General features: G+C 45.2%; 11 protein-coding genes across 17 annotated transcripts; 6 read left to right on the plus strand and 5 right to left on the minus strand.

Moving 5' to 3' along the window:
• The first annotated feature begins 546 nt into the window (after positions 1 to 546).
• On the plus strand, positions 547 to 7372 carry ppp6c (protein phosphatase 6, catalytic subunit). 3 transcript variants are annotated; one of them, XM_070925221.1, is made up of 7 exons: positions 547 to 684; positions 2600 to 2695; positions 3030 to 3095; positions 4605 to 4746; positions 4827 to 4906; positions 5851 to 6060; positions 6156 to 7372. In XM_070925221.1, the coding sequence occupies exons 1-7, from the start codon at positions 610 to 612 to the stop codon at positions 6402 to 6404; spliced, it is 918 nt and encodes a 305-aa protein (XP_070781322.1). In that variant the 5' UTR covers positions 547 to 609; the 3' UTR covers positions 6405 to 7372. The 3 variants fall into 3 exon arrangements, with proteins under 3 accessions (XP_070781322.1, XP_070781324.1, XP_070781323.1); XM_070925223.1 differs by having other exon boundaries at positions 3030 to 3068; positions 4674 to 4746; XM_070925222.1 differs by lacking the exon at positions 3030 to 3095.
• Positions 7373 to 10428: 3056 nt separating this feature from the next.
• Positions 10429 to 26001, plus strand: scai (suppressor of cancer cell invasion). The gene is made up of 16 exons (XM_070924999.1): positions 10429 to 10535; positions 15718 to 15813; positions 16095 to 16181; positions 16974 to 17072; positions 17457 to 17553; positions 18419 to 18517; positions 18615 to 18767; positions 20961 to 21062; positions 22133 to 22234; positions 22852 to 22930; positions 23599 to 23698; positions 23908 to 23989; positions 24400 to 24472; positions 25108 to 25281; positions 25673 to 25773; positions 25855 to 26001. Exons 1-16 carry the CDS (start codon positions 10429 to 10431, stop codon positions 25999 to 26001), a joined length of 1698 nt encoding a protein of 565 aa, XP_070781100.1.
• Positions 26002 to 35334: 9333 nt separating this feature from the next.
• On the plus strand, positions 35335 to 42614 carry odf2a (outer dense fiber of sperm tails 2a). Of its 3 annotated transcripts, none has more exons than XM_070924265.1 (18): positions 35335 to 35445; positions 35566 to 35670; positions 35783 to 35965; positions 36702 to 36889; positions 37016 to 37157; positions 37315 to 37449; positions 37697 to 37771; positions 37867 to 37938; positions 38057 to 38173; positions 38280 to 38465; positions 38621 to 38730; positions 39473 to 39608; positions 39745 to 39855; positions 39958 to 40221; positions 40391 to 40491; positions 40791 to 40953; positions 41072 to 41197; positions 41504 to 42614. In XM_070924265.1, exons 1-18 carry the CDS (start codon positions 35338 to 35340, stop codon positions 41672 to 41674), a joined length of 2493 nt encoding a protein of 830 aa, XP_070780366.1. In that variant the 5' UTR covers positions 35335 to 35337; the 3' UTR covers positions 41675 to 42614. The 3 variants fall into 3 exon arrangements, with proteins under 3 accessions (XP_070780366.1, XP_070780364.1, XP_070780365.1); XM_070924263.1 differs by having other exon boundaries at positions 37315 to 37440; positions 37655 to 37771; XM_070924264.1 differs by having other exon boundaries at positions 37315 to 37440.
• Positions 42615 to 43328: 714 nt separating this feature from the next.
• Positions 43329 to 73365, plus strand: sptan1 (spectrin alpha, non-erythrocytic 1). The gene is made up of 57 exons (XM_070924593.1): positions 43329 to 43417; positions 49967 to 50206; positions 50295 to 50420; positions 50946 to 51086; positions 51443 to 51723; positions 51820 to 51964; positions 52056 to 52210; positions 52435 to 52570; positions 52694 to 52795; positions 52902 to 53039; positions 53177 to 53287; positions 53414 to 53491; positions 53650 to 53805; positions 53931 to 54135; positions 54984 to 55165; positions 55262 to 55505; positions 55603 to 55725; positions 55821 to 56038; positions 56197 to 56289; positions 56428 to 56562; positions 57037 to 57185; positions 57465 to 57524; positions 58650 to 58848; positions 59628 to 59726; positions 59831 to 59863; positions 59973 to 60008; positions 60559 to 60606; positions 61233 to 61324; positions 62107 to 62251; positions 62358 to 62539; positions 62682 to 62781; positions 62889 to 63086; positions 63174 to 63320; positions 63412 to 63515; positions 64045 to 64207; positions 64542 to 64556; positions 65523 to 65654; positions 66151 to 66288; positions 66380 to 66484; positions 66744 to 66952; positions 67126 to 67246; positions 67976 to 68097; positions 68179 to 68311; positions 68438 to 68536; positions 68645 to 68804; positions 68974 to 69050; positions 69158 to 69367; positions 69551 to 69847; positions 70059 to 70171; positions 70690 to 70707; positions 70967 to 71029; positions 71760 to 71814; positions 71962 to 72158; positions 72261 to 72314; positions 72404 to 72550; positions 72640 to 72787; positions 72891 to 73365. The coding sequence occupies exons 2-57, from the start codon at positions 49970 to 49972 to the stop codon at positions 73014 to 73016; spliced, it is 7500 nt and encodes a 2499-aa protein (XP_070780694.1). The 5' UTR covers positions 43329 to 43417; positions 49967 to 49969; the 3' UTR covers positions 73017 to 73365.
• dync2i2 (dynein 2 intermediate chain 2) lies at positions 73364 to 77085 on the minus strand. The gene is made up of 9 exons (XM_070924594.1): positions 77008 to 77085; positions 76371 to 76631; positions 76113 to 76222; positions 75843 to 76000; positions 74988 to 75097; positions 74635 to 74799; positions 74182 to 74414; positions 73934 to 74091; positions 73364 to 73817 (listed from the first exon to the last, which is right to left on the minus strand). The coding sequence occupies exons 1-9, from the start codon at positions 77083 to 77085 to the stop codon at positions 73579 to 73581; spliced, it is 1512 nt and encodes a 503-aa protein (XP_070780695.1). The 3' UTR covers positions 73364 to 73578.
• Positions 77086 to 80176: 3091 nt separating this feature from the next.
• setb (SET nuclear proto-oncogene b) lies at positions 80177 to 84413 on the minus strand. Its single transcript, XM_070924455.1, has 8 exons — positions 84232 to 84413; positions 82612 to 82669; positions 82361 to 82503; positions 81734 to 81837; positions 81538 to 81651; positions 81233 to 81403; positions 80542 to 80667; positions 80177 to 80455 (listed from the first exon to the last, which is right to left on the minus strand). Exons 1-8 carry the CDS (start codon positions 84299 to 84301, stop codon positions 80435 to 80437), a joined length of 807 nt encoding a protein of 268 aa, XP_070780556.1. The 5' UTR covers positions 84302 to 84413; the 3' UTR covers positions 80177 to 80434.
• Positions 84414 to 86765: 2352 nt separating this feature from the next.
• pkn3 (protein kinase N3) lies at positions 86766 to 99591 on the plus strand. The gene is made up of 22 exons (XM_070925250.1): positions 86766 to 86912; positions 89903 to 90179; positions 90586 to 90755; positions 91216 to 91339; positions 91519 to 91670; positions 91878 to 92091; positions 92199 to 92381; positions 92870 to 92979; positions 93371 to 93514; positions 93763 to 93838; positions 94767 to 94926; positions 95696 to 95786; positions 95957 to 96018; positions 96203 to 96272; positions 96828 to 96919; positions 97144 to 97320; positions 97431 to 97493; positions 97572 to 97648; positions 98043 to 98185; positions 98347 to 98454; positions 98610 to 98690; positions 98824 to 99591. The coding sequence occupies exons 1-22, from the start codon at positions 86892 to 86894 to the stop codon at positions 99022 to 99024; spliced, it is 2796 nt and encodes a 931-aa protein (XP_070781351.1). The 5' UTR covers positions 86766 to 86891; the 3' UTR covers positions 99025 to 99591.
• A 1427-nt stretch (positions 99592 to 101018) lies between these two features.
• On the minus strand, positions 101019 to 103008 carry zdhhc12b (zinc finger DHHC-type palmitoyltransferase 12b). The gene is made up of 5 exons (XM_070925032.1): positions 102912 to 103008; positions 102444 to 102599; positions 101983 to 102062; positions 101481 to 101647; positions 101019 to 101393 (listed from the first exon to the last, which is right to left on the minus strand). The coding sequence occupies exons 1-5, from the start codon at positions 103006 to 103008 to the stop codon at positions 101078 to 101080; spliced, it is 816 nt and encodes a 271-aa protein (XP_070781133.1). The 3' UTR covers positions 101019 to 101077.
• A 1567-nt stretch (positions 103009 to 104575) lies between these two features.
• On the minus strand, positions 104576 to 110744 carry uap1l1 (UDP-N-acetylglucosamine pyrophosphorylase 1, like 1). 2 transcript variants are annotated; one of them, XM_070924678.1, is made up of 9 exons: positions 110465 to 110744; positions 109256 to 109460; positions 108123 to 108298; positions 107863 to 108035; positions 107326 to 107519; positions 106436 to 106576; positions 106139 to 106324; positions 105069 to 105135; positions 104576 to 104946 (listed from the first exon to the last, which is right to left on the minus strand). In XM_070924678.1, exons 1-9 carry the CDS (start codon positions 110742 to 110744, stop codon positions 104860 to 104862), a joined length of 1509 nt encoding a protein of 502 aa, XP_070780779.1. In that variant the 3' UTR covers positions 104576 to 104859. The 2 variants fall into 2 exon arrangements, with proteins under 2 accessions (XP_070780779.1, XP_070780780.1); XM_070924679.1 differs by having other exon boundaries at positions 105069 to 105124; positions 106128 to 106324.
• Positions 110745 to 115942: 5198 nt separating this feature from the next.
• slc25a25b (solute carrier family 25 member 25b) lies at positions 115943 to 129620 on the minus strand. Of its 2 annotated transcripts, XM_070924318.1 has the most exons (11): positions 129249 to 129620; positions 121254 to 121380; positions 120944 to 121031; positions 118613 to 118648; positions 118223 to 118334; positions 117718 to 117876; positions 117467 to 117619; positions 117265 to 117372; positions 116927 to 117094; positions 116666 to 116816; positions 115943 to 116127 (listed from the first exon to the last, which is right to left on the minus strand). In XM_070924318.1, exons 1-11 carry the CDS (start codon positions 129618 to 129620, stop codon positions 115943 to 115945), a joined length of 1659 nt encoding a protein of 552 aa, XP_070780419.1. The 2 variants fall into 2 exon arrangements, with proteins under 2 accessions (XP_070780419.1, XP_070780420.1); XM_070924319.1 differs by lacking the exon at positions 118613 to 118648.
• Positions 129621 to 133145: 3525 nt separating this feature from the next.
• naif1 (nuclear apoptosis inducing factor 1) lies at positions 133146 to 135743 on the plus strand. Its single transcript, XM_070925241.1, has 3 exons — positions 133146 to 133593; positions 135013 to 135063; positions 135178 to 135743. Exons 1-3 carry the CDS (start codon positions 133146 to 133148, stop codon positions 135741 to 135743), a joined length of 1065 nt encoding a protein of 354 aa, XP_070781342.1.
• The last annotated feature ends 287 nt before the right edge of the window (positions 135744 to 136030 follow it).

Genomic DNA, 136030 nt, shown 5'->3' on the forward strand with positions numbered 1-136030 from the left:
CTTTGCCCTCTGCTGTCATGACTACCAGTTATGAAATGCCTAATAAATTGCAGGAGCGCGTTGTTCATCGTAAAGACGCCAAACATAATGACGTGACTAGATTAAAAAAACAACAAACTGAACGTACAAACAAAGAAATACACATACAGCTCCAGGGGCATGTTTACGATGAAGCTGTCATCGTAGAAGAGGCTGTTTTTCATTCTATCGGCAGGGGGCGCTGTTGCATTTGCTCTGCACGCCGAACGCCATCGAAGCGAGCGTCAAGTTGGATGGAAGATAATGCCGCTTTAATAAAACCTTCGAAATAAAGGTTTCAAAACAGCCACTGGCATTTTCGGAACACCTTCCAATATGAGCAAGTGAGGTATAATACATTAAATATGCCTTTGTGCAAAGCGTACTTGATTTCATTTTGCTGTTCCTCATCACTAGAAGGCTGTTTCGTCGGTGGGAGATATTTATTTTGAAGGTTCGTACAGGATGTGATTACTTGACTCGACGCGGGTGTTGGAACTTGAAAATGAAGGAGCGGTGAGGAGGAAGAAGAAAAGGAACTTGCTAGCTGGCTAACTACTTTAGCCACCTTCTGGCTTTAGCGTTTTGATAATGGCGCCTTTAGACCTTGATAAGTACGTTGAAATAGCAAGACACTGCAAATACCTGCCGGAAAATGACCTAAAGGTGGGTTTAAGTAGCTGAAATGAACGCGGGCGAAGGTTTGTTAATATCAGTGGAAGCACACCGGGTGACTAAGTATATGAGGTTTGTTCAACAAGCGCGGCTAGTTAACTTGTGCTAACTTAGTTATTACCCGGGGGCAACGTTAGCAAGGCTTCGCGTTATTGTTACTCGCATGAACATTTTACCAGCGTCGCCAATATTAGCGACCGCCGTCTAACAAACTCAGAAAAACCTCAGAGTGGACAGGAGAGTCAAAGGGGAAGCTGTAATTCTGAATACCACTGGCTAACAAGCTTAACGTTGCGAATGGTGGAAACATGGGAACCACGGCAGCGCATAGACACGAACGGTATCGTCAGCAGCTTTCGTCGGCACTCGAACGTTACATCTGTCGCCACGTCGTCACCCACTGTAGGTACTCGCAGAAAATGTCGCTACCTACTTTTTAAATAGCGTTCAGCGTGTCAAATGTTGGGCAACGTTTGAGGGCTAACTAAAACACTAGTGCAGGGCAGCCATACTGTTTAGCCAGAAACGCCTCGGAGCTATTCTAAACCCATTATTCATCCCTCCTCTCGAGCCTGGCCATGGCTGCCAACATCTCATGCAGCAGGCAGCGATGATATTTCGATTTTCTGTAACACTCTCCTGTGCCGTTTTGTGATTGCCGTCCTATAGTCGAAACCGTTACTAATTGCAGCACCGGTTCGTTGGTTCCATATTTCTGCAGCACTCTTCATAAGGGAGTTCAGTGTAAACAATAGTGGTGGGCGGATCGATCCAAATATCGATAATATCGATACCAAACGTTGGTATCGATATTGATCGATACCAGTGTAATGAGATCGATACTTTAGTTTCAGTTTATCTCCTGTATGCACTGTTGCGGTTTCATCAAAGACGCGACCTGGCTGTCTGTGTAAGTGCCGCTGCTGCCACAGCGCGGAGCAGGCGCACTCTGCTGCTCCTCCCCCCGCTTGTGTTTTGATGTTGTACCATCACGTGACTCATCGGGCTCAGCCGCCCGGCCAGCAGCACACACACAAGCAGCACAGAGTCCAGAAATCCAGAAAAGAAGCGCAATGAAGGGAGAATTCTTATTTAATTTTTGTATTGTAGTTTCTGAACACTACCTCAAAAAATAATTTGTTTTAATTTGTTCTCGAGTGATAATTTTGTGCACAAAAAATCCAGACATGACAATTTATGGGGAAAAATTGTTTTGTTACTGTTCTATCGTTTCTGAGCAAAAACTTTTATTATGATAAAGTATTTTCTATTTACCTATAAACTTTGCCCAAATTCTGTCCTGGGTTTTAACTAATTAATAATCCAAAGGAAAAATCACCAAAACACTTAAATGGTCATGAAAATTCCTTTCAGATTTAGCAATTTGATGATGTATCAACCTTAATTATTAAAAAGTATCGGTATCGGCGATACTGGCCCTGTATTTACTTGGTATCGGATCAATACCAAATCTTGCAGTATCGCACACCACTAGTAAACAATATACATATTGTATTGTAGGTGTGCTTCCTTGTTTTTTTTACCCCATTTACCCCCTAACCTCACTGTGAGACTGGCGCACTCACTTTGTGGGTGCTGGTCTTGGGGTAACTTAGCCCCCCTTTCTTTAGAACTGCATAGAGAATATAGGAAAAACCTGCCCGCCTGAAGTCATTTACCTGAGCCAACACTTGGTGGTCTGATCAGCTTTCTTGAACCCTGTTCTGTCACCCAACAGACCCACAAAATAGTTGATATTACAGAATAGACCCCACTGTCATCTGGATTGTCCAAGTCTGTCTGTATTTAAGATTGAAAAGCCAAATTTTCGTTTTTCTTTCCTGCCAGGACGCTCCACTAGCAGGATTGCCGTGTCCACTGACTTGTCATGTTTTTACTTTTCCAGAGATTATGTGATTATGTTTGCGATTTACTGCTGGAAGAATCAAATGTTCAGCCAGTCTCGACTCCAGTTACTGTTTGCGGAGATATCCACGGTCAGGTAGGCCTCGCCGGTTTCTTGATTTCATCTTTTATCTTGTTTCTTAAATTGAAAACTACACATATTTAAATTAGTGGCTGATTTTACTTACTCACCATACCTATGAATTTCACAGTCATTGATAAATTGATAGTGAGCCCAAGCAAATATGTTTGCTAGCAGTCTATTCTTAGAAGCCATTTTATGCTGTAAAACATCCACAGTCGATGTAAAATGCAAAATGAGTTTGTCAATCTTTTTTAGTATATTGTGAACACTGTGGCACTCTCAAAACGACCATTGTCTCGTTTTGTTGAAAAGAGTAAATGAGTTCTCTGTAATGTTCCTTTTCTAGTTTTATGATCTTTGCGAGCTCTTCAGAACTGGGGGCCAAGTTCCGGACACAAATTACATTTTCATGGTAAGTGAGGCGGTTTTCTCAGTTTACCTATATACCACAGTAATGCAGAGGTTGTTAGTTACGGTGCTTATTTATTTATTTTTCTTCAATGAGTCAGTCAATCTGCATGTTGATTTGTAGAAGGAATGCTCCTCATAATTGCCTTTTGAAAAATGTCATGTTAAGGGTATATTTTCTTCATTTACACAGATATTGTAATGTATTGTAAATTATTGTCTTGTAATAAACACATATATATTGAGTACTACACATAATATACAGCATATTGCAAATCGCAGGATTACCCGTAGGATGGTTAAAGTAGGAACCTTAAAACATCAGTATGGCACATTGTATCATAGCATTGGACCTGTGTATATTTAGAGTTTAGTTTATTGATTAATTCACTGTTTTTGCTTGAAAATGACTGAAACAATTAAATATTTCAATTATAAAATATACAATAATTGCTAATCAAAATAGTAGGCAATCATTTGCCAGTAGTATAAGGAGAAAGAAAGCAATGTATCCTGTCCTAAAATGTATCCTGATAGAGGGCTTTCTTCCCTCCTCTTCCAGGCTTTCTCCAACTAACTTCAATATTTTGTATGCGAATAGCCAACTCGTCCATTTTCATGGCATTGTTGATTCATGCATGCTATAGTCTTCACAATAACAATGCTAAGATGCTGATGTTCAGCAGGTATAATGTTTACCAAGTGTATGGGTTTTTGGTTAGATGCCGGAAATAAGGTCTGTGGTTGACACAAGCTGAAGAGATTTCAACGTTTCAACACGTCAAAAGGCGGTTGCTAACAAGTGGCTAAGTGAGACCACAGAGGTTGTCGTGGACATTAAACGTCTTTAGTCATCTACTCACTAGTTGTGTTTATACTCTATATCTATCTGTCTATATATCTATATCTATCTATATTCTCTTAAAAGTGAAGCTTAGCGGTGGTGACGTTGAAGTAATGCGACTGTGGTGTAATTCGTTTATAGGCTAATGTTAGCTTTTTGCTTCTGGCGATTCCATTTACGCTTCAAAAATCCTAAAAGTTCATTAGTGAAGATTATCTCGCTGAATAAAACGTGTAAGTATCATAAACCTTTGTTTTGCCACAGAGCTTATTTTCTGCAATAATCCAAAATCCCATTGGCTTTTTGTAGAGGTGAACCAGGGTGATGCTAACTTCCTGGGTTGGCGTAGATAAATACGCCATCCCTGCAGCGCTCTATTTGGTCATAAATCAAAGTATTAAACAAACAAAAAAACTTTGACCTGATGATGGCGCCAGAGGAAACCTAAGGGATCAACAAAGTTATCGCAATTCATCCCGAGGGGAAACACGGATTTCATGATTTGTGGTACTTCACTCAAAGCCAACCTCTTTGGGGTGCAAGAGCAAAAGTCAAGGCATCACCGAAGTCATTAGGTTTCACCCTAATGAGTCGTGTTTTGGAATGGATATGTGGAGGCTGGTTCATGTTTTGCGGGTCTCTGATGGTGTCTTCTCTTGCCTCCTCTAGGGAGACTTTGTAGACAGAGGATATTATAGCCTGGAGACATTTACACACCTGCTAGCTTTAAAAGCCAAGTGGCCGGATCGCATCACGCTCCTACGCGGAAACCACGAAAGCAGACAGATAACACAAGTGTACGGCTTTTATGGTAGGTACACGTACTTCACTGTTACTGCCTTTTCATGCTATGCAAACCACATTGTCATCGTGCGTTCTGCTTATTTTCAGATGAGTGCCAAACAAAATATGGAAATGCAAATGCCTGGAGGTATTGCACAAAAGTGTTTGACATGCTGACCGTGGCAGCTGTGAGTTCATTCATGGGTCTTTCACACTGGTTACATGATAACACTTGCCTGTTGTGCTTTTTTTTTTTTTTTTAACATATCCTTGGTCATAGGTAGGATGTGTAAACATGGATCAGTTCTCTCCCTAAGCAACGATTCAGATCTTAAAGGACCGCACTAGTGGTTTTTCACAATCAGCCCACTAAATCCTCTGTGCTTCCAACTTCCAGGTATCAGTTCATTTTAGTAGACTATCAAAATTGCAGAGACTTGAAACTTGCTCAATATAGCGAATGCATCATAATGGGACATACATCCGTGCTGGTTTTCATTGAAGTTAGTTGATTTTAGAGTTTTGATCGTGTTAGAATGGCAGAGGGATCTGTGAGTCCTTCCTGGTGGTGCGTTCATGTGCTGAAGTGAAGGTCTGACGACAGAACCAGCTGCCACATAGCTTTGCATTCACACGCTGTGATGTCAACAGGGAACACAAATAATTAATCAAGGGCTCAAATGATTCTGCCGACTTCAGAATGGAAGACAGTTTTAGCTACGGGACGGCACTCAAACGCACCGCTCCTCTACGTTGAGCTCACATTGGATGACCAGGGTTGGGAGACCCGCATGCTAGTTAGCGAACAAACAGCAGTTAGCAAAAAAAAAAAAGCTGCAAAGTACTGACGCTTTTACAAGAATTACACTTCCTGCTAACTGATCCAACCATTCAGAAAGACTGTATGTCTCCGCCGTGAAAAGTAGTCCTAGGTTAAAAGATTGCCTTACGAGCTATGAGTTGCAAATGCAGACGAAGCACTGAATTTTAAGGTGGGTGTATCACCTGAACATTTAATATAGAACATTTAAACAATTCAGCAAAATATGACAAGGGTAAATTATGACTGCATGCTTTGGGAAATGACATGCAGCTCCACTGACTTTTTTTTTTTTTCCATCTCTAATCCCAGTTGATAGATGAGCAGGTCCTGTGTGTCCATGGTGGTCTTTCACCTGACATCAAGACTTTGGACCAGATCCGCACCATCGAACGCAACCAGGAGATTCCCCACAAGGGGGCTTTCTGTGATCTTGTGTGGTCCGATCCAGAGGACGTGGACACCTGGGCCATCAGTCCGCGGGGTGCAGGCTGGCTGTTCGGCTCCAAGGTCACTAATGAGGTATGTCATGTTGTCGACGTTTGAAAGTAGTCGGGGGGGGGGAGGGGGGTGTGTACATCCTTTGCCCCTTAACATCACTTCATATTCCGTTTCAGTTTGTTCACATCAACAACCTGAAGCTCATATGCCGTGCGCATCAGCTGGTCCACGAAGGCTACAAGTTCATGTTCGACGAGAAGCTGGTGACCGTGTGGTCGGCGCCCAACTACTGCTACCGCTGCGGGAACATCGCGTCCATCATGGTCTTCAAGGATGTCAACAGACGAGAGCCCAAGCTGTTCCGCGCCGTGCCGGACTCGGAGCGCGTCATACCTCCCCGAACCACCACCCCTTACTTCCTTTAATGACAAGAGACAGTCTCTCTCTCTCTCTCTCTCTCTCTCTCTCTCTCTCTCTCTCTCTCTCTTCTCTCCACCCTCCTGGAGATCTCAGCTCTCAAACTTATTTATATGCAACGTGTTTTAAGAGTCACGTCACGGGTGTACAGCATCTTGAGTAGCAAAGGGGTTCTTCCAAGGCTACAAGTCTGTTTGCCCCCACGCACACTTTGTTCTGTCATAAAGGAAGAAACAAAAAAAACAAAAACATCCACTTCTACCCCAAGGAGAAAATGATACTTTTAAAAATTTCATATTTTAATGATAAGATAATATTAAATGGTTTGATTTTGACATTATGTATCCCACCGAAGCCAATAAAACATTCAAACTGAGTGGTAACTGCCAATAATAAATAACGTTCAAATAAAGTGATATATATTTTTCTTTAAGCACCGGAGCAGTTTGATGTCGTGGTTGCCTTTTTTGGAAGACTAGTTTTCTGCATTTTTTTTTTTAAGATGGATCATTTCTGGAATTGGGAACGAAACTATTCTAATAAGTGCTCCTGTTTATACGCTGCATAAACTGAGCCCTTCCTACAGCATTCTGCCTTAAATGTGGGGTTTTTATTTTTAGACTTTTTAATTTATTGTTTTTAATAGCAATCCTGTGTTACCGCAGACACTGCGCATTTTTTTTTTAACGACAAACATCCACAGGTGTCCCTCTTAAATTGGCAATTTTAATTCAGCATTTTCCCCATCAGCTGTGTCCGTCTGACTAATTTGATGCGTGCGTGATGAGTTGTTGGCTTTTAAAAGCAATGTCATTTCAATTTGAAAAACCGTTTTTACAGCGCCAAGTGCATTTTCTGGAATAGCTCAGCTCAGTAGTTGTGTTTGTAGCCAAGAATGGCTCTTATTTGATGCTGTTCCCCTGTTTTATTGTTTTTTTTTTTTTTTTTTAATTTCAATAAAACATTATTCATTAAATCTTGTGAATAGTAGTCACTTGAGCCACAAATGGATTGTTATAATTGTAAAATACGAGCAAAAAAAACCCCCAATAGGATCACTCTGACGTGGATACAATGCGTTGTTATATCTGAACCCAGTAGATTTACACATTTGAATATATTTTAACTTCATATAAGGTACATTAAGGTGTCAGTACTTTTGCTGCATCTATTTCCTGTTTAGCAATATTTGAAGCATATATCAAGCATGAAGTCCTCTGCCCCACTCTGGAAAGTAACATTTACTCAAGTACTGTAGTTAAGTACAGTGTTGGAAGTACTCGGAACCGTTGAGCATTTTCATTTCATGCTACTTTAATACTTCTGCTCCAATGCTTTTCAGGGGAAAATATTGTACGATTTACTCCACTACGTTATATTTAAAAGCTTTAGTTTCCTTTTTCAGATCGAGATTTTACAAAAAAAAAAAAAACGTGTGATCAGTTTGAATTACAATGCATTGTGAAAGATTAAACCAGAGGCAATGTTTTTGGCTTGTGAGGCCTTATAAAAAAAAAAAAAGTGCCATTTAGATAACTGGGGCGCAACAAGGTGAAATTATCCAATATTTCATGAAAAAAAAAAATCAAAGATTAGAGAAAAGTGCAAAAGCTGAACGCAAATAATCTTCTTTCCTCTCCCATTAATCGTGTCACCACCCATCAGATTTATCTCGCGACCCCCTTGGAGGGGCCTGACCCCTGGGTTGGGAGCCGCCGGACTGAAGCGCCAAACTGTATGTTAAGTGCATGTTAAAACTAGCGCCGCCTCCAGGGAGCTACAGCAAGTAAAATGCTGATTGCAATGCATCAGTAGTAACAATCTTATCATACATAATCATATCAGTCGGCTCAGTCCAAGTAGGATTTTGTATATGAATTACTTGTAGTTAAGTATTTTCACATTAGTACACTACTTTTACATTAGAAAAAGATCTGAGTACTTATTCCACCACTGGTATATTCTATGTGTGTGATACATTTTTGTTCTAAGAAAATAATAATAACTTGCATTTTTATGGCACCTTTCAGGGGCCCCAGGAATACATCTTTATTATATATACATATGTCAACATTTTGCTGTTTGCATCTTTATTTTTTTGATTTAAAAAAAAAAAAGGCTTGGTACATGGCAAAAAAAAGTGCATCCTCATGTTATATATATATAATGTTATATATATTATATGTTATATATTAAATATATATTATGGCAGTCTCACAGGAGTACTAGACGTCACTTAAATGCATGGTGTAGAAAGTAAATAAATAATCGAAAACACATACACTGATGTGGAGACCCAGTCAACGATGACTGTGATACAATTAGAAGGAAAACAATCCCTACTACTACCACGAAGCACTTAATATTGTGTAATTTCATTTCATTGTATTATTTATTATTTAATATTAAGATTTATGAATGAGCCGTCTTATTTTGATTCAATTTTGTATCAGGCATTGTAAGACGCATTTAGGAGTTCTGTCAATTGGCGAAGCTTTTATTTTGAAAATGTTGACCCGGAACTAGCTAGCCAGCGATAGCGGAGCGAGCTTGGCTGTCCTGGTCCTCTCCCTGCCTCCTCCTGCTGCCTCCTCGCCTGTCACAGGACGGCAACCTTCCCGGACAGAGTAGTAGTAGTAGTTTTTTTTTTTTTTTTTTTTTGTTTTGTGGACGGGCTCGTCGGTTAGTTAGCCAGCCACACACAGTGAGATGCCAAGAAACGTCGCGCTTCACCGACGCAGCTCGTCGTGGCTTTCGCACTGATTTTTCAGGGAGCATCATCACTGTGGGGTACTCGCGTCCATCAGCGTTAGCCCGGCTGGCGAGGTAAGAACAAAATGCAACCTTGGAGAGGCGCCGAGGCGAACACCGAGCCGAGGCTGTGCCGACCTGTCTTTATTAACCGCCGCCGCTCGTTATCCAGTCGTTATTCTTCTCCAGACGAGTGTGTCATTGTGACGTCCTGACTTGAATGTGACGACGTTGGCGATGACAGAAGGCTCATAACGTTAGATATACAGCAAAAGCTAACCACTGCTTACGGCCCAATTAAGCTCGGTCTAATTAGCAGCTCGTTAGGTGGATTCATGCTAACCGGGTTCATTGCTGTCAACGTTACTTTACATTGCAGCCGTTAAATATTACACGTAGCTAACAATTGCGAAACGCTACACCAGGTAGCCCATGATTTTTGATGCGTATTTGTGGTGGGACGCTTTTCTCCAGACCTCTTTCATGTATTTATTTTTGTCTTGTCGCCAAAGGGCTCGTTGTAGTACCCCCCCCCCCCCCTTTTTTTTTTTTTTTTGCGTCCTCAAACGTCCTGTCATTTTCTCGTTAAAGAGACCTTTCTCTTAAAACCGAACGAGAGCCGTCGTGGATGCCTGTGGACAAATACTCATTCCTGCGTGGAAAATTTGTCAGGGTTAGAGGGCAAAAAAAAAAAAAAAAATCTTAAAGCACACACGATAAACTGAGGTTATCCTGCAGACTTTCTCTGGCGACAGCTGACAGCTTCCCTCCATCACGCACAGGCGCGCACAAGGCAGCCCCGCCTCCGAAGGCTGGCGGCTGTGAGGCTATAATCGGTCGTTTCCACGGCGGAGCGAGCCCCACATTGCTTTTGCCAGTGGTTTTGATGAGGCTCAACATTGTGACCAGGCTGCGTGCGCCGCCCTGACCCGATTGCGCACCCGCCTTAGCAAGCTGATGGTTGCAGCCGCTGTGAGAGTGAAATCTGGGACAGCCCAGGTCAGCCTAAAAAAGGTGACCATGTGACACGTTTCCTCCCATAGTTTCTTATTTCTACTTCTCAAAGTAGGGCACCTGTAAGACACCCAGATGCCTGCAACCAGCTACTGTCTGCTCAGTGGCAATAGTTTTATATGGTTGACATTTATCTCTTGTTAGTTCTTTGTAAGTTCACATTTGGTCCTATATTTTTAGCCAGTGTTGTTGTTGTTGTTTTTTTAATGCAGTACATATCCACAGTATTTGTTTGTGTTTTGCAATCAGGTGTGAAAAGTCAGTGTCATGACTGGAGCTGAGACTGAGGATGATATCCCGTTAGGCGAAAGGAAGACGGTCACAGACTTCTGCTATCTCCTGGACAAGTCCAAACAACTCTTCAATGGACTAAGGTCAGTTTTAACCCGCTCTGCTGTTTGGCCACCCGCGCCTCGTGGGCTGGTTGTGGGGAAATGCACGCAAAACGCAATGCAGGGACGACATGTAAAGGATCCAGCTCGGCGCCCCTAGGAAGTATGTTCATGTTGGACTGAGCAGCGCGTGACGTACGTCCAGTGCCAACACAAGGAGGTAGTGTGCCCTTAATGTAAGCGGGTGGAGGTCGGGACGGTGATTGGGTACAGCTTGTTTGTCAATGTCAGTATAGAGTTCATTTAAAGGTCCCATACTATGCTCATTTAAAGCTTCATATTTTTATTCTGGGACTCCACTAGAGCAGCTTTGCATGATTCACAGTTGAAAAAAGTCCTTATTTATCTTCTACTGGCCCTTCATGTTCACTCTCTGTCTGAAACAAGCCGTTTGAGCTCCTGTCTCTTTAAGCCCCCCCCCGTAAAAAAGCCCACTTTCTTCTGGTTGGCCAACTTGATCCAATAACTTAAAGGTCCCATATCATGCTCATTTCAGCTCTATATTTTTATGACCTGCTGGGGCCGTGGCTTAGGGCGGTGACTGTATAGTTATGACATCACAACCTTACGGAAGTCCCGACGGCTTGTTTAAAGGAGCAGTTTCTGAATACGGGCTGAGCGTTTTGATGCTTTCACAGTATTTATACAGCACCCAGAGCTGCTTTATAATCAAACAAGACGTGGAGAGCTCACTTTCTACAATATGGGACCTTTAAATTCAGTCACATTCATACAGTCACGGTGAGCTGCTGAATTCCTGGCCTCACCTGGCCTGTCGTTACCTCCCGTGAAAAAATGTAATTTCTGCACTGCGAGGCGTGCAGATTTAAATTTTGGGGGAAAAAATAGCATTGGTATCAGAGTGGTGTTTAGTATCTGCAGATACCCAGGCTGAGTCAATGGGGATTCAGCTTTATGAGCAGCAGAGAGTGATTTGCACTTTCTTTTCCCCGGGTTTTGCCTCCCTGGCTGCATAGAGGAGGCTGCTGCCCGACTCTTTAGTGTGTTTGTATTTATTTACAGTTAATATTTACCTAAAAAGGAATTAACCATTGTTCAAGCATAAGGCCGTAATGGACCATGCTTAGTAAATATGCAAATACAATATTTATCTTAAAGTTTAAGGTCTCTATTAACAAGACCTGTTAGTGTATTAATAGTGCAGCGTTTTTCCAAGGCATTTCTATGTATTTCATTGGACTGCCATTCATTTGGGAAGTCCGATAACCAATCCCACAATGATGTGTTATTTCCACATGAATATATTAACAGAAGAAACAGCATTCGCATGTTTTCAGGCGTGTCAAATAAACGGGACACACACACACACACACACACACACACACACACACACACACACACACACAGTGAACCAGGTGACGTGAAGATAACGTGTTACTCGAGGCTAATAGGTGTAGTTGCACACAGAAAGGACTTGGTTTCAAAGCTGCGCTCCACAGCACCACAGGTGTGTGTGTGTCTGTGTGTGTGTGTCTGTGTGTGTCTGTGTGTCTGTGTGTGTGTGTGTGTGTGTGTGTGTGTGTGTGGGAACATTTCCGGTTTTAGCCGGATGAGTCTGTTAAATGTGAACAAGCCGGTATGCCGACTTTGCGGCAACAAAAAGTGGCAAAATGATTTCGTTTATCGCAATTATTTCCGGGACAATATGTCGTCCGACAAGAGTGGTTGTGGTGACAGGCCTACCTCCACCCACTAGATACTGCATAAAGATTGAATCTCCCTTCTTTTATTTGCTTCAGTGGCACTTTAGTATCTTCCTCAGACATAAACGTTCACAAACATGATAGCATTTGTGCAAGATGGGCAACGTATCTGCGTCAGTGACCTGAATTGAGTTGACTACTTTCCTGATCTGGAAATTGAGACCCTTTTTTTTTTTTTTTCTTCTTCGTCTTCTTATGATTATGTAATTGAAGCAATTATCAGCTGAGCATCACTGGCCTATTTTACACCTTTTGTGATTGGTTGCTGGTAGATTGAATTGGTGCTCCACTATCGCAGTCACACACTGCAGCGTGCACCGCTTAATAAAGGCAACACCGAAAATATGTAACGCTAATTAATAAGAGGGGGCGAAGGCTCGAAGGGGCACCAAAATGATGCAGTGTCAACACAAGCGCACGGAGCTGTGATCCCTTTTGCTGCCTGTTGTTTGGATCTCTGGTCATACTGAGGCTGGTTTGAAGTTATTATCAAAAACCTTCCATTTTAGAACTGACATACTTTTAGTATTTTGACCCACAAATGAAACGACACACATCTTAACTATCTTAACACGCCGTGACAGTGATTCCTGTACAGACAAGAGACATGTGGACCCCTAACCTAACTAACTATTTTACTGAAGGTATACATTTCACTGCGATTGCACCTTTTTTATATGATTACATGTGACAAATAAACTTGATTAATTAATATTAATATGGCCCGACTGGATTTTTGAGGCTATTTGGTAAAAAAATAAAAAGATTTATGGTTCGATGGTCATTTTTTAAACATAAACAATCTTGATGCAGATCCCTTTTAGATGCGTTTTGTAAAGAGTTGTGACCAACATGCAGGCTGAACGGGACTGTGGAACAGTATAAAAATCATATTGTCAGTAATCTCTGGTGGACAAACTAGATTTCCTGTGCATTTTCAATTGACACATAAACAAACAAAAAAAACCTGAGTGGAAACACCAGGAACAAAAAAAAAAAAAAAAGCTTTGACGTTTGCCTGGAAGTGGAAAAGTTGGCGCGTGGATGAAAGTAAAACGTGCAACGGAAACAGACTCAGTGGATAAATCATGACTTACATGAAGCGCGTGACTTGAACAACAAAGACTTGCTTACCTTGCGTGGTAATTTTTGTTTCATTAAAGTTCAGCGAGCTTATGCAACGAATTGAAGCTTCATTTTAGAAATATCTTAGCACGAAGTAAAATGACAGATAGCTTTCTCTTCAGGTTTTGTTCGAACGCTAAAATTCAAATGTGTTTGCAATGTCTCTGTTTGCTTGTCAGGCATGTATTGAATATTTTAATTTGAGACTACTGAAATTCCAGTTAATCTGCCATATACTTGCACATCGCTGTGGTCCACCGGAATTTCAGTCCGTCTGTGTTACGAGGAGCCACCTCACCTGCTGAGGGGGCAGCAGGTTGTGAGGGTGTGATTAGAGAGCAGAGACGCTCGTTCTCAGTTAGATTGCTGTGGCTCTGTGTCCTTTTCCAGCTTTAGGAAAGCCTCAACCTTTTTGTATGTCGTTGTTTTTCTTCAGTTAGAGGGCTGAGAACGCTCAAAGGATTGCTGACGCTGATTCAGCACGGACAACAAATGCCCCTCCCTGGGGCACAGAAGGGAACGGTTTTTCTGTCGCCTGCCGCCTGTAGAACAAATACCAGGCTTTCTTCCAACTTGAAACCGAATCGATGTTCTTCTTAAAAGGGCCACCTAGATGCTCCTACTGGAATCTAATTTAAATTCAAGCCTAGATCAAGTCCTCAGATTGACTTTAAATGACATTTACATTTTAAAGGCCCCATGTGATGCTCATTTCCAACTCCATATTCTTATTCTGGGACTCCACTAGAGCAGCTTTGCATGATTCACAGTTGAAAAAAGTCTCTATGCATCTCCTCCTGGCCCTTCATGCAGCCCCTCAGTTCCCCCCCTCCGTCTGAAACAAGCCGTTTGAGACAAACTGAACAACCTCTAAACACTTGAAGAGTAGTTCCTGAGCAGAGCGCTCCAATAACTTAAACAGACTGAGCGGGTGGATGAGCGTCCCTGTACTTGGTGGGTGGTGCTGTGATTGGAGCAGATGACCTGCTGGCAGTGTGGCTGACTGTATAGTTGTGACATCACAACCTTACGGACGTCCTGACGGCTCGTTTTAAAAGCACAGTGTATGAATAGTATTATACAGTATAATACAGTATTTATACAGCACCCAGAGCTGCTGTATAATTACACAAGACACGGACATCTCACTCTCTACACTATGGTGCCTTTTAAAGTTGTTGAGCATTTTGGATGTTTTTGCTGTGACATTGTCACAGTGGATATCACAATAAGCTCAGAAAGACTGTGGAGTCCAAACAGACCAGATTGGCCATATGGACTAGCAGGAGCTGGTGAACCTGTCATCTGGTGGCGAGCCAAGCAGGACAACGCTGACAGAGAGAAAGAAACTGGCCAGGCTCTTGAGCTGGACTGAAAGATGGTTACATAAAATGAAATAATAATAACATTTTTTTTTTGTTTGTTTACCCTGTCACTCTAATTTTTTTTCTTCCATTCTGTTTGCTATGATCTGAGCTGAGAGTGACACACGCCGAGTTTGCGGCGTATTAGTCAGAACTGATGCGTTCTTCTCGTCACATTGGAATCATTGACACAGTGACTTGATCATCGGCTCAAAGGTCCCATTTGAAAGGGCTCACACACTCAGAACCTGTGAAGTAGTGACACATAATTTAATGTGATTCTGATCGTTCATAATTGGCTATGGAGCTTCAGATCAGTAGGACTTTGTATAGATTAAATTGAGGTTTAATGAAATGAGAATTGGTATAGTAACATTTTTTTTCTTGTCTTTCTTTTGAAGATGAGATTTGCGTGTGTGTATATATATATATATATATCTCAACTTAAAAGGTGATGATATGTCATTGTTGTGTTCGCGACTTGTACAATCGGTTATTGCACATTTAAATGAGAACATTGATTGCTTCGGTAACTTTGGCTTTTCTAGTTAGACACTAAAAACAACTATTTAACTCAGTGGGCACCAAAACTTTTCGAACTTTAAATACTTCAGTTGCTACTGGAAATTGGTTCTTGAGTTCTACAAAGGGACAAAATGGGCATTAAACTACTCCAAACTGTCTATGTAGAATAATCTTCTGGTCATAGAGCCAGGTGGTTACAGTGTGACTAGTGTTTTTTATGTTCAAATTCATTACAAGTGTGCTTCACGTAAAGGAACTAAAAGGGTCGGGTCTCTTCCTTGGACGTGACCATGTGTCAGGCGTCAGGTAACGGTCTGAAAACCCTCCGGACAACAACTGTATCCCCAAAAATGTTTGACTTTTCCTTCGAGCCGAGAGCAGTTAAAGATGTTCTGACCGTTTCTTCACTGTGCTCTTTGCCCGCAGGGACCTCCCTCAGTATGGACACAAGCAGTGGCAGTCCTACTTTGGACGGACATTTGATGTCTACACTAAGCTGTGGAAGTTCCAGCAGCAGCACAGGTCATTTCCTATCTCTTATTAGTTCACGTTGTTCAGTTTAGAATAGCTGGACGACGGTTTGGAGGATGTGGTTCCCCCATGTAGTCATTCAAAACGCTCTTAAACCTGTTAGGACCAGTGTCTGCCGTATTTCCCTCAAATCTATTTGTTTCTTAGTTGTCTGATGCACATGTAACGGGGTGATGACTGTCACACTTGTCATTTGCCAGATGTTCTGTCACTCTGGTTGAATGATTCCGTCGTGTAGTGCTCAGTATTATATGTTTTTCATTTCTTGACAGGCAGGTTCTGGACAGTCGGTATGGCTTGAAGAGATGGCAGATTGGGGAAGTTGCATCCAAAATTGGACAGCTTTATTACCACTACTAGTAAGTCAAACTATCATATTATTATGTTATATATCATATATTATACATTATTATATTTATGTAGAATTAAAATAAATATTCAAAAACATATTCATACTAAATGTTGCCAAATAATGAGGTAAACATATGTAACAGTAATCCCTGTGAGCCTAAAGCTCAGGCTTCAGACTGCTCTGAACGCTCCGTTTCAGTTTTTTCAACCGCCGTGTCTATGTGATGTCAGAGAGGCACCGATGTCCTTATATGGTGTCTCTGCTCCAGGCACAGACCAGATGTTTATGTTTACGTCAACGTTGCTTAGTAACGTTAGGTTTACAGTTTGCCTCTGGAAATTCTGCCAAAGACTTCCAGAACTTGGCTGGCCCATCAGAAGAAAGTGGGCTTTTAGGGAGGGGGGGTTTAAAGAGACAGGAGCTCAAACGGCGTGTTTCAGACAGAGGGGCCAGGGCACCTACTGTAGCGGGATCCGCCACAGAAGCGGTTTTGAGTGCCATGCTCAACAAATGTATGAACGACGCTTCTTCAGGAAATCAGAATTGTTCTCTGGAAGGGATCAGAGTGCCTTGAAATAATAAGTGACACGTGCTGCCGGTTCGAGGCAACATGTGACTGACCCACTGACTTTTATGTACAAAGACTCCACACGTTACCTGAATTTGAAATTGACCTTTCTAACTTTTGGAATCCCTGCAAAAATGTAGATAATCAATCTATGATGTATTTGATCAATTGGAGATGCGCTCCCCTTGCAGAGATAGTAACACACCTTCTACTTGTAATCTTGACCGGCAGCCTTCGTACCTCAGAAACAAGTTACCTGAATGAGGCCTTTTCGTTCTACTCGGCCATCCGTCAGCGCTCCTACTACTTTCAGGTCAACAAAGAGGACAGGTACGTTGTTTTTTTTCTTCAAATATTGCAAGTTGCAATTTCAGGAAGTAGATGCCTTTGGTGCAGCAATATAAAAGTCTAGGGTTTCGATATTCTATATTTAAAAACATGTCATGAATGTATAAGTGATTTTCCGAAAACAGCTGGCCATTGTGGTCTTAATCAAACTAACGAAATACTGCATTAGTTGGGGGGACTATTTTTTGTGAGTATTTGGGGCAGCAGGGATGTGTATGTGGGATTGATGTTTTGTTGGACAACATTGGAGCTCTATGGTGTACACATACACTGGCAAGCGAACCATAAGGTGTCATCTGAGCTTATTGAAATGTGTATTTGTTTGACTTTGCAAGTTCATGTTGTGTTCTCTTTGTCTTCCATCAGGCCAGAATTAGTGGTGAAGAAGCTTCGATATTACGCTCGCTACATAGTCGTCTGTTTACTGCTGAACAAGATGGACCTAGTCAAAGTTTTGGTGAAGGTATGGAAGCAACTTTTATTTTATTTTTTTAATTAGAGCAAAACTTTGTTGCTTGTGCGACCCTGCTTTCCCAAGGAGCATGAGAACGTTGGTTGCTGTCGTCCGTTAGCTGAACCGTGCTAGTCGGGTTAGCCCATGATGTACAGCAGCCATCTTTTGACAGTGATGTGGTTTCCTTGTAAGTTACAGCTATACTGGACAAAGAGTGGTGGATTGCTCACCACAAAGACAGATGAGCACTATGCCCCTTGCCTCTGTACATTTTACAAACACACTCTGGCTGGGGGTGCTACATCTTTGAAACACAACCGAAAATATTTCTGTTGCGCAGGAGAAATTGATTATGAAAGTATTTACCATTCAGGTCAAGCGGGCGCTGCCTTTTAGTTTAGGGGCGTCGGGGTTAGGCCTGAAAGGCTGCCTGGGGGGGATTCTTGGCTTTGTAACTTTTCTGCATTGAGGTGAGAGCATGACCAAGTATGTCCATACATCCAAAATGTCCTGTTTTCCTTATCCGAAAAGTCGGTCAGTTGAGACCAGCATGGCCTTAGAGTTCCCCTGTCCCCAGCACGTCCATGCTAAGGCAGCGCTAAGGGCTGAGGCTAGGCGGCTAAACAGAAGAACTGACAGTCTGAATATGGGTAATCAAGGAAGAATTCTCCTTCCCTTCATCCTCTCGTGACACCAGAAGCTCCTCTCCCACTGTCTCCACCGCCATTATAACCCAGCACGAGCGGCTCTTTGGCGAGTGGATTCAACAAAAACGGCCGTTGGGACTATTTCCGAGAACACTCTTGCAGTAGCGCGGAGTAAGTGTTTGTAATTGTAAATCTGCGCGACTTCATCGCCTGTCTTCTACCTGCAGGAGTTGTCCGAGGAAATCGAGGATTACACGCAGCGATTCAACACAGAGGACCAATTGGAATGGAACCTGGTTCTGCAGGAAGTGGCAGCTTTCGTAGAGGTAACCAGCCCTCCAAATGTAACATAACTCGGCACTTTCAATGTTGTCGGGGACTCACTGGTGTTTTTTTTTCTCTCCATTTGTGCAACAACAACAGGCAGATCCGGTGGTCGTTCTGAACGACAACAATTCTGTCATCGTCACCAGCAATCGGCTGCAGGAGGGGAGCGTGCCTCCGCTGGAACAAGGCATGGTGGTTGGGCAGCTCGTCCTTGCAGACGCACTAATCATCGGCAACTGTAACAACCAGGTTTTAACCCACTAATTCTAATTCGCAGTTCCAAACGCTTCACACGCAGCCTTATTGAAGAAAACGTGTTGTTGCCTCTCAAACACATATCAAACACCGAACACCTTGTCAGTATGGAACATATCCATATTACCCGCAGCTCCGTTTCATCTGGTCCGTACTGGTTCTAATCATTCTACAACATGATAACCGCTACACATGGGTTTTACGATGCATAGTTCACTGCCATTTTCGTACGCAGACACTGGGCCTCATGCAAGGACTACTCGTATGAACAGATCTGATGTTAAGTTGCAGGCACGAGTGATTTTAAGAGAACCGATTTTCTCCAGAAGCAATTTTCTGTGTTCCAGGTTGCAAGTCGTATAAATGTGGGGAATCTGACAAAACGTTATCCTTTCACATGTTCAAGCAACTGAAAAGAAAATAGACATCAGGCCATATTTCAAGGTGAAACAACATATTTGGTAACCCATTAGCTACCGTTTGACAACAGCTAACGTTAGTTGACGTCAGAGGAAAATGGCCGCCGTTTGAATATGGTCTATTGTGTGTGTCCTTGAGGCCTAACAAATGTTGCTGAATGCATTTCCTTCCTGCATAAAACGATTGTAAAGCTTGTTTGTTGAACCTTTTGAAACCAGCATTGTGGCTTTAACGTGCGAAACCATGGGCAGGACTGTGTATCACGTCACCCGCATGCACGTGCACAAGCAAAACGGGGACCCACTTGTAAAAACATCGGTCCATATTGCTACTAGTGGTCAGAAACTGTACATGGTACCTTTTTTAAGCCATGGACGTTTTTTTTAGCATCTAACTTCACTTCAAACTATTCCCTCTTTATTTCAATCACAGTTTTCCAGGCCCCCTAATATGACCAACGACACTGATAAATGACACTGATACATGCTGATTTGCAACGGCAGGCTCCACACTGTGAAGTTCTTCGTTTTACTCCCGGGTGACATTATGTTTGTGAATGCAGCTTTGCCCGCAAATGGAGCAGAACAGGTAGCCAAAAAGCGGCCGAGCGCAGCGCCTCCTCATGAACAGGTGGCGTTCGTCAAATCGAAGCAAGCAGTGAATCTCATAGTGGGACTCATACTGACTCCAACACTCGCATGAATAAACTTCACAGGAAAAAAAAAACGTAAGAGAGGTTTAAGGATATACGGAATACCAAAGTGTTTTTTTGCAGGCGGCCCAATGTTTCACCGCCAGCTTTTCATGTGCTTCCCTCTCTTTCCTCTGTCTGACACACAGATCTGCATTTTCATTCTGGTCATAACAGCAACACTAACAATATGGGGATGGAACGGGTTTCTACCATAGACTGTGTATAAAGATGGCCGACGCTCCCCCACTTCCTCCCACTGTACAAAAATGAAGCCACGGTATCGAGGTCTCGCCCATACACCCGCCTGACCCAATCACGAGCACACCTCAGTCAATCACAGCTGTCACTCATGACGTCACACCCCGTTTTTTATAGCATCAAATAACGAATTAAATGGGGGGCCTATATGACCTATAACGCAGCCAGCCGCCGGGGGGACGATCGAGACGTTTTGGCTTCACTTTCGGGGGGGGGATGTCTCGTTGTCCATCTTTATATTCAGTCTGTGGTTTCTAGTCATTGGCCTCCTACCAGAGCAGAATCTTCATTCACATCTATATTGACAAATGTTTGAAAAATAATAACAAATCCTGAAAAGGTTATTCGTTTTAATCACACACACTCGTTTATTATCCATACATGTTTGCATGGAGAATTCTTTTCTGTCTGAGGAAGGAGCTCTACCACCAAAGGTCAGCTCTATCACTTCCCCTCCCCATATGATTGAGGGTTTGCCTCTGACACAAGACCTGGTCATACGACATAATGTGTGGACTTCCATTTTGGCCCCTCAACTATTTGTTGTGGTTTTGGGAATGAGGTGTATGTACAGGTTCACCAATCTGTGTCTCGACGGTGCCCTTTAACACAGGCATTTTACAGAATACATAATAATTTACAGAAGGCGAACACTGATGAAAAGAGTAGATTTATAAAACATGCTCTTTCATAGGAAGTGCCATTTTTAGGACAGGCCCCTCCCTTTTTTTTGTAAGACCACAATGCCTAAAATACTGATTCTCCACAAATCGCTCGAAAGTAAGTCAGTGTTGCTTCCTTCCTTTGTTTTCTAGGTGAAGTTCAGCGAGTTAACCATCGATATGTTCCGCATGCTTCAAGCTTTGGAGAGGGAACCTGTAAACCTGGCCACGCAGACCTCGAAACAAGGAACGCTGGTGAGTGTCGTGTCTGAAGATGGGAGTACTCGTATGTCGTGTGGGGTTCCACAAGGTTCAATCCTTGGGCCCATCCTGTTCAGCTTGTATAATGTATAATTTCCCCCCGGGGATCAATAAAGTATTTCTGATTCTGATTCTGAGATGCTCCCCCTTTGGTTGTATTATTCGCCAGTTTAAGATTGTTGCCTACCATTGTTATGCAGACGACGCCCAGCTTTATCTATCATTTAAATCTGACAAACTGTTGCCTTACTGCTATCAAAGATTGGATGTAATTTTTACAGCTGAATACAGACAAAACTGAAATCTTGGTCAATGGTCGAGACCAAATTTCAAAGAATATTTGTTAGGTTATTATAGTGGGGAATATGAAATATCTGCTAGAAATCTGTTGTGTTTGATCAAAATCTGAATTTTGACCAAAACATTACTAAATTGGTTCAGATCTGCTGACCAAATGCTCTTAAATGTGCCGTGGTCCAGGTTGAAAACAAAGGGGGGGACCGTGCTTTTACCGTCGAACTCCGACACCATGAAATTTTAAAAACCCACCTGTACAGGTTGGCGTTTTTACAAGTTTGCTGCTTATAATTCTATTGGTTTCATTTATCTTTTAATGTAGTTTTGGTTGTTATTCTGCTTTTATTGTTGTGCCGTCTCTTTTTTTTGTTGTTGTTTTTTTATTGTATTTGTTACTTTAACTGTGAAGCACTTTGGAACTGCTGTACAAATACAGCTTATTATTTATATCTCAAAATGTCAGAGTAGAATATTCCCACCATCCCGCCAAGATAAACAGTAAACATATTATGTCTCTTTCAGGGCCTATCGATAGCAAATACCTGTATGTCCCCATGTTTAGGCCTGTAATAGCAGTCCTGTAATTATGCCATAATTGAGAGCGAGCATCATTCCCTCAAGAGTTGCATAATTCCCCACTGGTGTCTGACTATTGTGACGGACAAATGAACACACAATCGCCTCCTCAGAGACTGGTTACCCTGACACACATAAAGTAAACTTGAACTGAAATATGAACAGTAATTATATAAAGTATTTCTCCGCAGGAACCCAACGAGAAGCCAGCTAAAAGAGAAAACCCTCACAAGTACTTGCTGTACAAGCCAACGTTCAGCCAGCTTTTTACTTTCTTGTCTGCCTCTTTTAAGGTCAGTATTGGTTTAAATGGTGTATCAAAGCCCTAAATATAATTTAAAGCTACAGTAGACAATATGATTGAATTATAATTTTGGTTGAAATAACTCATTTTGACCATTGAATGTCACTAACAATATCTAACTGAAGGGCTCCTTTAAAAAAAAATGTGTCTGTGAGCACCCGCCCCCCTTCGTATTTTCTCTTTTAAAAAATGGACCAGGACTGAATCAAACAACCAATCAGGGATAGCTAGCACGTAACTGGCCAATCACATCCACTCTGTAGAACCAAGGGCTTCCACAGAAGGTTCCGCCTTCTGGATTGGAGTGTGAATCACAACGTCTGGAAGAGAGGAATCAAGACCCAGAACCCCCCTGATTGGTTGTTTGATTCAGACCTGGTCGAGGAGGGGTGTCATCTGACTTGGGGGGGGGGGGGGATTTTGATAATGTGGACCCATATTTTGGATAGGTTTTCTTCTGCACCCCCTACCCATTATTCTACTTTCTGTTTTAATCTAATAATTTCATGTCAGCATTTAAAGTACATGTAGCATTTACATCGAACCTAATCTTACTTAATTACTTTGCTGCATTATCTTTTCGTCCTCTGTTGCTCTAATTTCCAGGAATTGCCTGCCAACAGCGTTCTGCTTGTCTACCTGTCAGCGACTGGAGTCTTCCCGACTGGGAATTCAGATTATGAAGGTAAAATGCTAAATGTTACACCCCACATTGTTTTCCTAATATGGACATGCCACCAAACTGTTTCCATTGTTAGGATTTTAAAAATGAATGGTATTAAAGGGGACCTGTTATGCTCATTTCCAGCTCTATATTTTCATTTTGTGATTCCACTAGAGCAGCTTTGCATGATTCACAGTTCAAAAAAGTCCTGATTTGTCTTATTCTGGCCCTTCATGCAGCCCCTCAGTTCACCCTCTGTCTGAAGCCGTTTGAGCTCCTGTCTCTTTAAGGCCCCTCTCTGACATCAGATAGACCCGGTGGTTGAAAAAACTGAAACAGAGCGTTCAGAGCAGTCTGAAGCCTGAGCTTTTGGCTCACAGGGATTACTTTTACATACGTTTACCTCATTATTTGGCAACTTTGGCAACATTTAATTTGGATATCCGTAACATATTGTAACATTATAATATATATATATATATGACAGAAAATAAGGAAAAGCATAATAGGCCCTCTTTAATAGACTGGACAGATAGTCCTGCCTGGTGCACCTACATCCAGTCTTGTATCCATGCTAACCAATGCGGTGTAGAGTTGCAGTGAAACGTATGATCTGCACGTCACAATCTACCGCGTCTTTTTCAAGTTGAAGCCAAAAGGGTCTCGTGTCTCGTGAACACTTCCCGCAGGGCCGTACGATTTCGGAGGAGTTCTCACGAATACAAATCGAGACGTGGTGAACGGAGAGACGGTGCAGAAGAGGAACCAGGCCCAGAAAGAAATGCACTGGTGAGAGATTGTCATATATTTGTTATCATTATTCAAAATGTTGATTTTTTTTTAAAAACATTTTAGGAAAAGCTCAAATTTAAAAATGTGAAAAGACTTCCTCGTGCTAGTCGGCAGTTGCTAGCCCTAACCAGAGAGAAGAAATCAGTGGAACTTTTACTTGCTGAGACATAAATGTAGGTGACACTGACTTGTTTGTAATGTTGCAGCCTTCATCCGGGGGACTTATTCCCTTTCACCCGGAAGCCACTTTTTGTCATTGTGGATTCTTCTAACAGCACAGCCTACAAGGTACGTAAAAAATGTGTCTTTCGGGTGATTTGACCCATCTCCATATCAGATGTTTTCATGCAACAACGGAGGGAGAGGCGTGTGAGGTGAAAGGGACAGGTGCATGCCGGTGGTTCTAAAACCAAAACAGGAAGTCGCTTGCTTATCAACACAGTCAGTGCTTCAAAAGTCATTTTCCTTCTCGGAGTCATAACTAAGTGACGTACAAGTTTTTAAGCTTTCTTCAGTATCAAAGTAATCCAGCTATAGTTGTCCGTGCGTCCATGGCTACACTGCAAACACGGGCTGATTCCGCATGCTTTTAACGCTGAAACGTTTTTTAACTTTGAAATGATGTGGTGTATATGATATGATCACACTAATGTGATTTTTTTTTTTTTTTTTTTTTTGTCTTATGTTTATCCTAATAGAATTTCACAAATCTGTTCGGCCAGCCTCTGGTGTGCCTACTATCACCTACAGTATATCCCAAGACTGTACAAGGTGCGTCTCGCTGTCCAACGACAGGTTCATTTAACGAAGAAGTCTGAGTGGTGTTCTGCATCTCATCCCACGGAAAGACCAAAACCAACAGCCTCTCAGTGCTTACACTGTACTTGTTAGTATGACACATTCATTGTTGGTTTTGGTCTGCACGTGCGATTTGTTGACAATAAGAGGCAGTAAACAAAAAGCTGCAGTTATTAGCTGGGCAGTTTTTTGCTGAATCTTGATTAAAGCTGCGGTAGGCAATATTATTGAAATAACTCATTTTTACCATTGCATGCCACTAACAAAATGTAATTGAAGGGGTCCTTTTAAAAAAAAAAAAAAAAAAAAAAATGTCTGAGCACCTGCCCCCTTTTGTATTTGGTCTTTTAAAAAACTGGCCCAGGTCCGAATCAAACAACCAATCAGGGATAGCTAGCAACGTAACTGGCCAATCACATCGACTCTATACAAGCTTCCACGGAAGGTTCCGCCTTCTGGATTGGAGTGTGAGTCAGAGCGGTGTCAAGAGAGGAATCAAGACACAGAACCCCCCCCCCCCCCCCCAGATGACCCCTGATTGGTTGTCTGATTCTGGCGCCGCTGTCACGAGGCTCTTCTCACCCCCTCGCCTGTCTTCCCCTGTCCAGATCAGTCTCAGCGCGGGAGCCTCTTCACCCTGTTCCTCTACAGCCCGCTGCTGGCTTTCTCCTCCGTGTGCGGCTTGAGCAGCGTGCAGCGGGGGCTGTGGGAGAAGGCCCAAGAGTTTCTGCGCAAAGTCTACCGCGACATCGGGCAGATGATAACTCGATCGCGGACCATAGGTACGCACGCCGCCCGTAGATTCTTTCATGTCTGCTAGTGTGTTGTGAAGATGAGTGTAATACATGTTTTTGTGTGGGGGGGGGGGGGCGCCCTGATAGCCTCGGGGTTAAAGCACCAACCATGGACCACAGTGTCCCTGGTTCGTGTCAGGCCTGAGACCTTTTTTGCACGTCATTCCCCATCTCTCTCCCCCTTGATTTCTTGTCATCCCCCAAACTGTCAGCTCTATAATGAAGGCACAAGAGCGAAAGGTGGCGTCTTCAAAGTGCTCCTTTTGTCAGACCAACAATCCAAAACGTATCCAAACGTTTGAGGCATTTTTGCTTAATTTAAAAACTCAAACAACGAATCGATTGTTAAATTGTTCTTGGATTCATTTTCTCTCCGCAGATCAAGCCTTTTTACAATTCTTCGGTGACGAGTTCCTCCGGCTGCTGCTGATCCGCTTTGTGTTCTGCTCAGCCACCCTGAGACTGCATAAACTCTTCCGGGTAAGTCGCTGCTGCTGCTGTGTTTTTTTTCCCCAAGAAATCATCTCGATCTCGATTTGATATTTGATGCTGTGCTTGCAGGAGTCCCGGAGTTTCCCAGAGTCGTACCCCGAGCTCCCCAAACAGGACACGGTGGAGAGCAGCCTTCTACAGAAGCATGTTTTGGAGCTGGCGACCATGCTGGACGTGCAGAGCCTATTTTGGGATGATTCACTGGAAGCCTACTAACATCGCCGCGCAGGGCCAAACGGCATACGTGTACAGACTCAACTGCCAGAGCCCTCGCAGTCTTTATTTTGTTTCATTTTATTTCATTTTATTTTATTTCATTTTATTTTTTACAGGTAATGAAATAACTGATTGAGCACATACAAGTTCACGTCCTGAATTTAACCGTTCGACTCGTGGATGCCACATGAACATGTTCACATAGATAAGCCAGAGAGTTTAATGCAGTGTAAACCCCCCCCCCCACACACACACACATTGTTGAGTCTCATCGGCTTGCCTCGTAAATATATAAGCATCATGTAAGACATAAGAGTAAACCAAGTGACTAACTCAGCATTCCCCATCCCAAGCGCGAGGTTACAAAGATCGCCGTTGATCAGTTAAGTGCTATTCCTCCTTGTTTGTTAGAGCGAAGGATAGAGGGGAACCCTGGGCAGCAAGGGGAGCAGGCGCTGAGAGAGAACACTGCGCATTAGTAAATATTACAAAAAAAAACAAGCACAGAAAGATCTCGCCAGAACTTTTCTCGCCGCTCTCTGCATTTTTGTATTTATTTATTTATTTTTTTTAGCTGTTATTTTTTTTTTTTTTTGCATAACAGCTGAACTTGTAGCAGGCTGAGGTGCGTGAGCGCCGTGTTTTCCGTTTGCGGTGTCGTGGGTAGGCCCCTCACGCTCCCTTCGTGTCATTAATCGGCGGCCCGTCTTTTTGATTGTCCATCGTTTCGGCCTCGTGACAGTTACTCCCTGTCCCGTATCACTGTGCTGTATTTGCATGCAAAAAAAAGAAGAAGAAGAAGAAATGGCCTCCACCTTTTTTTTTTTTTTTTTTTTGTCTTTTCTTTTTTTTAAGGATGGGAAAGGGCTTGTAGATTTTAAAATGGCATGGGGGGCCGGGAAGTCCAATTGAGCCGGTGCATGTGTGGCATGGGCCTGTACGTTTGTAGCTGAGTCCACAAATGAAGACAATCCAGTTTGGTAGCGGAGGAGATGACCTTGTGAGGACGCGCACTCATATTGTTTTGCCGACAGCAGCATGCACTATTTCCGTTTCTTACTTCACTGACTCGCCAAAACCCGCCGTTCCCTCTGTGATGACACGTGATCACGTGACCTGCCAGTTGTATAGCTTCTTTTTGTAAACTTTCTCTTTCACGAACTGTAGTCATGGATTTCTTTTCTTTTTTTTTTTTTTTTTTTCCCAGCCGTTGATCCCGCTGCTTCGAAACCAGGAGGGACGAACAAGCAGCAGCCGACGTGGCCGGCTTTTAACTGTTGAGAGCAGTTGACACGTTTTTTTTTTTTTTTTTTTTAATGACAAGCTACACTTGTCGTGTCTGCGCGATCGCGAGGGGCCGCTTGACCCGAGTTTTATCAACTGCCCATGTTGCGCACGGGGCCGTACACGCCGAATCTGCTGTCCATGTCCACATCTGTTGGGAGCACACCCGACCGTGAACCCCCCCCACCCCTCACACATGCAGTAATTCTTCAGGTGCACTCCCAAACCCGACCAGCACGGTGCCGGTTTGAACTAGGTGGGTCCACAAAAGTCCACTTGTGCAAGCCTGAGGGTTTGTGCATCAACGAAACCAAATATCAATAGCATTATAAAAGTTTGCAGTGGCTGAATCCAACTGGAAAATGCCCTGTAGTGTCTCCGCCCAACACTTAGAAAGCTGTAAAAAGAGGGGGGTCTCCACGCCCCTTTGCTGCTGTGTAACTATCAGTGTGCTGGCAGGGCCAAATGGAGTGCGGCCAATGTGAATTGAAACCCAGAAAATAACACCCTGGCGCGTGCGCATTTTAGCATTTTATGGAATCTGAATCAAATTCCGGAACTCCTTTCAGATCCCTTATCGAATCCTTTTAGGTAGTTTGTAGAAATAATATTATTTCTGCTTCCTCATTCAGCGAATATCAGTTAAAGGAATAACAGATTGTTCGGCATGCACAAAGCACTTAACGTTACCTGAAGGTGAAAAGGTTGGTCACAGAATACGGCGCAACACCAGTTCTCACTTTAACATGATGGACGCTAGTTAAGTATTGAAGCCAAGGGACCTACCCCCCCCCCCCTTGTCATGAGTACCCTCCCTGATAAGGGATTTGTTGGCCATGGAGCTTAACGAATCAACTATGGAACCTGATCCAAAATGGAACCTGCCATCAGAACCTATCCCTAGTAAAGGCGGCATTATGCTTGAAAAGAACTAGTCTGTCTGACGTGTCATCCAACCATGTCAGAGGTGCTAAGGTGTTCTTATAGTTGTTACGAATAGTTGGAGGCCAAGTGAAGCCAGTGTTTGACCAATCGGAGCGGACACCTCTGTTGAAGCATACCGGCACCTTAAGGCAGTCCGAGACTCTCCGGTGCCATCACCTAGTGATCAATAGAGGAACTGCAGCTTAAGTCCATGGCGGTTACTGCTTGCTGGTCTGACTCACCGGATGTAGGCTATTTCAGTTGGCCAATGGCATTCTCCTCCCCTTCTGCTATCTACGAGTTGCAGGTTTTGTTTTGTTTTTTGCAAGGGTACCGTCGCTGCGTCCTGGGCTTAGCGCCGCCCCAAGACAACTGTGATTGGTTTAAAGAAATACAAACAAGCCAGTGCGCAAACAAGAACGCTTGAGACATTAAAAAAGATGGTAGTTCACAGGAAGTCCCGTTAATGGCCTTAAACCAGGCAGCCACCTGTTCTTGTGACTGAAGCATATTTATGCTAAGGCAAAAGGCACTTCCCATGATGCCCTGGGTTCTAATATTGCTCCACAAAATGTCTCAGAACACCCCAAAAACCTGTGTAAGACATTCGTTCGGCAGTGGATCAAAGAAGGATCGCATTCGGTCCCTTCATGTACTGCTTCTGTTTGAGTTCTGTTCTGCAGTAGGACGTAGCATTTCAGTAAGTGGGGGGGGGGGGGGGGGTGGGTTGGGATGCACAGGCCGTCGTAGTGATGCTGATAGTGCAAACACCGTTAACTGCCCTTTGACCAAAATGTTCCAAAAAAAAAAAAAATGCACCCTTGCAGGAAGTAGCCAAGCCGGGCCGGTCTTATTCTATTTATTGACACTGTTAGAGTGCGTGTACAGATAAATGTCAAGCGACGTTTTGGCACAAGATGTGTTTGTTGAGTATTTAGTCAGTCTGTAAAACGTGTGATGAAATCTTGCAGTTGGGAGTCGAGGAGGAGCGAGGCGTCCGCGAGGCCAGTTTGTTCTTTGGCCGTTTTTTTTTTCTAAAGATGTTACATTCCAACTTTTAAGGACTTGAAGAGAGGCAGAGGAACACCACCGCTGTTTTCTCCATTTTACATTCGTCTGGGAACATGAGCCGTTTCTACATTTCTTTTTCTTTCCCCATTGTAATATCAAACCTCCGCGTCCCCCCCCCCCCCCCCCCCCGTGTTGACAGGCGATTTCAGATATCGTCAGCTCGCACTTTATGAAGTGTAGTATTGTTATGATCTTGTGTGTTGTGCTGTAAGGGGGGGGGGGTGAAAAAAAAAAAAAGAGGAAAAATCCTTTCCGTGTGATTGTTCTTCATGCCAGCCCTTCACACTGGTGACCTTTTTTTTTGTTTTTTAAAAACAAAGAATAAAAGTTGTGTGAGTCGGCGATTTCAAACATTTTCCTATAGGAACTTTTCATCCGCTGTCACTTTTTTAACAGCTTCTGCCTGAAATGTGTCAAACACGTTCGCTGATTTTCCGGAGAAAAAAAAAAAGCAAAAAAAAAAAACAAACAAACAAAAAAAAGCGTTGTATCGGCAGCAATAACGTGTTCATTTTACATGTGAGAAAGAATTTGAAATCCTCGTGTTTTATAGCCAGTGGTGCTCTAAAACTCTGCTGTCGGTGGGGGATTGCAACGCCGATCATAATTTTCTTTTTTTTTTTTTACTTCGCAAAAGGAATAACAGCAACAACAACAACAACAACAAAAAACAAACCATTTGACATGTTTGGACATTAATCAGGATAGAAGAAGTGAAGAAATGTATTTCGTTTTCAATTGTCAAATATTGCATGTTGACAAAAGTTTGTACGTTCATGTTTATATGTTTATAACATGTTATTGTATGGTGTGTTTCCTGATACAAAATCCACGAAAATAGAAAATATTGTGGCCTAATGGCGCAAAAAAATAAGTTATTTAATGGAAAAGAACCCCAAACAGTGAAGTGACACTGTACACTGATCATAATTATGACTATTAAAAAAAAAAAGCAACAAATAAACGAGATAACTTTAGCTTCTGTTAAGACCGTCTGCTGTAGTGATGTCTTCTGTGCTTTGTATCATAAAAGAGGACCACGAACACAAGCACTTGGTTTGTTACGTAGCACCAGTGGGACCGTTGGTATGAATGTGCTTGCATTCCCACACAGACTGACGCTCCTTGAACCAGGATTGTGCGTTGTTATGGGGGTGTGTGTGTGTGTGTGGATATTTTGTTTTTATTTCATGTTTACCAGTTGCACATAAACCACCCAGCAGCACGTGGAGCATGGTGGAGTGCATGCATTGACGTGTGTATGATGAAAATGGCTTTTCCTGCTGCATATAATTTGATGAGTGTAGATTGTTTGCAAGACCCCCAGAGTCCTGGAAGCTGATAGATGATTTTCAACACAAGGTCTTAGGGATGAATCTTGTGCGCGCAAGTTCATTTGTGCGGACAGAAGATAGCTGGTGGAAACAATACAAGCTATAACAAGTTGTTAATGTGTGTGAACAAGAGAAGTTGTGCCAACAGACATTAACTTGTGTAAACAATATCATTTATGCATACAAGATAACTTGTGGGAACAATGCATTGACTTGTGGGAGCAAGACATCAGTTCAGAAGATATTAACTTAAGCTAACCAGATAACTTCAAGGTCTAACAAGATAGTTTGCGTGAACATGATATAAACAAGATATTAACTTGTGAGAACAAGATATTGACTTGTGAGAACAAGATATTGTGAGAACAAGACATTGACTTGTGGGAACAAGGCATTGACTTGTGGGAACAAGATATTGACTAGTGGGAACAAGATATTGACTTGTGGGAACAAGGCATTAACTTGTGAGAACAACATTGACTTGTGGGAACAAGATATTAACTTGTGAGAACAAGACATTGACTTGTGGGAACAAGACATTGACTTCTGAGAACAAGTTAATATCTTGTTGACTTGTGGGAACAAGATATTAACTTGTGGGAACAAGATATTGACTTGTGGGAACAAGGCATTGACTTGTGGGAACAAGATATTAACTTGTGAGGACAAGGCATTGAATTGTGGGAACAAAATATTAACTTGTGGGAACAAGACATTGACTTGTGAGAACAAGATATTGTGAGAACAAGATATTGACTTGTGGGAACAAGGCATTGACTTGTGGGAACAAGGCATTAACTTGTGAGAACAACATATTGACTTGTGGGAACAAGATATTAACTTGTGAGAACAAGACATTGACTTGTGGGAACAAGGCATTAACTTGTGAGAACAACATATTGACTTGTGGGAACAAGATATTAACTTGTGAAAACAAGATATTTACTTGTGAGAACAAGATATTAACTTGTGAGAACAAGATATTGACTTGTGGGAACAAGATATTAACTTGTGAGAACAAGATATTGACTTGTGGGAACAAGATATTAACTTGTGAGAACAAGACATTGTGAGAACAAGACATTGACTTGTGGGAACAAGGCATTGACTTGTGGGAACAAGGCATTGACTTGTGGGAACAAGATATTGACTTGTGGGAACAAGGCATTGACTTGTGGGAACAAGATAGTGACTTGTGGGAACAAGGCATTGACTTGTGAGAACAACATATTGACTTGTGGGAACAAGATATTAACTTGTGGGAACAAGGCATTGACTTGTGGGAACAAGATATTAACTTTAGCTAACCAGGTAACTTCAAGATCTAACAAGATAGTTTGCGTGAATGTGATATAAACAAGATATTGACCTGTGAAAACAAAATATTAACTTGTGGGAACAAAATATTGATTTGTGGGAACAAGACCTTGACTTGTGAAAACAAGACAACTTTTGCAAACAACATAATGTGTGCAAGCAAGATAACTCTTGCCAAAAAGATATTAACTTGTCTTCGACGTTCAAACTATTCTCATACTAAACATGGTGGCAGGTGGACACTGTGACGGACCCAAGATAAAACCCCACCCGGGCAACGTAAGGCTCTCCTCTGGCCTCTGCTGCGTTTGCCTTTGCACTCATAATAAAATTGAATTCAGCCTTTGTTGGATAGAAGTTTCACTCTGATTTGAAGTCTATTTTGGGGGGTGTTAAAGCATACCTGCATTTGCATTCCTGGACCCACACTGGGGTTTGTAGTTTTCTCTTAATCCCACACATAACTGTTCAAACTGAGAGAAACACAGTCGATGTGAGCGCTTTTCATGTTGTTTCCAAGCAGAAAATGTCTCCGCTACACAACACATAATCAGTGAACATCAGATATTCCTCGCTGTCCCACAGAATCAGTGGTTTCTTCTCTGAAGCGGCCCCCATGCACTTCAGTCCTGCAGTTCATACCGGGACCTGGACCCTGCCTGCGAGGTCGTCAAAGTAGGGCTGGCTCGTCCGGGGTTTGGCAGGAAACGGGACGGTGTGTCGGGCCAGGACGCGGGAATGAAGATGAGGAGACGTCATTTCCTCTCTCTCTCCAAAACTGCGTTGTGTTCCAGCAGCTCAACGCGCAGCATCATCTTCAGAAGAACTGCACGTCAATAGACTCCCGTCCACGGAGAAGCATGTCGATGCCTCTTGTGAACACATGGCAAATAACTGCCAACTGATCAGTCCTGTTTTGTTTTTATCTTAATGCAAGCTGGGTCATTCATACATTTCTACCTTTTTTCTACACTTGTAAAAATGTCCAAAAGGTGGGTGCAGCCTTCCTTTTTTTTTTTTTTTTAAAGCAACATTGTGTGACTTTTGTCAAACTTGCCAAATGTATTTTCAACATTTCTGTTTTACAAGAAAAAAAAAAAAGCAGCATGTTTGTGTAGAGTAGAACGTGCCAAAGACTGGTGTGCTTTCAATGACTGAGATCTATTATTGTATCAGAGGGGTTTTGTTTTTTTTTCCCTGTGTTGCTAAATGGAGCCAATAAAAAGAAGAAAAAAAAAAAGAAATGTAGCTTCATAAAAGGACCAATAAGTGTCTTTATTTTGTGTTTCGTGTTCACTGCCTTTAGTTAGTTGTGTAATTGCATCATCACCTTTTATCTGTTTCGTATGACTCTCTATAATAACGAAGTACAGTGGTTTTATTTTTGAAGGGTTTTTTTTACCGGAAGTGTCGGTATAACATTGTGTCTGCCTTGACAGTGGTGGAGGGGTCAGTATGGGGGACATGGATGGTATGACATCACGGAGTGCTCACGGCCCTCCAGAGGTCACAATGAGGAACTACAACTCCACGTTCTTCAATGAGAAGACTTTTATTTTTTTTTGTCCACCCCAATTTGCATGTAGTATTTACGGTTTTATTTAGATATATTTGAAGTCTTCACCGGAATTGTTAGTACGCTATTGTGTCTAACTTGATGCAGGTAAGGTAGGCGGTTGCCGTGAATGCAATGAGAATGTATTGTTCTTCACTGCCATCCAGTGGCCACAATGAGGTATTACAGCACTACACTGCGTTAGACGCTCACGGCGCCTCGACTTGAAAATGCCTAAATTTGGGCAATGTTGATAACGTGTTTTATCAATGGGTACGCCCAAACAAATTTGCAGTTATTTAAAACTGATTAAAAACAGCCTTACATCAGCAGACTTGGTTAGCGGTCTAGTAGCTCTCCCTCAGTGCATTTTTCCTATATAACGATGTGCGGGGACTCATCTTTACACACTTGAGGATCTTTGATAGCGCCGCAGCTTGTTGAGTTTGAGCGTGTTGCTTAGAAACGTCAGAATGTCGACTCGGGGCCCAATCACCGTCGGGGAAAGGTGTCACGTTCTTTAAACTGACCAACCAGAAAGAGGGTTGGCGTCACTACCTGTTGAAGTTTCTCCAAGCTCCCACTCCAACAGACTTCTTACGTCCACCTACTTATTATTGCTAGCGAAACAAACAAACAAACAAAAACTAAACAAAAAGTTCTGCTAGTGAAATATATTTTGAAGTCTTGTCGAGTACACTTTGGTTTCTCATACGGTAAGACGGAGAACGTGTTAGTTAATCGCCACAGACGCTAGGAAGGCTGCTGTCAGGGTTAGCTAATAAGCTAGCTAAGGAGAATGTCAGGCTAATGTACACTTCTTGCTAGGCTACTTTGCCTTTTGGTTAACTCGGTAAGACTGACCCCCCCCCCCACCCCCATAATCAGTGGTGGAATGTAACTACGTACATTACGTACTCAAGTGCTGTCTGTAAGTACAAATTTGCTTTAGTTGAATATTTCCATTTCATGACACTACTACTACTATTCTTTCACTACTACAGCTAGTTACTAGTTACTAGTATAACATAATTAAGATATGAGATAATATAATAGTACACATATCATTAGATGTACTATATGTACTCACAGGGGTAATTCCTCCTCATTGAGTTCTTTAACTTTGGATACTACAAAAGTACATTTTCCTGATTATACTTTTGTGCTTTTACTTTTGAGTCACATTTTCAATGGCTTTTACTTGCAACGCAGTATTTTCACAGGGCGGCATGGCTCAAATATTGCGGAATTCCTAATGTCACACCAAACACTGCCAGTGCATGTGTTTTGAATTCAAAGCTTTTGGTTATTTGCGTAGATTTTGGCAGCTTAATTCGGCGTTACTGTGAAGGGATCAGCTAGTGTTTGCTGCTGAGCTCCTTTTCCTTGATAGTTTTTGATGAATATATCCCACAGTGTTCCATGCCAGGGAGATGATACAGGTCAAAAGAACAAAAGTCGCTTAAAAGCACGCAAAATACACTTAAAAATGCCCTAACGTTTTACCATTCTTCCTGGTTTCGCCTGTAAGATTCTGAACATTTGTCGTCATCCCCATTTCGCGCAGCGATTATACACAATTGTCTCGCAAATACTCGTTGTAAAGATGTTGTCCCACAGAAATGTTGACCGCCTTGTCGAGACGGGAAAGCTGAAATGCGGTGCAATCAAATGAATCTTAAATCATCATGTTTTCTAATTGGGTTTGGCATTATTTTCCTCAGAGCTCATCATAACACTAACTTCTGTGGTGAAATTCTGATTCTGGAGATACTCACCCCCCCCCCCCCCACCACCACCACCACCACCACCACCACCATCATCACTACCACTGTTTCTTAGAGGAAAGCAATGAGAACTCGGTCTAGTTCACCTCCAATTCATGTGCACGTCAACGACACCACGCCGGTCCATGTCCATGTGAAGAGCCAGGGGACGAGTCCTGGCAGGACGCCTCAGGTTAGAGATTTACTTTCACGTATAATACAAGTGTTTTCAGTTGTTCTGTAGTGAGTGTGCAGCATAGAAAGGCCCGACAGACGCCAATGACACGCTGCTGCACACACTGTGTTTCTAAAGGGGAAGGACAGAGGAAACATCCGTCCCACAGCCAAGGTCAAAACCCGGGTTCCGTGGATCCCGCCAGGAAAGGCCTCCGTACGGGACACTTCATATAAGTGGGAGGTAAGGCGCCTTGAAGGAACGTTACACCTGAACCCCCACCTTCTGGCATGTTTTTTTTTTTTTAAAAAGCTTCATGCAGTGTTACTAAGTAAGTGTCGCTTTGCACCGCTAGGGGCCAACGCACCGCCTTGAGATCGCACCGCCGCTCCCCGAACCAGAGCCGGAGCGCTCCCAGTCTGCGCTGCGACTGGCTGACCTGGCGTCAGAGGACGAGGAAGGGCTGCACGGACGGATCAGCCAGTACGAGAGGAAGATCGACAGCTTGCTGACCGAAGTCGGCTCTCTGAAGAACGAGGTCAGTTTCTCCTCTGTGTCCATGGTGAACGCCTTCCCTTATCACGTGCCTATTAGGATTAAAGCCATAAACAGATTCTATTGTTATTATTATTATCCTCATATTTGTCTTTGTGTTGTCATTTTTATTTTTTCGAGCTTTTATTGATGCTTCATTGTTTGTGTGGAGGCAGACGGTGACTCGAATGGACCCAAATCATTTTTGTTCAGATCATGATGATGATTATTAGCATAAAGTTACAAATAGCTGCATAATGTTTTGTTTTTGTGGTTATTTTACACAAAGATGAGTTTACTAGCTGTATATTGTCTGGTGTGGCTCTTTAGGGATCTAAAGCCAGAGAAAAAGTGTGTATTTACGGGGGGGGGGGGCGGCTGTATAGGATCTAGTGTCTTTATGGAGGTGGACCCACACTAGGTCCTGAGAGGGAGGATATCCCAGCCTCTGCTGCATCAATTCTGACCATTTTTAAAAGAGTCTGTCTCATGTGTCCCCCCCCAGCTTTAAAGGCCCCATGTTGCAGAAAGTGAGATGGCCACGTCTTGTTTGATCATAAAGCAGCTCTGGGTGCTGTATAAATACTGGGAAAGCATCAAAACGCTCAGTCCACGGAGAAATGATGGATGACAGGTTTAGGATCCACCAGAAAGACTTGATATTTGAAGTCCGAGGTTTCTGCGACCGGAGTGACGCGTCGTTTGTGTGCCTGTCTGTCCACATGTCCACCTCCCCGCAGGTGGAGCTGCGGAAGAAGGAGCAGCTGCTGGAGCGCCAGTCGGAGCGGCTGAGCGTCTCCCAGCGGGTGATCACCGAGCAGGAGGAGGAGCTGGCCGAGGTGACCAAGGAGCTGGAGGAGACCGAGCGGGAGAACGCACGCCTGCGCCAGTCCATGGAGAAGATGCTGGAGGAGACCGACCACAGCAGGCAAATATGATACGCTTATGATACGACTTTACACCTGGGATACAGAGTAGAGCCACTCCTGTGTAAACCCTGTGTGTATGTGTGTGTGTTTGTCGTAGATCATATATTTCTGCCTCGTCCTCGCAGGTTAGACCGGGACAGCGTGCCGCAAGACAAAGACGCCCTGCTCAGGAAGCTGACGGAGGCCGAGGCGGACGGGACGGCGGCTGCCAGGCAAGTCTCGGCCCTGCGAGAATCCGTCTCCAAACTGTGCGGCGCGAGCGGCAGTGTGAGTGTTAAATGGCCCGAACTCGCGTTGACGTTACATGAATGCCATTTGAATGATCGGCCCGAACCGGTTCTCACGACTCTCTTTGGTTACCCCCCACCCACCCACCCACCCCATGTCTCCGTCCCTCTCGGCCTTGCTGTTTCGCCGGTGAAAGAGGCTGTCTGGCTCCGAGTCGTCGGCCCTGGCCCGTCAGAAGGAGCTGCTGCTGCAGAAGCTGGAGACATTCGAGGCCACAAACCGAACCCTGCGGCACCTTCTCAGAGAGCAGCACGGATCCAAGGTGCCGTGTGTTCCCTGCTCGTCTTCAAAAACACTGTTTAACATCTGTCAATATTGGGTTTTGGTCTTTCCTCTGTCCCTACCCGGGTAAACTGTCTGGAATATCATCATGTCAGATAAAACTTCAGCACACTACCATGGTAGAAATGGTAGAACTGGTAGAACAATGCCTCTTGACAGTTGAACAATATGCAGTCAATGTTTATTCGGCAGAGGGACTTCACTTTCCTGTGTGTTGGTGGACTGTTTGTGAGCAGGTGGAGTCAACCCGCCTGTCAGAGCAGAAGGACACATTACTCAAGAGACTGGCGGACACAGAGGCAGAAAATGCAGTGAGTTTCATACAAGCCTACTGAATCTGCTCTACACCTACCGTACGTTTCTCCCATGTGTGGTGTAAAGCTTGCCCCCGCTTTTCCTTTCGCAGCGCCTTGTGGTGAGGCTTCAAGAGAAAGACAGGGAGGTGACTCAACTCTCCCGACTTTTAGATGCCGAAAAGGTAAGCAGGGATCCGAAACTAAGCTTCAGATATCGTTACTGTGGCGTTTCATTCGTACGCCAAAAGCAGAACACGCATTCGTCTCTAATGTGGATTCTGCTGCGTTTTGGGAATGCAGGACAACACCAAGAGCACAGCCGATTTGTCCAAGAGTCTGGAGTCAACGAGAGCTCATCTACAAGGACAGCTCCGCAGCAAAGAAGCCGAGAAGAACCGGCTTACCGTGCAGATAAAGGTCTGTCGTGGTCACCATCTGTGCAAATGGAAATTGGGGAAAAAAGGCACAAACAGTTAGCCCAGCTGCAATCCTTGGTTCTGTCCCTTTCCCCACTTTGGTCCAGAACCTGGAGCGAGCAGCCAACCAGCAGAAGGCGGAGATGGAGCGCCTGACGGAGCGCCTGGCGAGGCTGAGGCGGCAGGCCAGCGAGGACCGGGAGGCTCTGAAACAAGCCACGCGGGCCCAGAAACAGCGAGCCGAGCGCAGCGAGGGCACCGCGGGCCAGCTGAGCGTCCAGCTGCTGGACACGGTACGGTCACGGGGCCAACGTGCTCACTAGGTGCTTTTGCCAATTATTAGATGGCTGGCCATGTGTCAAAGAAACACTCAGTCACCACTGGACCCATCTTTTATCCCTGTAACTGAATCAGGCGACAGCGTTCAGCAACAATTTCTTTTGAACAGGAGAGGCAGGTGGCTGATGCGCTGTCGGCAGCCGAGACCTGGCAAAGTCGCCACGCCCAAGAGGCGAAGGACAAGAGCAAACTGGAGATTGAACTGTCGCTGCTGAACAGGTAACTGCAGCTCTGTCGCCACAGACGAGTACAAGACGATAATCAGACACTGTTGGAACTACAGATTTGGTAGCGATTGGTTTTATATATCATCATAAAAACCATTTCCATTGGCTTTTTGTGAGGTTTTCAGCAGCGCTGCAAAGTCACAGTTAAGACTGACGACCCGTTCAAATACGACATGCTTAACTTATCTTCTAAATAAGATTATAAAAACTCATAACTGGACAAATTCAATTTAATTGATTATAAAGCAGGTCTAGGTGCTGCTATAAATATTGTGAAAGGATCACAACACAGAAATGAAACACAGCCCGTGTTCAGAAACTGCGCCTTTAAACGAGCTGTCAGGACTTCCTGTAAGGTTGTGATGTCACTAACTATACAGTCAGCCACGCCCCCACCCAGCAGGTCATCTGCTCCAATCACAGCACCACCCACCAAGTACAGGGACGCTCATCCACCCGCTCAGTCTGTCTAAGTTAGTGGAGCGCTTGGAAAATGCCCCTGCAAGCGGCCCATGGTGGGAGGCGGAATTTCGGCGATGTCGGGTGCAACCGGACGACCCCCTTGTCAGACCTCCATAGAGTAATCCATCGAGCAAAGCGCTTCTAATAATGCCTGAAGCGTCCCATTGTCGTGAAATATATACTGGCTGCAACTTCTTTTTGCAATGCGATGAGCATATTTTCTCTTAAGAATACGTAACGCGGTTGAAAAGTTGCCCCGTGTTGTGATGCAGCCACGCGGCGGAGCTGACGGAGCAGCTGCGGAGCGCGGAAGATAAAAGCAGGGTTGAGAGGGAGGCCCTGCTGGATCACCTGCACGGGCTGACCGCAGAGATCACTGCCGCCAAACTGGAGAACCAGTCCCTCAAGGTGAGACACACCCAGCGCTCCGCTTTACAGGGAGGGCATGTTTATTGAACCTGTCCTTTCTTACACCGGCTCATATTACATTAGAGGGGTGGGCTGTCCTGTTAATTTAATGACTGAAGCCGTGTGTTCCTGTCAGGCTGCAGCGTCTGCGGTGGAGGAGAGGCTGGCCTTGTCTCAGTCGGAGCTCCAGCAGGTCAAAGCTTCTACCAAGCAGTACGAAAGCCTGCTGGACAGCTATAAGATCCAGGTATGTGACGCATACTGCACCACTGGGTTGTGATAACACAGCAGGTTACAGTCCCACGGACTAGTCTGAACCCAGTTCTTTTTTTTCCCCCCTGCCGGACAGGTCGGAAAAACCCGGGCCGAGGCGGATGAGTACGGTGCTCAGCTGGCTCAGGCGGAGCGGAGGGCCCAGGCGGCGCGCGGGGAGCTGGAGCAGGAGATAGAGGAGGTGCGCGGGGAGCTGCTGGGGCGGCTGGCCGAGCTGGAGCCCCTCCCCGAAGCCTTGCGGCGCTGCGAGCTCCAGCTGCGGGAGGCCCAGGACAGGGAGCGCGGCCAGGAGAGGCGCAGCGTGGAGCTCGGCGCCACCCTGACTGACCTCCGCATGAAGGTCGCGCCTCAAATTAGCATAAATAATGATCTCAATTCCAAGTCAAAGTGCTCATTTGAAAATGAGTCTTATGCTTATTAGTTTTAGCACTAACTCTTAAGTAGGAACCCAGATATTGACTGGATGCACAGTCCAAGCACCTCTGATAAAAGGACTTGCGTTGTGTTAGGTGGAGACCCAGGGCAGCCAAATGGAGCTTCTAAGACAGAAGAACAAGGCACTGCTGGAGGAGAAGAGACAGCTTCAGCAGCGAGTGGAGAGTTTGGAAAGGTCAGGTCTTTGCCGTCTTGCCACACACGTCTTTCCCTCTGCGCCATCTTTCGTTTTAACCACCAGCGAATGTTCCTTCCTCCTTTGAGGGCCGTTATTCAGTTGTCCAAATGAGCCCTGAATGCCAAAGCTACGCACTACTACATACACCCCATGATGTCACTTCTCAAATGTGTGTCGACAGCGCAGCTCGTAAAAAAAAAAAAAAAAAAGCGAAACCATCTCGATGATGCGAGTCGGCGCGCCGGTCAGCTGTTCGTTCTAACCGGTGCGTTGTTGTTGTTGTTGTCGCCTCGCAGAAAGCTGGAGGAGGCCGGCAGCCAGAACGGCGACCTGCTGGCCGTCATTGCCAAGCGGGAGGACACCATCCGCGGCAATCAGCTCCGCCTGGAGGAAAAAACGAGGGAGTGCTCCCTGCTGAGCCGAAAGCTGGAGGAGTCTCTGGACGATGCGCACCAGCAGGTCTGAAACCAGTCAAACAGCTGTTGAACGCTGGGTCCTACAAAGCGTGTGACACCCAGCGGCTTCTGCACCTACTGTTGCCCATTAATCAAGTCCAATGTGTCATATTCACCTCCAGATGTCGGAGACCAGAGAGCGTGCTGCCACCAAAGAACACTCCACCCAGTCCAAGATGCTGGACCTAGAGACCCAACTGAGCAGGACTACCTCAGAGATCAACCAGCTGCGACGCAGCAAAGAGGAGGTAAAGGCCGTGCCAGTGTCCCTACTGGACACTTTATCTGGACACTTTACTTTATTCTGGTCACTGCACTGCACTGTTGTTATTTATCTATCTTATTTTTATTTTTATTCTTATTGTTATTTTAGCTTTTATATTCTACTTATTTGTTATCAAAACAATAGCACCTTCAGACCACAGCAAATTCCTTGTAATGTATGTTACTTGGCAATAAACAGTTTCTGATTCTGATTCTGATTCTGATAGAAATTTGCATGCAGCCGTGTTAAGCAGGTCTTTAAGGTGTGTGTGTGTGTTTGTGATGCCCAGGTGGAGCGGCGGTACCAGAGCCGACTGCAGGACGTGAAGGATCGCCTGGAGCAGTCGGACAGTACCAACCGAAGCCTGCAGAACTACGTCCAGTTCCTCAAAGCCTCCTATGCCAACGTGTTCGGAGACGTGGCCCTCAGCAGCTCACTGCGTGCCCCCTCGCCCATCTGAGGTGTGACCTTGTATGCACACGTGCCACAACAGTACTTGTTACTTATAGATCCGCTAAGAAGGGCGTCGGAGACCGCCTCGGTCAGTGGTCTGGTTGCTTGTTTTTCACACCACTTCGAGCCGGTTGGGTGAAGGGCCGCAGTATATGTATTGGCTGGTAGTAGAATGTAAAGATTCATTTAGAACTTGATTGGTAGACAATAAAATATGTATTTTTATTAAAAGAGTGTAATCGTAAAGCTCTCACTTTACCTACTATTTTACCAGATGCTTAAATCCCCTTTATGCACAGAGAGTATAGAGAACTACAGAGAGGAGACGAGTTCTTCGCAACAAATTATGACACTGACATGTTTTATATTTGTTTTTCCTCATCCGAATCGAGGGTCTAAGGACGGAGGGTGTTGTAGCCTGTGCAGACCGCCATGCGTGTATCCAGTCTTTACAAAAGCTACTGTTTCCCACCGATTAGTGTTGATGGCGTCTTGGAGCTTTTCAAGGTTTGAATGTTTGTTTTTTTTTTTGTTTGTTTTTTTTGATTTTACATGCCAAAAAAACAAAAACGATGGAAATTGCTCATTTTCTTTATCCAGACTGCACAATGTTGTAGTCACGACAACAGCCTACGTGCTGCATTTGAACTGCTATATATCAAAACAATTGATTTTGTTTGATTTTTACATTTATACAACTCGGCATCTTGCGCTTAAATGTATCTATGCTCTTTGATTTTTATGGAGCTGAAAACATCGGTGCTATTGCTGTCCCACGGCTGGTGCCACGGCGGTGCGTGTCAAAAAAGTTATCTGGGGTTTTTATGGTTTCACATTGTTGGTTTTTTGGTTTTTTTTTCAGAACTGTTTCATAGAGTGTATTTAAACAAGGGAATAATTTATATCCACGATAACTTTAAAGCGGCAATAAAAACAACAAAACGAGATTGGCGGTGTGCGTGCCCTTTTTTCCTCAGTCCTCATCTCGCCTCAGCTTCTCCCCCTCAATCGCGGCAGTGCGTCTCCGTTGTTGAAATTCACAAAGTATGCACAATATAGCGGTGTGATCGCATCAACCAAAATGTAACGGCTCGTGGACAGAGGATCTCTTGTCTGAGAAGTCCTTGTGGTAGTCAGCTGATGGAGAGGCTGCTTAAGGAATTCTGATGGTCATGGAACGATTATGTAAAGGAAATGAAATGCTTTTTTTTTCCCACAATTGAACACAGACTTCCTCTCAGTGTTGATAACTGATAGTCATACTGGTAAAGCTACAGTGCAATCTGTATCGAGAATATAGCCAGAGCCTGCAGGGGTGGGAGCACGATGTCCTGCACTCAGTATATCATGCTTGACTAGCAATGTGCATGAGTCTGTCTGTGCTTTATCTTCTATTTGTCTTACAGTGTGTATTCTGTAACACTCTCTACGCTTAAATCTAGAAAAAAATTGTAAAAATGTAAATGTTTGTGCCACAACCTCTGTTACTGCTAAACATGTCAAGAATGTGATAACCAGGGTACAGTGAGCTGGAGGAACACATGTTTTTGTGTCGAGAACACTTTCGGCTACTTCCGGCATTCGTCGGTTCTTTTCGTACAGCTGCAGAAAAAAATACGTCACATTTGTTGGTGGAAGAAAAAAAAAAAACACAGCCATCCCAAAGAGCAGCCTCTCATCACCCTTCGTCGTCGAGTCGCCTGGACAGCCAGTAACGCCACTTCGTAAGCTCTTTGGAGAACAGACCGAGGTATGGAAAAATGCTTTTTTTTTCTTTGAGTTGGGCATTTTTTAAACTAATTCATTGCGCAATGTATTGCAAGGCCGTGCTTTCCTACTTGCTGTTAATTCAATTTGTGTTCCCTGGCTGCTACGGACTCGCTAGCTCGGAGGCTAACGTTAGCTAGCTAGCTAGCTGCAAGCATTCCTTTTGTTGAATGATATTTACCGTACTGTTGGGGAAAAAAATAACGCCAAGGCAAGGCAAGGCTTTCCAGTGTGCCTCTAAGATAGAGCAACCTGAGGGTTGCCTACATATTATCGAAATGTTAACATAAGTCACCCTACCAAATGACATTAGCGTGCACTGGCACCCGTCCACCTACGTTTTATTCAAAACAAAATGGTTCATTTAAACAGTCAGAAGTCGACATGTGTTACGTTAACGTCAGCTAACTATTATGTTTTCCCTCCATGAAAGTGTTATAATACTGCTCGTTTAGCTAGAAACATTCACGTTAGCGAAAATTCAATAAAGCAGGGGTTTGTCTCGAGCTGCGAGCTGCTGTCTGCTGGCTAGCCCGCTAATTCACAATGTAACTTTGCAGTAACCAAATCCCATTCACCAATATTCATCGCCATAGGGCTTCCCTCGCAATTTGTGCATTATGTGGTTTCAGGCAATGAACGACATGCCACTATATGAAGGCGAGGCAAGGTTATGTCGGTGGCCGATGAGCTTGTCGGCCATAGCTGAAAAGGGGAGCCGCCCAGTGCAAGCTGAATACCACAGGACATATGGCCCCAGCTGTCATTCCTCTTATTACCTTGCATTTATTTAAACGCGGGCAGTGTCCCGGTTAATAATTTACATGTGTCCCCCGCGCATGACCAATTTGTGATACAGTTTACTGTCCGTGGCCATCGTTACGTGATTTTTTTTAAGGAGTGGACCGAGGCTATGAAAAGACGCCGGTATTTCCAGCAGAGCATGACGGAACATCGTTTGCATAAAGATATGTGTGTGTGTGTGTGTGTGTGTGTGGTTTTTCTTAAATACGGCTGGGGACAGTAAAAAACAAACAAACGAAAAAACAGCTGGACGTGTGGCGACACGAAGGTGCTATCTCACACTACTTACTTTACTGTCCAGGCTTTGTCAGTGTGGTGCCAAGTTCTTCACATACCAACTGCCCCTCTGCTCAGATTGGAATCTGCACTATAAAGTCTACAAGATAGTGACTAAGCACCATGGCAACTGCTGTATTAGTTGGCTTAAGAATAGTTATTCACATGGTGGTCATACAATTTTGCTTTAGAAAGTAACAAAACATTTGAAAAGGTGTGCTGTGTATGACTTACATTATATGTTATTTTGCTGTTACAGTGACCTCAACTGCAGGGAAGCTCCCTGTCAGCCAGATGTAAAATGGCAGAAATAGGAAATAATAGAGAATTATCAACCCAGGCATTCATTAGTGAGCCTTTTCTAAGCTCAGCCAGGTAGAAGCCAACGTGCTGCTCCGAGTCCTGGACGGTATAAGTAAGCACTGCTGCAGCCTTGCCTAATGTTGCTGTGATACAGAAACATGGACGCAAAACAGGGCCAGCTCTTTGAGCTGTACCGCCCCGAAATACTTGCCAGATATTCCCATGGCAAATTTAATGTCCCTCTACGCTGCCTCCATTTTAATTGGATTGTATTACGTATGATTATTTAGAAATGTTTGGCTCCGAGCAACGTAACTTCTTTTTCTTCTCTTCAAAGGAACAAGTGCGTATGCAGGCCTAGTTACAGCTGGGTGCACTGTAACATGGCTGTTGACCACGTATTTTTATTGTTATTGTACCTTTTTTCAATGAATATTAAGTTATTTGGCTGAATAGCTGGACTACGGAAACAGGAAATGTACATCAGTTAGCTGCGCAAAGTACACCTGTCACAACTTTTAGTACAATCCATTACACGTGTGGTAATGGTGTTGGAAGGCCATCCAAGGAGGGTGGGGTCGGTTGTTTCTGCATCATCAGCACTGCAGTCATTTATATATATCACCCTCTTTGTTTTGCTGTCGAGCAATATTGATAACTTAGTGCATTTGAACACAGCTTTATAGATTTGGCCTGTGCTACAGGGAATTAAAACCTACATATTTCAATTCTCCAAACTCCCTCTCCACCTGTACAGCCTACAAAAAAAAATTTTTTTCCATTGTAACTGTAGGGTGACCATGACCCAAATAGAAAATAGGCCTCCCTGTCTCTCGGGCTGTCAGGTTTGGTGTTGGGCCTGCAGCCTGGCAACTCATTGTCATTCTACTGCTGGCATGAACCACTTTCCAGACATTTTGAGACTCTGTTTGCACGAAAGACTCAGGGTGTTTCTGTCTCAAAAAGTGATTCTTGATGGCATTGACTGCTGAAACATTATCGTGAACTTCAAACATAATGCTTCCTGTGAAAGCATCTCCTTCTTCTAACCACTCGCTGCTGATTGCTTCTTACTGACCGTGCGATTGATGTTATGCCCCACACAGATTAGCAACATGTCGACCTTAACTAAACCCAAACTCAAGGTAACAGCCGCATTTGTCTCACTGCGTGCCTCTGTGTGTTTGTGTGTGTCCCTGTGTGTCTTTTTTTTTTAGTTTGTGTAGGAAAGAAGATTCGAGAAAGTGTAGGGCAGTGGTGATTTTGTTTTGCTGAGTAAAGGGATGGGAGAGAGCTGGAGGGAGGGGGCAGGCAGGAGGTACAGAGCAGAGAGAGAGCGAGAGAGACGCATGGGCTGGGCTACATCTTGGCTTGCTCTTTTGTACAACGTAGTCACTGCAGGTGCAATGCGTCTGTCTGTGTCGCGGAGTAGATGAGACTTTGCTTCCTCGATCACTGTCAAGACCGTTAAGGGGTGCACTACGGACGTACATGCCGCTGCACATTATGATTTCGCCTCAGATGTAGCCTTCCGATCAGCCAAGACACAAGGAAACCTGAGGATCCAGACTAGAACAAGCTGATGTGTGTATCATTTTTGTTTTACTTTCATCCTGTCAAACTGTCTACGCAGATCTGTGTGTTTTTAATTTCAATTTTAATGTCACGAGGTTTTGGTAAGTGGCTGGTGATCTGAATTGCGCATGCGTTTCCCTGTGTTTCTGGTGGCCTTGGTTTATTTGGTGTGATGTTGGTTCTTTGCATGAAAATGTAGTGTGATCTTATCTTTTTTTTAGAATAAAATAGACTATGTTTTATGCATTTCAAAGCCTGACACAGTGTTCAGCCCCTCAGAACACATTGAGATTGGTTTGCATACAAGTTACTAGCCTAACAGCAGTAGAAAGGCTAGCTTAACTGACTGGACAGGAGCTTCTGTCGGCCTTTTGCAGGCCAAGACTCAGCAAATATTAATACAGCTGCGTTTGCCAGGGCTACTGCTCTCTTAGTGCTGTGATGTAGAACAATTTCAGATATGGATTTTATATTTAACACTTGCAATTGGTTTGCTAAAGGCTACAAACTTCCTAAACGATTGCTGACTAACTGCGGTTGCTTCAAACTCCCAGTTTAGCTAATTGGCAGTAACTGTGAATTTATACATCATGTATTAGCCGTTACGACTTCAGACTTACTTCAGATGCGTCTGCTTCGATAAACTCTGCCTGCCTGGCCTTGCTGTAAGAATGACAGTCAGTGTCCAAAGTTCAGTTTGAGGAAAAGGAGAAGACGTGTTGTTGCTGTTACATCATCGTCTTCATCCCAGTCTCATGAGAGCTCTCCCTTTTCCTGCAAATTCCTTTTAGCTTCCGTCCTCCCAGTATGGCGTCAGTATGACCCCTATTCATAACAGATGGTCCACCATAGTAACTGGGAGTTGCTAAGTGAATGACTTCATTTGAATCAAGAATTTTATATTCCAGTTGCTCGAGTTCCCCAAGTAATTGTTTCAGCCCGACAGCTTTTGTTGCCAGGTTAGCGCAGGGCGTGCTAATATCCTTCCATATAGAATAAAGGATATTTCTCCTGTATCATTACCAAACAGAGAAAGGTGGCAATAGTGACAGTAACTTTGCGTTTTCTGTTTCTGTGCCTGTAAAAGTGAATAATTGGACTTAGGAAGGGTGACGATTTTAAGAGAGTCACATGGCAGCGGGGCTTAGATGGAGGTTCCCACCCAGCATTACATTTTCAATATGCCCGTAAGGATTGGAAGAAGAGGAAGTAAGGCTTAAATGACTACAGCCATCAGTGGAATAGAAACTGACAGCACTGCTGGCTGATATCAGTGTGTGGGTGTTAGCTAGAGAGAGAGAGCGCAGAAAACAGAGGCAGCAGTGAGGTGAAGAGAGGGAAAGCTGTTATCTACTGATACAAGATGGGAGGAAGCGCTATCAGCAGTTGCACGGCTGTGTTTAGGGGCGTCGGGGAGCTGTTAGCGGCCCCGCTCCGACTCTCAATTTGTCTCATTTTTCAGATATATTCAATTTAAATCATTCAATTCCATTCTGATTTACTATCAGACTTTGTATTGAAACGAATATGTATTTGGCCCTGTTAGCCCTCAGCTCATAAATTAAACTAGTCCTCTTAAAAGACTTATCATTTTTACATTGAGTTGATAGGATGTAAAACATTTACTGTGTCATTGCAATTTTGTCTCAAGGTTTAATACAAAGTTACAAAGTGCTTTACATAAAAAAATAGTAGATAAGATCCAAAACATAAGATATAAAACAAAGTAGAATATTTTAAATAATTACAACAAATTATCATATGTTAGATTAAGTCTTAAGAGCTCTCCACAGCTGAGGGGCCTGGGCGGCAACCCCCCCCCCCCCCCGTCACCTTTTAGCGACCAGTCCAGATTTAGGAACCATCAGCAGGGCCCCGTCAGAGGATCTCAAGCAGCGATCATGCTCACAGGGAGTTAGCAGTTCACAGATATAGGCAGGAGCTTGACCATTCAAGGCTTTCAGATAGCCAGTGAAGGGCAGCGAGGGTCGGTGTGAGTGCGTTAGCAGCGTTTTATATAAGATGCAGTCTCTGATCGTTTTCGCCAGCCAATACCAGAATAAAGTGACTTGCAATAGTAGAGTCAGGAGGAGATAAAAGCACGGATGACCTTGTTTAAATAATTTTTTTTTTTTAACATTATTAGATAAGGCACCCAGACTAGAGGAGAGATTACTAATGCTGCTACTGCTGAATTGGTTTTAGCAAGGCCGAACGTAATACAGCAACACTCTACCATGCAGATAACAAAAAATCATATTTGAACAAACACAGATTTCAGCTTTTAAAGGAAATTGCAAATAAATAAAGCATGTTTGCTCAGTTAAAGCTTTCCCGGGATAAAAGGCAAATTATATATCCATTTGTCAATGGGACCCGGTTCAAGGTGGGTTGGCGGTGGGCAGGAAGTGTCAGTCAACATTTGTCTGTCCCCTTTTTGCTGCCATCACTGTGCAGAATGAGGCTGAGGCCTGTTAAATCCCTGACAAGCTCTCTGTGAACTGGGGCAACTTATGAGGTGGGGGGGAGGGGTGCCGGCTTGTGGACGGTCACTGTTTTCGGGCAGTGTGTTGATGCCACTAGTTGGCTTACAGTATATTCAGTAATACTGTATTGTGTGTGTGTGTGTGTGTGTGAGAGAGAGAGAGAGAGCTCACTGGGATGCTGGCTTGTCTGGAAAGCTAATGGTGCCTCTGGGGACCAAAGCACCTCTGTCCTCTGGCTCTGGTTAAAAAGCCTCTGCAACTACACTGCTGACTCCACTAATCCCACCCCCATTGAATGTGGACGTGGACCAGGAGACTGTCACACAGCTGTCTGCAACAAAAACAAAAAAAGCCATGTTCATCAACATTTAGGCCTGACAGACCCCTCCCCCCCGTAGTACTTTTAAATTCCTCACTGGTACAAGCCCCCAGATAACAGGGTGCTTTTATTTTGAATTCCTGAATGGTTTTCATCTCGGCTCCTCAGACAGAGCAGCCCATGCCATACTGATCGGCCCCCGATTCCTAGAAATTAAGGCGGCGTGGACGCCTGCTCAAGGTCGCGCTTCGTCATTTTTGTTTCAACAAGGTCGCTAGCTAGACATTACCCACAGTTTGAGGCTATACTGGCCCCCGGGGGCCGGAGGCACAGCGGATAGAGAAGCTGACTGCAGCGATCCCATTGTGTAGCGAAGCCTGGTTACTGTTCGCATGCGTGTGGAATTTCCGCCCCCACCCCTGTTTGGCATTTCACAATTTCAGCTGCTGGCCCCTTGGTTGCTCAGCTTGAGAGAGGATGGGGTGGGGGGGGGGGGTTGTTTAGGCAAACAGTCTTCCTATATCCTGCCTCATAGTTCTAAGCCAAGTTTCTGTTTAAAAGAGTAGTTGTAGAAGTTAAAGATCCTGGAGACACATGTAACTGTGAGATTATCTGCATCCATGAGTGGGAGCTGTCTTACTGCAATAGACTTGTTTGAGCTTTACCTTTTTTATTTAGCCAGTGTTATCCATATAATGTCAATATTTGGGTGGCCTGAGCAGGCACAATGTCACCAAAATAAATCCATGCTTTTTATTTGTGTTTCCAGAAAATGGACACCACAGGGGCCAAAGTGCTGGAGACAGCTGAAGACATCCAGGAGCGCCGGCAGCAGGTGCTGGAGCGCTACCGCCGTTTCAAGGAGCTGTCGATTATGCGCCGGCAGAAGCTGGAGGACTCGTACCGCTTTCAGTTCTTCCGTCGCGACGCCGATGAGCTGGAGAAGTGGATCCAGGAGAAGCTGCAGATTGCCTCTGATGAGAACTACAAGGACCCCTCCAACCTGCAGGTTTGTGTGCAGAACATACTGCAGCAGACTTTTTATATATTTATCTACATTTATTCAGGATTTTTCATGAATCACGTCTACTACACAGGGTAAGCTGCAGAAACATCAGGCCTTTGAAGCTGAAGTCCAGGCCAACGCCGGGGCCATCATCAAACTGGATGAGACTGGAAACCTTATGATCAGCGAGGGCCACTTCGCCACCGAGACCATACGAGTAAGGCACACGATGATGGAGATGAGGTCACTCTAATATGCACATGCCTATTTCCTGAATATCCTATCCACTGTTAACCCGCTCCACCCGATTCAGTCCTACACGCCTTACCGGACACAACAAAGACCCATAGTCACAAGTTTCAATATGGCTGAGTATATAAAAGTAGGTGTTGAGCTGCTGTGGACCCTGTGTGACTCTTGAGTGCTCTGAACATTCTTCCAGATCCAGCTCTTTGCAACAAGCTATCCCTTCTTTGTCGTTTTATTGTTGGACATTTTATCGCATGTACTGTGTTTCATATGGGTCAGGTCACAAAGGAATGGTGTTTGTGGAAATTCTTTTGGTTATTTTTAAACGGATACCTTTAGTATAAAACCTTTAAAACTCAGAGGACATCTTCTAATTAAATATGGAGGAAAAACTGCAAGGATAGCATGTGTAATGTTGGGAGTGAAGCCAATTAGTCTTTTACCTTTTTAAAAAAAAAAAATTAACTTATTTTCATATTTCTCTTCGCACTAGACTCGTCTTGAGGAGCTGCATCGCCTATGGGACCTCCTGCTGTTGAGGACCAAGGAGAAGGGCATGCGTCTCCTGCAGGCCCAGAAACTGGTCCAGTACCTGCGTGAGTGCGAGGATGCCCTGGACTGGATCAGTGACAAGGTCAGATTCCGCATTTGCAAAATTTTATGACAAATATTGCTACTGGAGGGAACTAGTATTTCATATATTTCTGTCTTTTAAGGGCATTCTTGAGAGTTTTCATCTAGCCATTCGACAGAATAAATGAAGTGTGGGGGGGGCTGTCCTCATTTAATGGAAATGGTAATTACAGTTGAAAGCTCAAAAGCTTTCCCGAGGCTAATGGTACCAATTAATTTGAATGAGGAATGAAAACCAGGCTAATTTTGTCAGGTAACAAAATGCCAAGAGGGAAACCTTTTTGCTTAACCCATTGTGAGGTTATCCAGTTCAGAAGGTAGTAGAAGGGATACAAATGCTCCTACTTCCACCCGTAGGAGGCCATGGCCACCTCTGAGGAGCTGGGCCAGGACCTGGAGCACGTGGAGCTCCTGCAGAAGAAGTTCGAGGAGTTCCAGACGGACCTGGCTGCCCACGAGGAACGTGTGAATGAGGTGAACCAGCTGGCCGCCAAGCTAACTCAGGAGGCCCATCCCGAGGCTGAGCTCATCGTTCGCAAGCAGGACGAGGTCAATGCAGCCTGGCAACGCCTGAAGGGCCTGGCCCAGCAGAGGCAGGGCAAGCTGTTCGGGGCTGCCGAGGTGCAGCGCTTCAACAGGTAAATGGCATCAGAGCAATACGTGGACAGCCTTTGCTCAGTGTGTTTATGGACACAGAGGTAAATACAAATCTGCGTGTTTGATTCCAACAACAGGGACGTGGATGAGACCATCAGTTGGATCAAGGAAAAGGAGCAGCTGATGGCCTCCGATGACTTTGGTCGTGATCTGGCCAGTGTGCAGGCTCTGCTTCGCAAGCACGAGGGTCTGGAGAGAGACCTGGCTGCCCTGGAAGATAAGGCAAGAAGACGCTTTTACAGAGTATCTTCATACAGAACAGCCATGAAGTTTAAAAACTTCGAATTTCTTATTGTCGTCTTCTTTCAATCAGGTCAACACACTGGGTGGCGATGCAGAGCGCCTGCAGCAGACACATCCCCAAAATGCCTCCCAGATCCATCTGAAGAAGGACGAACTCGTCACCAACTGGGAACAGATCCGCACTCTGGCCGCTGAGCGCCACGCCCGCCTGAACGACTCCTATCGGTAAAACAGCAGCTTGGTGATGTCTGTCAGTACACCGTTGAGCTGAGGCCACATTGCTGTTACCTGTACGGTATATCAAATATGCTGCACATTTAAAGAAAAGATATCGGCTCAGTGACAATACACAAGGAACATAGTCCCGCTCTGTTAAACACTTCTCCACCGAAGTCTGCTCACTCCTGCCCTCTTGTGAATCTCTTTTTTTTTTTGTTTTTGTTTTTTAGGCTGCAACGTTTCACTGCCGACTTCAGGGATCTGACCAGCTGGGTGACAGAGATGAAAGCCCTGATCAATGCTGACGAACTGGCCAATGACGTGGCTGGAGCTGAGGCTCTGCTAGACCGCCACCAGGAGCATAAGGTAGAAATCTCCTATAACACACCTGGTCACAGCATCTTGGAATTTCCAAAGCATGGCAAATAAAATACATGTATAAGAAGCATTGTAAGGTTGCTGAGTGGTTTTTCCTTTTGTGTTTCCCAGGGAGAGATTGATGCCCATGAGGACAGTTTTAGAGCCACTGATGAAGCTGGCCAGGCCTTGCTCAATACAGGACACTACGCCTCTGAAGAGGTCAAGGAGAAGGTAGGACTAGATTGTACTTTCTTTCCTTTTGTGTGATATTATCTTACTCTCTCTATACCAACATATGATTAATGGTGTGCTGTGTTGTGTGTGTGTGTGTGTGTAGCTGGGCATCCTTGCTGAAGAGAAGGAGTCTCTGCTGGAGTTGTGGGAGGTTCGCAGGCAGCAGTATGAGCAGTGCATGGACCTGCAGCTCTTCTACAGGGATACCGAGCAAGTCGACAACTGGATGAGCAAACAAGAGGTAACCCGACACACCAGCTGACACGATACCTTTTTCTCCAGGAAGGAATTACCCAAGTGCGTATTGTCTAGTAGATGGGATGTTCCAGTTTTTTTTTTTCAAGTGTTTTTTATTTTTTTTAAATGTTCAATGTATAGGCTTTCCTCTTGAATGAAGACCTTGGTGACTCCCTGGACAGTGTAGAGGCACTGCTGAAGAAACATGAGGACTTTGAGAAGTCACTTAGTGCCCAGGAAGAGAAGATCACAGTAAGTTACTCCATTTTTTCCCCCCCACAAGATTATCATTCCTAGTTGTGCAGTTAGTCAGATTTTATGCAGTTTTTGTCATGAAATAGGATAGACTTTGAATTTCTTTGTCTTGTATATCGCCAGGCCCTGGATGAGTTCGCTACGAAACTAATCCAGAACAACCACTACGCCAAAGAGGATGTGGCTACCCGCAGAGATGCTGTGAGTACCACTGTCCCCTTCCTCAACTTCCCTTAAATCAAATATATATAAACCACCTTAACTATAAGCAGTGAATACTAAAGCAGCTGTCAGGATTTTGTCATTTCTTTGAACGGGAACTCAAAAGCAATATGTCCTCTCTCGTTTTACACATATAGCTGCTCAGCCGCCGCAACGCACTGCATGAGCGTGCTCAGTCTCGCCGTGCTGCCCTGGAGGACTCTTTCCACCTGCAGCAGTTCTTGAGGGACTCCGATGAGCTCAAGAGCTGGATCAATGAGAAGATGAAGACTGCCACGGATGAGGCTTACAAGGTAACTCATCAAAGAGTTGGAGAACTTGTTGCAGCGATGTGTCCTCCATTTTGAAATGTGTTATGCCCACTGTTTCCGATATTACCCATTCTCCACCTTTTGTGCCTCTGCTCTCTCGGCGATAGGACCCCTCCAACCTGCAGGGCAAGGTGCAGAAACACCAGGCTTTTGAAGCTGAGCTGTCGGCGAATCAGAGCCGCATCGATGCCTTACAGAAGTCAGGCCAGGAGCTGCTGGACGGAAAGCATTACGCCTCCACTGAGGTGGCCGGCCGCATGGAGGAGGTCAGCTCCCAGTGGAAGAAACTGCTGGAGGCCACCGAGCTCAAAGGTACTGGCTGCAGAAAAGCTTGGGTCGACCAGTTTTTTCCTGAACTGAAGATAATGTAGGTTTAAAGTCTCCAAGGGGAATGAAAGAATGTAGCTTAAGTACGGTTTGCAGTTCATTCCATTTAAAAAGGTGCATAGTACCTGAAAGTAGTTTTGCCAAGATTAGTGTGTTTATATGGGATATCTGAGGTTCAGTAGTTATTGGATCATGTACCGTAGTTACAAGACTCCAGAGAAGAGATGTGAGGCAGTTTAGTCAATTAGTTCAATAATTTGCCGATAAAGTCCGTCCAGCTTTGTACTACAGAGAGCAATGATGGGTACAAAATTTGTCATTAATGAAAAAGCATAATGCATTTTTATATACAGGGTTTAACTGCTGAATTGATGGAGTGCAGACGTAAGAATTGACTGAAAAGACAGATTTCTACACAGAAAGTCTAGTTGGATTTTTAATTTTTGGGTCAAATGTTTAATATGAATCTTGATTGACAGTCTTCAGTCAAGACAAATTCCTAAGTGTTTATATGAATGCCATTGGTACCATTTAAAGTTTTATGGCAGAGACACGGGAAGTAGCGAATACCATATACCTGGTCTGACTAAGATCTCTAGAGAGTATCAAAAGCAGACTGAAGATGATTCACAGCCTGGGTTGGAGTGGAACCAGGGTCATATACAATTGTATCATCTGCATAATGGATGTTGAAGTACTGATTAGGAAGATGTTGTTTATGTATAATGTAAATGGCAATAGACCAAGAATAGACCCCTGCAGCACCCCGTTACTGATGGTAAGGGGTCAGTCTGAGCTGAGCTGTGTTTGTAAATCTTCCATTTTTATTTTAGGCATCAAGCTCCGCGAGGCCAACCAGCAGCAGCAGTTCAACAGGAATGTAGAGGACATTGAGCTGTGGCTGTATGAGGTTGAGGGCCACCTGGCTTCAGACGACTACGGAAAAGACCTGACCAGCGTCCAGAACCTGCAGAAGAAACATGCACTGCTGGAGGCTGACGTGGCTGCTCACCAGGTACCCAACACTCAACATAAACCATGAACCTGTTGCCAATCAATGCTAGTGGGGTTTTTTTGTACACAAGCAAATGTATGAATTCTTCTCTCTCAGGATCGCATTGACGGCATAACAATCCAGGCTCGCCAATTCCAAGAGGCGGGACACTTTGACGCTGAGAACATCCGCAAGAAACAGGAGGCTTTAGTGGCGCGTTATGAAGCTCTGCGCGAGCCCATGGCTGCGCGCAAGCAGAAGCTGTCGGACTCTCTCAGGCTCCAGCAGCTGTTCAGAGATGTGGAGGATGAGGAGACGTGGATCCGTGAGAAAGAGCCCATCGCCGCCTCTACTAACAGAGGTGAAAGTATTCAGCATTCAGTTGGAGCCAACTACCCTCAGATATTTCAGACAATTGATGAAGTTCTAAAAGAAGTCTCTCTTGGTGTTTTCCTCAGGCAAAGACCTAATTGGTGTCCAGAACTTGCTGAAGAAGCACCAGGCCCTGCAGGCCGAGATCACCGGCCACGAGCCACGCATTAAGGCTGTCACCCAGAAAGGAGAGGCCATGGTGGAGGAAGGTATTCATCAAAAAAATTCCAAGCTTTGTTTGGAATCTGCTGAGACGACTTTGACCAAATTCAAAATGCTAATCATTCATGTGTGGGCTTCCTAGGACACTTTGCTGGGGAGGATGTGAAAGCTAAGCTGGCCGAACTGCATGGACGCTGGGACACGCTGAAGAGTAAGGCCTCCCAGAGGAGACAGGATCTGGAGGACTCTCTGCAGGCCCAGCAGTACTTCGCAGACGCCAACGAGGCCGAATCATGGATGAGGGAGAAGGAGCCCATCGTGGGGAGCCCAGACTACGGCAAAGATGAGGACTCTGCTGAGGTACTTGAACGGAAGGGTTTTAACATTATCAATTGGTCATCTTCTTGCTATTTAAGTATATCATGTATCATCTGTCATTTTTTTGTCAGATTTATTGCATGAGCCTCTTGTTTATGCTGTGACAAATGCAGTTGTGCTGAATAGTTTGTCTTCTACAGGCTCTGCTGAAGAAGCACGAAGCCCTGATGTCTGACCTGAGTGCCTACGGCAGCAGCATCCAGGGCCTGAAGGAACAGGCCCAGTCCTGCAGGGTAAAGCCCAATCCTTTTTTAACACCTCAACTTCGGCACTTCTGCATGTGCTCAGGGAGGGGTTTTAAAACAATAAAGCCTCCGATTGCTAGACTGTTTGGAATCCGTGACTCAAAAATGTTTGTATTAACTGAACAGCAACAAGTGGCGCCAACTGACGATGAGACTGGGAAGGAGCTGGTCCTGGCCTTGTACGACTACCAGGAGAAGAGTCCCCGTGAAGTTACCATGAAGAAGGGGGACATCCTCACCCTGCTCAACAGCACCAACAAGGTACAGATAAAACCAGCTCAGTGTACAATTATATAATCTGCATGTTCCTAGAGTCATGTAAAGTAAGTCGATCCTTTACTGAAAAGGGAATAAATAGTGCATTAGTTGGGGACTATTTTCAGCGGTGGATTAACCCACATCTGGTGCTCTGGTGAGTATTTGGGGGCAGCAGGACGGTGTGGGATTGAGTCAAAATAAACTACAGTGTGTGTGTGTTCATGGTGATGAAGGAACATGTCAGCCAGTGCAACAGTGTGGCTCATTGATGTGTTTTTAACCACAATGGAGCTCTATGGCACAGAGGAAGAAGATACATCAGGCTTTGGTTACTCAGACAATACTTAGACCTCATTGGATTTGTTGAAGAAAAGCATTATATAGAATAGCAATAGAAATGTCCTGTCATTTTGTAACACGAAACAGCCATGGAAGCACTTAGATATGACTCCCTCTCCCTCTCCTCCCTGCTTGCAGGATTGGTGGAAGGTGGAGGTGAACGATCGCCAGGGCTTTGTTCCTGCTGCTTATGTGAAGAAGCTGGACCCCACTCAGTCCTCTTCCAGGGAAAACCTGCTGGACGAGCACGGCAGCATTGCACTGCGCCAAGACCAGATTGAGAATCAGTAAGAAACTCACACCATAACCTCGCCGATTTTGTAGCGGAACGTAGTTTTACTAACTCATTTTCTCTTTTCCTGCTGGATTTGTTGAACTACTGTGTTCAGGCTCTTCTCTGCTCTTTTAACCGTTCCTTACTTACCATCGAATCATATTTTCTGCCCAGTTTTTGAACACTAATGACCTTGCCCCTGGCCTCTTTCTCTGTTTCCTCTGCTGTCCTATCGCCGTATTTAACAACTTAATCTTGCCTTGCTGTGCGTTCACCTTGCCTTGCCACTGAGCAGGCTTGTCACCAAGGAGGCCTGCAGCGTGTCTGTGCGCATGAAGCAGGTGGAAGAGCTGTGAGTAGGAACCAGTGTCCCTCTGCGTGTCCTTGTGATCGTGATGCCACTAAATATCATCAGCACTTTTTACATTCCTCCCAACCCCGAAAAAACCCTCATGTTGTGTGATGCTGTGTCTTCTTCACCCTCGTCTTCTATTCAGTAAAGGGATAGAAGTACCTTTTCAATGCACACCTTTCACGTCCTGCTCATCCCAGGCTTGCCTATGGATGTTCATTTCAGATTTTTTGCCATTCTGTTCTGCACATATTGGGCTTTGATTTTGTATAGGTTATGTCATTGTCCGAGGCTCAAGGTGCTAGTGAGAGAAATAAATAAGCTTTAACGATTATTCAATAATTCAGTTGATATAGTGGCAAGGACATTTTGTTAACGTATAGACAAACCCTATATGTGATAAAAGTTGATTGACTTCTTATGGTTTCCCTCTAGGAAATTGACACAAAAGTTATTACAAAACATGGCATAGAAAATAACCGATAGATTAATGGATAAATAAAGAAAGAACCCCTACAAAAGTGAGAAACCCAGTCTACAATGAAATGCAGTGAAAAGAAAACCTGTCGGGTCAGTAAAATATGTGTCCCAAGTGGTGATTATCAAATTAACTTCAGCTTGATCGTCTGGCTGTTTGTCTTTTTCTTGTCCCAGCTTGTAAAAACTCTGAGGTCCAATGTGAACCATCAGTCACCCTCTGAGCCGAATCAGACACTGATTGCTAGACTGGTCTAAACACTCATTAAAACGTGGCCTTTTGCTGTGTGATGTAGCACCACAGAGTGTGTCTCCTGAAGCTTTAGAAGGCTAGTATTATATTATATAAAAATGTTAGCAGAGGCCAAGATGTCTTCATATTGCTTGTTTTGTTCAAACAGTGTTTCACAGCTACAGGAGTGATTTCACAATTTTTTTAGAATTTTAAGAACGGTCATTGTTTAGCAGAGACTTGGAGTGATCACTAGCAATAAATACAGATTCCTTTAACAGAACAGATTCTCCATCATCATCATCAACAATTATTTTTAATCTGTTAAAAAGAAGCCGCAGTATAAGAGGCATGATAAGCTTTTGAAGACGCATTGCATGTTTTGATTCGATTCTGTGGCTGCAACCTTTTCAAAGGTATGGCACTCTGTTGGAGCTGGGAGAGAAACGCAAAGACATGCTAGAGAAGAGCTGCAAGAAGTTCATGTTGTTCCGCGAGGCCAATGAGCTCCAGCAGTGGATCAATGAGAAGGAGGGCGCCCTCACTAACGAAGAGGTCGGCTCCGACCTGGAGCAAGTCGAGGTCCTGCAGAAGAAGTTTGACGACTTCCAGAAGGTAATGTCCACTCGTGATTTTTAAAACTTTTTTCTTCTACAAGAGAGCATGACGTCACGTCTGGGTTAGCCTCTGTTCCGCTAGCTTCTGTAACTCCATGCATTGTCTCTCATTAGCATTTCTTTCTGAAAAAATATGTTGAACTTCTTAAACCGTTACTTTGTGAGCATCCAAAAAAAACTGAAGCGCCCATGAAAATGTACTGCGGGCATCATAACTTGGTTTGGTCCATATCCATAAAATTAATCAAATTCACCAAAGCTCTTCTGACATAATTGTCTCCATTATTTGTATCCATTTTTTGCTGTAATCGGAATATTTGATAAACAACAATATTAGATTGTTGTTGTTTTTTAATGATGCATATGGAGTGAACTACACAACATAGGGTGGAGACTATATGTTCTGTTCTGTTATTTGTGTTACAAATGTCAATGGGATTTTGAATGAGGTTTTCTTGCCCTGAAACAGGACCTGGAAATTCTGGTTCCGCTTCGGCTCTTTATAGACATCTGAGCTAGGTGTAGTTAATTTAGCTCCCTGTAATTCAAATGTATAACAAGATTCTAATGGAGTTTGGAGATGTGGAACCAGTGTTGAAAATTGTATCATCTGCATAGAAGTGGATGTTGAAGTACTGATTAGGAAAAATGTTGTTTATGTACAATGTAAATGGATTCATCTTCAACTCATGTCAATATTTCTGCTCGTACTCTTGGTTACTGAGTGTATTTGTTGAGATTGTACATGTCATGATGTTGCGCTTTTGTCTGGTCCAGGACCTGAAGGCCAACGAGTCTCGTCTGAGGGACATCAACAAAGTGGCGTCTGAGCTGGAGTCCGAAGGTCTCATGGCTGAGGAGGCTACCATGGTTCAGGCTCAGGTAAGTTCTACCTCCCTGGTTTAACTGTATGAGCCACCTTCCATGTTTTTAGCTGTAATTTAATGGAGATTATGGCTTTTTTTTTGTCCCATTTGCAGCAACAAGAGCTGCTTGGCGCTGCTCCTGGCAAAGTTGTAATCATTTTTTGTAATTTGCACACATTTTGCTTGATATTTAAGAAATCTTTCAAACATCACTGAAATGTAGACTCACCAGTGTCATACCTTATTTCTTGAACAGGATGAAGCTGATTCCAAGACTGCATCTCCCTGGAAGGTGAGCGTCCTATAATTGTTGAATCTGTCTCCAGAAAATACACTCAGTTGATTTATGTATTTCTAGACAAAATGCATCAACTGCAAAGATTTGACAGCCCGTCAATCTTGATCTGATACTGTAACTGTGCATGGCTGTTCAGCATTGGGTTGATGTTTGGTACTGGTGTGTGTCACTTCTTGAATGTACTGCAATCATGCCCGATAATCTGTCCTCATGGAATGTGATTAGACATTTGACGAGACAACCTGGGAACTTTTTCCAAGATCCCTTGAATTTTCCGTTACGTCTCAAGATGTCTCAATCATTTACATGTATTTTGGTTGATTCATCATAATTCAGTGTTTTGGGACTGGTTCTGGCTCTAGCCATGGTTGCAGTGCTTACGTATGTCCTGACTGGTGTTAAGTCTTGGTTGGTCTCATGAGAAGACCAAGACAGACCCTGGGAGTTTCCATATCACTCTTGACTGGTGTGGTGTTTTTTCTGTTTTTGTCCTCCTCCCTCCCCCCCCTTCTTTCTGCCATGTTTTATTCACCTTTGACTATAGAATATACGCTTGGCTGTTCAAACAACGGCTAACTTTAATACTATAAAGGTAAGATTAACTAGTCCACCTCGACCTCCTAGCTCCCCTGTCCTGCATTGTGATCCGAAAATTAACCCCGTCGCCGTGGTATCCTGTTTGGTGTCGTCTGTCTCTTCCTGTTTTCCTGAAACCTGACTCTAGTTGTAGGAGTGCTCAGTGTTGTTTGCCTCCATCTTGTTTCCCATAGAATTTGTTTGTCCTGTTATCATCCATTTCGGCGACTGTAGTGTGAATGATTGTTGGCGTACAACACAAGTCATGTCTTTTAGCTGTTATTTTCTTTTTCCTCATACTGTGTAATGTCCCTGCCATGCATCCATTCCTGAGCTTTCTCATCCCCCATCATACACCTGCCTTTGTTTTTCCGTCAAACACACTATGCAAATTGGCACATCTGGCACGTATTGTATTTGCATGATTATATTTAAGTTATATGGTATGTTTTAATTTAGCATTCCTCGCCTCACCTTCAATCACAATCTCTTAAGTTTATCTGACCATGCTGTTTAATGCTAATGACATCACTCGACTATACTGCCAGTCATTGCAAATGTTAAATGATAACGCGAAGAAACAAGCTGCAGAAGGGCTGAGCAGATCCTGGACACTTTTAATGTTGGTTGTTTTATGTGTAGGAGCTGAATAATCGCTGGCGGTCCCTGCAGCAGCTGGCTGAAGAAAGGAGCAACATGCTGGGCAGTGCGCACGAGGTGCAGCGATTCCACAGGTACGAAGCAAAGACTGTGGGAAAACGCACCCACGTGGTGTCTGTGACATCACCTACAGGGTTTTCCGGAAGCTCCAGTTTGCATTTACACCTCCATTATCATCTTTGACAGTTACCAGAGCCATACAATTCAAATGTAGGCAAGAAGGCTGGAGCTGAGGTGAAATGAGATGACAGTAACAGCCACAACCAAGAACCTCCAGTTCTAAATGTCTAAATGATGTCGTCGCATAGAACACACTCCAGATTCTAACAAAGATGGCTATATGGCTAGATGGCTAGAATCTATTTGTATTTAAGAGAATTTAGCAGTTTTTAGCAGTCTTTGTGGTATTTTGATTATCAGTGGCCACTTACTTGTCACATACCAATCACAAACTTTAGTTTGTTTCTAAGAAAACTCCACAGGACACCTTCAAGCTGCCACTTTCTCCAAAATGTTTACATTAAAAGTCTTGAATTAGTATGAAAACATTGTTTCCGTTCAAAAAAGGAGAAATCAAGAGCAGCAGAATAGTGAGCATAACATGACTCTGGTACTTATTTTTTAATTAGTGCTGTGGAAATGTAAATTATACTAAATTTACCATGTGGGCTGTTGTAGTAGGCTACAATGTTTTTTGTTTTTTACTTTGCCTGAATTCAACATTTCATTTGTAAAAGGAAGACCTTCCTTTTGGAAATGGAAACGATGAGAAGGGTTTAAAACCCTCAGTCCTCCAGATGTTTGAACACGCACGGATTCCTTTTTACAACATTTGACCAAAGTTGTGCCTCCTCAGGGATGCTGATGAAACTAAAGAGTGGATTGAGGAGAAGAACCAGGCCCTCAACACTGACAACTACGGTCACGACTTGGCCAGTGTCCAGGCTCTGCAGCGCAAACACGAAGGCTTTGAGAGAGACCTGGCAGCCCTGGGTGATAAGGTTGGATTGTCTTTTAGTCAGCTTGATATACCACCAAACATCCGGCTGAAAACATAGTATTCCTCTTGAGGCTTTTACTCATTTTTTTCCCTACTCCCCTGCCCAGGTGAACTCTCTCGGAGAGACAGCGGAGCGTCTGATCCAGTCCCACCCTGAGGCAGTGGATGACATCCAGGAGAAATGCACTGAGCTGAACACCGCCTGGAGCAGCCTGGTGGGACGCGCTGACCAGCGCAAAGACAAGCTTGGCAACTCCCACGACCTGCAGCGCTTCCTCTCTGACTTCAGGTGAGGAGAGAATAGCCGGTGGATGCCACTGGGTCAGATTTGCTGTTTGAGTGACTAACTAGATCGAAAATGGGGGTAAACTTTTCGGGGAAAGAGGTGTTGAATAGATATGTGTGATATCTAACTTTTCATCTGTACACAGAGATCTGATGTCCTGGATTAATGGCATCCGAGGGCTGGTGTCCTCAGAGGAGCTGGCCAAAGACGTGACCGGAGCCGAGGCCCTTCTGGAAAGACACCAGGTATAATTCCTCCTTTCTGGTTCTGTACAAAATTGCAGAAGTCCGTGCAGGTTTCTGCCCACCCAACGCTGCCCACCCATTCTTCTTTTCTTTTTCCGCCCTTCCAGGAACACCGCACAGAGATCGATGCTCGTGCTGGCACCTTCCAGGCCTTTGAACAGTTTGGTCAGCAGCTGCTGGTGCGAGGCCACTACGCCAGTCCCGAGATTCAGCAGAAACTGGAGGCTCTCGACCGCGAGCGCGCCGACCTGGAGAAGGCCTGGGTGCAGCGTCGCGTGATGTTGGACCAGTGCCTCGAGCTCCAGGTTATTGACATGTTGAGCCGTGACATGACCGGTTAGAGACGGTTATTATCTCGTCACTGACCAGCTGTCTTTGCCCCCCCCCTGCAGCTCTTCAACAGGGACTGTGAGCAGGCTGAGAACTGGATGGCGGCTCGAGAAGCCTTCCTCGCCAGCGACGACAAGGGTGACTCCCTGGACAGCGTGGAGGCCCTCATCAAGAAACATGAAGACTTTGACAAGGCCATTAACGTGCAGGTCAGTGAGATGTTTTGCTTGCGCAGTGAAAGCTTTTTAAAACACGACGGGTGTGTTCTATAAATGATTCAAACGTTTCTCTGCTGCACAGGAGGAGAAGATCGCTGCTCTGAAGTCCTTCGCCGACCAGCTGATTCTAGCCGACCACTACGCCAAACCTGAGATCTTAGACCGCCGCAAGGAAGTCCTGGACAGGTTGGAGACATTTGGATTTTTGTACACGTTTACAAAACATACCAATCCAAGGGAGGACGGGTTAGGGTTTATTCAGAAATAGCAACGTGTTGACATTAGTCTGGTTCTCAGTCTGTTGACCATGGAGGAGAATACCCGCTCAGATGGTCCCGATGCCTGGGGAACACAGACATTGCACCTTGCTAGAGCAGCCAGCCTCAGGAAGAACGTCTGAATTCTTTTCCTCTAGTGAAGAGTTGTCTTTCTTACCGGTGTCCACCTCTGCCTCTGGGTCATTAGCTTGATGAAGGGGTGCTGTAGTAGTCTCCCAGGAGCAACATCGCGGCGATTAATAATATATTTTTTAACAACCCTAATCCAAACCAGTTGCTGGTAGGTAATGATAGGTCTTTCCAGGACATGTCTCAAAGGCAATCAGAAACAACATGTCCCAGAGCCACTAGGTAATTTAGAAACCAAACTAGAGGCAACTGTTATATGCTTGTGTTTGAGCTCACTTTTAAACTTCATGTTCCAATGCTTTTGAAAGGTGGCGCCGCCTGAAGGCCCAGATGATCGAAAAGCGCTCCAAGCTGGGCGAATCCCAGACCTTGCAGCAGTTCAGCAGGGACGTGGACGAGATCGAGGCTTGGATCAGCGAGAAGCTGCAGACCGCGACGGATGAGTCCTACAAGGACCCCACCAACATCCAGGTAAACATGCGGCTTCTGCCAGCTCAGGCCCGACTTAGCAACACAGCTAGTCTAGAAAGGAACACATGGAGTCCCCTTCAGAGTGGTTTTAAATGTGGGTGTAAATTCCACACATGAATTTAGTGAATAGAACAGATGGCTCTAATTTTCACAGTTACTAACTAGCCAAACAGTCAGTCAGTCAGTCATGTGTCTTTAGCTAAATTAAAATTGCTAATCTGTTTTTGTCCTGATTATTGACAATACTCTTCTGGAACTGTGTCATATCCCTCCCTGTGTCCTGTCTGAAGTGAGACTGAATCTTTCTCCCGCTGTCTTATTTTTTTTTTCATAGCTGTCCAAGCTGCTGGTAAGTTTAAGTAGCGTGTCAGCTGACTAACAACCGAGCAGGTTATCCTCCATGTGTCCACGTCTTTGCTGTGTGTGTGTATGTGTGCGTAGCCGCGACGTAGCGCAAGCACCATCTTGAGTTTGTCCCTCATCAGCACTGTTGAGTGCCAGCTTCTTTTCCACCCTGGGGTTTAATTTAGTCCATTTCTATGTTTTTCTTAATTTTTGTATTTTATTCTTTATTATTTAGGTTTGTTTTTATCATTGATAAAGGCTACTCGTTGTTGGGCGTGGCTTCCATTTTTGTTTTCAATTCTTGGGGAACTTGTTCTTTAAACTTGCTTCAGACGTTTGATTCCGCAGTCCCTTGAAATGAAACTGAGAAGACAAAACAATTCCTGACTGATAGCACAGCCAAGCAGAGCACGACACAGTATAAATAACACTCGACTTGGCGCTGTTGTCAAGCTGACAAGAAGTAAATTGTTGGTCCCCAACTGGCTCTGTGTATGATGTTTAAAGATTTACTGAGAGCGTCTCGTAGTCCGTCTGAGAAGGCAATGGAAATGATGAAAGATACAAACATGAAGCAACTTTGAAGGACTCTTCCTTCAGTAGGTTTTTCTTTTTGTTATTGTTGTTGCAGAAGTCGTTGCCATTTTATGTTCTTCACGTTTGTCTGTCGATGTCCATCACATTGTCTGTCATGGTCGATGTCCTGTGTCGAAGTGTTTTTTATTTTTTTATTTTATAAAGCCTCATAATGCTTCAGATAAAGGTTTGTTCATCAAATTTGGTCAAACTGACTTCTAATTCCAGCTCTTGCTTAGAATGTAAGTATGAACGCAATGCGTGTAAGTGTAAGTTTAAGGACAGTTCTAAACATTTTACACCATAAGACAGGAGCTTGTCCACCTTGTGGTTCTCACGCTGTGTCCATGTTCCCCCTCCACCTCTGTCTGTGTGTGTGTGTGTGTGCTGGCAGAGCAAGCATCAGAAACATCAGGCGTTCGAGGCCGAGCTGCACGCCAACGCAGACCGAATCCGCGGGGTCATCGATACCGGCAACGCCCTGATCCAGAGAGGAGCCTGTTCCGGCAGCGAGGACGCCGTCAAGGTATATTCATCACGTCTGCGTACTGCAAACGCTGTAGAACAGAATACAAGGGAATTATTAAATGTCCATTAAATATTGGGCGACACTTCTAATCAAACGTGGCTGAACAGCAGAATGAGAGTTGTAGGTATTAACAATATATATTACCTTTTTATTAAAACTTGAAAAAATCATTGAGGGCTGGCCCTTATTTACAATGATGTCGAGTAACAGTTTAAAATGACTTAAAAGGTACAAAATATTAAAAGATACAAGATAAAAACATTAATTAAAACAAGTATATAAGTGCATAGTTCATAAAAGACGTTTGTTTTGTTTTGTTTTTTTAAGAACCGTGGGAGAACCATAACATTATTTTTATCCGATTCTGTACGTAGAAAACATCACCAATTAGACATTTTCCCTCAAACCATTCAGCCCTACTCCCAAGATGTGGGTTCTGTTGAAGAAGCGAAACAGAACTTTGTTTTCAAACAAGACTTGTCCGTTTCCTCAGGCGCGCCTCAATGCTCTGGACGAACAGTGGCAGTTCCTCGTCAACAAGTCTGCCGAAAAGAGCCAGAAACTCAAAGAGGCCAACAAGCAGCAGAACTTCAACACGGGTATCAAGGACTTTGACTTCTGGCTCTCTGAGGTGAGAATCTCCTTGCCAGATAGAACTCTTTGGTAGATCATCTTCTGCACATCGGTGCGCCAAAGTCTAATGCATGTTTGTTGTTTCTCAGGTGGAAGCTCTTCTTGCCTCCGAGGATTATGGCAAAGATCTGGCCTCGGTCAACAACCTGCTGAAGAAACACCAGCTGCTGGAGGCTGACATTTCTGCCCATGAGGTACGCAGCTCGTTATCACAAACTGCACTGCATGTGGGTCGGCTGTACCTCCAGGGAACAAGACCTTATTTCAGAACTTTTGTCAGTTTTAGACTCATCACAGATGACAAAATACCCACATCGGGAGTTGGCAGTCACAAAATACTTTAAAAGACCTAGTTGGTAACGAGAACAGTTGAAGAAGTAAACCATGAAAATACATTTCCTAGGTCCAGAGTCCACAATGCGAGCCTCTGACCACCTCTCTCCTCCCCCGCAGGATCGTCTGAAGGATCTGAACGGCCAGGCTGACAGCCTGATGGCCAGCAACGCCTTCGACACATCGCAGGTGAAGGACAAGCGCGACGCCGTCAACGGGCGCTTCACCAAGATCAAGAGCATGGCTGCCGGCCGCCGCGCTAAACTCAACGAGTCCCACCGCCTGCATCAGTTCTTCAGGGACCTGGACGATGAAGAGTCTTGGATCAAGTAAGAGAGTTCCTCCCTTCGGATAATGTAGTCATCCGCGAGGGGAATCGACAGTGTAGATGGGATGACCATGATCTTTTCCCTTTTTTTTTTAAATTTTTTTGTTTTGTATTTGGTTATGGCAAGACACGCACAACTCACGCGAACATATTTCTGCCCCGACCCCCGCACAGAGAAAAGAAGTTGCTCGTGAGTTCGGAGGACTACGGACGTGATTTGACAGGAGTACAGAATCTGAGGAAGAAGCACAAGAGGCTGGAGGCTGAGCTGGGAGCCCATGAGCCGGCCATTCAGGTGAGATTCATTTAACTGGCCGTCTGACATGAACCATCTCTCGGTGAACAACGGCCGGGTGTGGTGACTTCCTGGGACCCGTGTTTATGAAGCTTCCTAGTTGAGTAGAGTTGCTCCTCGTGACAACATTCTCAGAAAATTCTTAGAATTATGACGTTTTCCAAGAACTTCCCCTTACATTTAATAAGTTATTCACAGAGCACCTTCGTTCTTAAGAGAGCTCCCAAGGTGAAAAACTGTTAAGGAGAAGGGGGGAGGCAGAGGAAAAAATGTCAGAAAGACAAAGAGGTGAAACGAAGATACTTGGCAACTGGGAAAATGCAACAGTGCTTCCATTGCTGGTTTATTTACATACACTAGGCCTATCGACTTCACTAAGCTTTTACTTCCTTATTTCTGATTGATCAGCCAATCACACCTTCATACAGAAGTCATACCTAGCAACAGGGTCAACCAACACCTCCTCACTAAGGTCAATGTTTCCGCCCCGTCCTTGCTCAGAGTTGCTCTGAGAGTTTTCCTGAATCACTCCTAAGCTAGGACTCCTTGCTAGAAATGTTTAGGCAACGTTAAGAGCTCCATATGAATTCTACAAACGCTGATAAACTGTATTTCAAGCCTTATATGTGAGTATTCCTCATGATCAATGCCTCATGACCTGCACCTGGACGTGGAAATTAACTCTTTTGGTACGCAGCGATTTTAGATCTTTGCTCTGTGTGCTCCCAGTCGGTGCTGGACACCGGGAAGAAGCTGTCCGATGACAACACCATCGGCCAGGAGGAGATCCAGCAGAGGCTCGCCCAGTTTGTCGACCACTGGAAGGAGCTCAAAGACTTGTCTGGAGCGAGGTAAGCCAGCCGAGCGACACACTCGCGGCTACAGCCTGCAGGATGGAAGTAGGTGTGTAAACGTGTGTTTGTGTGTCCAAGGGGACAGAGGCTGGAAGAGTCGCTGGAGTACCAGCAGTTTGTGGCGAACGTGGAAGAGGAAGAAGCTTGGATTAATGAGAAGTTGAATCTAGTGGGGAGCGAGGACTACGGAGACACGCTGGCTGCTGTGCAGGTGCTTTTCCGTCGCCGTCAGCAACGACACGCGCACGTTACATACGATTTTAATTAATCAATTAAAGGTGTTTTTGAACTGTGAGAAGTGATGATGAGTGTCGAGGACCACCTTTCTCTTCGACAGGGCTTGCTGAAAAAGCACGAAGCATTCGAGACTGACTTCACCGTGCACAGGGACCGAGTCAACGACGTGTGCGCCAACGGAGATGAGCTTATCAAGAAGGTACTGGACGACACGGCATCGAGAGAAGATGCCTACGTCGATTTGCGCAGCGCGACTACAGAAGCAATGGTTTTCTGAACATAATTTGCGTGTGTGCATTTCCAACAGAACAACCATCACGTGGACAACATCAGCGCCAAGATGTCGGCCCTGCGGGGCAAAGTGTCTGAGCTGGAGAGGGCGGCGGCTCAGAGGAAGGCCAAGCTGGACGAGAACTCCGCCTTCCTGCAGTTCAACTGGAAGGCCGACGTGGTGGAGTCCTGGATCGGTACGAACACATGCTCATTCCGTTACAATTCCAGCACGTAACATCCTCTAATTGAATACTCAAACAGACATTTAAAGACGGCAAGTTGTGGTTTTAAACAAAATAGATCCTGTGTTCAGTCTTTAGCTCCATTTTTTTTTCTCAACCTGTGGCCATATTTCATGTTCAGGTGAGAAAGAGAACAGCCTGAAGACTGATGACTACGGCAGAGACCTGTCCTCTGTGCAGACTCTGCTCACCAAGCAGGTACTCCATCCTTCCCAGACAGTATTCTACTTCTCCCCCTGTGCCATGGTGCTCTTTCGTTGACCACATTTTGTTTTGTTTTGTTTCTTTCTGCGTCTCGCCTGCAGGAGACGTTTGATGCCGGCCTCCAGGCCTTCCAGCAGGAGGGCATCACCAACATCACCGCCCTCAAGGACCAGCTGCTGGCCGCCAAGCACGTCCAATCAAAAGCCATCGAGGCTCGTCACGCCGCCCTGATGAAGCGATGGAACCAGCTGCTGTCCAACTCAGCCGCTCGCAAGAAGAAGCTCCTGGAGGCTCAGGAGCACTTCAGAAAGGTAAAGGGGCCAAAAGAGCATCCTGTGTTGAAGGGGTGGTTCTTGCGCACGCCTCCAAAAATAACCCTGAACCCTCCTGACACGATGTTGTCCAAAAATAATACATTTTAACGGTAGGACGGAGGTAACGTCAGTAAATTGGACTTGTTTCAATCATCAAATCTTCTCCACACCCACCCCCAGGTCGAGGACTTGTTCCTGACGTTCGCCAAGAAGGCGTCGGCCTTCAACAGCTGGTTCGAGAACGCGGAGGAGGACCTGACCGACCCAGTGAGATGCAACTCTCTGGAGGAGATCCGGGCACTGCGCGAGGCCCACGAGGCCTTCCGCTCCTCGCTGAGCTCGGCCCAGGCCGACTTCAACCAGCTGGCCGAGCTGGACCAGCAGATCAAGAGCTACCAGGTGGTGTCCAACCCCTACACCTGGTTCACCATGGAGGCCCTGGAGGAGACCTGGAGGAACCTGCAGAAGATCATCAAGGTCTCCACGTCAAAGATAATACATATACACATTCACACACATTACATCTGCATCTGTATTTGTTACTTCACTTCGGCCATCAATCAGAGTAAACCATAACAAGGCTACACGGACGTTTCATATCGCACACCTGAAGTTAAACAAACACTAATAACTGTGGACCGATTTAATAAAGTGTGTGTTTTTTTGCTCTGTCTCAACGTGAGCGTAGGAGCGAGAGCTGGAGCTGCAGAAGGAGCAGAGGAGGCAGGAGGAGAACGACAAGTTGCGCCAGGAGTTTGCGCAGCACGCCAACGCTTTCCACCAGTGGCTGCAGGAGACCAGGTACAGGACGCGCTCAGCCCAGCCCTGTTTTTTTTTATAGGCCCCATATCATGCTCATTTCCAGCTCTGTATTTTGAGTGAGTGCTGTGACATCACAACCTCACGGAAGTCCCGACGGCTCGTTGAAAGGCGCAGTGTCTGAATATGGGCTGTTTCATTTCTCCGTGGACTGAGCGTTTTGATGCCTTCACAGTATTTACACAGCACCCAGAGCTGCTTTATAATCAACCAAGACGTGGAGATCTCACTTTCTACAATATGGGGCCTTTAACATCAGTGCTGGTGACACAGGTGTGCGAGGGCGCTTTCTGCAGTGTCTGTCCAATCAGCTCAGCACAAAGCCTTTCTCACTAGTGAAGTGTTTGTGCTCTCTTGCACACATTCACCCCTGTCCACACTGGTGTTTTATGGCGTGTTACATTTACCTCATGTTAACGTGTATTTGTTTGTCTTTTTCTCCCCCCCCTGCTCCTCTCGGCCGCTTCCTCGCTGGTGCTTGGGATTGCTGTGCTTCTCAGGACATATCTTCTGGATGGGTTAATATCACCTTTTTTTTTTGTCTGTTTTGTCTGAGTGTTGTGGTCCAACGTGTGTTTGTGTGAAAGCTGTGTGTAGGATGGGATGAGAGTAAATCTTTGATCTCAAAGGTAGGTGTTGATATTTAAACAAACACCCCCCCGCCACCCCCACCCCATTATTCCTCCTGGATGTAAATGATTTCTGTTTCTGCTAATATTCCCTGCGCTCCAGTGTTTTCCTGTCTGATGTTGAATCTCTGGTCCTCTCTTTGAATAGCATAGCCTATCGACGGGTTATCTGTGTCTATCAGTACCAAGTTGCTGATGATCTATCTGGAAGGTCAACCTCTTTCAAGCCTTGCTTTTCTTTTCCCTTTTTTCACCCCCCCCCCCCCCCCCCAACCCCACACAACGCCCTCGGGGGCCGTGTGACCTCATGCACCGCTAGTCTAAAAACCACCGTGTTTGGGCTCTGGTGTGCTCAGTACCTTCCTGCTGTACTAACCCTCACCCGGTCCTCCAACTCAAAGCACCGGGTCACCTTGTTTCCTGTGTGTGCTTCAGGGATGGAAACTGCAAATGATCGGCCTCCATTGCACCAAAGACACACACATTGTAAACGCCTACTTTTAACTCCCAGCGGAATTTGGTCCCGTTTTGTGGCTTACTTTTCAGCATGTGTGCAGTGACCTCAGGGTGCTCCGTTCATCTCGCGTAACAGAAAACTGACTTTCACATGTCACGAACTACTAACGCAGTTTCCGGTCCTCTGGGCAGCAGTCCTAACCTTCTGTGCACGGTTTTGGGTTACCGGTAGATTTTTGTCTCCACTCCGTGGCAATAAAGGCAAACATAACCTCGTCAACGTCGTTATTTTGTCACGCCTAAATTATACCCCCCCCCTCCCTCCAACAACATTTAATTCTTATCCGTAAAGGATGTATTCTGTGGGAATACTGGATCTAGTAGAGAACGTCTTCCTACTAAACCACGTGTGTCGGGGTGGGTTGCAGTAGTTCTGGCAGACTGCGCTGCTCTCCGTTCTAATCTGGCTCTCTGTCTGATGTAAGGTCGTGTATGGTGGAAGAGTCCGGTACCCTGGAGTCACAGCTGGAGGCCACCAAGGTAAATGTCATCACACGTTAATAGAGATGGGCGACTCAGGGGGCTCGGGTCCATCACAAGCAAGTCATTACCAGTGGACAAGTACAGTCAAAGACCTTTTTGTTAGCTGAATTCTGAGCCCAGGTCTGTGTGTGTGTGTGTGTGTAGCGTAAGCACCAGGAGATCCGGGCCATGCGCAGCCAGCTGAAGAAGATTGAAGACCTGGGCGCAGCTATGGAGGAAGCGCTGATCTTAGACAACAAGTACACAGAGCACAGCACAGTGGGCCTGGCCCAGCAGTGGGACCAACTGGACCAACTGGGAATGAGGATGCAGCACAACCTGGAGCAACAGATCCAGGCCAGGTACACACAAACACACACACACACACATTATATGACCGTTACTTCATGTCACCGAGTTGATCTGGAACCCTGAGTTCATGCTCCTCCCTCGTCCTCTTTCAGGAACACCACCGGCGTGACGGAGGAGGCTCTGAAGGAGTTCAGCATGATGTTCAAGTAAGTAGGCTGTGACCTGACTTGGTCGCAACATCATTTCTGGTCTGGGACAAAGTCACATCCTCGTCACCGCCCGCTTCTTTTTGCAGGCACTTCGACAAGGAGAAGTCCGGCCGTCTGAACCACCAGGAGTTCAAGTCGTGTCTACGCTCGCTGGGCTACGACCTGCCCATGGTGGAAGAAGGAGAACCCGACCCCGAGTTCGAGGCCATACTTGACACCGTGGACCCCAACAGGTCTGTCTCGCATGTAACAGGAAATGACATGGGGGGGTGGGGAGATGTATGAAGCGCCGCCTAACCGCGAGCAATGTGTGTGTCTGCAGGGACGGCAACGTGTCGTTACAGGAGTACATGGCGTTCATGATCAGCCGCGAGACCGAGAACGTCAAGTCCAGCGAGGAGATAGAGAGCGCATTCCGGGCTCTCAGCACCGAGAACAAACCCTACGTCACCAAAGAAGAGCTCTACCAGGTCCGACACGCTCACCGGCTCACGCGCATTCAGTTTGAGTTGTCGAGTCTTCGCAGGGGTCTAACTTGACCTGTCCCCTTTCTCCCCTTTCTCCCCTTTTCAGAACCTGACCAAGGAGCAGGCGGACTACTGCCTCTCACACATGAAGCCCTACCTCGACGGCAAGGGCCGCGAGCTGCCGTCGGCTTTCGACTTTGTGGAATTCACCCGCTCGCTCTTCGTCAACTGATCCCTCGCCCACCAGTGACCAATCGGGATGCGTTTTTTTTTCCCCCAACACACACAAACACACACGAACACACGCACTTCAATAGGAACACACAGCTGAAACTGCATGATTGTTGCGCTAGGAATACTCACTAATATCAACTATCTGTACTATCTATTTATCTCGCTCTGCCCTTAACTCGTTGTGCTTCTCATGATAGCATAGTGGATCTGTCTGCATTTTGAATGTGATTGTTTTTAGCCGTTTTAGCTTGTGCTTTCGATGAATTTAAAATAGTAACAATAATGTTGTAACAACACCTTAACAACTGCAGTGTGCTTTAATAAACGCTACTGGTTAGAACTGGAAACCTCTTCTCTTGTTTTTATTTCACTTCCACGATTTAAAGCTACGGTCGGCAATATTAGTTTATTAGAATTATTATAATTGTTTCCCTTCAACTCGATATTATTAGTGACATGCAGTGATCAAAATGTAGCCTTAAGTCTTTGAGCTTTGAACACAGGTCACGTAAAATCAGTCCCACGCAGCAGTCAGTCTTCAACTGTCCCCAAGTTTTGTCTCATTCTGCCACCTGATTGGCTATCCGCTCCAGCTGGCCGCCCTCCCTGGGGCTCTGCTCAGTCAAGTCGGCGCTCAGCTGCCAAACGCCGACTGTCCCGTCGGTTTTCCCCACCGCCAAGAGGCGAGGGTTCCGACAGTTGAAGGCCAAACAAGTCGCGGCTCGACCCGCGCCCCCCTGCTCGATGGTGGCTGCCGGCCTCAGGGACTTGCGGCCCAGGTCAAATATCTGCACCTCACCTTTTAGACAGAGACGGTGTGTGAGAGTCAATCTGATATGAGCAAATGTACTATAAAAACATGGCCGACAACAATGATCACTCATACCATCCATGCATAAGGTTTTGATGCCGTACCTTGCCCGGTGGCTGCAGCAAAAACCAGCGGTCTGGTTGGAGACCACTGCACCTGAAACACGTAGGAGTCTGAGACCCTGAGAGAGAGCAGCGGGTTGGCCTGCAGCAGAGAGTGGAGGTGGGCCAGACCGTCGGTCCCTGCGCTCACAAAGAGGTTCCTGCAGGACAACATGAGACCCCCATATAAGAACAAAGCCACAAGCTGAGTCACGTCTGTAATGGATCAGGCCGGCGGGCGGAGCTGAGACCTGTGGAAAGGGGAGCAGTGTATGGAGTGGACGGGCCCGCTTCGGGGCCTGAACGAGAAGACCGCCGGGGCTCTCGGCGTCACGCTCCGGCCCTCGGAGGGCGTCGCGGCCGGCGTCTGGGAGGAGAAGGAGCATCTGAGCAGCAGGCCGCCTTCGGAGCCCACCAAGAAGGTGTCTGAGTCCCAGGGAGACAGAGCCAGGGAAGTGACGCCCACGGTGCTGCTGCCTCGGGCCTATGGGGGGGGGCAACACAGAACTACATGTTTTTCACTCTGTGGGTGCCTTCGGGTTTCTGGGATCCATGATCTCCAAGGACATAAAGGAGAGGCATCCCACATCAACACAATTTTTTTTTTTTTTTTTAAAAAGGCCCGCCATACTCCCTGCACCGGCTCAGGAAGTTCAACCTGCCCCAGATGAACAGTTGAGTTTGGTTTCCGTCCCGAGGCTCACCTTGAAGCTGCTGCTGTGGGGAACCTGCTGTCGCACTAAGGCGTAGGCAGCGTTCAGGACGAACCCGCCCTGGTCCGGGTCCACTGCCCACAGCAGCACCCTTCCTCCTGAGCTGGCGCTAAGCACCCCAAACTCTCCTTTCTTCTGCAGGGGCACCCAAGCGACCTACACACACACACACACACACACACACACACACACACACACACACACACACACACACACACACACACACACACACAGTGTCTTTAATCCATCAATCAGACTAATAAATAAATATCAGTGGCGGACCACGCTGATTGGATAACAGCTGGAGTTTCAATAGAAAGCCTAAACGGATTGTGCCAACTCACCTGATAAACCGGCTCTCTGTGGCTGTCTACCGACATCCCAGTTTGAACCAGCACAGGGTCCTGAGTCCGACTGGTGTCCCAGATCACCACCTCTCCATTGTACAGACCCCCTGCAGCCACAGCAGCACACACACACACACACACACACACACACACACACACACACACACACTACTCAACAACTATGCAACAGCACAAACAAACGTCAGTGGACAACAAAAATGTGTTTTTTTAAAGGGGCACACCACCGATTTTCTCATAAAGATCGATAGACTAGACATGGTTAGTCCTACTCAGCTTGTAAAAAAAACAAACTGGTGTTTAATGTCTTCTGGGACTCTGGAGGAGCCTAATAATCCTCAGTTCCCCCTCTGTCTGAAACAAGCCGTTTGAGCTCCTGTCTCTTTAAGGCCCCCCCTCCCTAAAAGCCCACTTTCTTCTGATTGGCCCGGCCAAGTTCCGTAAGTCTTTGGAAGAATTTCCAAAGACAAACTGTAAACCTAACATTGCTAAGCAACGTTGACATAAACATAAACATCAGGTCTGTGCCTGGAGCAGAGATACCATATAAGGACATCCGTGCCTATGTGACATCAGATAGACCCGGCGGTTGAAAAAACTGAAATGGAGCGTTCAGAGCAGTCTGAAGCCTGAGCTTTATGCTCACAGGGATTACTTTTACATACGTTTACCTCATTATTTCTTTAGTATGAATATCCAACATTGTAATATATATATATATATATGACAGATAAAAAGAAAAAGCATAACAGGTCCTCTTGAATACATCTGAAAACCCCACATTTAGAGAAGATGTTTGTGTTGGGCTAATCAGTTCACGGTGCGGCAGGGTACCTGCGATGAGGGCAGGCTGGTTGGGGTGACAGCACAGAGCGGTGACCGCAGTGGGGACGTCTATGACCAGGTCAGCTTGTTTGGGGTTCAGGCCTCGACGGTCCAGGTTCCACGTGCAAACACATGACCTCTCGGTGCTCCAGTCTCCGTCGTCAATCCTGCGCACAAAAAAAACAAACAAACACACAAACAAACACACACACGCTGAGCACATGATGACTGCAGGAAAGCAGCAGGACAGTTACATAAAGAGGTGAAGCACTAACATACCGGCCATAGGCACAGGCAATAACTGAACCCGTACAACTCCAGGACACACTGGTTACATGAAGACCTCTCTCTTGAGCGCTGGGATGTTGAAGGCAATGGAGACACGAGACCTGCAAGCACACAGAGAACTCTTCATGAAGACAGATCGAGCCCAGCCTGTGCCCAGAAACCTGCTCCGAAATGTTCATCAAACATCCAAGTCATCGTGGAACAAGTACAGACTCTCAGATTCTCCTTGGGCTTACGAGGCCAGCTTACCAGCTGGCTGCGGTCTTCCCAGTTCACCTGGAACCCATCGAAGGCGTGACTCCCGGCGTTTCTGACCAGCTCTCTGATGACCGTGTCCTCAACCCGCTGCAGGAAGCCCTTCAGGCCGGGCGGCTCTGGTTCATTGCGATTTTGCTGGAAGAGCTGCTGTGTCGCCTGGTACGGTGGCTCCGTCTGGGTGCAGCTGGCGGTGGTCGACACAGTCTGGACCTCTGCCTCAGCACTGTGCACCGCTCTGGTCTGACAGCCCCTCTGAAACACCAGCAAACAAAGGCCCTTCTATTCAGGGATGTAACTGCAATCACAATTTGTTAGTTAAGTTAGTTTTAGGTGAGTGCTTCAGCCTGTTGTTTATAAGTTGCAATGCAAGGCAAATGAATGCATTGAATATCTCATATTTAAGTGGTCTTGGTCATGGGGAAATCTCATCCCTGTTGTTTCATGCGGTTTAAAATATTTGGTATCGCTTTACAACTTGAGCGCCCACATTTCCGAGCAACGCCTGAACGTCACATGTGTCGGCTAGCTAACGTGGCTAACTGTAGGGCACGGTGTTGTTCCTGTAACACAGGAAACATTCGGCGACCAGTAGGCAACAAGTAACGTTGAGAGTGTGGCTCAAACATACCGACTCCTGCGCCGACTGCTGAGACTTCCTCCACAGAGACGGGATACTCACGGAGTCCAGGACTTCGTCAGCAAACATGCTAGCGAATGGGGTTTGCGCAGGCTAACGGGAAAAAAAGTCGTCGCTGACATTAACTACTAACGACTAGCATTAACTGTATTCAGACAGAGGTGCCTGTGTGTCACTTATCCATGCTGCTAGCTGTTAGCGAACTTAGCCGTTCACTGTTTTCCAGGCATCTGAACGTTAAACGCTGGTGCCGGCGCTTCCACGAAGCTGGCGTTACCTTGGTTACGGAGAGAACGGGTTTAGGGGCGAGAGAGAAATCCCGTGACCACTTCCGCTTTTGTCCCGGGATAAAAAAACAAAACAAAAAAACTAGCTTTTCTGTCAGTAGTGTTATGATGTGGACCCGTTGCTGTATTGTATTTAACATTAAACAAAACAAACAGAGTTAACAACACATTTATTATCTGTTCTCCATTATATTTTCAATTAGTAATAGTATGCTGTAATAATATCAATAGAATATATTGCGGACGCATCTGTACTTCCTGTGAAGGCCCGCCCTTTAGACTTACTGGTAAAGTGACTGCAGGTAGCCTAGCAAATAAAGGGCTACTTGGTGACTTATGTGTCTTACATGTAACATATTAACAATGTTGAGGAAACATTATTTCATGAGCAGAAATCACTTCCGTGAATACAAAAATAAGGCAAACAGACAACAGGACTCGCAATGAAAGCCCACAAATGACTGCATATGCTGTAGAAACATTCAATGGTTAGTGAACCATGAAATTAAATACTGGCCGTGTTGTACATGTACCGCTGCGGGTCGGTCCGGTTACCGCAGCCTCCCCACTTTCCCCACTACGCCCACGCGCGTATATGTGACGTCTGCCACCTGTTGGTGGGAGAACTGCAATGGCACGTGGAAGTCGGACCGGTGAACAGGTGAAGATAATTGCTCCGTTTGTAACAATAATTTTCCCGTAAATCAGTGGTCCTGTTGTAAGATTAGCCAACTCCTATCCTATTAACACACACAGAGACGTGTGTGTGTGTGTTTGTTTGTTTGTCCAACCTAACGCAGCCCTCTTATTCTTGAGTCCAGAGTTTGCGCCAGTGTAGGACATATCTATTTGTTGTTTTGTTTTAAAAATATGGCAGCGCATCCTGTCAGGTAGGAAAACATCTTATCACACTGGACCACTACGTATGCTTTTTGTATTTCGACTGTATCAGCTCCAAATTCGGTCTGCGAGGGGGGGGGGGGGGTCACTGGGATAAACCACCACGCACGCTACGATTGGGCAAGACTGGTCCAACAACATGGCCGCCGTCAATATAGATACGCAACAGGAAGCTCGCCTCAGCGGCTGCGCGTTGAGTGCGCGGACACTGACGCTCGTCGTCGCGTGACTGGTCTCTCGCGAGAGATAAACTGGCTGAAGGCGGCCTTGTGAGACCCCGCTCGCCGCTTGCAAGTCTGTAGGTCAATAGTTCACGAAAAGGCTTGAACCCGGAATTCATTGTTATTTTTTTATTATTGAGCTCACATTTTTTTTTGTGTCCCTGGTGGTGGTCTTCACCTTCTAGACCCTTAAGAGAAAGGCTGCTACTGCAGGTGGTAACTCATGGGGACCAACCATACCAACACCACATGACACCAGGCTATGGTGTATATTAAGCAGTTAAAGGCCCCATATCATGCTCATTTCCAGCTCTATATTTTTATTCTGGGGCTCCACTAGAGCAGCTTTGCATGACTCCCAGTTGAAGAAAGTCCTTATTTCTCTTCTCCTGGCCCTTTCTGCAGCCCCTCAGTTCCCCCTCTGTCTGAAACGAGCCGTTTTATTTTGGTTTCCGGAGTCAGCCCACGCGGTTCATTTTAAAACCACCACTCGCAAAAACGGGCCAGAAAGTGCGGGCCGTTTAACAACGGGACACTGATAATTAACTACGGACACATTAGAGAGCCAGACGCGTCCAACACATTTTATAATATTAAAGATTGTTAGACTGTACAGCCTGGCCCGTTTGAAACGGTAAGAACATGGACCGAGGCTGCCATCCAGCTGGGTCGGGACTGTCAAACTTTAACATGCCTGAAGCAAACAAAAAAGTACCTCCAAATAGCCACAATTTGGTAATTTGTCTAGAAACGCAGTCACTTTTGCTTGATAATTGTTCGTTCGCTGTGTGAGAATTCGAAAGCATAATGGCGTAAATTCTGCGCTGGCCTAATGGCAGAAAGTATACAGGGGAAAAACAAAGCGTGGTGTGGGTTTTATCAAATGGCAACTGCAGCTGAAATGCCAAAATGTGATCAAACTACACCAAAATAATAATCATTTAAAAAAACAACCATGTATACATTTATTTATTGTAACAAAGCAACACACTTAATTTAATGTGAACAGGTTTCCCAGTGGAACAGCAGAAACGCTGCAGACTCCACAGAGGACTCTACAGAAACCTAATGTTAAGCCAAGCTCAAAAATCGCATTTTTTTTCTTTTAGGTTTAATTTTTATAAAAAAAAAAAAAATTTACATTTCAAACTTTTTCCATTGTGGGTGTCTGAAAAACAAGATCATGAAAATGTCTTTGACAGACGTCCAGAGTTGGTGTCAAAGCTCCCGCTGCTCCACCGCACCCCCCTCCCCCAATTACAACTGTGTACAATTAACAACAGTCTTAACCAAGATACCCCACCCCGCCCCGCCCACCCCCCTTCCAAAAAAAACAAAACATTTACAATGGTTGAAAGGAACAAGCTGGTGCGTTCAATCAGTTCCATTAGTACAATAAGTCACAAGAGGAAAATGCAACTTCTAATAAGCCTTAGTACCCCCACCACTGGATATATTATAATATACATTTATATATATATATTTATATAAAAGTGGCTAAGGATGCTATGATTAAGTTATCACTGCACCATGGCTTATTTTTTTTATTGAACTCACAAATTCAACAGAAACTCATTTCTTATTTTACATAGAAATTGCTATTGTACGTATTTTAAATCTACGTAGGATGACGTGCAGAATGCTACAAATTTTTTTTTTTGTTTTTTATTTTTTTATTCTTTTGCATGTCTTTGGGAGATGTAGAGAAAACTATTACAGGTGAAACTTCGAGGAGAGCCACCCCCCCCCCCCACCCCCAACTCCCTGCACCCCCTCCATGTAGACCTGCTGTGTATGAGAGCCGGCCTGTAGCCATGGCACTATGGACAAGGCCCGTGGTGGCTGCAGAGGAAGAGGACGGACACGCTGACTAGACACAGGGAAACTTTTTTTTTTATACAAACCCCCCTCCCCCTCCCCCCCCAAAAAAAACAAAACAAAATATTTTGCTCCCATGGGTTGTAGGATGATCACGGAGGGAGGACTGGGATGTGGTGTTGGTTGAAACGTTTAATCGTCCTCACCGTCATCCTGAAAGGGAAAAAACAAAAACAAACAAAGTATTACACCGATTGTTCCCAGAAGAACAAGTGTGTTTGGAACTACAGTACCCTTACCTCTCCGTCTTCTCCATCGCCGTCCTCGTCGTCGTCGTCCTCTTCCTCCCCCTCGTCAATATCCTCCAGGCCCTCCTCTTCGTCGTCGTCGTCGCCGTCGCCTTCCTCGTCCTCCATGTCAGGGACCTGGGGAACGTTCAGACGTTAAACCACTTGATCCGGTCTTGAATGCCTTGAATGTCTCAGTAACAGCGTGAGCGCGATGACTGAGTTAGAAAATAAAACTAGTGCTCTCTGGTGGACACAAGTGTTTTTACATTACCTCAAACATACATATCGTACTCATCAGCCAACTTACACGCGCCTACGAAATACCTGTAATAAGCCAATATGTCAGTCAGGCTCTACATTCTCGTGGTGAACAGGGGTTCAAATGAGAGGATCTGACAAGACCAACAGTCATTACTACGTCAGTACTCAGGCCATTACTACATTATTACATCAGTACTCAGTGGTCACTATTACATCAGTACTCAGTGGTCACTATTACATCAGTACTCAGTGGTCATTAAGTCAGTAGTCATTACTACATTAGTACCCATGGGTTGGACCACACCCTCATAACAACATAGTATTTTGCGCAAACAGTAGTTAAGAACAAAGCGCCTTGCGTTGTTGTAGCACAGGGCTGCTTTCTGTCCGAGCGCTCTCCGAGACTGGAAGACACCAGGGTGAAGAGCAAGAGGCCTACCAAGTAGTACTGCAGCGGGTTAGGCCAGATGTCGTCCTTGATCACTTCGCCCAGCTCGTCAGCTCCCGCATCCGAGTGGTCGGTAAACCAGGTGAAGAAGCTCTCTGGCTCCTCGTGCTGCCTTTTCTTTCCAGCTTTGTTTGGCGTCTGGCCTGTGCGCTTCGTCAGGTCCTGGGAAGGGAAACGTGTTCCGGTCAAGACTGAAGGTTATAAAAGTATATCAGAATATCAAGAAAGCCCAACACTGGGGAGGACTAGAGGAAGGCAATGTAAAGTTAAAGATAAAAAAAAAAATACAAACCAACCTTTCCTGCTTTCCATTTGATTTCAGTTGATTTGGAAACAGGATCTCCGCTCTCGTTTACATTAAACTCTTTGGAGAGGGCTTTGTTCTCGAAGTACGGATTCTCGTCAAAATACTGCGGAGGAGAAAAACATCCGTGTCACTATATGGCGTGGCTTGACAGAATGTACGAACACAAAACGAACCCAGCGACTCACAAAATCTATTCTGTATCCAGACTTGATATCCTCGAACTCGGTGACCTCCACCCTCGACAGGTAATGAAGTGCTTCCTCATCCTCCTCCCCCAGAAGAGCTGAAACTGCAGGCCAGACGCAAAGAGCAAGCACAGACACCGTTTGCTACTGATCGGACCATTTTCTGTGCGCTCATGAGAAACACGTCAGCATAACATTGAAAAACGTAACACTGAGGCTGTTTACTCCTCTGATGAGGTTTTCGGTTACCAGCAAAATTGGCTCTTAAAGCTACAGTAGGCAATATTTTGACCATTGCATGTCACTAACTATCTAATTGAAGGGCTCCTTTAAAAAAATGTGTCTGTGAGCACCCGTCCCCCTTTGTATTTAGTCTTTTGGACCAGCTCTGAATCAAACAACCTATCAGGGTTAGCTAGCACGTAACTGGCCAATCGCATTTTTTTTTTTTTTTTTTAAAGGAGCCCTTCAATTAAATATTGTAAGTGACATGCAATGGTCAAATTTTCTTATTCCAACCAAAATTTTTGTTCAATAATATTGCCTACTGCAGCTTTAAGGTTAGAGTCACCATATACACACACATACTGGCTGATAAAAGAACAACAATGAAATGCAACAGTTTACCTTGTGGATGGTTGACGAATGTTGTGACCCAGAAGTTGGGGATTTTGGCTATGAGTTCTGATCGCTTCTGAAAGAATGGCTGGCGTAATTTGTTGTACTTCTGCTCTACTTTTAAAATTTCTTCGCTCGCCTGTTCGTTAAGTCTGGGGAGAGAGAAGGCAGGGAAAAAAAAACAACAACATGTCAATAAGAACACATTCTCCATGCAGCCATCTTTTCGACACTCACAAACCGAGAGTCAAAAAACTCACCTGTCAATTTCATTCTGTACTTCGTCGATGTGTTCAATTGCTTCCTGTTGCTCTTTTTCTGAAAAGGGAGAAAAGAAAATGCTTTTACAAAAAGCATCACGCAATTCCGCTGAAAGTCAGCGAATGATAATATCCAACCAACACTTCCCTGACACGTTGCATTTATGTCAGGTGTGAAATCAGCCAGCGGCGGGTTTGTAGCTTCAAAGCAGACTTTGAAATTGTTTTTTTTTTGGAGTCACTTTGATGCCAAAATGTCAATACGCCTGGTGCCAGATTCAGAACCAAACTAAACAAAGTCAATTAAATCATTATCTGTCGTTGGTTTTTTTTTTGTGTTCAAACCAGATCTGCCTCCTGTAAATCCTTGAAATCCCAGGGAGGATATGAGATGGAATCAAAAGCTAGTTCGTTCATACTCTGGAAGCCAGTGAGCTACAGTAAGTGATCAGATGCGCCTGACATTTACTTTACTCACACGCCTCGATTTTATTTTTTGTTGCCAACTACGAGAAGAAGAAAAAAAAGGGGAAAAGTTTTGCAGCACATTAAAACCAGCGTCCACTGTACACAACCTCAAACTGACTTGGCGACTAGCTAAAGTCAGCCATATTAGCGTGTTTTTAAGATTAAAAACCGTTTAAAAATATTCTCGACGTGAACTCCAAGCTACTGCTACCTCACTGGTCTCACGTACATGGTGTGTTAAAATAACGCGGGACGCCAGGAGTGGTGTGTGTGTGTGTGTGTGTGTGTGTGTGGCGGATCCATGGCAAACAGACCCTCTCTGCCTCCTCCAGTCTGGAGCTTCCTGTTGCTCTGCTAAAGGCGGCCTGGTTTGAATGAGGGGCTTAACGACGTGTCGCAGAGAAACGCCGTCTCCTTCGCGCGGATGTCAACGTGACGCCACGGAGGTGTCCACCAGAGCCACTTTCACGCGTGTCAGACGCACATCAACTTTCGTAATGCCACCTCGTAGCTTGTTTACGTTTCGCACCAGCCACCAAACTCGCACGCAAAGCCAAAGCCTGCACGCGCGGTTACCGTTAAAACGGTGCAGCCGACGTTATCGGTGCTCGGCCTTTCTTGACTGATGGGGGGGTGGGGGGGGAACACAGCGAATGTTGCACTTGCTAATAGTGTGGGCAAACACTCGTTTGTGAAGCTCCAGCCACAACCGTGTACGAGGCGACGCACGGCTGCATGGGATTTCATCAATGCCCCCCCCTCCTCCCCTCCCCTCCCCTCCCACAACAAACCTCCCTAAACTGTCTGCATGAACAATAACCGCACGTCACGTTAAACGCAATGCAAATACCGGACTCCTTCATGTGAACTGGAGGCTAATGTAAGCTAATAGCTAACCACTAGCTAACCTCTCACGCTGGCTAAATAGTTAGCCCATGCTAGCATGCTATATTGCTGAACAGTCCTGCACAACAGCATTTGACCCCAATGTCTATGTGCAAGAAGGGGCGAATTAAGCTGCTCACCCGTAAACATGCGTCATTTCAACTCGATACAACACAACAAACTACAGTGGGAATGACAAAATGACGAAAAAACAAACGAAAATGGCGTTGTAACGTTACAGGATAAACCGCCATTCCTTAACGTTACCAGAGGTCTCGTCCGCTCCGTCGTGATTCGAATTCTCCTTCCTACTGACTTTCGCCGATGAGGCCGACATGGTTATCGTTCGCCGTGGCACGTTTGACCAGATGAATATCCCGGGTGGTCTGTGACTCTTCTCTGGAGGATAAAAGTTAGTTCCACCTTACATAGAGTGCGTGTCTTCCAAGCCCACGGTGAGGAAGAATGAGCGCAGCTTCACACGCTTGTTTCTCTCCGTGCGGCGCTCGGTCGGTGAACACATTTATGGTCCTCTACTGCCCCCAGCTGGCTGGAGTGCGACTGCAGGCAGTGCGTTCAACTCAAATCTGTAGGTTTCCAACTTTGGCTCTGGACTAAATGTTCTACTTTTGATAACAATTTGCAAGCCCATTCATCCTTTCTTCTGCTATTGCATTTCCCTCTTCAGGGTTGTAGGAGCTATCCAGCTACTATAAAACAACGTGTTAAATGTAATTATTGTATTGTGTTTTTGTACTTGTTGAATAAAGTACAGTATTTTATTAAACATTGACTGAAATGGGTCAAAACTGTGCCCATTGCATTTGATTATAAGCTCCATATTGACACACGAGACGACGCCATAGTCTCACGTAAACACATTTGTATTCATTTTAGGGAACTATGTCAATTTCACGTAATGTGTGAAAACTGGCAGAGAGCTGGCACCTGAGACAAACTACAATAATCACATGCATGCAAAATTGAAAGCTCCATTATTGCAAATTAAAACCACTGGCCAATACGCACAAATACACAGTGCACAGTAAACCATTGTTGGCTCCATTTTTTAACACACCTATGTGTGGTTCTCCATTACTGCTCTCTCTGACAAGCCTTAACAGAGCCTCCAAGCAAAATAAATGACCCCAAAAATGTCATACCTTTCCTTTTAATTCACAGAGTCAGCTCTCTTGTCACGTTGACTCCACTCTCTGTGTGCAGTATCACACGTTTGGTCCATTTATTTTTTCCAGGCCTTTCATTTTAAGAGGAACTGATGTTTGCAAAAACTTTTGAGTGTAACTAAATTATATCATATAGCCTATAACATTACAGAATCAGAATCAGAATCAGAAACTGTTTATTGCCAAGTAACATACATTACAAGGAATTTGCCGTGGTCTGAAGGTGCTATTGTTTTGACAACAAATAAGTAGAATATAAAAGATAAAATAAGAATAAGAATAAAAGGGGAAGAAACTGTTTTTGAGGCGGGAGGTTTTGGTCCTGATGGACCGCAGCCTCCTGCCAGAGGGGAGGGGGTCGAACAGATGGTGTCCGGGGTGGGAGGGGTCGGCAGCGATCTTCCCTGCTCTCCTCAGGGTCCTGGAGGAGTACAGGTCCTGAAGAGATGGGAGGTTGCAGCCAATCACCCTCTCTGCAGAGCGGATGATACGCTGCAGCCTGCCCCTGTCCTTGGTGGAGGCAGCAGCGCACCAGACAGTGATGGAGGAGGTGAGGATGGACTCTATGATGGCAGTATGGGAGAAAAGGAGTTGGGCTTTCACAAATTTCAATTGTGTATTATCATTAGCCATAATAAACTATATAGCATTCACATGCTATTGAACAAATTGAAATTAGAGGCAGAGCACATGAATTACCATCAAATTCAATACTTCAATCCACTCGTGTTTATCTAATGATAATGAAAGCAATCGTTAGTTGCAGCCCTACTGTGGACTCTCATTTGGACAAGTTTCATCGACTAAGACGAAACGATTCATAGAAAACAGGTCCATTAACAGATTTATTGATAATGAAAATTTAGAAACTGATGCTATTGCCACTGTAGTAGAAAGCTCAACAGATGTTTATCCACAAGGGGGAGCCATTGTGCCATTTATTGTCGGTATGGCACATTGATTTAACTTGGTCTTCCTGAAAAACTTTACTTCCTCAGCAGTCGTTGCCCATTTATTCAACAGGTTCCTCTCTTTGCTGTTAGCATCATTTGTCAGTACTGTAAACCTCATGGAGCAAAAGACCAAAAACACACTTTGTATTTACCTGACATGTCCACACTGTACATCAAAAATTAGGCACAATTTCCAAAACCCACCCACATACTGTGTGTGTGTGTGTGTGTGTGTGTGTGTGTGGCTGGATGGAGTGTTCCTTCACACGACATAAATACATGACATTTTAAAATGAACATTTTATTAACTGAATACATTTTATGGCATATTCCACACGCTCTGCTGCGTGTTTAAAATCAGGTATCAGAGGAGAGCACAGGCCACGTGAATGCATCTTCATGCCACCTCGGCAGGTGCACTGAATACTCGAATGTGACTGGTTCCCGCAGCGTCCCTGTCATTAGCGGCAGCCAACCAACACAGCCGCCGCCGACTGACGTCAGTTTCACGTCGAGTCCCCACTTTAAGTCAATTCAAACTTTTACTCTGATTTGATTCCCCACGATGAACACCGCTATACACCCCTGCGGAGCGCACCCGAACGGCTTTAGCAGACGTTGAATTTCACATGCCGCCGTCAGTTCACCTGAAATAGCTGCGCCATTCCTCCCCGGAGCCGTTTCACCTGAACTAACTGCTTTCTGGCCCGAAGAAGACCGCTGGGAGCCGGTGGAGCGGACGTTGGGCGCTGGGTTGAATGTCCCGCACGGACAACTGACAGCCACCATGTCAGGCTTAACACTACAGGTACATGTCATGCCACACGTTGTCTAAGTCGTCAAACGAAGTTGAACTAAAATGGAGACATTAGGTGCCAACATTACGCCGCTTAATATTACCCGACGTTTAGTTGAAGTCAGGCTAAGTAACGCTAGTTGCTACTTCGCCAGACAGCCGCACAGGATTTTCCTGTTTGTCTCGTTTGCTTCTCCTCATAGTTTCCCTGCCTTTGCGGTTGTCAGACAAATACCTATAGCGTTAAATAGTCGCTGGCTATTTATCGTTAATAAAAGACGGCAGTTACGAGTTACGCTGCCTCCTCGACACGGCTTTAGCCTTCCAGTGTCGTTATAGTGAGTTTCTTACTGGAGCCAGGCGTCCAGCGTCCAACTATCCATAAAGGGTTTATTTCAGCAAAGGTTAGCTTACACTTCCAGCGGTGTTTTTTAGCTCGTACTCCCGCCCGAGAGTTTCAGTTTTAGGTATAATGTCACATCTTATTAAAATAAGTCACACAAAAGGGTTAGGGTTGTAACTGACGTATTACTTCCCAAAGTAATTGGGACTTGTATGATTATAGAGCTAGTTGCCGCCCATTGGTCACTGTGATGTAAAAAAAACAAAAAAAAACAAACACCGTCTCGTAATGGGAGCCGGACTTGACACCGCTTCCTAGGCAGAAAGGTGCGCTTGTTTTGATTGCCAGGAAGGCGTGTCCCTCGGGTAATATGGTATCATAATAGCCGAAGAAATGAATAGATGCCGGTGATACCCAGCACTAATGGCAGCCTTCCTCAACTGCTGCTATTTTGGGCCCACAACAAAGCCACGTACTTGTCGCAAAGAAGTAATGATCCAGCAGCCAATGTGGGTTTAATGGTTCGTTTCAGGTGTCTGGGCTTCGTGTCCAGCGGTGGAGTGGAGTTGAGTGGAGTGATGCATGTCGGGTAAATGCCTTTTAAGGCTAAAGCACGACCTAATCCGATCCTAAACACTTACAGTAATATTGTCACAAAATCTGTTGACATTGGTTTGTTGTTCCTATGTAGCATCTTTTCATGTAAACTTCATTTGGTCTCTCTATTATGTAGCCTGATTTATGAATTAGGGGCCATTATTAGGGGCTATTATTGATCGATTAATCCACCTTTCCAAAAATGTTAAGATGTTATCAAAAAAAACGATGAATCGATTATCAAAACATCTGCTCGTTGTCTTTCTTTCAGTTGACTAATCGACTCATTGTTTCAGCTCTAATTTGATCTCATAAGGATTAACAGCATATGACCCTTCCAAGACGACAACATGACCTATGGTATCGATTATTAGACCCAGGAGAACAAGAATGGGTTCATGGCCAACATCAATAAGTCATTTTAAGATCTGAAGAAGAGCAATTTCAGTATTATGTTATGTTGTTTTGTCTAAAACCGGATGGAATCTCTCCAAAATAAAAGCTAGGAGTTACATCTGCTACGACCTTTTCTAAAAGCTTAGCTTAAGAACGGGAGCTTAGAAATAGTCTTAAAGTAACATCTTTACACTTTGAGGCCTGTGTGTTTAAAAAAAAAAAAAAAAAAAGGTCCTTTTAGAAATTTTACTGGAAGAATATCTAAAGGACAGGTTACCATGTCAGTGTGTGGATTTCTCAGGAGTGGCATCGAATATCTGGCCCCCCAGGGGGGAGAGGATTAATGACACTGCTCACACCGTTGGACAGCATTCTTTTCAATTTAGGTCAGCGAACTATGTAGCTCTGCATTAAAAGTCTTAACTGTGAGCTTTTGTTGCATTCACCCCAACGGCGATGGGCCTGGCAATAGGAACTTGCTTTAAGAATAAGGTCTCTTGACCCTACAAGGTGCGGGCGACCCTAGACCCAAGACTAGACCTAACCTTATCCCTAATTACCTGACGCAGCACAATTCACTAACGCGAATGGTTAAGATCCAGTAAAACAGGTCAGCGATCAGAATAAAGTCTACGAGCACGCCACAAGAGCAGCACGCAAATCGGACTGAATGATTTGTTAACCAAAACAGGAGACGGCGCACAGTCAAGCAGAGGGAAAGCCTAATTCTAGCAGTGTCGAAGAAAGTCACACAGCTTGCCATCATATATATTGTTGCTCCTCAGGACAAGACAAAACAAAACACTCGTGGAAGATGTCTCTGCAGACCAGAGCTGCAACGACTATAACTCGATTATTCGATCGGACGAAAATTAGCTGCCGATAGTTGGTCATTTTTCAAGCAAAAATGTCAAACGTTTGCCGGCTCCAGCTTCTTAAATGTGCTGCTTTTTCTTTGTCGTTTATGACTGTAAAAGAAGAGTCTTTGGGGTTTTGGACAAAAAGAAGCAATCTGAAGGCGTCACTTTGGGCTCGGGGACATTTCTTTTTGTTTTGTTTTAATTTTTTTACATTTTATAGACTAAAAGATTCATGAAAGCAATCGTTAGTTGCAGCCCTTCTGTGGACTCTCATTTGGACAAGTTTCATAGACTAAGACTAAATGATTCATAGAAAACAGGTCCTTTAACAGATTTATTGATAATGAACATTTAGAAATGCTGTTACCTCTGTAGTAGAAAGCAGATGTTTATCCACAAGGGGGAGCCATTGTGCCATTTATTGTAGGTATGGCACATTGGTTTAACTTGGTCTTCCTGAAATACTTTACTTCCTCAGCAGTCGTTGCCCATTTATTCAACTAGTTCCCCTCCTTCCTGTTTTAAGCAGCATCAACCAGTGGACACAACCTGTGCATAATTTCCATTTTCAAATTTTAAATAGAAGGGTTTTTTTTTTGGTCTTGTCTTCATGTGGGTGGAGGTGTGAACGATGTCCTTTGTATTGTAGGTGGTGGTTTCAGTTCAGGTAAGTGGCATTAGCATGTTTTTGTAGGAACGATAATGACAGCTGGGCGATTTTATGTTGTGTTGATATAATATGTATATGTAAAGAAATATGAAAAACACACAGTGATCAGAGATTGGCGCGGGTGTGCCCTTTTCAGAGCGGTAACCTGCAGGGTCTGGACGAGGGGGACATTCTGGACCCGGAGTATCAGCAGCGCTTGGAGGACGCTCGCTCCCTGCTCAGGCAGGAGATCCAGCGGGAGCTGAAGATCAAGGAGGCGGCCGAGCGACTGCGGCGGGCCGTCACCAATCGCAAGAGCGCCGCCGACGTGGAGGGCCAACTCAGGGCCTCGAGCCGCAAGCTGGAGAAGCTGCACTGGCAACTCCAGGAGTTCAATGCCAGGTCTATGGCCACCGAGAGGGACGCCACCACAGGTAACCGAGCCGGATCACTTGTTGGAGTGCGTTTTGATTTAAAACCACTTCCCTTGTCCAGAGTTAGCTTCCCTCCAGCTCCTTTTTATATCCATAAAACGTATGACACCTGGCATGTTGTTGTTGTTGTTGTTTTTATTTCTTTTTACATGAGCACTGATTAGCCAGTGCCATCATTAATTATGCGTCCGGCTCGTGGATTCTTTGCAGTCACAAATTTCTATCCAGGTCCATATTTACTGTAAGCTTCTTCAAGACATGGAGATCTCACTTTCTACAATATGGGCTCTTTTAACATGTTGAGCCTGTTATTAAACCATCTCAAATGAATCACCACTAATTGTTTCCCCAAGATATCGAAAGCCTAAAACCCACAACATGATTTTTTAAAAAAAAATTTATGCAGGCTGCTCAGAGGAAGAAGACAGCCAGTCAGCGGAATCGTGTCAGTGGGAAGAGGTCACGTCACCGCTCGCCAGCCGAGTCCGAACCCTGAAGAAGCAGCTCACCATGGAGACCAAAGTCAAACAGGGCGCCGAGAACATGATCCAGACTTACACCAACAGCTCAGTCAAGGTACGGCACAATATGGCCCACATTGCGTTCCAGGGTACTTGAAGACAGGGCTGCTCCTCTCAGTGGGTAGAGTACGGTACTAGCATGAACTCCCACTGCAACTTTGGCCGTTTTGATAACAACATTGCTATTTATGTCTATCTTTTTGTCTTCCTAGTTTCTTTATCATTCAGTTTTGTGTTTCAAATGCTCTAAATATCTTCTGCTAAACTCAGGGCATATATATATATATATATATATATAGTTATTTCCCATCCTTACAGAGAACCAGTAACCAGTATGACTTAATAACATTTCCATAACTCTAGTATAGTACTAGTATTTGACCAAAAGCAGTAGCATTTACAAGTACAACACGCACAAGTTTACATTCTAACTGTTTAGCATAGTAGTAGAAACGATGTGGTGTTCTTTTTTTCAGTTGTCCATTTGTTGTATTTTTTTTGTTTTGTTTTTCCAGGACAGGAAGATGCTGTCCACAGCCCAGCAAATGTTGCAGGACAGCCGCACGAAGATTGAGCTGCTGCGCATGCAGATTATCAAAGTCAGCCAAGTCCGAGACGGGGAGCGGGACGGCACGCACGGTAAACCTTACGACACGCACATGTACAGGTCATGTCACGGTGTTCACCTTTGAATGGACTTTGCTCAAGTTCCATGGAAGTGGAGGTCTCTTGCTGTTCAAAGGGAATGGCGCTTCCTGCTATCTGCTCCCAAATCTGCTGACGGTGCCTGAAGTCTGACATGCTCCACCTGCCCTCAGGTCACCCCGTGGAGATGATCAGTCCCCTGGAGCTGCGGGTGGCTGAACTCATGCACCATATGAAGATTGAATTGGCCGTCGCAGAGGGCGCCAAAAATGTGGTGAAGCAGCTGAGCGGGTGCAAGGTCCAGGACCGCCGCGTGCTTGCAGAGGTGGGTACCAGCCGGGTGGTCCCCACTGACACCAGGCAGCAGCCTGTGACCTGGGATCACACCACCTCTGTGCATAGTCATAGCCAGGCTGTACTCTTCAGGGAGTGTGTGTGTGTGTGTGTGTGTGTGTGTGTGTGTGTGTGTGTGTGTGTGTGTGTGTGTGTGTGTGTGTGTGTGTGTGTGTGTGTGTGTGTCCCGCCCCACCAGGCCCAGGCACGGATGCAAGAGTCATCTCAGAAGGTGGATTTGTTACGTCTGTCCCTGGAGAGACGCCTGAGCGAGCTGCCTCAGGACCATCCCAAACATGCTGCCATCATGGAGAAACTAGTGTTGGGAGCCTCTCCTTCCACGCCAAGGAAGCGATCCAGCGCTCCGTCCTCTTCCTCTTCTTCCTCCTTCTTCAAGCCCGCCAGTCTAACAGGTTGCCACCGACGTGCTCCAATATATATCCGTTCAGTTTCCTCGTCAAAGATCTCGTCTGACGTCTCATAATTGTGTGATTTGAACTGAATCCCCTCCACCCCTCAGGTCGGTTGGAGGTATGTTTGAAGGGCTGCCAAGACCTGTTGGAGTCTGTCCCGGGCCGCAGCCTCGCGACGAGTGGCTCGGCCAGTCCCGCGAGCCTCTCGGACGGGAAGCCGCTGAAGGCGAGAGCCGGCCTGTCGGGACGCGGGGCCAACGGCAAGACAGCCAAGGCCGACGAGCTGTCCTGTAAGACAACACCCCGGCTCTTTTTGCTTCTTTGCTCTTCCACAAGTCTAACAAAAGAATTCTTGAGAATTAGAAATGTGGCCTAAACTACTGATGTTTTATGTTTGTTTTCATCGATGGAGAACTGGGACTGAGATAATGCGGTGGGACAGAAAGAAGTAACACGGTCCTTTGCTGTCTTAGCTTTGACCAATTTGTAGCATCTCTCTATTACAATATCACAGTTACGCCCCAAAATAATACCCCAGAAACACGTAGATAACTTATAACTACATATCACTTTCTCGTTATTACACAAAACCAAGGTGTCTCTTTAAAACCAGCTCCTTTAGTTTCTTTATAACGGCTGAACAGAACGTTTCTTACTTGAGGTTCCTGTGTGTTTTATGCCAGCTAACACTGCATTTTCCTGTACTTGAAATATCCACACAAGCCTGTTTTAAAACCTTTTTTTTTATTATTATTATTTGTGTGTGTTTGTGGCTCAGCGGAGATAAGCGTCGTGCTGAAGGTGGACAACCGGCTAGTGGGGCGCACGCACTGGAGACAGCTGGGCAAAGAGGCCTGGGGCCAGAGCTTCAGCATCGAACTGGAACGGGTCAGTGGGCTTTCAGCTTCCACCACGGGCAGCTCAGATTACAGCCAGGGCCCGGGCTGCATGTCTCAAGCGGTTGCTCCACTAACCTGGTTTTAGGATGACATAAGATAACGGGCCCTTGACTGTGACATCGACACGGGGTGACGGCGTTGCTGCCTGGGCAGACTTCAGGCGAATTTTGAGTGGACCGTGTAAAGGCAATTATAAGGAAAGCGTGACAAATAGTGCAAAATGATTCCTGAACCTGATTGGACCGGAAGAAACTAAAAGTCCACCCTGGTCCACCAAATCTACCAATCCAGTCTTTTGAATTGTGAATTGATTTTAAATGCGATTATGAACACGTATGAAATGTGTGTGTGTGTGTGTGTGTGTGTGTGTGTTGATCTAGTCCAGGGAGCTGGAAATTGCCGTGTACTGGAGAGACTGGCGAGCGTTGAGCGGGGTGAAGTTCCTGCGGCTGGAGGACTTCCTGGACAACCGCCGGCGTGGCATGTGTCTCCAGCTGGAGCCTCAGGGCGTCCTCTTCATCGAGGTTCTCGCTTTCGTGTCCAGTTTGTTTGCTCCCGTGACGACTGCACGTCTTTCTAGAATCAAACTACACACAAATCGCCCCTGGGCAAACGAGCCTAGCATGCCCACATATTGTACCTGCGTTTTGGGCTCTTATAATATTATTGTTACACCATAAGAATTAAAAGTTCTAATTAGTGGCTTTTTATAATGCTTTTTTCAATCATTTGTTTTCTATGAATCGTAATCAGCTCCTCTCTTCGCTCCCAGGTGACATTTATCAATCCTGTCATTGAGCGGCGCTCCAAACTCCAGAGGCAGAGGAGAATTTTCCCAAAAGAAAAAGGTAGCAGCATATTATTATTATTATTATCATTATTATTATTATTATTGCTTTGTCCATAACTTGTTTCTCACGTGTCATGTTACGGCGTGGATTTAGATGAAGTTCTAGGACCTACGTTATTTATTTACTGATCCTTATACTCCTTATCTCTTGCTGTCATTCCAGCTGCATGAGGTTAGTTCACTGTCATTGGTTTCATGAACGCGAAGGCTGTCAATATACAGAGACACATCACGCAATATTGTGAAAAAAGAAAAACAAAATATAAAAAAAAAAAAAGAATAATAAAAACACTTGCGCAGCGCATTCCGCGAAGACCCGCCCTACTCTGCCTCTGATTGGCTAGTGGTTCGTTGGTTTTGTTGGTTTGGTTTTTAGGCACGAGAAGTGAGATGTTACTGCGTCTCTGTGTAAACACATAGCTAGCTTAACGCTGAGAAAATGGCACAAAAACGTCCAAAAAAATGTTGAAATGGATTAAAAAATAAATAAATATATATATATATATTTATGTATATACCCATTCACTCACACATTCACAAGCCAATGGCGACCAGCTGCCATGCAAGGTGCTGGTCTCCATCGGGAGCAGCTTAGGGTTCAGTGTCTTGCTCAAGGACACTTCGACATGACGGGGGCAGCCTTTTTTTTATTTTTAAAGAAATTACAGTGGTTGCTTATTTTGTTTATGTGCAAAGGTCACTTGAAGACCTAATTGAAACATAAAATGGTGAATCAGACACCAAGTAGTTTTTCTTTTGTATGGAGCCCCTAAAGTCCCAAACTTTATTATTATCTTAATAATAAATAAATAAATAATTTAGTATAAATTCACACACGAACTCGGCTAAACAACTTTTATTTTCACCTCGGAGTACACCGAAGTTCTTGCCTCTGCGCCGACCCCTAAATGTCTTCTCCTCCCCAGGGAAGGACTTCCTGCGCGCCGCCCAGATGAACATGAACTTCGCCACCTGGGGCCGCTTGATGATGAGCATCCTGCCTCCCTGCAGCTCCTTGGAGCCCATGAGCCCTCCGTTGGCCGGCCCCAGCGCTGGGCCCGCGTCGTCCGCCACTTCCCCGGGACGGTAAGGCTCTGCGGTGACCCAGAAACATCTCTTTGTTCTTCTTCTTGAGGCTATTTTTCTACCCGCCCATGATGATCTGAGACTATAGAGAATGTGACTTCAGCGGAGTTAAGACATAGTGGTTGCATAATGATAGCATGTGAGGTTATAAAACTGAGCATTATACTTTATATTTTTCTATAATATGTATCTGCTAACATGTGACCTGATGTATCAGTGAGCCACACCTTCATCACCATGAACACACACACACACTGTAGTTTATTTCGCCTCAATCGCACACACACCCTCCTGCTGCCCCCAAACACTCAGTAGAGCTCCAAATGTGGATTCATCCGCCGCTGAAAATAGTCCCCAACAAATGCACTTTTTCCTCCTTTTTTTTTTTTTTTTTTGAGGATTTACTGTAGATCTTAAATCTCACCTTTTTAAAACTGTGAAAGTGGATATAGCGGCCCCTCCAATGTGAGACCGCATTGTTTCATCTGTGTGAAAACATACGAGGAGAATTGACGCCATGCTTTAGGAGGCGCCCGCTGCAGAAAGAAGGACAACCTAAAAAATGGAAACATCTAGAAGGCCCTTCTTAGTGTTTATTCATTATTTTGCGCCCCCCTTCCCCAAAAGTAGCAGTATTTGTTTTGGGGGTTAGTTTCTTCATAAAGAAACAAATAGGTTTGAGACACCGAAAGCTAGTTGGCGATGCTAACACCAGAATGGTGGCAGTTTAATATGTTTTTCCTCATTGTTTTTTTTGTTTTTTTTCCAGAGAACCTGCTGTGGTGAGTCTAAATTATACTGACGAACAACCCGGCAAATCCCCACATCGCACAAGAAAGAGCACTAAAGACTCTCCACTGGTGAGCAAACATACTGTCTAACGATGAACCTCAGGTCACAATCGAGAGCAGTTTTGTTCCATTCCTTAAAGTTTCTGTTTCTCCCAAAGCCAAGGTTTCCTCTGTGTTTGACTTGACTTGATGTGTCCGTTTATTCTCTCTGTTGTCCGCTGACCCGGCTGAAAAAGCAGTCCCCCGCTGCGAACAGGAGCCCGAGGCCCAAGAGACAACCCTCGGTTCTTCCACAGCCGCAGTAGGTCACGCTTTACGTAATAATAACCTAAAACTGCCGAACTTTGGTTGGGTTTTACATTCTGGGAAGAAAGACATGTACGTTTTAGAGGTTCTCAAGATTTACATTTAGAGGTACTCAAAAAACGGGTGAGGAGTGATTCAGTTGCAAACTATTTTCGTGCACTTTCTGTTCTCTCCCTCAGCAGGGACGAAGGACTGCAGATGGAAGACTTCAACTGCATCTCAGTTCTGGGAAGAGGCCACTTTGGAAAGGTACGCATCCACTCTTAACTTGTTCTCCTCTGCAGTGTACCTGTGAAAGTCTCAGTAGCAGCAAAAGGTTAGCGAGAAATGAAGGGTTCAGGGGGAGTCCTGGTGACCTGGACCGGGTTGCACCGGCTGGTCTTTACTACGTCTATACACGAGGCCTTTTGACTAGGCGTAAACATTTAAAAATAGAAGAAGGCTTAAGCCTAGATGGTGCAACAGGCCTAACTATTAGGTCGGAGTTAGAGCGCCAAGTTGCGACCGACTTAGCTTAAGACCAGGGCAGAGGGCGTACCTGCCTTTCCTGTCTCTCTCCAGCTTTCATGGTCATAATTAAGCAGCATTTATCATGATTATTTATTGATTTTTAGGGACAAAAAAAAAACAAACAAAAAAACAATCTTTGAGGACTTCCCCAGTTCAAATTCCGGCCAGGGACCCTCTGTTCGCACACCATCCCTCATTTCCTGTCTGCCCCCATCTGTGTTCTCGAATAAAGCACAAATGTTTCAGATACGAAGGTTAGCGTGCATGAAACGCTTCTCCTGTAACTGATCCCAGGTGCTACTGGCCGAGTACAAGAGGTCAGGCAAACTGTACGCCATCAAAGCCCTGAAGAAAGGAGACATCGTGACGCGGGACGAGGTCGACAGGTGAGCACTCCCTCGAAGCGCCGACGCTTTCGGCCCGCTCCTCTTTGGGTCACCTGACACCAGCCTTTTTATTAGAATTGAACAACCAATCAGGGTTAGCTAGCACGTTAACTGGCCACTCACATCCACTCAATGGTCAAAATGAGTTCGATTGCATTGCCTACTGCAGCTTTACTGGGTAAAAACACGGCTCGACAATCTCTCCAACTGTGTTTGGTGTTCAGCCTCATTTGTGAAAAGAGGATCTTTGAAGTGATCAACGCCTCGCGACATCCTTTCCTGGTGAACCTGTACGGCTGCTTCCAGACCGCGGAGCACGTGTGCTTCGTGATGGCCTATTCCCCCGGAGGAGACCTCATGACGCACATTCACACCAGCATCTTCACTGAGAAACAGACGTGGTTAGTGCACACACACGCACGCACACACACGCACACACACGCACACACACACACACAAAAATCATGCCGGATGTCAGGATCATTTCCATCGCTCCCTCTTTGTTTTGAAGGTTTTACTCGTCGTGCGTGCTGCTCGGCCTGGAGTTCCTCCATCAGAACAAAATAGTATACAGGTGAGTCCTTCTCAAGCTGCTCTCAGAACAGTATTACAGTGACACTTTGTGTCATTCGGTTTGTGCCTTGTCTGTCAGGGATCTGAAGCTGGATAATCTGCTGATGGATGCTGACGGTTTCGTCAGGATAGCAGACTTTGGCTTGTGCAAAGAAGGTAAGAGAATGGGTCCAGTTAAAAAACAAAAAAAACAGAGTATTTTTGTAGGCTAACCCGGAAGTTAGCATCGCCCAGAAGTAAAAAGCTAACGTTAGGCTATAAACGAACTACACCACGTCACCACCGCTAAGCTTCACTTTTAAGAGAATACAGATAGATGTAGAGTACAAACACAACTAGTGAGGAGATGACTTTCTGAGTTCGGCGTGAAGATGTTGATGTAGTCGTCTCATTTAGCCGCTTGTTAGCAACCGCCTTTTTTAAGACACGTAAAAGCTTCAAAGTTCACGAGTGGGGGGGGGGGGTATCTGCTGACGTGTTTTATGTCATAGAACAAAACGTTGAAACCTCTTCAGCTTGTGTTAACCACAGACCTCATTTCTTGTTTTAGGTATGGGCCACGGGGATCGCACCTCAACCTTCTGTGGCACGCCGGAGTTTCTGGCCCCAGAGGTGCTGACGGACAACAACTACACCCGCAGCGTGGACTGGTGGGGGCTCGGGGTCCTCATCTATGAGATGCTGGTGGGGGAGGTCAGTAGGTACCGAACTCAGCATGGGGCTCAGGGGCCCAGGTGTTCACTACATGGCGACAGTCCATTCACACTGTGCTAATCAAATCATTTCAAGCTAGCTCGGTGAGCTAGCCCGTTTCGGGTAGCTGGCGTGATTCAGACAGATATGTTCTCTTGCAGTCTCCGTTCCCAGGCGACGACGAGGAGGAGGTGTTCGACAGCATCGTCAACGATGACGTGCGCTACCCTCGCTTCCTGTCCCCGGAGTCCGTGTCCCTCATCCAAAAGGTGTCACTGTCACCGTCGGAGCGTGTAACCATGCGCTGATTCAAGCACAGTCGCCTCTAAAGGGCCCAAGGCCTGTGTCTGTCCAGTTGTACTGACCTCCCCTCCGCCTCTCTCTCTCTCTCTTGTTGTGTGTGTGTTGTGTTTTTTTCTTCTAGCTGCTGCAGAAAAACCCCGAGATGAGACTCGGAGCAGGCGAGGAAGACGCCTCGCAGATCAAAAGACACAAGTTCTTTCAGGTCATTGTTCACCCAGGCGCTTTCCGACCACCTCGCAAACACTCACAAGTCTCTGGCTAACCGTTTAACTTTTACAGCTCAACAACCGTGCCTCAGCTTCAGCTTTCATTAAACCCCATCTGTCCGTCAACAGGGGATGGACTGGGACGCTCTCCTGGCCAAAAAGGTGACGCCTCCCTTCCTGCCGGTCATCAAGGCGCCGAAGGACGTCAGCAACTTCGACGAGGAGTTCACCCGCCTCAAGCCGGTCCTCACCCTCCCGCGAACAACCTGCGTCCTCACCGCCGAGCAGCAAGAGATCTTCGCCGACTTTGACTTCTCTTTCTTGAGTTGACCCCCATGCCGCCACATGAAAAGGCAGCTCCTGTTTATACCTACTTTTATTTGCCTTAAAGCTCTTCTGATATAACAAATTTGATTCTGAGCTGTTCCTGCCATCAAGCAGTTTGACCAGAATGCTGGACATTTACTATTTTTAGTGCAATAATGAATTTCTTTTTTTACAAACGGACATCCTGCCAGTAACGTCAGCACTGCCGTCTCACTCCGAAGTACTAGATTGTAATTTCCTGTGACCTTAATGAAGAGACTCTGAAGAAAGTACTGAATGTACCCTTTTATATGTCCACCTGTTGTTAACCTCCATATGTTTTTGGGATGTTATATACTAAAAAGAAAAAAGCCAAATAGTTAATTTCTTTCATCAAACTTCTTAGTCAATACAACTGTATTTTTTTTGTATTTTTTAAATAATGTCACAAAACATTACGCCTAAATACAACAAGCCAGCCTGTGTGTGTGTGTGTGTGTGTGTGTCGGGAGTAAACACACATGAAGGGAAATATGAATAAATAAATGTATATCTGCTGGACTTTGAATGACCAGGGAACGCTTCATGAAACATTGATTTATTGATGTATACAGTCATTTCAAAGTAGTAAAAAAAAACAAAAACATTTGCATGACAGTATTGCATATAATTCAGAAGTACACAATTATGAATTAATGTTAATTCATATAAACCTGCTGTGCGTTAAAACTCAACACCACGTTTATTGCTCGTCTTACAAGGTTACTATTGCACGAGGGGAGGGGCTCAAATGGGAATACCAAACAACGTATTGCACTATACTTCTCTTCCAGTTACTCCATTGAAACAGTCATACAAAAAAATCTAAAAGACATCTTTCTGGTTCAAAATAGTTTAAAAATGATATACAATATATAAAAAGGGCCTGAAACGCCTCCTGTACATCATGGTTGGATTAAATACTAGGAACAATACAGTACAGTTTATTTATTTTATTCTTTTTCACACCGTTCTATTTAAAAAATATTCATGTTCATATTTCAGTATTTTGCAAAAATTAGCTGTTGAAGCGAGTGGACCCTGTAGGAGCTCTGTGCAGAATAAATAGGACACAATCGAACAACAACGAAACTTTTTACACTAAAAAAAAAAAAAGACAAACGTTTCTTTTTTTGTTGTTTTTTTTTCAAATTCTCCAACTTGTTTAAGTCGGGATCTGACGGAGAAACCGCACCGACCGCAGATCTGGACCGCCCACTCGTGTGCACCGAAAAACGTGTATTTTCGTTTGTTTTCGGGGCGTAAACAAAAGACCAAGTCAGGCGGGGCTTCAAGACCGGCTTCAAGAGCTCGGAGCCTTAAAGTCAGACGATAAAGTGCCTGCAGACAATGTGGATAATAGATGCGCTGCGGGAATGAGTCCTGAAACCCGGAAATGGGTATTTTACACTTCCGCTTCCCTCGTCGTGGAAGTCGATGGGTTTTTGATTTTGGTTAGATGCCTGAAATAAGGTCTGTGGTTAACACGAGCTTATAAGTGGCGTTCATTGGTGAAGATTATCTTGCTGAACGAAACGTGTAAGTATCATAAACTTTCTTATTTTCTGCAATGATCTAAAATCCCATTGGCTTCTTGTCGAGGGGAACCAGAGCGATGCTAACTTCCGGGTTAGCCTGCAAAAAAAAAAGCCTCATCCCTGCAGCGCTCTATAGCTTGTCTTAGGGAAATGGTATACTTGTAAACACTTGTTCGGATGAGGGCTACAGCGCTGGTGACCTGTGGTCCACATAGAGGAGGTAAGATGGAGCAGGTACCTCATTTTTTAGTCTGTTGACAGCCACTTGGGGAAGAGGTCGAGGGGGGGGGGGGGGGAAGACAGGAAATGTGGACTGCAACAACATAACAAGACACAAGCAAGCAATCCGCTGCAGTGCTGGACCACTGAGAGGAGGGGCGTTCAAGAGAGGGGGGGGAAAAATGTGCCTCTATAAAACGGTAAACTGCACACAAGGATAGTTTATCTCCCAACTTTGTGGTCACATCCAGAAGGGCTGTTCATGAGTGAAGTCCAGCGTCCTACACTTGGTCGCTGCCCTCCCTGAAGTACACCTGCTCCCACACCACTGTGCCCCACACGCAGAAGAAACCCCAGAGGTTGTGGAAGGTGCCGCGGTCGAAGGGGTTTTCATCGGCGCCGCAGTGCTTGAGGTAGGAGATGCGGTGGCGCGACATGAACTCCCAGGTGGTGGTGTTGAGGGAGACCAGGTAGAGGTGGGAGCCCAGCAGGAGCAGCACGACCAGCAGGAGCAGAGCCACCAGGGCGGCCACGGCCAGCAGCATGCCGTTGGTGCGCAGCCACAGCTGCCAGGTGGGCGCGTAGCTGAAGCCCGTCCTGGGGAAAGCGTGAAGGAAATACGTGGAGGCTTTGAGCGGCTCGGCGTAAACGGCACCGGCAGAGACGGTTGGCGGTTGTACTCACCAGGCAATGTGCAGCCCCCACAGCAGCACCAGCAGCTGGACGGCCAGGTACAGCACGAACCAGCGGTGGTTCCTCTCGCCGACGCAGTTCTCGATCCAGGGGCAGTGATGGTCGTAACGCCGGACACAGTGCCGACACGTCTGGCAGTGCTTTGATCTCATTGGCTGCTGCTCGGGATAAAGAAGGCCGTTGTGTTTAGAGGAAGGCAAATACAAATGTGTTACGTCTGTAAGTTGTTGGAACACTTTGGTTAACAGCCAGGCTTGGTTTCAAGTAGCCCTGACCCTGGCCTCAATGGAACGTGTCATGTTTCAGCCTGAGAGCTCCGCTGGCTCCACAGGGAGATAAGACAAGACTACAGCCCCCCCCCCCCCCCCACGTCCACCCATCTTAACTACATCTGATGGCCTTCCCCAGACGACTGACTCCCCTGCTGTTACTATGTTCACTTCAAAACACACGGCTGAAGCTCCATACTTTACTTGACTGTGGGCTGGCGTACCTGCAGCAGACAGTGGCCACAGCGGCGCTGCCGCAGGGATTTGGTGGAGGGTGGGATCATGTCCTGCTGCTCCTCCGTCACTCCCAGCGCGAACTGGTGGGAACACACATAGAGACAAACTGGTCAGGGAGGCCACGGACCACTTACAATGTTAGACTACTCCTGAGTCCCCCTCCCTGGCATACAGGTGTTGCTGACTGACAGAAGCGGGGACGCATCAAACGCATTGCAACACCTTGCACCGCAACACAATACGCCCGCAACGCCACGACGAAGGACGGAGATCGATGACTGTCTCCCAGGTCAGGGAGCTGACTGTCCCCGGAAGTGTCCCACACCAACCAGCAACATCCACTCAGCTGCCTTTTAACGGTCCCCGGTCAAACCATTACAGCCTGCTTGACCCCAAACCACTATGACACGAGACTTGTGACATGCGCAGTGACAGAAACACAATACACTGGGATCATGATTCACCTGTAGATCGCTGTCGTCAGACAAGATGAAGCCCGGGTCCATCAGGGACACGGCGAAATACAGCAAAACCGACACCAGCACCAGCAGGACGAAGAGCACAGGCTGGACGAGCTGGCCCGTCTCCTCCTGCTTCCTCAGCTCTTCAAGCAAAACACAGAGAGAGAGAGAGAGTGTGTGTGTGTGTGTGTGTGTGTGTGTGTGTTTGTGTGTGTTAACTCAGTAGTACACACTGACGTCCTGCTGAGAGGCACGGCCAGGACCCCAAAGTTTATTTCATACATCACAAGTGTGAATGCCGATCTGGACCGTGGCTCCTCCGCTAGCATCAGTATATATGGTGTTGCCATTATACATTAAGAATTAGCTCGTCAACGCACATATGCCACATTGCTGTAAGCGTACAGCCGCACATAACGTAAGTGTTTTGTTACCGTGCAGAGGTGCAGGCTTACCCGTATCATGTAGGAAGAGTATCAACGTTATGACCCATGTCAGAATCACGTGGGCTGTCCTTACCAGAAACCCAGAGCCAAAAACATTTTTGAACATGGTCCTAGCATGGCAGAGCATCCATCGCAATGTTCACCCGGACGAGGACTGTCAAAGTGACTGGGGGAGTCAGTGTGTGTGGAGTTAGCGAACTAGCAGGATGACAAAACGTTATCCAACCCCGCAATAAAAAAAATAATAATAATAATAATAATAAACGGCCAATGTTTGCGTTCCCGAAAAAATCAAAGGCGCGTTCTGTCAGAAAGCTAACGTTAGCTAACCCAACGTTAAAGTTAATGTCGTCAGAGAATTAACGGCGGCGGTCTGCGCTAGCCTGCGGCGCTCGCGTTGTTTGACACTGAAACATTGAATTAAATATAAGTCGAAAGGCTAGAATATTTGAGTTTACGCTTCTTATACTGGATTCAATGGCCACGCCGGCTAAGAGACCACAGTTTTAACCGAATACAAGCCGTCCGCTTCGTTTTAATGCATCTGTTCTGGGTTTGTTTGTGTTTTTTGGTCGTCGTCCCCTCACAGTCTCAGCTGTGATTGGCCAGCGTCGGTCACGAGACCCTGCACAGTCTCAGCTGTGATTGGCCAGCGTCGGTCACGAGACAGCTCAGGATAGGGTGGCCGGAAGGGACATTAAAGCGCAGGCAAACTACTTTACCTACGGTTACGGAATGTTTTGGTGTCCATTGACCTCTGGAATGTACTAAATAAAGCTGCTTTCACCTTAAAGCTCTGTTTATATTGCACTATTATATATAAAAATATTAGTTTTTCATTGCGTTCTGATACTTACAGCAGTGAGTAATGCAAATGGTACAACTAAAGCTCCCTGCGCTCTCAGGGGAGAAAATTGCACCAAACTCAATTTAAGAAATATAGCATTAAAAAATCCTCAAGTGTCCGTAAAAACACATCATTATAGAAACACAAGATACACGTTCTTTGTATTTCGACTGTCAATTCGGCGTCAATAAAATCCATAGAGATAAGCCGTATTTCCGTACAATCTTTGCAATTTGAATTTCGTCACTTCAACTCGCTGCCGTGCCGTCCTCCGTTGGTTAGCTGCGCTGTTTTAGTGGGAGAAGACCGCGGGGATGAGAGAGGTAAACCGTTTCAAAAAAAGTAAAGTTTCTCACTAAAATAAGTTTTGGGTGGATCAGATACACGCCGAATTAAACACCGACTCAAAACACTGTTATTTCACCATCTATCGTGTGTGTGTGTGTCAGACGGTGTTTGAGTTTTTTTGGCCATTACCGATGTAAATACGCGGTTCTCGACAGTGGTTATTAGTTTGAAACGTAGCAGATAACAGACGCAGCTTCTCCAGACCGACAGATGACGGTGTTAGTCCATCTGTAAGAACCATGGATGACAGAAAGCTAATACTGGAATTTAACTGTTTCTCCTGTCAAAGAAGGCCGACACTACACTGTTTGTCTTTCATTTTAAATCAAATGAAATTGTTGATTTTTTTTTTTTCAACCCTCATACTTATCCTGAAACAGTTGAAAAAATGAACTGTTGGACCTTTAAAGTTCAATAGGTAATAGAGTAGAACGAGTGCGCTAAAAAGAATGGGAGAGGACACCAGGTGAGGTATTTTTGATTATATATTTTGGTACATGTAAAACAAAATTATATAAATGCCCTTATTTGTCTGTGTTCACATCACAGGATTTGTGGCTCTTCCTCAACATAAAGAGACGATTACATGAGATGCATGAGATGGCAGTCTGACACGATCATCTTCACATAGAAAAATTCATTTAAACTATTGGGCGTTCTTGGGCCGTCGTTTATACCCAAAAAACACATCCATCTCCATCCTGCGCTTCACTGTGCTGGAATCTCTGCTGCCCGACGCACACAAAAAAATCAGAGAAAACGCTACTGCGCCTGCAGCTCTTTGGCCATTTTTTCGTCCAGAACGAAGACACTTGGCAGCGTCCTCCCTCCCAGCAGCTGCTCCAGGCCCTGGCAGGGGAAGTGAGACGGAGTCACCAGTTTAACAATGTACTAGGTTTGGGCCCGTCTCTATAAAGTGAAACTTTTTATTTTTTATTTATTTATTTTTGTGGGCACTTTCACGTCCTCACCTCTCCGAAGTAGGAGACCAGCGGTGAAATTTCACATTGTGCTGGAGGATTGTCCCCTGCTGATGCACTATGGGGGGGGAGAAAACACACACACACACACACACTTTCAGATTTCAAGGATAGGTTCAGAGGTTCTATCTTAATACAACAAGCTCATATGCACAGTGAAAGAGTTATTGGCTCCTCACCATAGAGGGAATTTCATACTAAAAAGACTTCATTTGACTATTAGCTCAGCTTAGTCTGTTATCTCTAGATATTGTTGTGGTTTTATGTACCCGGGCCATGAAACGGTTCCAGCACGTAACTCCCCATAAAACCACATGGCTGTGAGGGAGCTTTAGAGGCAGCTATTTTTGTAACTGTGAACAGAGCCAGGCTAGCCGTTTCCCCTTGCTTCCAGTCTTTATGCCAAGCTAAGCTAATTGCCGTTAGCTTAAAAGCGTATTCCCCCCCAAACACTATTCTTTTAACGTAATAAAACTCAACAAACAAACATGAACACGGGATTAAAATCCAAGGATATAGCCTTTTATCCTAACCTTGAAAACGTAATGGTTAAAATTAAGCATTTTCCAAATGCACGATTGGTACATTACTTGTAAATTGTTATGCAGCAATACTAAATTCAAACATGTTTAGTGAGTGAAACTCCATTCTAACGTCCTCTTTGGGAGGATGCAAGGGTTTCAGGAGAAAAATGCAAAACAAGCTAGCATGCTAGCTTCCGGTTAGCATGCTTGCTAACATGCTAGCTTGCCACATAATTCCTGCAATTCTGTCTTCTACATTGTTGCTAACGTGTCCGTCAGTCTGAATAGAAGCTCACTTGATTTTTTTTAAACGAGGTGAATGATATATACATATAAACATGCAGCGGAAGTTGTCAACGTTAACAAGCTATAGCTTCCTTTACACCTGGAAATACACACATATACTTGGTAGGGTCGGGAGGCTAACCCAACCCACTTAGGAGGACCTTTTTCGTTACATTTTGACCTGGGTTAGGGTTCACGTTCTGACGTTAATCTGTAGCTGCAGCGTGTTACATAGGTACACTCTCCTCTGACCTGGCTGTAGGAGAAAGGGTATTCCCATGGCTACCCGACAGCGTGGCCCTCGCCGCCACGGCCCAGCGGCAGTGCTGCGCCAGCAGAGAGTTTCTGGCCGTGGTCGGGCTGTCTGTGGCTGCTCCGTCTGCATTTTTCAGGGGCGAGAACTCATCCTCCCGCACGACCTCAAACACAACAAAGTTCCTTCCAAAAGGACGGATAGCAAAGGTTGTCGTTAGCTGCGGAGACGCCGCTTGTGTGGAGTCAAACAACAGATGCCGATAGCTGAGGACACAGCGGAAGAACCAACAATACCTTGAGAATGGAAAGACGTCGAAGACAAATTTCTCCATCTTTATGCCATTGGCTTTGGTGGGTTTAACTTGATTGCCGCACGCGTCCACAAAGGGCACTTTCTTGATGGCAACATGTTGTTTCAGTTGGCCTTCAAATTTTCTATAAGATGAAAAAAAAAAAAATAGTATGAAATACAGGACCTAACAACATGCTAATGAAGGTTATATATAGGGTTTATTTCAACAGCTGTGTCACGTAAATCTGGCCATTAAAGAGGATCCATTATGCTTTTCCGTATTTTCTGTCATATATATATATATATAATGTTACAAAGTTGGATATTCACACTAAACGTTGCCAAAGTTGCCAAATAATGAGGTAAACGTCTGTAAAAGTAATCCCTGTGAGCCAAAAGCTCAGGCTTCAGACTGCTCTGAACGCTGCGTTTCAGATTTTATCAACCGCCGGGTCTATCTGATGTCAGAGAGGCACGGATGTCCTTATATGGTATCTCTGCTCCAGGCACAGACCAGGTGTTTATGTTTATGTCAACGTTGCTTATCAACGTTAGATTTAAAGTTTGCCTTTGGAAATTCTTCCAAAGACTTCCGGAACTTGGCCGGCCAATCAGAAGAAAGTGGGCTTTTAGGGAGGGAGGGGGCCTTAAAGAGACAGGAGCTCAAACGGCTTGTTTCAGACAGAGGGTGAACTGAGGGGACTTTTTTTGAACTGTGAATCATGCAAAGCTGCTCTAGTGGAGTCACAAAATGAAAATATAGAGCTGGAAATGAGCAGAATCCCCTTTAATCAATTTCCTCTGCCCCAAAGTGGCCTATGGTCTCTATACTTCCATGTTTTTCACTTGCTCTGCTGTCAGAGGCCGCAAGTGACATGGCGGCGGCTCTTACTCTGCTACATCCTGCAGAAAAGTCCTGGTAAAGAAGTGGTTGCAGATGTTTCCAGCGCTGTACACCAACTCCCCTCCGGGTCCCCGGAGCTCCGCCGTCTCAGGTTGGATCTCGCTGTACTCCACCACCTGGTACACGCCTCGAACCCTGCACACCACACCCACTGGCTCTGCGGGGCACGCCTTCTCCACCACCTGACATGGGAAAGTAGGCGGGGGTGGGGGGGCAGATGGAAACAGGAGTCACAAGTTTTATTCTTTATAAGTTTATAAGTTGGAAACTGGGGGTTTGGCGCTGTTTTTTTGGTTTTGGTGCACGGTTCACTCCCACTAGCCGTGATAACCGCTTATTTAACAGCTCTTTATTCAAAATAAGGGAGAAAATATTGAAACAGTTGAGAAATTCTCTCAATATTTATGTTTTGCTACAATATAACTATGATTATTTGCGTCCTTTGTGGGCTCCAGCTCTGTATTTAATGCACGGGCATGCGTTGAGCTGGTCCTTTAAATGGACTACTGCATGATATCACTCCACCTTGGCTCCGCAGTCGGCCTTTTTGCTCACGCAGAACCCGATAAACACGGGGTCCGCCATCTTGACCAGGATGTTGTCCACGCAGTACACATGCAGGTACTCCACTCCCCTTTTCTTCATGTCCTCCAGCACCTTGTTGTCCGCCAACGCCTGGTATAGACCACCATTCCCATCTGACAAGAGGGTGAAGAGGTTTTTTGAAACGTGGCTCGGTCGTGTCTGTGTCTGGGTCTTCCGAAAGGTGCTGATGTGCGCCTTACCTGGGGCCAAGGCTACCTTCCCTTTCCCCTGCAGGATGACCTTTCCGTCAAAGGTCACTGCTGGGATCATCCTTTGCTCAAACATAACGATGTTTGACGGCTCCAGACCAAAGTAGCTGTTCTCCTTGAAGAACTTCTGAGTGGGGGCCAGGGTGAACTCACTGGTCATTATGTACCTGAAGAGTTGCGACAGCACAGACGAGAGGTTTGAAATGATACACTTACCCCCCCCCCATCATCCTGGCGACTTCTCCCAAGCTGAATCTCAGTTTTAACAGTCATGTTTGGATCATTTAACATGAGTTTTAAAGGGGCTATTCGATATTTTTTTGTTGTATTGACAACAGACGACACGCGATTACCTGCACGTGAAAGGGGACACTGTTTTGGTAAACATCGAGTTCTTTCAGTTTTCATCCACCATTTGTTCATAATTACCTTTAAAATCAACATCACGCATTATATGGAATGCAGAAAAGTAGCTTAACCACGCCAAACAGTGAATACCACTACACACGTAAGCTAGGCTAGTTAGCCTCCTCCACTGTTTATTCTTTACGTATTTTGCCTCTACCGTGTTCACGTGGGATGACACACTAAATAACCACAATGTTAGTTCGTCAAAATTGATATATTTCAGTTACAGGAAACAGCGAGGGGGTAAAAACAACCTAAAAAAAGGTAGCTTCAGCCACAGCTTGCAGCGGCTATCTCATCAGCAAGCTTTATTTATTTATTGTCTTTGAAATGACAGAAGTCTATGCCATAAAAAAAAAAACCTTAACATGTGGTCTTAAATGTCGGCCAAATATGTAGCGACTGCATTTCGCATATTGCAGAAAATAAGCTCTGTGGCAAAACAAGAGTTTACGATACGTGAACGCAATCGCTAACGTTAGGCTGTGAACGAACTACACCGCGGTCAAAAATGTCCCATTACGCTCACACCTGATGAACGCCAGCAAAGCGGCCACGTTCGCAACGTCGGTGTGGACGCGTCGATTTGGATTGCGGCCCACGCTTTCGGGAAGCGCTGGTGTGCCGTACTCAAGATGTTTGGGAAGTGTATTCCCTCACGTCAGCAAAGCACATACGACCAGGGCGGTGGCGGAAGACGCGCCGTGTAACCTTACCATGGAACGGTGCAGCTGGAGCCGTGCTTTCTGCCGGCCAGCTCCTGGATTTTGCGAATCCTCTCCGCCTGGATTTGATACAAGGTTTTGCCGCTCGGTAGCCCAACGTCATACATCCCCTTGGGATACTTAACGCCGAGACGGGTCCCCTGACCGCCGGCCAAGAGCAGCACTCCAACTCGACTCTCCGAGATTCGCAGCAGGCCTGTTGAGACATGAGCGGTGACATGAGCAACCTCCACCTTCTGCCGTACAGACTTTCATAAAACTACAGGCTGGCGTTGAACCTTGAACTTTTTACTGGTTTCATAATGCTTCCCCCCCCCCCCCCCCAGTAGTAGAAGGAAAAACAACGTGCTTTGTATGTAAGATAGAAGACGAACTACTTGTGGCTTGGGCCTTTATTTACCTCGACCGCAGAGGCTACCAGGCTTATATTAGAGACAGACCTCGGTTTCTAACTCCCTCTTTGATGAGTATATTTGCTCATATCTCAGCACGACAAAACCTCCGACCTGCTCCCGCTTGCTCGTTAAAAGTTCCGTGAACACAAACTCAAAACTTCCTGGGTCCGTTTCAGATGAAAAGCCCTCTAGCGCTTCAGCGGACGGAATTTTTTTCATTTCCCAACGAGGCCTTTGTTGTGATTGTTTGCTGCGATCGAAATTCAGTGACTTGCGCACGCGATGGTGTTGAAATGTAGCTGTTGCCGTCTTTGTAAGTTACTACAAAATGCAGTGAATTTGCAGGACAATAACACGTTCGATGAATAATTCAGAACAACAAAGTGCTGAAAATTGCGTGGGGGGCCGGTCAGCAGTAATTTGAAGTAGTCAGCGGTGGAAGAAGTACTTTAAACGAAGATCTTTTTAGTAGAAGTACCAGTACCACCATGTGTAAAAAAAAAGAAAAAAAAAAAAATGAATTCAAAATTCAAAACCCCACTTAAGTACAAGTAAATGAAGTTAAAGTATCAGAAGTAAAAGTACTTAGTACTGTAGTAAAATGGCCCCTGTGACTGATTACTTTGCAAAAAAAAAAGTAAAGTAGCTTACAAGCAGGAGTTTAAACACCTCAAACACTGCAGAGCTCCATGTTGTCGCTCTCTAACCTGGCGCCATCTTCCTCTTCTTTTACTTTACTTCTTACTGTTCCCGGAGCCTACAGGTCACCAGTGTGCCCCCCCCCCCCCGACACCCCGACACCCACCTTCATTCTCCCACTCTGACAGCGAGGCTTGGTCGCTTCTCCGGACGCTGCCGATGAACTCCGGAGGGACCGGCTCTATGTGTTGGTCCAGGCTGGCCGGCGGGCAGGCTGCAGCCCCCGCGGCCCCCTCGCAGTGACCCCTCAGCCCCTCCAGGTCCAGCTGAGACAGCTCCTCGAGGAAGCCGTCCCTCTCCTCCTCGCGCAGCTCCGGCCAGTACTGCAGGACGTGGGACTGCCCCGCGCGCTCCAGACCCTGCTCCACTCGCTCCAGGGACGGCATGGCGAGTCTCTTTGACAAGGCGGACCCTGGAGGTTGTAGGGAAGTGACTGCGTGTCATGAACTCGTGACTGCGGCTCTCGGATCCGAACAAGGATCCTGTGGTGCGGGGGCTCGAATATAACAGGATGTACTGTACCGCTGCAGCCCAGTGAAAGAAGTCGCTGTGCTGGTTCAGATGTTCGGACCACTTCCTCTCGGTCCGTCAGCAGGGGGGGCCGGGGGGGGGGGGGGTCCTGCTGACTCAGCATCTCATCAGCTGACTTTAAGCGGACTTTAAAAAGCACTTTGTGTATTTACACAGTGTTTTTCCACGCAAATCCCTCCAACTGCGGGTTCCCCGGTGTTTCGGTTCAACGAGTGACCCGGTTTAACCGGCGACTTTCAGCCGGATGCGTCGGTTGTTAAACAGCAGGGGAACACGTAGCTGTCCTCTCTCAATGTCTCTTTGTTTAGTGTTTCGTTTGTTTGTTTCGAGGACAGGTGTCAGTAGAACGTCGCTTGTTGTTACGGACTTTGTTGAAAACCGGAAGAGAGCAAGTCGCGTTCAACAGGCGTCGTAACCACGACAACAACAGACGCATTCGGCCGGAAGTCCCCAGTTAAACGGGGTCACTCGTTGAACCGAAACACCTCGATTGACCTTTCCGCAAGTTGCGCTCAAATATTTACTGTTCAGAATCAGAATCAGAATCAGAAATACTTTATTGATCCCCGGGGGGAAATTGTACTTTTTTTTGGTAGTAATATCATTTGATTACAACTAAAATATAATCAATAACTTTTTTTGTCCAGCAGTGGAGGAAGGTAACAACTCTCCAGTCAGAAGCTTCTAGCAATTATTAACACATTAAAGCTACAGTAGGCAGTGGATTAACTCATTTTGACCATAGCATGTTTCTGAAGAAGGCCCTTGTTTGTACAGAGTCGATGTGATTGGCCAGTTGCATGCTAGCTAACCCCTGATTGGTTGCTTGATTGTGAATAGATAGGCTAGCGGCAGTGATGGAAACTAACTTACATATACATTTACTCAAGTACTGTACTGATGTACAATTTTGAGGTACTTGTACTTGAGTATTCCCATCATCATATGCTACTTTATACTTCTACTCCACCACATTTCAGAGGCAAATACTGTAACTTCTGTCTGACAGTAATCGGTAATATTTACTTTGCAGATTAAGATGCATGTACACACACACACATACACACGTATATATTAAAATGTAAGTTAATAGAATCTCTTTATATGTATATATATATACATATATATTTATAGTTACTAATTACTTATTTTATAGATTATACATAAAAACATAACCTTTTTGGCTTGTGGCCCCTTACAAGTGTCTACTTGATGTTTCAGATGTCTATGGTTCCTCCAAAGGGACATTTCTCCTCCAAACATGTGGCGCAAACTCAGGTGTGATTTCAGTTTTAGTTTCAAACATCAAATGAACCCAAATCCAAACACCGCTGAACTGGTTTATTTGACAGCTGAGATATACAAGCATACGCATATTGTTTTCACCATAACATTCTTTCAAACGGATGCATCTACAGACAAGTACTTGCACAAGAACTCGCACACTCATCTTTCATTTCCTTCACTGAACGGCTAGCATAATAAAAATAAAATAGAAATATAAATACCGGCTACCTTTTGTAAACGATGCCACCACTTCACAATGTAGCCTTCAGGTTTGGATTAAGTCTAGTAGATCCTGCACATTTCGAGTTCCGCTTGCAGGTTTGCCTGACTGCCTGTTTGGTCAGTACGACACACAGGTTAAGTCAGGGCTGCTTTAAGACATTAGAGCGTCCACACAGGTGACACCATTCTGTGTCACCGATTTATGCATATGATCTCAGCGTGAGGGGTCGCAAAAGGCAGAGGAGGAGGAGGAGGAGGAGAGAGGGATGGACCGGGTTTGCTTTCCAAACCCTGCCAATGGAGATCAACACTCACTCAATGAGCATGTGGAGGCCCATCATCTCTTCTCCGCCTGCTTACAAAGACACGGCGTGATTTCAAAAAGCATACGCGAAGGCAGTCCGGCGAAAGCAGTCCGGCATCCTGAAAGGGTTACCAGAGACGTACGCTGATTGTACAGCGGGGGGGGGGGGGATACATACAATACATCCTGCTCAGATTGTATCTTACCACTGCGCGACATGATATGTTCATGGCATGTGCTGTGCTTTCGCCTGAGCAGTGTTTGCAGCTGAAATGCAGGTTTTTTTTTTGTTTTTTTAATGCATCACCATAACAAAAGAGAAATCAGAGACGGCGTCATCAGAGGAATCTTTTGTACGGGATCCCAAAGGGTTCAATAGCATATAAACAAATATGTAAAACAAAAAAAAAAAAGAATAGTAATATGTAGAAATTCTGTAAAATGAATAAACACATTTGTGAAAAGTATTTTTCTTTCACCTCACTATTACAAAATATTATCTTGTTTTCATAATAAAGTTTTGTAGGACTTCAAAATTTCAAAAATACCCTTTTTCAAAAGTTTTTTTTTTAATTTTTTTTATTTCATAATGGCATTTCCCCAATAACACTTTTGTTTCAGGTCACTTTTCACTTCTATGTTGGCGCTCTAGCTAACAGGCTAAATCTGGTAGCCAGCTGTTAAGTTTGCTGGTTTAAAGAGGCAGGGGGCATTGTGATTGGTTGAAAGGTGAGAGGGGCGGGGGATAGCACCACTACCATGGAAAGTGATATGATGAAATAAAGCTTGACTCGTCATAAAAAATGTTATTGGGGGAAACGCCAATATTAAATAAAAACAGACTTTTGACATTTTAAAGTAAAAATGTCTATAATTGGATAAAAATAATAATAAATAAAATAATAAAAATGAAATTCAATGACGACAAAACATTTCATAATAAAGTTCTAATCATTTCTTCAATCCTTTCACAAATTGTTGGTTCATTTAAATACTTCACACAATTAAGTCATACAATTATTTATAATTTTCTTTATTTATTTATTTAGTATTGGACACTTTGGGGTTCCGTATATTTGAGGCTTTGAATTTTAAGACCATATCTGAGTCGCTTTTATCACTAAAAAAAAACAAAAAAAAACAAAAACAAACCATGAGCCTCACTTTTTCCACCACAGATGACTCTAAAATCAAAAAGCCGCCCGAATATTATAAATTCCGCACACAACCAACAGATCACATATTCAGTCGTTAATGCTTTTTTTTTTTTTTTGTTGGTAAAAAATAAATAAATAAATAAATAAATACAAAATAAAAGAAAGATTTAAAGCAGCTTAAAGTGCATTCAACGTTCCACAGACTCCACCTCTTGCAGTGTTTTCGGTGCCTTTTACGTAAGAGAGACCCCGGCACACAAGGCACTCATGGGAGTCCGTGACCATTGAGCGTCAGCAGTCAGGCTGAGAGCGCTGCCTCTGCTCGGACGTGGGATTTAAAAAAGGAGTGTTTTAAGATGTTTTTCACGCTTCTCATGTTTTTTTTTTATGTGAAGCAACGGACTAGCAGCACTGTGTCCAAGACAAATTTCCCCTCGGGACAATAAAGTTTACTGTTTATCTTCTCTGCATCGTAAAAGAATGTAAAAAGCAGGTGAAATGTTCCTTAGAGGTACAGCTACCTACAGCATTTAAAAAACAACAAAAAAAAAAACATATTACCAGAAACTGAACCTTGTCAGAAAGTCTCTCCTGTTTTACAAAAAGGTGAACGCATGATTAAAATTCACAGCGTTCGCAGTTCAGAAACGGTTACGCGGCCCCGTTTTAGATGTCGAGTTGAGAAACATAACAACCATAATGGAGTAATTCTGCCCGATGCATAAACTCAGCCAATAGGAACACTGTCACTGCTCGGTACATTTGCATCAAGGACCATGAAAGTGCACTTTTTTTTCTTTTTTCTTTTTTTTTTTTTTTTCCAAACTCAACAATATGATTTCTGGAATAGCACAATCCTAAATAACATAAAGCGATACCTTTTTCACCTGCTCCTCAAAGCCCCACAGAACTAGAGTGTTGGACGGGACCATAGACTGTATGTGTAAAGATGGACGACATGACAGCTCCCCAAAAAGTGAAGCCAAAACGCCTCGACCGCCCCGGTGGCCGGCTGCAGAATAGGTCGTAAGCCCCGCCCCCTCCGTGTTAGCAGCACTGGCTCCGAATCACCAGCGCAAGATGGCGGCGGCCGTATCCGGGAGGAGTTTGGCTTCACTTTTGTCCAGCGGGAGGAAGTGGAGACGCGGTCGGCCATCTTTATGTACAGCCTATGGACGGAGCACAACAAAATAACACCTGCTTACCAAAAGTAGGGATAAAACTTAAAAGGGGTAATGCTGGAGGGACGGGCTGAGGATTCATCCCTGTGGAAGCATTAACGTGTTCGGGCAATTTAATGAACAAATGCCTGGAAAGTTCACATTTAGGCCAGAGGCGGCGCTGGAGTGTCCGTAATGGGCAGGTTGAAGGGAAACACAGTGCGCATACCTGCGTGATCTGTTTTCTGTATGCCTGGCCTTTTATCTACAAGTCAGCCGGAGGCTCATGCACCGAAAGGTCAACGTTTTTTGGAAAAACCTTCGTGCAAAGTGATGGCCCGCACAAACAAGTGTTAAAAGTAATGTTTGCAGACGTGAAAAAGCTCTTGAACGTCACCTAGCTGCAGCTAAATATATATCCTTTGTTGCGCGGAACAAAGCTGTGGGTCCCAGCTACTTCAACATGAAAAGGAGCACGTTTACGTACCTGCAGAGGTCAGCGTACTTTTGATGATTAGCGCTGTGCAAGTCTTCCCGCTCTGTGACAGGACCGCTGCTCCTGCCCAAACGCAAGCAGGTGCATTTTTCCCCTGGCACACCAGTAAACCAACGTCACTGGATTCAATGTTAACGTTTGCCTTCCTAAGCCCAGGTTAAAAACGGGAGCTGAAGCGCTGCTGGACTGGCCTAAATAAATGTTTGAATAAAAAGAGAAACTACATCTCGACAGTCTCCATCAGCCTCTCTACTTTCAAGTTCCTCTTCATTCCCACCTCACGTTTATCCCTTTGAAGCAGCGCAATCTGATGATTCCATTTAAACATGTTGAATGTCAGCCCAACGCAGTCAATCTTCAGCTCAAATGAAGCAAAAAAAAACAAAAACCTTTGGCCTCTTGATCTCCCCTCTCTCTGCTTCTTCCCTCACTTCGACTGGACCCCCAGCGAGCGCTTGAGGTACTCGTAGACGACGTAGCTGATGCTGACAGACGGAATGACCTTCATGAAGTTGGGTGCCAGGCCTCGGTAGAGTCCCGTGGGCCCCTCGGTCCTAATGATGTGTCTGAACAGGCCCGACATGCTCATCTGAGGGCCTCCTTCCAGGGTAGCTGAGGAAAACAGAATGGACGGATGGGCTCGTCAAAACCCCACGAAGCTACAGGCCGGTTGACTTGGTCACACATCGTGCCCATTAAAGACGCTCTGATCTGGATCTTTAAGTCACAATAACATCGTGTCACATTAAAGCGCTACAGATACTTTGTTTCCAGTGTAAACAGCTATTTACCGCTGCCATCTGAGTTGATGATGGAAATAATGTGACCATGGCAACCAGAGAAACCACAATGAGGAGAATGATGCAGGAGCTCATTTTACTACCTGAGTAAAATAGTCCACAGACTGTATATAAAGATGGACGACATGACAGCTCCCCAAAAAGTCTCGATTGCTGCGGTCTGGCCCAATTAACAATGTTAGTGTTAATGCCAGTGTTGGCCACTGGGCCACGAAGAGCTAGGAATGAGCTTCATAAACTGGCAATATAACGAGTAATAAATCTACTTGGGGTGTTCCTGAAAATCACAATCACGTCTTCATATCCTTCTAATAGACTGGCAGCTGTAGAGTGATTCCGCAGGGACTGACCTTGTGCCTGCATTCGAGTCCTGACCAGGGCCAGTGGGTAGCTGGACAGCTGGCCACACGTGCTGGAGGTGGTGCCGCAGGCCAGGAGCACAAACACTCCCGGGTCGGCGCTGTCTGTGGCGAAGCGCTGCAGCCAGGAATTCTTCAGAGTCTGGCAGAGGAGAACGAAAGGAGTCAGACTGAGTGATTAAACAACAACAACAACAACAAAAAAAAGGGTTAAAAGTTATCCCTTGAGAACCACCACCACCACCACCACACCTCATAGACAGCCAGGTCGATGCCGGCGTAGGGGATGATGCCCAGCATGTTGGGCACGTAGCCCTTGTAGAAAGCGGCCACACCCTCCTTCTGGAAGATGTGTTTGGCGCAATCCACAATGCCCGAGTACTGGCCCGTCTTCCTCAGGGCTAATCGCGTCTTCAGGACCTGCGAGTGGACAGGGAGTGACGTCAGAAACAAATCTGCCGTACTTGAACAAACGCGAGGCTAACATACATACATGATACTTTCATAGTAAAGTCGTGAACCCGTGTGTGGCGGTCTACTTTCCTCCAGAGGTTCACAGTACAGTTTCACGTGGTGGGTCGCTCTCTCACCTCCATGGGGTAGATGCTGCTCTGAGCGATCGCTCCCGCCAGAGAGCCCGCCACCAGTCTCTCCGAGATGCCCAACGTCTCCTGGTTGCTTCCAATTAATCGTTTAATCTGACAGACGGGACGTCCTGGTTTTTGGTTATGTGACCACATGAAATGTGACAAGAAATGAAATTGGCTCATTCTGAGGTGTGTTGGTGCGTACCTGCTCGTAGGCCATGAACTTGATAGCAGACTCAGGGGCGATTTTGATGACATTGATGCCGTTGCCTCGCCACAGTGACCTCACGCCGCCCTCTCGGATCATCTGGGCGAAGCCCCCAGCGATACGCATGCTGTTGCTCTTGGAGGCATGAACCTGGACAAACGGCATGTATTCCCACTGTGATCACTAATTCACTTCCCCTGCCAAAATGCCTCCTCCTCCTCATTCGTCAGCCGAGTGTAGCGTTTTACCTGCATGAGCACTTTGAGCCTGTCTAGCGGCGCAGTGCAGGTTCGAGACACAGCGCCGGCTCCTCCGCCGGCCACTAGGTGTCGCCACCACATTCCCGTTTTCTTCTCCTCTGCCGTGAACTCATCGGGCACCAGCAAACTCTCCCCAACGTCAAAGATCTGAGGAGGAAGCAGAGGGTTCCAGCCTTGAGCCACTAATCCTCAGTAACATGCTGTATGAATGTGTCTATACTGTGGACTGTATATGAAGATGGACGACGTGACAGCTCCACAAAAGTGAAGCCAAAACATCTCAACATCTCGATCGCCCCCTGGTGGCTGGCTGTAGTCATAAGTCATAAGCCCCGCCCCCTCTATGACACGCCGGCCATCTTTATATACAGCCTGTGGTCTATACCAGGAGTGGCATGGGGCCCATTTCGTCCTGATGCAGACTTAGATATCAAAACTCAGTAATTTCATGACACATTGACTTTTTCCAGGAGAGAGGAAGAAGACTGCGTACCGTGGAGTGTTTCCAGTGGAGGATGATCTCGGGAATATTGTCTGCTGGATGCAAGAGGTGGTAATCCCGCCACTCATTCCAGTCAATCGTCATTGTGCCATTTTTATCCATACTGGGGGAGGACAGCGGAACCAGACTAGTTAGAAATGTGAAGGTTTTAGCGATCTGCTCGCAAGGCTGTCACTTCTCAATAACGGCGACATTTGTTCTCGCGACTTCCTTTATGACTTCAAGTGCATTATGTTGCAGCAGGATGCTTTACTTGAGCACTCTGTGCCACAATGGAATCACCATATTAGACGTGATTAAATCAATAGCAGCTGGTACCTGAAGTAGACAAGACAGTGCAGCAATGGCAGAGCAAGCAAGACTGTAGAAGCTACTACTTACTACAAGATAGGGGCCCAGATATGACCCCTCCTTATTCTGAGACCAGCCAGAGAGAGGAAGAGACAGACAGACAGACAGACAGACAGACAGACAGGGGGGTTAGAAGAACCACACAAGGATAACACTGAGCCATAACAACATGAGTTAGATAGAACAACTAGATGGTTCACATGAGTGGAGACAAAGTGAGTTAAAGTGATGCCTTTTTTGTCATTCAGACATAGGCGGCCATTATGTCCTGTCATGTTTTGAATTTAGGGAAAGAGCCACAATGCTTGCACTTTATTTGGCACCTGATGATAGTAAGGAAGAGGAGCGTTTCTACGTTTTTCTACAATACCTCTCTGACAATTGGTCACTTTCCTAACACTCTAAAAGCAGCTAGAGTGAACCCCCTTTTAAAGAAACCCAGTCTCAAGCCTTCTTATGGAAAGAACTACAGACCTGCCTCTCTTCTTCCATTTCTTTCTAGAATACTTGAGCGTGCCGTCTTCGCTCACCTTTCTGCATATCTCCACCAGAACAACCTCCTTGACCCCCCCCACCAGTCTGGTTTCAAGGCAGGCCACTCAATTCAGACTGCCCTCCTTGCAGTCACAGAGGAACTCCCTCCGTCTCCGTCGTCATCCTGCTGGACCCTCCCTCCAAGAACTGGGAGTCTCTGCTCTCTCCCTGTTCATGTCCTACCTCAAGGACCTGGGAACTTGGAGATAATCTGCGTCTGAACCTTGTAGCCTCACTACTGGGGTCCCTCAGGGTTGTGTTCTGGGATCCCTTCCTCTTTTCTCTTTACACGAAGTCACTTGGCTCTGTTATTCACTCGCATGGCTTTTCCTACCACAGCTATGCAGATGACACTAAACTAATTCTGTCTTCTGTCATGGCAACACAAATCCCTGCGTGTCTGCCTGACACCTCTCAGTGGAGAAACCACTGCTCACCACCTGAAGCTCAACATCGACAACGCTGTGCTGCTCCACCTTCCTGGGAAGGCATCTCCCGTCCATGACCTCTCCATTACCACTGAGAACTCTGTGGTGTCCCCGGTTCGGACTGAGCCTGGGTGCGATACTGGATGACCAGCTGTCCTTCGCTGCATCAACCCACTCCTGCAGATTCATTCTCCACAACATCTGGATACATCTGTTCCTCACCCAGGGCACAGCGCAGGTTCTGGTCCGGGCTCTTCTCGTCATCTCGCGCCTTGACTACTACAACTCACTCCTGGCTGGTGTGCCTGCATGCGCCGTCCAACCTCTGCAGCTCATCCAGAATGCGGCTGCCTGGCTTGGTCTTCAACTTCCTAAGTTCTCCCACACTACACCACTCCTCCGCACCCTGCACTGGCTATCGGTGGCTGCTCAAATCCGATTCAAGACACTGGTACTTGCCTACCATGCTGCAAAAGGCTCAGGCCACATCCTACATCCAGGACATGGTCAAACCATACACCCCAGCCGGTCCACTACGCTCTGCTACTCCCAATCGGCTTGCTACTCGCTCACTACGAGTGGGGAGACCAGCTACCCCTCAACAAAATCATGACTTGTTTGCGGTCCTGGCCCCACAATGGTGGAACAAGCTCCCCCACTGACATCGGGACAGCAGAAACTCTACGCACCTTCCATCGCAAACTGAAAACTCATCTGTTCGGACTGCATCTTGGTCCATCTCTGTTTCTAAATGTAACACTTGAAGCAGTTTAGCATATTTGATGAAGCTGACGTACTTTTATCCACGTGGTTGAAACACAATTATTGCGAGTCGCTTTAGATAAAAGCTAAATAATTGTAATGTGATGTAAAAGTAACATGTTATTATGGTGGATATTTATTTTATATTATTTAAAATATAAGTGGGATGACATGAAGATAACGGTAGGGTTTTTTTTGTTTCCCTCTTTTGCGCCGCACAGCAATGGGAAAACTAATTCTCAGTGTTTTCTGGTTTATCAAACTGTTTAAAGAGATGATAATTAATTAATTATTGTCAGGGCTTTTACACAAAAGTCAATCGGGCACTTATTCAGACATGAGACTGCATAACGCTTTCATGCAAAGAGGTGCATGTCTGAAAGAGTGACACTTCAACTTCATTAACAGATAAGACAAAAACTGGCTGGACTGTCACTTAACTGCTGCCTGTAGCTGTTGGGGTGGGGGGTCAGGAATCAGATCACATGTGTAGAAATGTGACATATATCAGAGAATGAAAAAGAAGGGAGACCTCACAGATACACACACACACACACTCACTCACAAGCAGCAACTGAACATATTTGTGAATCCATGTAGTGTATTAAGAGACTGCAGATCACAGCATCGCTCTAACCTTTTGAGAATCTTCTCGGCCTGGTCCTCAGAGATGTTCACTCCCAGGTCACGCAGAGACTGCATGATTTCTTGCGAGTCGATCCGGCCTGCACCCAAAAGAGACAAATTTGTTATTTATTCATCAAAAAGGTGAACTCCACTGATTTTATACATAGAGGTCAGTTTACTAGGCACAGTGAGCAACACTCAAGCTTGTAAAAAACAGTTGTATAATGTCTTATGAGTCTTTGGAGATGTTGTTGTATCTGTTCACAATAACCCACAGTGGACTTGAAAAGCAGGCCGCTAGTTCTAACAAGGTTTCTCACCATCATTCTTTTTGTCCAGACTCTTGAAGACCAGCCGGAGTTTCTTCTCGTGGTCTCTAAGATAATGAACAAACTCCTCAAAGTCTAACTGTCCGTCCAGGTCTTTGTCTCCTGCTTTCACTACTTTCTGTAAGGAGAGAAGAGACGGGAGAAACCTTTGAGAGACGAGCATGTGAGGGGACAGGGGCGGCTGTGGAGACGCTCGTAAAAACGCTGTATTTAACAGAGAAACGTCACCAATCGCGCCGGAGCGACTGAGGGTTCAAGAAGTCGCATTGAGCGTGGTGGTCGGCTTCTGTCAAAAGAGCTGGCATCAAACTCTATGCTAGTTCTTGTTTGACGTCGATAGAACAAGTTAAAAAAAACGGAGATAGGACGACATACATTTGATATAAAAACCATGCTTACGCGTATACATGATGGGACAGGGGCAGACGTCGCATTTATTTAAACATCTTCGCCGTTTTCTGTCACACGATGAAACAAACAAAATGCCCGAATCTGCTGACTCTGCTCTACAGGCTGAACATTTTAGGGAGGTGGGGGGAGGCGGCGACTGAGCAGAAAGGTGGAAGTGGGAGTGCGCTTTTTGGGAGTGAAAGGCCTGATGTGTAGCTCTCTGTTACGGTGGCATGGCTAAGAAGAAGAAAAGAAAAACGGCTATGGCTACACCTGCTTTTTGTAGTTGTATACTGCTTGATATGATCTAGATTTTCTCAATTTCACCTTCCACATGACGTGTTTACAACCTGTGTTTACATTTGCAGCCTTTAAAATGCTTCATCGAGCATGTTTGTGGTTTTGACAGTAAAAAAAAAACATATCCAATTTGTATGCGTTTTTGGGGTCCAACATGCTGATACAGTATGGCAAAGTGAAAAAATAATTGTCAGGTCATACAGGTGATGTTGTGCTGAAAACCAAACCAAACATTGGCATGGTAAACATTTTTTAGAGTGGCGCGACGGCCAAAATGGCCCAAGACCCTCGAAGGGGTTAAGCAATGTCACTGGCATTAGCTGTATATACAGTAACGTTATCTGTAAAGAATATTAACTTGCACTAATTCACCACTGTTATTAAAAGACAGCCGTATCACTTTGTGGACAGAGTGACGTGACAAACGGCAGCAGAGGTCGGAGCGTGGCAGCTGCCGCCATCTCCGGCCATCTGTTGCACTGTTGACTCAGCCCGCAGGTTCAGACCACTTTACAGCCATCGCACATATCGGGTTGTTATTAGGCGTCTTAGACATCGTCCACGGCAACTTTCTGCCAATACAGCCTGCCTTGCAAGCTGGAAGGAGTTTTACAAGGAATATCAAGAGGTAGCCAAAACGTGGATGTACATTTGCTGGAGAGTACCAGAGCCAGGACATCTACATGTTTGTCTCTCACAGTCGTGCACCTGAGCAATACTTTGCCAAATGATTTGCTCTGCTAGTAAGGGGGGGGGGGCGCAAAACTGATTGAGCATGAGAATCAAGAATCAACCATGTGCACCACTGGACTCACAGGAAGGGGACCAATCCACTACCTAAAGGATTACACCAGCATTTTTGCAGGCTTTAGCCATTCACACCTGCTTGTAATAACAAGTTACAAAATGTTATTGGTAATTTGTTATATGGTCATGCAACTTCAGTAGTGGAAAAAGTATTAAGACCCTTAACTTGAGTAAATGTTGCAGTACCACACTGTATAAAAATGCATTCAAAGAAGTATTAGCAGTAAAATGTATTTGTTAGTTATATTATCATATATTGTATTATATGCCTGCGAATGTCTCAAGAATTATAGCATAGTGACTCATTTGCACAATTTGTAAACACCCGACCCTTCACAACTATGAGCAGGAACGATTATGCAAATACATGATTGGCAAAATGTAAAAGATATACTTCCATTGGACGCATTTCAGCCAGAATATGAGAAGCCACCTCCTGATAAAACACTGCGAGTTTTATCATTTGACCCAAGGTTATTAGGAATGACAGGATCATCCACACAACACAAAAATAAACTCTGCCCCCAAATCCAGCAATTAGCCGAAAACAAATTATTAAAAAATAAATTAGAGCATTAGAATGAGAGCAACGCATCCGTGCATACCTTCTTCCAGGTGCGATATGTCATCAATTCATGCGACGAGAGAAATAAACTCAGCTTGAGCACCGACTTTATTTCAGACGGTAATCCGTTTGATTCGAAATACTCAAATTCATTGCGGCCCATGGTGGACACCGGGACATAGAGACACAGACACATCAGGTTTTCCCTCGACCGTCTCACTGAGAGTACTAAGAAGTGACTGTATGGAGTGCCGGTTGTTTGCTCTTTGTGGAGTATCCCTCAAAAGCAGTGTCATTAGAGCGCTGATATAAAGCATATATAAAGAGCTCCACACCCGCCCACCGGGGCACTAGCTTGCCTGTCATTGGATCCATTTACAGAGATTAAAGGTTCCTCCCCATTGGATCATCAGCTGTTGACATGGTAAATACATCTCAGAGAGAACAAGTGACGCCATCATTCACTACAGTGTATGAGCACTGAGGACAGCTTTGTGACACATTGTGACAGCTTGCGAAGCCTTCGTGATGATGTCATTTTTGGAGCACTGACCTTCGCGCATAAATCCCACTTAGCATTGACACAGTTCTCTGCTCTTGGTGAGCAGACCAAGCGTGAATACAGTTTTGTTTTTTTTTTTGTTTGACCTTAAGCAGTTAAAAAGATGCCGTGCCTTTTCTCAGAAACATAATGTAATGCAGTGAGCTGAAACGAGTTACTCAATAAACCATTTAAGCACATTTCCTGTTGAGCGTCACAGAAATAACGATGCAAACTGTCCCGAGTTGTTTTGACCAAAGCTGCTTGACTGTAAACTGTATCTAAGCCAACTGTCACGCAATCATTAATTGAGAAGCAAGACACCGTGCATCGCAATGCCCGATTTCCTCTCTTTACCTGGATCAAATGGCTAAGAATTAACTGGCTACCACAGTGCCAAAACCCGTGGTTTAACGTTCGACCACATCAAACTCTGACATAACTGGTCATTTGAGCATTTGTTGCAGTGGCCTTTAGGTCTAAGAGTGTCAGATCCTTCTAGCGAATTTGAATTATCAAAACGGTTTGCAGTGACATAAAGAACTGAATCTTTTTCTTTAATTGCAGTTGTGATCTGACCAAAATGAGCAAGGGTACACCCTTGAGCAAGGCACATATCCCGCAAAGCTCTGGGAACAACACTGGGTGAATACAGGTTGACAAGACTAAGAGCCATGCTTAGCAGCCCCGTGAACCTAGGTGCTAACGTCAACATGATAGCATGCTCGTAATTGACGACACAATTGATAACGTACTGATGTTTAGCGAGTGTGTTTACCATACTCTTAGTTGAGCGTGTTAGCATGGTAACAGTTGCTGATTAGCACTTACGACGAAAGTCTTGTCGTATAAATCAAACCAGTTTGTTTGGACGAAATGAAATGTTGACCTGATGATGTAAGGTCAGGGGATCATCAAAGTTGGTATTATTCATCATGATGGGGGGGACAGACCACCTTTCGTAACAATCCATAAAGTAGTTTTTCGAGACATTTCGCAGAAAACCAAACGTAGCAACCTGATGGTGGCACTCATTGAAAAATCAGGGGGATCATCGAAGCACTTAATCAGGACCATGCCTGTACCAAATTTTGTTCCAATCCATCCATCCTTGCACCTCCACGACCCTTGCACGAGGGACCACAGGGACAGCCACATGGTTCTGAACTCATGGAGAGAGACTGCCGCCGCATTTAATAAAGAAAAACGACACACTGGTTTGATCACCTGCTGGTACTTAACTGTAGTGGAAAGGTTACTTCTTACATAGACCTCATTAGTTATCCCCTAACAGTACTTATCCTGCAAGTGAGATATGGTTGGTAAATTATCCTGTTGTCCCCACAGGTTACGCAGACCTGGATATCAGGCCCTGATCAACGGTATATTACTGTAAGTGGGACAAGAGAATACAGCCACTTGCTTTTATCCTACCTGTTGGAAATCTGCAGGTGGCGCCACCATGATTAATACTGTGGTCTTCTTTGGGGCGACGTTACTGCTGCCGATTTTTTTACCGTCATGTACCGAATGTGCAGCCTTTTCCTGGTTACCAGCTGGCAGCTCTCTGCCGTTCCCAGTAGCCTCGGTCTCTTTCTCCCCCGGCGACGGCGTTTCGGCGGGCTCACACCGTGTCCTGCCAAAAAGGCTCTGGCACAGGAAACTCAGCATCCTCAAAACTGCCTTACTGCGTCTGGATGACTGCCCTCTACTCAAGGCACACACAAAACAAACGACACTTAGCTGGGTCTGTTGGCTGAGAGCAAGAGTGTGGAAAGGTCAGCTGAGGACAACGTGGGACTGCAGTGAGGGCTCCTCCACTTTCTCCCACTTCACCGCTCCAGCTCAGTGTCTCATCTTCTTACTAGACATATTTCACATTAAAAAATAAAAATAAAAATCACTCCATTGGCAGACGTCCAGACTCAGGTCCACAGGCATCAAATGCATCCGAATAATAACAAAAAAAAAAGGCTCCTAGCTAACTCTTGCCATATCACTTCTGAGGCCATTTATCGAACCTAGAATTTCACACTGCAAATATTGGGAATGATCAAATGATGGCAGCAGCAGACAGTCAGGATTTGCCATTTAGCTGGCCTCGGTGTCAGCAGGCAGAGAAATGCAGCAGAGAGAGAGAGCCTCCAGAAACCTGCATCCTCACTGCAGCCGAGCCCGGCCAATCGCTGCAGCCCACACTGGCAGGTCCGATTGTTGAGCCATTGGAACGAGCCCCTCAGCCAATGGAGGGCAGGATAGGATAGCAGCGTGGAGATTGATTTATGCCTGTGTCAGCCGTAGTAAAAGGTGTGTGTGTGTGTGTGTGGGGGGGGGGGGGTAAAGCGCAGGGCTTCCCCCTTTGGTCGCCCCTCCCTCACAGCAGAAGATTTTGCTGAGTGATGCCTCCCTCGCTTCCCCGAGTCATTCCAAGCACACCGTCAGCATCCAGCAAGGCGATCCAATCCACCCCGACAACCTTCACAAGCTTTGCCGCATTTTAATTCTCAACATGTACTGGGTTCCTCCTGCAGGGAAAAACTACAGTGTGATGCAGCAAAAAGGCGGTCCATCTCTTTATAAAATCCTCATTACTTCCGGCAGTCCTGTATTTCTAACAGCAGGGCGTGTGTGTGGGATTGAGTCAAAAGTGTGTGTGTGTGTGTGTTACGTTAATATTTTAATCACCAGTTTAATTGCTGATCTGGGGGACGCGGCGACAGTCGGAGTAGGAGTTCAAGCAATCAGACAGGTCGTGAACAATTTCCCAGTTCAAGCAGAGATGTTGGTGCGCTGACTGAAAATGTCCACTGCAGTCATCTATGATAGTGTAAACGTTCGTGTGCACACAATTACGTTAAGTGTAGTAGGTCAAAACTTAACCAGGAAGTGGCTCTCAAAAATGTTTGTCTGCCAGCTCAGCTAAAGACCAAAAAACCTGGATAACAAGACTTGGTTTTACTGTTGGCAGAGATATTAAAAAATATCTCAGATATTTAGAGTTCTTTGAAAGAGACGGACACCATCAAGACCCAGCCTCTGGACCACCCGAGCGGCACGGGAGGACAGGATTTGAGAACGTCAGCACAAAAGCTAGCTAGTAAGCCAAACTGTTGTGCTGTTTAAAGTAATGCGGGTTGGGCACGGGGATAGGGACAGCTCCTGTTTCCTCATTACAAACAGGAACTGAAATGGCACAAGCCGCAGACTCATAGCGCCAACCACTGGTCACGAGGACGCAACAGCACGGCTACAGGAAGCACTGGCCTGCAGACAGGGATAACAGTCAAGGCTCATAGATTTGTGGGGGTTTTTTTTACTAGTCACTATTATTAGCTTAAGCCTATGGCATTTTATGCTGTATAAATTAGCCTAGCTCTCCCAACAGAACACCCAACCCTTAAGTAGCTAGTAATAACGGCAGCCTGCGCAGGTGTAACGCTATGAGATCACGTTAAATTGTACCCTCGAATCTACGCTCATGTGATTGGCTGAAGGAGACATCTGATAGGCTGCAGACAAAAGGTTTTGTAGATGAATTATACAGATCAAACTCAAGCCAACAGCGACACCAAGTGGCCAGGAGGAGGTGGATAATTCATCGACTGGAATTAATGATAAGCAAAACATGTTTACGAGTTGTTGGCCTACGATAAATGCATGTGTTTGAAACTTTAAATGATCCCATGATGTGAAGTTTGTTTTCACATTATTAAAACGTGTTAAAACTACATGTTGATATTCATAAATCAACATTTACGTATAAATATTGGCAGTTAGGCCAACATAATTCAGTTTATCCTCATTATTTCCTGCTTAATGGTTGCTAGAATACCTATATTTATATTTAATTTTTTTAATTATTTTGTTTTCCTAAGCCACATTTTGTTTGCATTAATTAATTGATTAGACCACATTATTTGCGCTGAAAGTCATATATTGTTGTGGCTCAAACGCATAGACTAGGTTATCCTTCTCTGCTTCATAGTTATATATATATATATATATATATATATATATATATAATGTTACAATGTTGGATATTCATACTAAAGAAATAATGAGGTAAACGTATGTAAAAGTAATCCCTGTGAGCCAAAAGCTCAGGCTTCAGACTGCTCTGAATGCTCCGTTTCAGTTTTTTCAACCGCAGGGTCTATCTGATGTCAGAGAGGCACGGATGTCCTTATATGGTATCTCTGCTCCAGGTACAGACCAGATGTTTATGTTTACGTCAACGTTGCTTAGTAACGTTAGGTTTACGGTTTACCTTTGGAAATTCTTCCAAAGACTTCCGGAACTTAGCTGACCAATCAGAAGAAAGTGGGCTTTTAGGGAGGGGGGGCCTTAAAGAGACAGGAGCTCAAACGGCTTGTTTCAGACAGAGGGTGAACTGAGGGGCTGCATCTCGGTACATGTAGGCATTGCCGGCACGGCTCCGCGAGCAGGAGAGCTTTCTCGGCCAATATAGTCGGTCACCGAGGAATTTATATTGCTTCAATTGACTACGTTTACCATCAACACTCATTGGGCTTAGAATATTGCAACATTTTCTTTTTAAAAAGGAACTGCAAACGCATTAACTAGCAGAAATTCTAAAAGAAATGCTCTAGCTGCTATCCTCAACAAACAAACTGAGAAATTTCCAGAGCAGTCCAGAGTCAAATGAGGTCAGAGGGGATTCTCTGCTGAGCAAGTGCTGCAGGATGCGTGTAAAATCAAATACGCAATCACCCACTTCCTTTCAGCAGGAATCCCCTTTGAAAAACAGAAAGTGAGTAACCGCATCGAAACCTAAGTCTAGTAACTGGTGGCTACCTTACCGCTGCCATAATTCCAAATAATGACGACGTTTAGATATGTGTCCTTTAAAAAGAATAACTCAACCAAACTCCAGTCAAATAGCAGAGCATTTCAGCTTAAGAGCAACAACAAACACAACTTACACACAATAAAGCGGTGTTTTAAACCTATTGGAAAAGGCAATTATACAACACGCGTTGGTTAGCGTGTCTTTCAGGCACTTCACCTGTTTCACCTGTATACATATCATACTAAATGAAGGCCGAAAGGCTGCGATGTCAAATGCTGGCTGCCATTCAAACAGTCCTGTCAGAGGCCGATATAAGTCAAAATGGTATTGGGAAGTCCCTACATGTGCTCAAAAACTTTAAAAGCAGGCTGAAATTGGTTGAAAAATAAGTTTGGAAATAAAACTTTCCTTGCTATAATGCCATTGTCCCTTACTTTTTACTGTTCATTTTCAATCCATGCATACATGGACACAGTAAGAGAGGAATATGGACAGCAACCAGACAGGGAAAATGACACACACACACGCAAAAAAAAAAAAAACACAATTGAAAGTGGAATATGTCCCCCTCACCATCAGCTCGTGTTCAGTGCGATGTACCCCTAACCTCTTCAGCCCAATCGTCAGGTCGTTGACACATATGCCTCCGTCGCCGTTCACATCCAGGACTTGGAACAGCACTTTGAGCCTGTGCTCCTGCTCAGGTCCTCCGCATATGTCACACGGATGCGCTGACTCGCCGGGCTCCGGCTGCCAGTCGCCGGTCGCGGGCTCTCGGGTGGCCGGTTTACATGGGGAAGGTGAGGAGGGGTCCTCGGCGTGCCCGCTGCTGCTGCCGCCGCCGCCGCCGCCCGGGTCGACCCCTGGGTGGGTCTCGGCCGACCGGCATTGGCAGGATACGTCACTGAGCAAGGGGGGCATCAACGAGCCCCGCTGGTGGGTCATGAGTGTATGGCGCTATCCCGGGTCCCGCCCCAGCTTGACAACTGGTTTGAGAGCTAATGGTTCAAGAGTCAACGAGCACTTGAGGCCACGGTTATATCTCCAGCCAAAGCTACCACGTCACATGTCCCTCCATTTCGGCCGGCACTGAAAGCAGAAGCCACCAGCTGCCGGCTAGCTTCCAAACCCGACTTTTTAAACCACGAACGCACTCGCGGAGCTCACTTGAGACGCGAAGGGGTCCCCTCGGCAACTTCGCGTGATAAAGTAGCTGGGCTAGCTAGCGTTTCCAACTTAAGCCAACATATTACGGAGACGGACCGGCGCCGGGTGAGACGAGACGCGGTGATAAGATGAATATCCTGGGCTGACAGCGCCTTGACCGTCTGTTAAAATACGTTCACAGTATCGAAGGCCAGAGCCCCTACGGAGCTCGTGTATCGCACAGCAGGAAAAATATGTTCCTGTTTTAAATACCGTTATGCATGAGGCGTTTTTAGTGCCGCTCACTTGCCGACCGTTGGGAAGAGAAAGCGATTCGGCAGCGTCGGGAACCGGGTGCGCCAAAAGTCTCGCTGTACAACGCGAGAACACGGCGCGACGGCAACGAGGGTTAGGGTATTTGGTGCCTGAGTGACAGCTGCCGTGCAGGTGTCTACTTCGAGGGACAGGACATGGCCTGTCGGAAGTAGTCCGTGAAAAACGTGAATGGAAGACGGGGAGTATATCGCGAGAATTGAATTGAATGAAAATGGAATTAAACATGTTCAACTCAAGCCTGCGGTAGCCTAATGTTAGCCTAATGTTAGTTATTTAACAATAAAAACACCTTGTAAGGTGGCAAGTGCATGCTCCAAAGCAGTGTTTCCCAACCTGGGGTCCTGACCCCCATCAGGGGTCACCAAAGCTCCATGGGGGGGTCGTGACCTCTTGATTTTAAGGGTGTAAGCATATATGTGTGTGTGTGTGTGTGTTTGTGAATTTTTTTTATGAACCAGACCAGGTCTGAATCAAACAACCAATCATATATATATATAGTTTTTTTAAAAACTAAATACAAAGGGGGTGGGTGCTCACAGACACCTTTTTTTTTAAAGGAGCCCTTCAATTAGATATTTTTAGTGACATGCAATGGTCAAAATTAGTTATTTCAACTGAAATTACAAGTTAATAATATTGCCTACTGTGGCTTTAAAGGACTGGCACTTTTTTTGATTTTTTTATCGTGACTAACAAGTGTCATGTTGTCTTTTTCACCTTATTGATCATGCTAGTAAGTCTAAAGGCAGCTTGTTCAATAAAACAGTATTTTTTTTTTAATTTAGAGGAAAAGCACCGTTTAGATGACTGTGCTCCTCTTCCTTAGCTGGTGGATGTTAAAGATGAATTGTTTTATCCCTGCCGCTAGCAAAGGGTAAGCAGGGTGTGGATAAGTTAAGTTAAATGGCGCCATCTGGTGGAAAATGTCAATGCTTACATTTTGCATTAGGTGACCCCAAATAAAATGTATGGTAATGGTGGAACTTCAATGATTAGAATGCGATTGATTATCAACTAATTATGTACCGTCCCTTTTGGTGCATTCAGATGTGTACATATGAGTTGCTTAACCATCTTTACTTGCATGATTTTCTTGAGTACATGATGCTTTATGGGCAAGGCAATGATATTTGTGTAGCCCATTTTATTGTAGGTGAACTCAGTGTGTTTAACATTAAAGTGCATTCAGCACCAAGTCATGACAACCCGTGACAGACATTCGGGGGAAACACTGGTTTGAGATATGCTGTATTTTTCATTTATCTTGCAGGTTCGCTATGAGAATCAACCCTTATGGCTCCGAACCAAATACACATCAAAGTCCTAGTTCCTTTGGTTCTACAGTTGCTGGAACTACTTGTTCAAAAAGGGCTGTTAGATTTGCTAGACACAAATAAATATATATATATATATATATATATTGACGTATGTTGTTGGTGATTGTGTTATATACATTAAGATTTGGGTTTCTGTGAGCTACCCATTTCAGCCCAGTTTAAAGTTTTTTTCCAATTGTTTTAAATTTTAATAAGTAAATGTTCTACAATTAAAAAGCATATTTAAAGGTCAAATGTTCATCAGTAATTGGGATCTTTTGGGTAAAAAAAAAAAAAAAAATTGTAAATTACGGTTTACAATGCTGTACTGCAATTGGATTATATTGTATGTATACTGTAAATGAAAATGCAGAAATAATACTATAATTGTAAACACAATAATAATACTTGTTCAAGGTTTGATAGTACATTTATTTGTTATTCTACACAATGAAATTAAAGTTGTAGCCCCCTTCACGCTACACACACACACACACACACACACACACACACACACACACACAGAACATATATACAAATATTTAAAATCTAAAGAATAGATACAAAATTAAAATAACTATGTATACAGTTACTTCCATATTTTTTTGTCGAGGTGCATCTCTTGTTAGTGTTTTTGTTTACACTTGTTCTAAAAGTTCAAAATAAAATGTTAAAAAATATATATATATATATAAATGGCATTAAATATGGTGAAGGTACATTAATACATGTTTAGGATGCAAAACACAAAGTTCAGGACTTGGACTTGACTCGGGACGGTTCGTTCTTTCCAAAATAATCATTTCAAGCTGAAGGCACCTCTACATTTTGTTTTGAGATTATTATTTTTTTCAGCTAGGGGAATAATTTAGTTATTATTCATTTCTTGGATTTCAGGTAACTTCGAAATGTGATTTTTTTTTTTTTTTTTAAGTTTAATACAACAACTTTCAGCTTTTGAAAAAAGTGACCTGAAACTTTTATTAGTCGAGGTTTTGTACTAATACTACTGCTAATATTCTTTTTTTAATTAAAAAAACAAAACAAAACTCATGTAAATACACGGCAATGTATCTTGGGGGGGTTTTCTTTACACGCACAAACACAAACGTATGTATAATAAACATTTTTCAGAATGCAATTTTTAATGGCAGATGTCTTTGTCTTAATGTATAAATATATAGGGGTTTATTTTTAATGATAAATTGATTTTTATGTGCATTTATTTATTCTTTGTGTTCATTTTCTAGGTTGCAGCTGTTCCCTGCCAAGCCTGTATGTTGTTGTTGTTGTTGTTGTTGTTGTTACTGAAATGCTGAAATGAAAAAAAAAAAAAGGAAGGAAATACTCACATTCACCAACTACGACTGTAGACGTGAGATAACGGTGGGAAATTTTTATTTGGCTTTTGAATTACATAGTTTGTTTGGCTCGCTTGGTGATTGGCGTTTGCTTACGCCAATCGTAACGGAAGACAGAGCGTGACCGCGGGACATCCAACCAATGGGATGTCGGTGGGCGGGGCCACACGCCCAGCTAACGTAAGCGTTGTTAGTAGGAAGAAGAAGCCGATTCTGGAAGCCATTACGTTGCGCACATCTATTGAGTAAATCCTACTATTTTTGCGTACAATACGCACAATTACCTCTCCGAAAGGGGAATCTGTGCAATTATGGCATCGGTCGCGAAAAAGAGAAAAATGAATTTCTCGGAGAGAGAGGTGGAAATTATTGTGGAAGAAATAGAGAAACAAAAGCACACACTGGTGAACCACTTCAATGCGGGAGTCACCCACATGGCAAAGAATAACGCGTGGGTGGACATCCTGAAAAAGGTGAACGCCGTCACCACCTGTCCCAGGGAGTTGCCCGAGGTGAAGAAGAAGTGGTCTGACATGAAGACGGAGGTCCGGCGGAAAGTGGCCCAGGCGCGGGCAGCCATCGAGGGGACGTCCGCCGACTGCACTCCAGTTCCCGTCATCCTCACCGCGATGCAGCAGCGGATCTGCAACCTCCTGGGGGAGGCCACCATCATCAGCTTACCTGCGGGGGACTCGGATGCCGAGATCACTTTGCCCGTCACGGTGAACGCCGCCGCCGCCACCGTCACGCTAGCAGAGGGTAAGTTGACGAAAAGTTAGTTTTTTTTGTTTGTTTGTTTGTTTTTTTTCTCCGGGGCTAAAATGTATGGGTTATATATATATATATATAATGAGCCTGGAAAGTTCACGTGTTGCCCTCTGGTGGAGTCATCCTCAAAGTGAGATTGGGAGGCTGACACATGACTGCATGTGCAAAACCGAACACGCCCTTTGTGCAAGATTAAAGGGCCCATATTGTCAAAAAAAAAAAAACAACGTCCACGTCTTGTTTGATTATAAAGCAGCTCTGGGTGCTGTATAAATGCTGTGAACGCGCTCAGTCCACGGAGAAATGAAACACACCCTTTACTCAGAAACTGTGCCTTTTTAAAACGAGCCGTCGGGACTTCCCGAAGGTTGTGATGTCACAACTGTACGGCCACACACACACACACACACACACACACCCCAAGCAGGTCTTCTGCTACATCTGAGGTTGTTCAGTTTGTCTTAAACGGCTTGTTGAAGGGCTGGGAGGAGACGCATAAGGACTTTTGTTTATGAACTGTGCATCATGCAGAGCTGCTCTAGTGGACTGGAGCTGGAAATGAGCATGACACGGGACCTTTAAATTACATCGTGTATTCAGCAGTGGAACAGGTTCACAAATGAAGGTAACGTTGCATAAAAATACTCTGCTATGAATTATGATTTGTCTTTAATATGGTATATCCACACAAAAAAAAAAAAGTTAAAGGACTCTCTCTTCCTTCGCCCTCATTCAGAAAAATCCAGAATCTTTGAACATGGAAACGTTGTTCATTTCAAAAGTTGAACTGCTGGGTACAAGATGTGTCCTGCCTCAAGTCCCTTCTCGGTGTGTGTGTGTGTGTGTGTGTGTGTACGACACTAACCCCTAACCCTAACCCTATTTATTTCATACTGGGACCATGATTGGCCCCCAAAACGCGTGATGTCACAAATCCCGCCCCGTACATACACGTGTTAAACTCAGAGTTAAGTTGAGTTCAGGGAAAATCTGTTTCCCCCCTTAGGGTTAGGGTTAGGGTTTCCTGTCGCCGCCGTAATGCCGCCAAATCTTGATGAAAGTGGAAAGACAAATGGGATGCACCCCCTTTGCAGGCTCTTTTTGGCCTTGATGGCACGGTCGCCTGACTAGATTTGTACACCATGTGGATGCATTACAGACCTGCAAACATCAGTCCTACTTTACCCCCCCCCCCCCCCAACACACACACACTACCTCCTCCTTTTCCCCATGGCCCAGAAACTCATGTTGGAACATGCACACTTTAAGGAGAAACATATTTAAAGGACCACACCGAGTGTTTTTGCAGGTTTTTAGGTTTTCTTTCTTCTTTGTTCTTTGATTGCTGGTTGTTTTTGTTGCGTTCCTCACAGCATCATATTCTGCGTGTGTCGTTTTTGTTTTTTTTAGCTCTTCCAGCTGGCTCAGGCACAGTCTGTGATGAAGCAAAGCCACTAAACGGTAAGTTATTTTCTTTCCGGTCTCCATTACTGCATGAATACCTCGTTCCACACGGTACAGAGGAAGCAACAGTAACTCATAACTAAAAACAAAAAAATACGGTTCTGTTTGCAGCTGAAACAACTTACCACGCCCTGGAGGATGGAGGCGTGGTAGAGTACTGCACCACCACCGTAAGCGACTCCGCTCCCACCGTGGTGGCGGCCGTCGAGGCTCCGGTGGAGATGCTGGCCTCCTCCTCGGCCTCCCCGCCACCGCCCCAAGGCCAGGCCAAGCCCCAGGAGCTGAAGAGCCGCATCGCCCTCAACTCGGCCCGCCTGCTGCAGGAGCAGCGGGTCACCAACGTCCACATCCGACAGATCGCCCAGCACCTGGAGGGGCAAAACGAGCTGCTGCAGGTGATGCGGCGCTCCCAGGAGGCTCAGGCGTTTGCCCAGGAAAGACAGGCCCAGGCCCTGGAAGGTACCCAGGCTGCCCTGCTAGCGTTAGTGCAGATGCTGAGGCCCGCTCTCAAAGACCTGCGCAAATTCTTGCAGAGCGGGACCGAGGCGGTGAACTCCAGCGGCTCAGCAGCAGGAGCGGCGGCGGTGGTGGCGGCTGATGGGGCAGGAATAGAGGAGCAGAGCAGGCCCAAAACACCTCCTCCGCCCCCTCCACAGCAAGCCGAGGAGACACAATAGACAGTGTGTGTGTGTGTGTGTGTGGCACTGCCTCCTGTCTGCATCGCACATAGAAAACAATGAAAATCTTGCTGCCTTTCAGGGGAGAGCATGTACAGAATTTTACTTATGTTTTATGTTTTGGAAAAAAAAAAAACCCCACTGGAAGCATCGAAAAGGTTCCGCCGAGGACGGGTTCATGTTATTTAATACGTCGGATTTGATATTGAAAGGATGCAGGAGGTCGTCACCCCGATGTGGGGGCTGAACGTTAAGCTCTTGGTTTCTTTCGAGTCCCCCTGACTGAA

The sequence above is a fragment of the Enoplosus armatus genome, chromosome 18 (genome assembly GCF_043641665.1).
Source record: "Enoplosus armatus isolate fEnoArm2 chromosome 18, fEnoArm2.hap1, whole genome shotgun sequence".
NCBI classification, from domain to species: domain Eukaryota; kingdom Metazoa; phylum Chordata; class Actinopteri; order Centrarchiformes; family Enoplosidae; genus Enoplosus; species Enoplosus armatus.

Bases quoted from the DNA above. Each gene is read 5' to 3' on its own strand.
- ppp6c (XM_070925221.1), top strand. From the start codon at position 610: ATGGCGCCTTTAGACCTTGATAAGTACGTTGAAATAGCAAGACACTGC. The intron at 685-2,599 runs GTGGGTTTAAGT...TTACTTTTCCAG, and splicing joins TGCCGGAAAATGACCTAAAG to AGATTATGTGATTATGTTTG. The intron at 6,061-6,155 runs GTATGTCATGTT...ATTCCGTTTCAG, and splicing joins GCTCCAAGGTCACTAATGAG to TTTGTTCACATCAACAACCT.
- scai (XM_070924999.1), top strand. From the start codon at position 10,429: ATGACTGGAGCTGAGACTGAGGATGATATCCCGTTAGGCGAAAGGAAG. The intron at 15,814-16,094 runs GTCATTTCCTAT...ATTTCTTGACAG, and splicing joins AAGTTCCAGCAGCAGCACAG to GCAGGTTCTGGACAGTCGGT. The intron at 17,073-17,456 runs GTACGTTGTTTT...GTCTTCCATCAG, and splicing joins CAGGTCAACAAAGAGGACAG to GCCAGAATTAGTGGTGAAGA.
- odf2a (XM_070924263.1), top strand. From the start codon at position 35,338: ATGAGAACTCGGTCTAGTTCACCTCCAATTCATGTGCACGTCAACGAC. The intron at 36,890-37,015 runs GCAAATATGATA...TCGTCCTCGCAG, and splicing joins GAGGAGACCGACCACAGCAG to GTTAGACCGGGACAGCGTGC. The intron at 38,174-38,279 runs GTCTGTCGTGGT...ACTTTGGTCCAG, and splicing joins GGCTTACCGTGCAGATAAAG to AACCTGGAGCGAGCAGCCAA.
- sptan1 (XM_070924593.1), top strand. From the start codon at position 49,970: ATGGACACCACAGGGGCCAAAGTGCTGGAGACAGCTGAAGACATCCAG. The intron at 62,252-62,357 runs GTTGGATTGTCT...TCCCCTGCCCAG, and splicing joins TGGCAGCCCTGGGTGATAAG to GTGAACTCTCTCGGAGAGAC. The intron at 66,485-66,743 runs GTACGCAGCTCG...CCTCCCCCGCAG, and splicing joins CTGACATTTCTGCCCATGAG to GATCGTCTGAAGGATCTGAA.
- dync2i2 (XM_070924594.1), bottom strand. From the start codon at position 77,085: ATGTTTGCTGACGAAGTCCTGGACTCCGTGAGTATCCCGTCTCTGTGG. The intron at 76,223-76,370 runs GTAAGCTGGCCT...GTGTGCTTGCAG, and splicing joins GGGAAGACCGCAGCCAGCTG to GTCTCGTGTCTCCATTGCCT. The intron at 73,818-73,933 runs GTACGGCATCAA...TCTGTCTAAAAG, and splicing joins TGCTGCAGCCACCGGGCAAG to GTGAGGTGCAGATATTTGAC.
- setb (XM_070924455.1), bottom strand. From the start codon at position 84,301: ATGTCGGCCTCATCGGCGAAAGTCAGTAGGAAGGAGAATTCGAATCAC. The intron at 82,670-84,231 runs GTAACGTTAAGG...CTCCCTTTTCAG, and splicing joins CGGAGCGGACGAGACCTCTG to AAAAAGAGCAACAGGAAGCA. The intron at 81,652-81,733 runs GTGAGTCGCTGG...TCTCCTCCGCAG, and splicing joins CTGGATACAGAATAGATTTT to TATTTTGACGAGAATCCGTA.
- pkn3 (XM_070925250.1), top strand. From the start codon at position 86,892: ATGTCAGGCTTAACACTACAG. The intron at 86,913-89,902 runs GTACATGTCATG...TGCCCTTTTCAG, and splicing joins TGTCAGGCTTAACACTACAG to AGCGGTAACCTGCAGGGTCT. The intron at 96,273-96,827 runs GTACGCATCCAC...AACTGATCCCAG, and splicing joins GAAGAGGCCACTTTGGAAAG to GTGCTACTGGCCGAGTACAA.
- zdhhc12b (XM_070925032.1), bottom strand. From the start codon at position 103,008: ATGTTCAAAAATGTTTTTGGCTCTGGGTTTCTGGTAAGGACAGCCCAC. The intron at 102,600-102,911 runs GTAAGCCTGCAC...TTTTGCTTGAAG, and splicing joins ACTCTTCCTACATGATACGG to AGCTGAGGAAGCAGGAGGAG. The intron at 102,063-102,443 runs GTGTATTGTGTT...TCGCGCTGGGAG, and splicing joins ACAGGTGAATCATGATCCCA to TGACGGAGGAGCAGCAGGAC.
- uap1l1 (XM_070924678.1), bottom strand. From the start codon at position 110,744: ATGCCGTCCCTGGAGCGAGTGGAGCAGGGTCTGGAGCGCGCGGGGCAG. The intron at 107,520-107,862 runs GTGGAGTGATAT...TTCCCATGTCAG, and splicing joins AGGCCGACTGCGGAGCCAAG to GTGGTGGAGAAGGCGTGCCC. The intron at 104,947-105,068 runs GTGAGGACGTGA...TTCCCCTGCCAG, and splicing joins TGGTCTCCTACTTCGGAGAG to GGCCTGGAGCAGCTGCTGGG.
- slc25a25b (XM_070924318.1), bottom strand. From the start codon at position 129,620: ATGACCCACCAGCGGGGCTCGTTGATGCCCCCCTTGCTCAGTGACGTA. The intron at 117,877-118,222 runs GTACGCAGTCTT...CTTCCTCCTCAG, and splicing joins TCCACTGGAAACACTCCACG to ATCTTTGACGTTGGGGAGAG. The intron at 116,817-116,926 runs GTGTGGTGGTGG...CTCCTCTGCCAG, and splicing joins TCGACCTGGCTGTCTATGAG to ACTCTGAAGAATTCCTGGCT.
- naif1 (XM_070925241.1), top strand. From the start codon at position 133,146: ATGGCATCGGTCGCGAAAAAGAGAAAAATGAATTTCTCGGAGAGAGAG. The intron at 133,594-135,012 runs GTAAGTTGACGA...TGTTTTTTTTAG, and splicing joins CACCGTCACGCTAGCAGAGG to CTCTTCCAGCTGGCTCAGGC. The intron at 135,064-135,177 runs GTAAGTTATTTT...TTCTGTTTGCAG, and splicing joins TGAAGCAAAGCCACTAAACG to CTGAAACAACTTACCACGCC.